At 41.1% G+C, this 144,179-nt stretch overlaps 1 protein-coding gene and 1 long non-coding RNA gene across 2 annotated transcripts; both read right to left on the reverse strand.

Moving 5' to 3' along the window:
- Positions 1–2,186: 2,186 nt before the first annotated feature.
- Positions 2,187–63,246, reverse strand: PKP2 (plakophilin 2). Its single transcript, XM_063309455.1, has 13 exons — positions 62,970–63,246; positions 50,036–50,139; positions 43,736–44,415; positions 40,202–40,337; positions 29,887–30,094; positions 24,967–25,144; positions 10,761–10,878; positions 9,274–9,435; positions 8,084–8,257; positions 6,520–6,673; positions 4,905–5,094; positions 4,520–4,595; positions 2,187–2,962 (listed from the first exon to the last, which is right to left on the reverse strand). The coding sequence occupies exons 1-13, from the start codon at positions 63,169–63,171 to the stop codon at positions 2,894–2,896; spliced, it is 2,451 nt and encodes an 816-aa protein (XP_063165525.1). The 5' UTR covers positions 63,172–63,246; the 3' UTR covers positions 2,187–2,893.
- LOC134501594 (uncharacterized) lies at positions 27,589–28,755 on the reverse strand. The gene is made up of 2 exons (XR_010068364.1): positions 28,419–28,755; positions 27,589–28,344 (listed from the first exon to the last, which is right to left on the reverse strand). It is a non-coding gene; the product is annotated as an uncharacterized LOC134501594 (long non-coding RNA).
- Positions 63,247–144,179: the final 80,933 nt, after the last annotated feature.

Here is a 144,179-nt window from a genome sequence, read left to right on the forward strand (position 1 = left end):
TTATTTCCAGATATGAAAGGGAAAATGTACAGTTTTTCATTACATGGTTCACTGATAATTGATGACTGTGTGCCATCAAGTTGGTGTCAACTCTTAGTGACCACATAGATTTTCTCTGTGACAATCTGTCTCTAACTCAGTCCTTCAGATCTTCCAATGGTGCGGCCATCACCACTAACTGAGTCCATTCACCTTGCTGCTGGTTGTCCTCTTCTTCTCTTTCCTTCCACCTTTCCCAGCATTACAGTCTTCTCCAGAATGCTAGGTCTTCACATCTATTTAGATATTTGGCTTTGGGAGGAAATGTCTATTCCTGCCAGTGAGAATGGCAGCCAACCAAAATAGTTGCTAAGAGGATGGAAGAATGGGTTATGCTCTTCTGCCTTTCTGCTGTGATCCCTTTCTTCTGCCCCCCTGCCCCCACAAAGGGGAGGCATTTATCATCCTGTGTTGTTTAAATTGGGAATAATGAATATGTTTTTATACAGGGAAGCTTATCCATGGATACTGATCTTTGGGCTCTGGCAAATTTGTACAAGATCCCAGAATTCTTTCTTACATTCTCTGAAGGTTATATTAGATTTGCGCTTAGACTTTTCCTTCTTTGTTTAGGATAGCATCTTTATTCTGTTTCCATGTGCAGCTAGCCAGTGATGTAAATGAACCAACTCAATGGAAGCACAGACTAAAGAATTTAAAAATTCTATGACCTCTTCAGGATTGAAGCTTTCCCCTATAGAAGACGTATCAAAGATAGGGTCAAAATGTGATGCTTTAAGTGCACCTGAATGACTTAGATATTGCCGGGCTACAATCCTGTCATTCCCAGTCAGCCAATACAAAAGGATGATGTGAGCTGGGATCGGCATTATCTGGAGCCCATATGAGCAATTGTTTCCAGAGCTACAGTATCCATATGAAACTTAACTATTTTTTCAAGAATGTGCTGACACGGCAGCAAGTTCCCATTTTCAGGCAAAAAAAGGTCTCTTGTATGTGGAGTAAGATTACAGAACTTTCTATTTATGATCACATGCGATATCTTTCCACATTTTTACGTATGCACCTAAATCTACAATGCAGGAATAACACAGGGATGCTTTTGAATCAGATACACCAGGCAGAAATTTAACCTAAACAACCTAAGTTTATTTTTCAGAAAAGCTCCTTCTCAAGTATTCGGTATCTTGTGTTTGGTTACTAGGTCCACCTGGATCTGATGTTGAGTTAAATGCGTAAAGACTAAACTCAAAAATTATGCTGAAAGAATTGGAAGCTGGAAAGTTGGCAGCCATTAGTTTGAATGGATTTGTCACATTCTCTCTGCCTTTCAAAGCAAAGGATGTTCAGCATTGCAACAATAAATAGAATTTCACAGTAACACGGAAAAGGTCACGCCCCCTGGTGAGTCTCCTAGCTTCTTCTAGAAAGAATGCATTGTTGAGATGGGTGTGGGAAGGCTAAATAAATATTCCCATGCATGTACTCCTAAAAACAACTATTGTAGATATGTATTAGTGGAGAGGGAGGATCTCACCTCCTTACCAGCCACATGAAACAAGTTGCACTGGGCTGCTAAGGGAGTGGGCAGCATGCACTTGCTCTAAATACAATTTTAAAAATAAAACAAGATAAAACAAGAGGATTCAATGAAGGTGCAAGTAATAAAAGTAAGCAAGCCACTCCTAAGATATACTACCATTCAGCTGTCAGACTTCTCACTGGAGTCTTTGACCTCTGCTGTCTACGTGCAGCACAGACCCACCGACATTATCTTCTCATGTGTCTGAACTTGTAAATGGAGCAGAGCCCTGCCTGCTGGGCATGTTGTTGGTGGAAAAGAAACTGGCCCACACAGTCCATCTCACAAGTGTTTAGGATGCATAAGGAAGGACAACTTCAGTCCTCAGTTGAGCATGTGCAATACTATTCCCATAGTTGTTGGGTAGGAGTCACATGATATAGATGTGCAAATGATGCTAATTATGCACTATATATTAACTGCATCTTTTGCAAGGTGACAGCATCACAAATGCACTCTCCCTCTCTCTCTCTTTCACACGAACACACATACACACAAACACAAAGAAACGGTGTGGATGCCCATTCCTGATGAATGTTACAGTTAAAAGCATGGGAAGCATTTTGTTCTTCTGGTCAAAATGATAATAAAACAGACCACACTGTAAGAGAGCAACTTGGCATTGTTTGAACAAACGTTATACAACAAATTTTGAAATCTCCTGCATTGGTAAATTCAGGGTGCAGGTATAAGGAATTTTAAAAGTATCTCCAACAATACAATATTTCAGTTAAAAAAATCAGTAACCATACATGCATGGAGGATTATACCAAAAAATTACAATCTAGGAAAATATTATTTAAGAGCAGTTTATACAGAATCTGTCTGCATATTCAGAAAATCTGCACAAATGTCTGCAGATTAGAGGCAGTTTTGTATGAAGCACTCACTATAATAAGTTTAGCAAAAAGAAAACACACAGAAGGTTTCAGCAAGAATTCCCAAATCCCATCTTCTTTGGTTATTAATTTTCCATAATATAAAAACAAGACATTGATGTGGACGATTGCCCCCAAAATGACCCAGTATAATGTGTGCAGTGGCTGTCAGTGTCTGGCTTGATATTAAAATGATTTACTAAGTTGCAGCTTGGATTTCATTATATTTACAGATGAGTCTTGATTTTAAGAGGAGCAATAAGCAGGGGTATAATGGAAGATAATATGGGGATCAGCACTTTATTCTGGACATCCATTGTAAATATAAAACATTCTTCCATGGGAGATGCTACAGAATTCTTGGTACTGAGTGAACGAGGAGGACATATCTGTGCTGTTTTTCCACACAGGTCTTTAAGGCCTATCCAGCTTTTCAGTCTTTCAGTGAATTATGGGCTCTTAATGTTCGATTGTTGATGAAATCCATTTTCTTATAACTAGCCTTTAAAGCAAAAATAAAAATAATCATAGTTAAAAACAATTCTAGAAACACAACGATACATTATCAAACATACATTAGAGATGAGATACACATCCTACTGAAGCTACTTTGGGGGTCTAGAAAGGATATAAATTCAATTTTTCTAAGATGGTTTTAATTGGTTTAAAATAGCGTGGATCTGAAACACACTTAAGCTAGGCTGTGACTCAGGAGGGCATAGACCAACTTTTCCAATCTACTGGCCTCTATTTGTCAGTCATGCTGCCTAGGAATTTGGAGAGTGTAGTCCCAACACCTTTGTGGGGTACCAGATTGGAGAAGATTAGTCTAGACTGTTATAGGGAACAATCACAAGCCATATATATCACTAACAGGATATTATTTTCTCACATTAGCTACAGTCTGGAATATATATATTTATATGTGTGTGTATGTATGTCAGGATTGTGACTGGGCAGAGAGCAATGCATTGCAATTCTTATGAAAACAACCTTCTGTGTGCCTATTACATTAAAAATGAAAGTAAACATAGCAGGTAACTGTGCAATTAAAATTGTATTTGGTTTGACATTGATTGATGGTGTATATTTACGTATATCAAAAACTTCCATTAATTTAAATGGGCCTGTTGCCCTGGGCAGTAATAAACTGAACATCACAATTTAAAGCAGGAACACGCACCTTCTATTGGGCCAAATGCCACGCTTAGCTTTTGACTGGTATGCTGGAGGCTATGTTCTAAAACGTGGCCAGGACAAATAAAAAATTCCTTTCCTTTCAATTCAAATTTAATTGAAATTAAATATCTTTCATAGGATTATCTCCCAGGTTTGCATGTAATGGTTTTCCCCTTTGGTCACATTACCAATGACAATTTGATCATTCCTTTGTTGGGCCGGCCTTAAGACTTTTCCGGCTAAGTGCGGCCCTGGGAATCCAGTTGTGCTCCTCTAATTTAAAGGCAGGGCTTTTGAGAAGCCTAACTTGGAAAGGAGTATTTTCTTGCTCATTGGTCAGCCTGAAATGTTTCAACAACTTGGAGGTCTTTGGGGCTTGGTTAGCTGTGTTGTCTCTAGGAAACCATCCCAGTGTTTGAAAAAACATAAAACATGTTAAGGGGGAAAAGTCTGAAAGAATGCAGAAGCAGAAAGTGTCAGTAAATATTATTTTCCCATCTAAAAAATATTTTTGCATATTCTATTCATGAAGGCACTTTCCGTGGTAGGATATAGTACTATGGCAAACATAACAAAAGGACATGAAACCCATTTCCATCTTAATTAACAACTCCAAATCTCTGATAGGGTAAATTAGGGTTCAGTCTTAAGTATTTATAATACCGAAAATGCATTAGGGTATGACATTCATTTAAAAATCCAAGAAAAACTAATACCAAAGTGGGGAAAAAAACCCCAAAATGTTGCATGGGTCAAGACTTTAGACTGAAAAGGCTTTAGCTGAGTTGATTGGAATGTGGATTTTTAACAGAGATCCAGAAAAACAACCCAAGGTTTGTAGAGCATTTTCAAAAGATTCCTATCTATTCTGCTAGCTTACCTTTTTGTAAGCACCGTGGAGATCAGCATGAGACCACAAGGAGTACAAGAGGATTGAGGCAGCTCTACCACTTTTGCTGAGGACGGTAGTAATAAAAATGACTTTTAAAGCAGTTCAGCATTGTAAGCACTGTACCAGCACGAAGTTAAAAAGAACAAAATATGCCACAGAGTTTCAATTTAAAAGAAGCCTATTAGGGGAAGATAAAAGATCCAACTGAAGGGAACAGGAAAAGGAGAAGCAGATCAGAGGCCTTAAAAACAGATATTTTCAGACTCCTTTTAAACATTTTTTAAAAATCAAGAACAGAAAAATTCTGTCCTGAATGTATCTTTTGCCGCAAACTCACATATTGCAGATACTCATTTTAGGAATGGACACCCACCTATCACTTGTGCTGATATTCATAACCTTTGGAATGCCATCATGATCCAAGAGAAGCCGAGCATTTTGGGAACTGTTTTGAGTCAGGCTGTACAAAGCATAGCAAGCAGAAGCAGTGGTCTCATCGACTACATCAGATCTGGGGGCATAATCTGGAAGTGTGGCAATCAAATCCGGCAGTATTTCTTTGGCTGAAAAATAATCAAGATGCACCCTTATTCTAAAGTTTAAAAATACCCATCACATGTTCTTTACAATATGCCTGTATCTAACAATATTTAGCTGTAATGAAAATGTTCAATTTTTTCCTGCAAATTTACTCCATGAAAACATTAGGATTTATGTGACTGCTATTTCCACTGCAGTAGATCCAGAACTTACCTTTCTCACGCACAAGGAAGAAGTGACTCCTGAAGTCCAGCCAATGTAGTTAATGAATGTAAAGATACTTCTACAATAACCCTTCAGTGTAAACTTACTTCTCCTGATGATGGTTCAGGAAATAAAAATAAAATGTCTATGGCCCCTGTTAAATTCCCAGCACTTTACATCAACCAAGGCTACTGGAACCTTGCCTGGTACTGCAATGAAGTTGCAGGTGGCTGCCATCTCCACTTCTGCAGTATCAGGTAAGAAGCTCTTGGCTTCCTTAACTTCTCCTCCACCCCATACCACCCTCTGTAGTTTTAACACCACACTCTTTTGCACTAAGAGGAAAGATGCAGCTGACCAGCTTTCCTAGCAGATCATATTGTTGAGTTTATTTATGTGAATTTATTATTCTGTGGCTACAGAAGAAAGTGAGTTACTTGTATTTGTGTCTTTCTGCTGATGTTCAGATCCTATGGGTAGGGAGAGATTAAGATCATGTTCATGCATTATGCACACCACCATAGTCTAACATGTTTGTTAGGCTTAAGGTTGATACAGAAGTCTAAGACTCTGAAATCCAAGGATGTGGTCCCTGATCTGTGCAATGTGTATATTTTAAAATCATGATGCCCAGATAACCTATGTTATGTACAACCTATGTACAAGACAGATACTTCTAGACAACGATATGCACCCATCTGCTTCATGTGCTCTGTGCACCTGAATTTTATGCAGGGTATGCAGATACATTCTGTTCAGGGTAAGCTGCACATTACCACCTGTAATAAGGCTAAACTGTTATCGGCACTAAACATTGATAGGAGAGGCATGCAGTGGGATAACAGCATTTGCCAATCTTCCATAATCTGAAGCCCTCCAATTTTGTTGGGATTGCAAAATCCCAACACTTCAAATGGCTGCAGACATTCTGGGATTTGGAGCCTCAACACATTTGTAGAGCCAGAGTTTGGCAAAGTCTAGTGGAGGCCATATCAGTCCAATTCTGGTTCCCAAGCAATTGGAATAGTGTCTTGTGGCTAGCAATAGCAGCCATTACATAGCAACCCAAGTAGGTTTGGTATCTCCTCAAAAAGATTAAATTGGACACAGTTCACACTCGGCCTTGACAGCCTATTGAAAAAATAGTGGTACTCATCTTACTGAAGGTCTAGTTCAACATTCTTAACATCCTATCATGCAGTTAATACCCATGCAAATAACGTTTATTAGAAATGTGTATTTACCTATTTCGTTTTGCAGCAAGGTGTTACGAGACAAGTTCCTGAGTAAGGAGACTGCTGTTTTCCTAACGCTTAAGTTGCTCACATGTAGCATGTTTCGAATATTTGGGAGGCCATTGGCCTTCTTGAGAATGATGTAAGCCACCCCCAATGGCATCTGTCAGGAAACACATACAGTTTTCAGGCTTAGGGAATTCACCACTCCACATGGTACGCATATTTTTCTTCCAGAGAGAAGATTATTATTACTGTCAGTCCTTGAGCAAAGGCGTTTCAAGCATTAAGAAAATGTTCCCACCTCCCAGGAAGATCAGAATTCTGTGGTAGAAGATACTGATGGTTTCCTTGGAAGGGAAGGGATGCTAGGAGAATAGGTCTAGAAATGCCCTTGAAGACTTTAACGCAGACCTGGAGCTGCACAGGAACTCCCTTAAGTGTTTTCTTTTTAATATGATATGCAAACCTTAATGAATAAAAGCACCCACCAAGGAACCCCAATTATACAAAGCCCTTTTCCAAGAGGATGTGCTTTGTCAAATTATGCTTTTTCAAATGTTGCTGGCATCAGTAGAAATGTCTTGCTGATGAAGCAGCACAGGTGTCTGCTACTGAAGAATACAGAAGAGCACAAATTACAGAGGTATAGTGAAAGAAGAATAGGTGAGATTCAACATGGTGCAGCAGGTTTTGGTGCTGGTGGACCTCCCTAAGATGTCCCATTAATTTTACTTAAAAAAAAAAAATTCTTTCAATTGTGTCCGATTCTGAGAGACTACCTGGACAAGTCCCTGCAGTTTTCTTGGCAAGGCTTTTCAGAAGTGGTTTGCCATTGCCTCCTTCCTAGGGCTGAGAGAGAGTAACTGGCCCAAGGTCACCCAGCTGGCTTTGTGCCTAAGGCAGAACTAGAACTCACAGTCTCCTGGTTTCTAGCCTGGTGCCTTAATCACTACACCAAACTGGCTCTCTAATTTCACTTAGTTGCAGTCTATTCACCTATTCTTACTCTCCTTGTCTTCCTCTCATAAGGCTACCCTGTTGGGTCACGCTGCGTTCTCTTCTCACTATGTGAGTCCTTCTCAGCTCCCTCGGGACCATCTACAATTCCATGTTTCCCAATGGCAATGGGTTCTGTCTTTTCCTTTTCCTTCCCCCTTGTGTAGGAGCACCTCAAAACAAAGTAAAGCTGCCATCTTTGTTGCAAAGAATGGGCATCAATAATCCCTAGCCATTTTTAACAATTAAAAGATAAACAGCAACTAGAGACCAGCTGTTCCTTTTGCAGAGCTCCCTTAGATATTTGAAAAAACAAAGTATTAAAAAAAAATGAGGCCAGGTACCAGCAGGGCAATTTGTAGGTGTCCATTGCCTACTCCAGACCTTTACTGCTGAACAGCTGAACACTGTACTGGTTTTATCATTTTGTTCTATTCCCTATGGCTTCATTGTAAGTTTTTTCCCCTTGTGTGCTGCTCTGAGCTTACCCAAGAGAAACAGCAGTAAACTGTTTAATACCAGTCAATACCAGTCATTAATACCAGTCATATCCATGTCCTTCTCAGATACTTACTGGTCCACGGCCAGCAGTGAGATTCTGCAGAGCTCCCAGAGATGCTTCTTGAGTGAAGTTTCTAGTGCTTTTTGCTATTAAGGACAGATATGTCCTTATCAGTGTGGAGTGCCAGAGGGTTTCAATGCCTCTGGGACTACTCTTTTCCTCTGGCAGAGGCAGATCTTGTTGCTTCTAAATAGGCAAACAGATTAATATATCAGAAATGAAGTGAGTAACAACCAAAGTCTTCTTGGGCCAGATCCAAAGGGGTCCACTAGCTTGACTCCTAAAGTTACTAATGAAATCTAGAGACCAACCATCCCAAATCTTGATTACATGCCTATGTGTAAATCATTTTGTGGGCTCAATAGCACATAAACTCGCTGTAACCCCTGTTTGATCAACCATGTAAAGACTAATTGTTAAGAAGAACCAGAGAAGATAGACCATTGCTGCATCTGCTGATTACTCATGATTATTGGGGCTGTCCAGTTTTACTTTCTTTCCTCCAAAACACAGTATATTTTTAAAAGGAAAGAGATTCACATCTAATGGCTATATTTTTCTCTGAGGTGGGGATCCATCTTCATAATATCAAATAATTGTTAGATCCACAGAATGTTTGGGGTGGGGAGACATCAGAAAGACTAGATTAAAAAATTCGTCTTGAAACTGTATAAACTTGGTCACAACCTCATACCTTAATTTTATACCACCAGGCCTGATGAAGGTTCTATAAGATTAGCAAGTTTTCTATAGCATTCTGGTTAGCCCTGATAAAGGTATTTCATCCTGGAGAAGGTCTATCTATGTGGTTGCTAAGAGTCAATGCCAATTTGATGGCACATAATGCATCAATCAATCAATCAATCAGTCAGTCAGTCAAAGTATTCCCCATTTGTACTTTTCAGATTTTTTCCCTTACTGTCAAGGACTGTTTATCTTTGTTTTATGAGTATTGTTTCATTTTAAGTGATCTTTTTCACCCACCATATCTGCGTATTACATACATACTGTATATCAGCCAACCTCCAAAGTGTTTAGTCCCCAGATCTACTGCGACTAAAATCCCCAATATTCCCAGTAAGATCCTTCTAGGGAAGACTGATATGGATAGTTGTGAATTTCAGACAAAGATTTCTCAGCCTTACTTAGAGAGCTGGGGAGTGTACCACAAAACTATTGTTCCCTCTTTAACCCTCTATTACCTGCTTTGCTTTCCTGCTCCTTGTTCCAAAACATCCAATGTTGTTGTCCTTGGACAGATCATCTCTTTTTGGCACATAGAGTTTCTCAGTAAAATTACTAGGGAGCTCAGACTCTAACTGGTAAGAAAGATTATGAAGAATGCACACACAATTTTCTGTAGCCTGGAAGAATGAACAAATACACATTACTCTGGCTGTGTAAATAATGGGAAAGATCTGGAATGTGCTGTGGTTTCAGGCATTCAGGTATCTGTTGGCCTTGTTTTATAGCTCTTAGTAAATTGTGGACAGCAGCAATCTCCCTGCAAATTTTAAGTTTCAAATCAGCTCCAATGCCTCATCAGGAAAAGGGTAGGGTTCTGGAATGAATGAATGGTATGTTTAGGTCCACTTATAGCAACTAATAAAACATGAGAGTTTTTAATTCATTTCTGACATGAATCATCTGTCAAACAGCTGTTTAGGGTTGAATTTAAAGTACTGAATTTTACTTGTTTAAACCAACCGTAGCTTAATCTATTACAGTTTCTATTATTCTGGAATTGGAGGACAGAGGCCTTATACTTAATCAATGGCAGAGGTGAACTCTTCTAAACCCTTCCTTCTAGTCCAGAGAGAAAAAGGGAAGACAATATTGGAGTGCACAAGCCCAGGAGAAAGCCTTGATTTGTTAAGTATTTTCATACTTCTTCAACTTGGCATCATCCAGACATGTTGGATAACAACTCCCACCACTCCCAACCACTATAGCATGAGAGCAGCATCTGAAGGGTGCAAAGTTGGAGATCTCTGGGTAGTATTTAAGCCTATGTTGTATTTGTGCATTGCTGTGAGTCTTTGGGGTATTCTCAAGCAAGTTGTTTTCAGCACAATATATTAACATGGGACTAAGAACTTTTTATTTTTGAGAGCCAGTTTGGCATAGTGGTTAGGGTACCAGGCTAGAAACCAGGAGACTATGAGTTCTAGTCCCACTTTACGCACAAAGCCAGCTGGGTGACCTTGGGCCAGCCACTTTCTCTCACCCCTAGGAAGGAGGCAATGGCAAACCACTTCTGAAAAGCCTTGCCAAGAAAACTGCAGGGACTTGTCCAGGCAGTCTCTGATAATTGGACATGATTGAATGGATTAAAAAAAAAAGAACATTTTAGCTGGAGATGTATTTATTATTTATATACTTTAGCAGCTGCCAAACAACTCTGGGCAGTCTACTCTTAAAAGCAAGAAACAATAAAAATTAAGAAACAGATCATGGATGACCAGAAGAGAAAATCAGAACAAATTACAGAGGTCCAACAAAGGCCTGGGAAAACAGCTGGGCTTTTAAGGACTTTTGGAACATCATCAGAATATCCCTCAAAACTCACATCATAAAGTCATTGGATGATTTATAAGAGGGGATGGATATTAACACACCATGGAAACTGTGCCAGAAATAAATGCTCTCCTTCTTAATCCTAGAGATTCCACTGGTTTGGAAAAGTTACCTTATCATCTGGTTTACGATCTGCAGTAGTTCCTTGTATATAATATACCAGTGATTCAATCAGTCCATCACATTGCCTCATTTTCTTTCTCCCTTCAGGGCCAGCAGAACTCATGTTTCTGTAAGCAATGTAATAAAATTAATCACATGTCAGTTCTTAGCTCTAATTCTTTGAAGGAATGACAGAGCATTCCATTCTTGTGTGTAGGACTTCAGCCTAGAAACATTGCAGCCATGATTGGGTACTTTTTTTTTTAATGTCGGTATATTGCAATTAAAAAACAAACGAACTTCCGACAGGTGCCATCTGAGAAGTGGCTTCTTTCATACAAGATGGAATACAGATAGTCCTCACTTAATGACCATCTGTTCAGCAACCATTCAAAGTTATAATGGCGCTGAATGAATGGTAGTTACGACCGGTCCTCAAAGTTACAGCTGTTGCAGTGCCCCATGGTCAGTTGATCAAAATTTGGTTGCTTGGCAGACTGCAGGGTGCACTTCAACTCCCTCCACCCACCTACTTCTCCCCATCTCTGCCCTTTTGGCCGCCCTGTGTCTGCTGCTGCCACCTACCCCTGCTGCCCCCAGCTGTCATGAGCACTGGTGGTGAGCAGGAGGGGGCCCCTATCCAGGGGGGAAAATCCATGCGTAGTAGTGAGGAGTTGAGCAGTCATTCAAAGAGACACAGAACAGACCCGCCTTGACTTTTGGGGTTTATCTGTACGGGTTTTCTCACACTTCTATAATTTGTTAGGATTTTCTGTCTAATGTAGCAGTAATAAAACCCTAGAGACTTATTCCTTGTCTCAGCGTGGTTCCTGACTGTTAGGACACCAGCTGACCTTTGCCAATTTCCTCCTGTTGTTGATGAGGCACGCCCGCCCGAGGCAGTGCCTCGTCAACAACGGGAGGAAAATGGCAAAGGTGTGCAATGTGTCTGTGCAATGCCTCTGTGAAGGCCTCGCAGAGGGCCAGCAGCTTCCTTGGCCAGGCGCGCCTTGTGAAGACGGTGAATGACAGCTGGGGGCAGCAGGGGTAGGTGGTGGTGGTGGAGTGCAATGTATCCAAAATGGCAGAGATAGAGGGAGATAGGAGGGTGGGAGGAGTTGAAGTGGAGGTGAGTATGGCAGGGCAGGAGAAACACAAGGTCCTCACCTAATGACTGCAACCAGGACTACCGGAACCACTGTCACTAAGCGATGCGGTCATGTGATGTTTTGCCTGCTTTGCTTGGCAATGGAAATTCCAGTCCCAGTTAAGGTCATTAAGCAAGGACTACCTGTACCTCTATGATGCTGTTTACTATTTGTAATAATTATAATTCAGCCACAAAAATATTACACTCATTATAATGCATACAGTAGGCATATAGGCAGGGAATATATAGCATTTATACAGTCAGAATTATTTTTATGTTATTTATTCCCACTCCACAGACCAGCTGTAATACCCTGAGAATTACTGGCCTATATTGGAGGTTTTCCACCAGGACTTTAGATAAAATACGTTACCAGCCTTATTTGGAAGCACTGGGCACATTTTTACTGAACTGTAACATTCCTAGCCTGAGACGCCCACACAAGCCTTTATCATTTCTGTTTTCTAGTTGTGCCTACATTCCCAACTGAATATAGACAAAGCTGCCCCCTCCCCAATTTAAGAAGTAATATGGCTCAGTATTTTTGGTTTTTTTAGAATAGGCAAAGGAATGGAGAATTTATGTAACTTGTCTTAAAACCTGTTAACAAAATACGAGAATTATACAAAATACCTGTTTGGAGAAAACAAAACTTTGACTAAAAATGCCATTATAAAATGCACTAAAAATTAGAAGCACAGATTTGAAATGTGAACATTGTTTCCCCTCCATTTTGCTTACATGTGGCTGGCTTGGAGTACAAAAAAGAAAAGAATGTGAGCAGTAACAAGTAGATTAAGCAAACAAAGATCTTCTGATTGTTCTGAAGGCCTCCTTGGGTGAGAAGGAATTTGATATAAAACTCACGAACTACTAAAATTTGTTTATTTTTCAAATTTCTATCACCGCCCATCTCTCCCGAAAAGGGGACTCTAACCGGTTAAAATATATCCCCTTTATCAATTTATTGTAAAATTTCCAACCAACTGATACAGACTTTCAAACTCCAGATCAAGATCTATTACTTTAATAATTTACTCATATTTAACAAGAAGCTTCACCCACTAAGAACAATTTGGAGTGCATTTATTCAGAAGTGTGTTCAGTGGAGAATTATAACTAGTAAGTAGATAAATTAAACAAAACTGTCCAGCAAAAATCTAAGAAAACAAAGACTGTATGATAGAGATACTTTTTTCTTTATTTTTCATCTCTTGTAATTAAAACTGTAATTCTATATATGTTGAACAGGCAGTAAATCTGTGGGGCTTTACTGTCTGAGTACACAAGTGTAAGATTGTACTGTCAGACACTTGCTTTTTAACAGGAAATCATTCATCGTACATTCTGGCAATTATCTTAAGCAGATAATAAATAACATTCGCTCCTTAGCTCCAATTTATGCAGCAAGGAAACTGCTTCAACATTCACCAGGGAAAGCAAATTTAATGTTTTTCTTGCATGGTGGCAACAGCATCTACAAAGGTGACAGATGTGTGCACACTCACTAGACAGCCAGAATCTATGTAGAATTAGATGTACCCAAGTTAATTGACTTGGACATGTCTAAAAGTCATCCGTTAAATATACTACAGAGCAGAGCACTTTTGAAAGTGCTGCTGTGTTCTGCAGCAGGGACTGTGATTATTCTGAGCCAGGTTTCTGTTAGGTTTCTGACAACTCAGATAAGAACCAACTCTTTCTGCACTGTATAACTGAAGATCAATAAAAGCGTTTCCAGATATTTGACCCACCTTCCCCATGGACATAACAACGTGTAGGTTGGAGACCATGTTTTGTTGTTTATTCGTTCAGTTGCTTCCGACTCTTCGTGACTTCATGGACCAGCCAGCATGGAGACCATACTATGTGTTAAATGTGTGTACTCTGCTGTTTTCATTTGTTTTTGTATATTGTTTTCTCTGTATATCTTTTTTAAAATTGCAATAAAATTATATTACATCACACTATTGAATCACTCTGATTTTCTCTTCTGTCCCCACCCTTTTCTTCTTTGAATTGGTTTGACAGTGAGCCTGTTGGCAGGGAAGGGCTCTTCTTCTGAATGTCCAAATTCCCTTATAAATTCCCTCTAAGATTAGCTTTTCAGTCCTGCCTCCAAAATTCAGAGGTCTGTCTGGGTATCCAGAGAAAGGGAGAACATGTATGGATGGGTAGGAGGAGTTAAGCATCACCGACTGCTACTTAAAGAGAGCCAATTTGGTGTAGTGGATAAGGCATGAGGCTAGAAACCAGGAGACTGTGAGTTCTAGTCCCACCTTAGGCACAATCAGGCAGTCTTCAAGAATTGGATATGATGGAACAAATAAAAAAAAATGCTACTCAATCTTTCCCTGTAAGTGTTCCCGTTAACTCAGCAAAGGTGAGGAACATGCATTAGCTGAAATAAAGCTTTTTTTTTTTTACAGGAAACTTTAATAACTTTGTTGCATGGAGCACTTGCTATTCACGATTCCAACCATCCCACTACATTTCACCCCTCTTTTCCAATGTTACATTCCCCCCTTTCTATTTCTCATTCATTGGCTCCTAAGAACAGTTTCCCTTGGACTATTTTTTTGGGGGTAGAGGGGCTGGGAGGAGTTCATTTTAAAGATTTTTGATTCTTCAAATGGTGGGAGTTCCTCAAAGTTTCCAAAGAATTTCCCTCTGAAACTGGGGCAGTACTGTTGTACAATACTATAAAAGCAGGACTCTGCCCTTGAATGGTGGAGAAAGAAGAATTACAAAAATTCTACCCTTCTGTGTCAAAATGCATTCAAGGTGGTTCACCCTTTAAATATAAAAGAAGCAAAAGCAAGCATTCAATTCACAGCAGCTTAACATCTTACAAGTTTCTAGCCTCATGCCTTATCCACTTACAAAGCCCAACACGATAAGACTATCTTCTCTGTATATTGAAAAGTAGGCACGATAGTCCTGGGAAGCATTTAATCTATTATTTTTTGCAGTGCAAAGGACAGTTTTTTAGTTGGGATTATTGGAGGCAGGGGACAATGTGTATCAGAACCTCAATAAAAATAGCTCCTGGTTTTGAGTTACTCCTCCCTGCTCCAAAGCTGTGTCCTCTTGCTCAACTGGCTTAATGTGGAAAAAAAATGATTATACTGTTTTACAAAGCTGTGACTGCACTTGAAAGAACACGTTCACTCTTTTGCCAGTTTGCAACCGCTCTTGACAATGGCATGTTTGCAACAGCTTTTCTGTGCATATAGAAATTGTCGCATGGCCTGTGAGAGCTAAATAAAACAAAAGCGATAAGTGTGGAATTTTGAAAACCAGCGCTTGGATTGGAGCACATTGAGTGCATTTCAAAACTAATCTTGCAGCTGCAGTCCTAGAGAATGGATGTTATTCGATGTTGGATAAACAAAGCAGGATTGTTGCTTTGTGGTCTCTGTGACCATGGAGTACTATTTTCTCACTCGAGAAGGGGCAGGGGTGGAGGGGTGGGGAACCATACTGCAAATCTGATTCACCAATTTTCTTTTTCAAGGTTTTTAAGAGTTTAAAAAAATGTGTTCACTTCTTTTTGCAAAATGCTTTATCTCTTGAATGCAGTGTTTCTCAACTTTGGCAACTTGAATGTACGCCTGAAATGTGGGCTGTACACGGCTCCATATTACCTTTTATTTCTATCACGCCTAAAATGCAAGCTGTATTTTTAGATTGGAATGACATATTTCACAAACAGAATAATAAACTATGATGCTGAATATGTCTTAGCAGATAGAAGTTCCCCGCTGATCTTGCCTGAGCCTGAAAGCTAAGCTGGGATGGCATTCTCAGTACTCGACTGGGGGTTTATCTGGGAATATGAGAGCTGTAGGTTAGACTGAGAAAATACCCTAGTAGAAAGCACTGGCAAACCACTTTTGTGCTGTTTTGCCAATGGTTGAGTCCATGGAGAATTTGGACACAGGGGATATGAAAACGGTGCTTAACCTCTTGCACTAATTCTCTACAAAATACCCTTAAGTTGATTCCATCCATTGCAGGTTATCTTTCAATTTTAAAGAATGTCTGAAGAAAAAAGAAAGGACTGGGAATGAAGGATATAGCAAAGTTTAAGTACAATAAATCACTCCAATCAACAAGACATAATGGCTGGGAATAATAGAACTTGTAGCCCAGAACTTGAGAGTGATGAAATTGGGAAAAGCTATCATTAAGTATAATTCCATTCTTCTTAATTCTAAATGCTAGTACTCTCTTGCTCCTGCTTGTTTAACTTCTTCCTTTTTTGATTGTTCAGATACAAGAATTCCCAACCATTTGAGCCAGTAGACAGTTTAAATTTTGAGAACAGATGCATGAACTCTCTTAAAAGTGCCTCTGCTTCTCTTCTCAGATGTGAATGCTTTGACATCTGTTTTTCCCTCTTTCTTTGTACATGATTATGTCTCTTTCTATTAAGCTTCTTTCCCTGGCTTCTGCTCCCCTCTACTTTTTTTTTTTTTGATAAAGTAAGAGAAAGGCTTACTGTACCAGATTGCAATCTGACAGCACCAGATAATAAATAAATGAAACCATAATCAACCACGTCAATAGTAAGGTACTTGTAGAAAAGGTTATACTGACTTGTTTAACTATATAATGCTAGAACAAAAAATAGCTGTGCAAATAAAGTAACATGGTGCAATCATTTCATTTTGGAGACTTATAATTTGCCATGATTTAATAACCACTAATAGTAAACCTTTACCTCTGAGAGTGAAATTCAGAACTAGTGCTTCCTTGTTGAATACTTGCTTATGAAGTTTCAGAGATCATAGACCACAGCCTTCTTTCTTCAGGCTAAATGGCTAGATCCTCTCATTACTGCAGTGGTAATTAAAATCTATGTTCATACTATATACCAGTGTTTCTCAGCCTTGGCAGCTTGAAGATGTGTGGACTTCATCTCCCAGAATTCCCTAGCCAACATGCTTGAATTCCCCAGCCAATGTGAAGATGTGTGGATTTCAACTCACGTTCTGGGGTGTCAAGGTCCACACATCTTCAAACTGCCAAGGTTGAGTAACACTGCTATATACCTTTCAGATTATATTGTTGCATCTGCTCACTTATCAACTGATTTCAAATCCCAGACTAGACTTGATCTGGCTGAAGGTTTAGTTCTATTTTCTTTACTCACAGTGACAAGAGACAAATTATGTGGGTGGAAATACCCATGTACAGTATGAAGGTAAAGGTAAAGGTTTCCCTTGACATTAAGTCCAGTCGTGTCCGACTCCAGGGGGTGGTGCTCATCTCCATTTCAAAGCCGAAGAGCCGGCATTTGTCCATAGACACTTCCGTGGTCATGACTACACGGAATGCCGTTACCTGCCCGCCGAAGCGGTACCTATTAATCTACTCACATCTGCATGTTTTCGAACTGCTAGGTTGGCAGGAGCTGAGACTAGCAACGGGAGCTCACCCCATCACGTGGATTCGAACCGCCGACCTTCCGATTGGCAAGCTCAGCAGCTCAGCGGTTTAACCCGCAGTGCCACTGCGTCCCTGTATGAAGTATGAAGTATGAAGAAAGGTAAAAAACTAGCTAAAAATGATGCCGCAGTCTAATACTGACCCATTGCTCTACAAAGTGTTATTTATCTAAAAAACAGTGGTTTGTAGAAGCTGAGGTTTTTTGAGCGATTCAACTTTAATGGGAAAATACCATGTATGAAGAATACCCTATTGGTTGATATCTGTGATGTCACTGATATCTCTTTCATGATTTCCATAGTATCTGTTGCTGCTTCTTTTTTCTTTAAAGGTGAAGAATGACTGAAGGTTGCACTGGAATGTTAAATCTACTAATATATACAGTATAGCTATCATAAGGATAGAATACTTAACTCATTTCTAAGATGAAGAATCGGCCTTGAATGTTTGCAAAATCTTCCAAGTGTGACCCAACTGACCAGCTGAAAGGTGGCCTGCAACTTCTAATGTGTCCTAGTACTAAGAAATTGTTGGCTGCAGAACTGAGATGCAACATTTGCACAACAGAGGAAGAACAGGATTTATATCAAGCTGCTTGTTTGACAGCCATGTAGAGAATACAGCATCCTACCTCGCAAAAAACAAAGAACAAAAAGAAAACGAAACAAACTCTTGTAAATTGAATAATTCATGTCACATGGAAAATCAGAGCCATTAGCATTCACAACGTAATGGGAAGTCTTATGGGAAGTCAGTCCTGTCTACTGAGCTGTAATAAACACACATGCCATATAAAGAGACAACATCAAGGATGTAGTTGGCACTGAAATATTTTAGGAAGATGTGTTTTATTATTACTCTCAAGAAGTGAAACAAATGGAAGATCAACATACTGCACTTTCAGTAGGCTTAATTAGCAGCCTAATGATTGCTTGTTCATGTTACTATTGCTTGAAATAATGTAATAAACAGCCTTTACATTGAGTAATGTGCTGGATTAAGTGCTGAAGGAAGTTAATATCTGGAGGCCAAGGGCTGCACGTAGCTTTTGAGTGGTATGTCAGAGGCTACATTTGTAAAGCAGTGGGCACTTAAATTACTCTTTACTCATGCATTTAATTATTTTGCCCTTGGGGTAGCAATGTTTTTTATCCTATAATATGTTAACAGGCTTTGGGGGGTGCTACTATCTATAGCAGTTTCTCAACCTTAGCAATTTTAAGATGTGTGGATGTCAACTCCCAGAATTGCTGGCAGGGGAATTCTGGGAGTTGAAGTCCACACATCTTAAAGTTGCTAAACACTGATCTATAGCCATCATACCTGGGCTGCAAAAATCTTAGATGGAAGCAAAGTGTTAAAGTTTTCTTTCTCTGGGGCATGCAGCCCTGACAACTGAGGTTGTGCATCTGTGAAATACGGTAAGTGAGACCTGAGCTAATCATGATTAATCACGATTTAATTTAGGTAAGCAAAAGAGGGGTTACCATTCAGAAATACAGCCCATGTTTCCAAGGATCAGACCCTGGTTCAAGTCCCAGGATCAGACCATAAAAGGTTCTAAAAGTAGACAGCTTTTACAGCTTTTACTTGTTCTAGACAAGCCATGCTAATCAGGATGACCAATCCTGTGTAGAAGGACAGTCTGGACAAGATCTTTCAGGCTTTCTATCCTAGCTCCCCACTTGAGGGGGCTGAAAATCCCCAAGACCAGCCTGTCTACAAAGGGCAGAATGTGGAGGTGGAACATAGCAGAGGATGATGATCTTCTGCTTGAAAGAAACAATCTCATTTTATGTTAACCCTCCCCCCCTCCAAATTACTATTAAAAATATGCAATTGCAAGACATTTGTCTACATCTGATAGGAAGTTCTGAGGCCCACTTGGAGCAATGCTGAGAGTCTTTTACTGCTATGGACATTTAATAAGAGATAAGTCCTAGCTGCAAGGAACAAACTCAATAAATGCTTTGTCCTGGACAACCCTGATTGGGTATGATGTCCTTTCAAAACGTAGTATCTCAAGGGAAGGCATATAGATATTACTTTCTTGACAGCCAAGAGGGTAAATAAAAAGCCAATCTGAATGGGTGATAGGTCCATGGGCAACAAAAAAAGCAAAATATTTTACTCCTTGGTCACTGAATAGTCACCATGCCTTAATTCTGCATATGTAATAATTAAGAATACATTCAAAATCCTCATTCTAGACCTTAACTCAGAAACCAGGACATGCGGAAGGGGATTATGGAGATTGAAATCCAGAAAGTTGGGGAAACCTATTTTAAGGATTAGAAAACCATTGTAAAGTGTTTGCTCAGATTAAATATGCCCATGTGTCCTGACCCCAGAATTAAGGACTGCTAACTTATTTATTCTGAAACTTTATTTTTGCTACAGACAGAAGAACATTAATATGATAACAGTCTATAGAAATGATAATAGTCAATAGAATCCTGTTCAAGCTACTGTCAGAAATTGGACTGTTGATAATGAAGTTTCAGCTATAGCTAATGGGAAAAATAACCGTGACAATATGCTCTCAGGAAACCTGTCAAGATAAATCAAAAGGGACATGCTTGTTGCCAAACAACCAAGTGAAAGTGCCTTTATTATTTAATGACATCATTTAAAGCTTAGGTAAAGGTTATACACAATGAATGGCATATGCCTATATCTATCTTGTATGAATTATCTTATGCTAGCTTCCATGTAGCACATCTAACAATCTGTTGGCCTTGCAGGGTAAACCAGATAGGAATCACAACCAGATGAGCTAATTCTACTTTATTGTAAAGCTCTATTAGCAGAATCTTGCAAGTCTGAAAGTACAGATCTCCTGCCCTCTCCTTTACAATCCAAGAAACTAGGGGGAGTCTCTTCTGAGCCTCTTGCCCTGCCCACTATCCAGCTGCAGGCTATGCTGTCTCTTATCTGACTGTTTCCTTGGCAGTGTCTCTTTGCCCAGTCTCCCAGGGTCTTTCTCATATACCATTACACAATCTCAAACAAAAGGATTTTTCCCTCCCCTCCCAGCAATGATATGCTTTTAACTACAGGTGCTAAACCTGGGACCTTTGACGTGCAAGTGCTATAAACAAGGCCAGCTTTATGATGAAGCAACATGAAGAAACCACTTCCATCAGGAAATTCCAAAGAAAGCACAAGTTTTCATGTCTCCGGTGGCGCTGCGGGTTAAACCGCTGAGCTGTCGATCGGAAGGTCGGCGGTTCGAAACCGCGCGGCGGGGTGAGCTCCCGTTGCTCGTCCCAGCTCCTGCTCACCTAGCAGTTCGAAAACATGCCAATGTGAGTAGATCAATAGGTACCGCTTTGGCGGGAAGGTAACGGCGTTCCGAGTCGTCATGCTGGCCACATGACCCGGAAGTGTCTATGACAACGCTGGCTCCAAGGCTTAGAAACGGAGATGAGCACCGCCCCCTAGAGTCGGATTCGACTGGACTTTACGTCAAGGGAAACCTTTACCTTTACCTTGTTTATTTTTTATCTCTTTAAGCACCAAAGAAGGGGAGTGAGGGAGCGTGGAGGGTTGGCCCTGCCTTAACCTGATCAAGGCACCTGCCTCAGGCAAAGAGGTTAAGACACTGAAAAGAGCCTGCCCTGTATCTCCTTAGCTTCCCAGCTGTCCTCAGATGCTGTGAAGGATGCTGTCCTGGTACCAGCACTGAAAAGTTTGAGTTGCCAGTCTACTCAATTTTTCTGTGTGGAGACTCTCTCTCTCTCTGTATACACAAGCATGCACATGTCGGGAGAAGTGATCTTGCTCTTTCTCAGGCAGCAAAATTTAAGCTTGCCCATAATATTTAACTCAGTGTTGGTAAAACCTTCCCCTTTTCATCATTCATAGGTCATTCTGGCAAAAGGGACATATTAAAGTGACAGAAGGGGAAAATTATTAACTACACAGATGGAAATCACAGGAACTGCATTAATTAAATTTAAATCTCATTTCAATCAGATTAGTTTTTGTCCCAATACCATTCAACCATCAAAGATGAACTCATTTTTGGGTCCCCAAAGACAGCATGCTCTTAAGTAAGCCCTATTCTTAAATATTGCTGACTTTGGGGCCGATGTCTTTTTCCTCTAACCAGTGCCCCTGCCTGTTGCAACGTCCCTTGAAACAATACTTGAGCATGGCCTGTCTTTTCCACTGGTGTATTTTACAGAAATGGTGACAATTATTTATTATAGCTGCCCTTATATTTGGAGCAATGGCAAAACTTAGTTAAAAGAGTGAGAGAGATTTTGCTTGAGTCTTGCTTAGTATATTATGTAAAATCAGTCAGTATAATTTGTGAAATATGGTATCATTAAGCATAATGTGTCAAATTCAGCTGTGGTTCATTCAATAAACAATAAATCATAGCCTGGCATAATGTAAGAACCTGAAAAAAGGAGAGCAACTGTAAAACGTTATCTTCTCTTACCGGGCCCCGTCAAAAATTCTTCAGATTTTATCTTCATGCTCCACAATGAAGCAAGTCTTTACTCACCCTTTTTTGCTTCCCTCAAAGCACCACAAGAATCAATAATTTCTCTCAGCCCTAATTCTCCTGAAAGTGCTAAAATGCTACCAAAAGTACCAGACTAGTATTATGTAGAAAGAATCACACAGTAAAAAATACATCTTTCTTTCTATATTATAGGCTGCAGGCTACAGACCACAAGCACCCAAGCCAATCAAGCATTAAAAAAGGAGAAAACAAATTAGGGGTGTGTAATCTGGCAGATGTGCAAGCACTTAGGCAAATCATTTTCCCATGTACCCTGTCAGTGGCCTTGCTATAACTTGTTCTTTTTCTCTACACAGAGAAGCATATCCATAGAGTCATTCTAAGACAGAAGAAAAAAAAGCACTGATGTTACATAGTTGGGTAATGAAATGTCTGCAAGCAAACAACGAAGTTCAGAGAGCACCAAGGACTCCGCAGTTCAACCCTGAGCTACAGATCTTCTCTTCTATTGGAACATAAGAAAAAGTCCTGCAGGGAAAGAAGCTGTCTGTGAAGATGACAATGTCACACAAAGCTTTCTGGAATAATCCAATGACTATGCAGTGTTGTATATTTACTATACTACTCCAAGAAGCATTCCTGATTTTAAAGTTATATGAATAGATCCTTTTGATGTTGCAAGAAATTTTTGCTATTCAGTAATTAGAACATAAGCAGTGCCCTGCTGGAATGGACCTCTGCCCCATCTACTCCAGTGGTCCATTCTTACAGTGGCCAGCTAATTGCACAAGGAAGCCCACTAGTCTTCCCAGCAGATGGCCTTCAGAGGCAGTCACTCTGTCATCAAGGCTAATGGCCATGGATCCCCAAGTCCAGTCTCTTCAGCCCCACCTTCCCCTGGTCTCTGTTGCTTCCTCATCGTAGACAGACAGACAAAAAGAAGCAGCAAGAAAAAATGAAATACACATTTCAGGTCTATCAGATCTTTGGCAATTGGAAGGTCACTATTGGATCCAACCCAACATATTCTTCATTGTATTACTGTTATCCTTCAGGATTTCTAGCAGCTTCCCTAGCCTACTGTCTTCAGGATAAGTTTAGTTCCTAGAATCCCCAGCTTGCAGCTCAGTATGCAGAAGGCTGGTTCATAGTGTGGGTTCTACTGTCAGTGATTTATGCTGTTTGGCAAGGCAGGATCATTCAAATTAATTTTATTTCTGAAATGAATTGTTCTGAACTGTTGTAATCATATTATGTATTATTCCCATTAATTCTCTGTCAATTATATAATTTATGGGAAGTGGAGATATACTTGCTAGAGACTGTAAAGGCAAGCATTGTATGATACAAAACAAAGATTAGCCATTTTGAACACACACAATCTGTTTTACCTTATTCATCATTTGTTTTATGGAGTTAGAGTTGCAGGTGTGACCCCACACCACAAAGCAATGTGCTAAATCAATGCCTCCTGTAGATCAAAACTTTTCAGGGGCCAAACTTCATTGCAGACTTTCACACAATTGTTTGGGCACCCTCTCAGCTTCTAAAAATTATTCAAAATCTGACATCCCAGATCTTTTCCTTGTTGGAAAAAAAATTTTTTTTTTGTAGACTGCTGATGCTATCTATGGGTATTGCAGATGCCATGTTCTCAATCCGTGATCTAAAGGTCCTCCCTTTTTCTATGCTTTTCACTGAACCTTTTGATCTGCTGTGAGTTTTTAGTGCAATAGAAAAACAGTAACAGAAGCGAAGGAGAAATCTGCAAAGTACCTCTCAAATTGTAGGAAATCCTTTTGAGCCTGACCTGGCTATATTGGAGCAGCAGTACTTTAAATATCCAGTAATAAGTGAAAAGTAGTTCCTGGTTTTGCAAAGCTCAGTGGTGTCAAGGTTACTATTTAATTCCCAGTAATTAGGATTGGTGGTCATAACTATTTCACCATCATAAACAAAGCTCACTTATTTTATCTAAGTTCATAAAACTAAGTTTTCCTGGGACTTCTACTGTGAGTCATGGCTGACTGAAGACATCTCTGTGAATAAGCGGAGATGACGACTGCTGGGTAGAATGAAAGACTAGTCCTCTGAAGTTCTCCGGAGAAGGAGAGAATGGGGAGATTGTCCATGAGTGCCCCTCCTCACCAGGGGACCACAAAAAAGTGGTCTTCCGCAGGTCTGAGTACCAGGAGCTGAGGGAAATGACAACTTGGCTCTCAGCAGCAGCAGAGCCTTTAATAAGGACACTAAGACAGCCAAACTCACTTCGTAATCACTTTCAGAAATGTTCAATTTCACAACTATATGGATATTGGAGACCTTCAAAATGGCGGACTTAATTTGACACCTGGTGAGTTTTGCCTTCTTTTCTGGATTTAAGAATTCTCAAATAGAGACTTAAGTATTTAAAATAATATACAATTGGCAAAAAGCAAAAAAAGCAAAAAAAGAAAATTTGATTTAAGAAAGTTTTAAACAGATTGGATGATCAGGAATATTGGCTATTTTTGCTGCAAGATTTGAAAAACAAGTATATAATTAAATAATATACGCGTGGGAAACAACTGAAATGGAACCTAATCTAACCCATATTAGGAACTGAGGCTTGATGAAGGTTGCAGGTGGACACTAGAGGGAACTAAAAGGTCAGGCAGCAAAGAGTTAAAATGGCTAATCTGGCTATAACTTTTCTTATCTTAAAGAGTTTTTTGATAACTGGTCTGAGATATTAATAACTAAAATTTCAAAAAGGATACAGATTTCAATGGATAAATTTTTAGATAATGAGAAAAGAATGCTCTTTTTCCCCAGTGGGGGGATTGAATGGAACTATTTTCCCTGCATGAATTGCTGTGTCAAATTACTGTTGATGGCACAGATGCAAGACAGTGAAAAACCTGCTAATCATATTTCACAGGCTGTCTTATGCAAAATTATTGCATGTAGGATATTTCATTCACAGGTTTCCAACACAGACAGTATATAAACCCACTACCTCCCTCATTTTAACCTTCTGGGATATATCTGAGCAATGCATTCTGCAAGACTCAGCCACATGCTCTGTTGTCTTGTTAACAGCTTAAAAAAACAAGCTTTACTTGGATAACAAGGCATTCACAGTGCACAGCTCACCTTAGGCATCCTGTAGCATTGTAGAAGACATCAGGGTCAGGAATGATCCTTGATTTTGGATAATCTCTATCTGGCCATCCCGTGTAAGGAATGAGGACAATTTCTGTCAATGGCTTCAAGGTTTCCCAAATCAATAATTTTTTCAGCTTGTCGTTGGAGGAGAGATTCCACAGTAAACCTACAAAGGCCATTAAAGGAACAGGATGACAAACTTGCTCTTCATTCTTAGGGCTTTGTCAGATAGATAATGAACAGATTAATGGGATCCACTGAATTCTGGATCATAGACCTACTTCACCCAAATGTTTCATATCACCTTAATCATGCAGTGCAAGGACATGTTAGGTATATAAAGAACTCCTCCAGCAGAAGTTTTGCCAATATCTGGATGATAAATATAAAGTTAATATATGTAGTTTTCTCCATCAAGGCTTCACCATTTGAACTTCTACTTTTCATGCTATTATCTATGGCAGATGCAGGAAGCCTACATGAACATCATTGTATACTATATGTAAGTCTTTTAGATTGGTAGCTCTCTCGCTCATTGTTACAGCAGAGGTGGAAAATCATTTAGCTGTGCCTGAACTAAAACTCCCATCATCCCTCACCATTGGCCATGCTGGTTTGGGCTACTGAGAGTTGTTGTTCACTAACCTCAGGAATGCTGAAGTTTCTTCCCCTGGAACGGAGAATTTGCATTTTATTTATTTCACTGAGACCTGAATGGAATCAGTGTATTACTAAAGGCATTGTCAGTGCCCTGCTTAAATTCATAGTTAAGTTAGAGTGCTTATATTTCTGAAGAAGTTCAAATAAAAGAGTGGTTTTTTTTCCTTAATAAAACTTCTGTGCTAGCTTTAGTTGCACAAGAGCCCAGCCAGATAGGAGCTGGAAGCCAATTCCTAAAATTTTACCAAAATGTAGCCCAAGTTAGAAGCAGAAAGCAGCAGGGGGACATTACTGTAACTGTCAAATCTAGGGCTGCATGCAGATAGGAGTAGGCTCAGATCTTAGAAGCTGTGGTCACCAGGGCCACAACTGGGAGGGGCAACCACATGTCTACATCTTGCAGAGAGTTCCTGTTGAGAAGATAGAGGCCAGCTGACAAAAGCAGAGAAGAGCCCTCTGCTGCAGCAGTTTTTTCCTCCTGTGCTGTTTTATTTTATCCCCTATAAATTAATAGCCACCATTCACTTCTATAAAATAAAATGACATCCATGAGATGAGGACTTACCTTAGTGACCACCAGGGTCGCAACTAGGGTCTGTGTCACCCGGGGCAAACATGGATTCCGCGCCCATTTTGGCGCCCCCCCGCACTCATTTTGGTGCCCCCCCAGTGCGGCGCCCGGGGCACAACTGGGAGGGGCAACCAGGGCATGTGCCCCGGGCGCCGCACTGGGGGGGGGCACCAAAATGAGTGCGGGGGGGCACCAAAATGGGCGCGGAATCCATGTTTGCCCTGGGTGACACAGACCCTAGTTGCGACCCTGGTGGTCACTAAGGTAAGTCCTCATCTCATGGATGTCATTTTATTTTATAGAAGTGAATGGTGGCTATTAATTTATAGGGGATAAAATAAAACAGCACAGGAGGAAAAAACTGCTGCAGCAGAGGGCTCTTCTCTGCTTTTGTCAGCTGGCCTCTATCTTCTCAACAGGAACTCTCTGCAAGATGTAGACATGTGGGCTTTTGCAAACAAAGCACGCAGACACGAGGCACTCCCTTCTGGAGTCCTTCCTGAAATAATCATTCTCTGGGAGGAGCTGCAATAATCAATCTACCAGTCATAGTGCTGAATGTTTGCTAGCACTGTGATAAAAGCAAACTTACTTTTGGGGTTATGAGGAATTTATTAACAATGTGGTCACCTTCCTCCTTCATGTGTAAAAGGTACTAAAAAAAGTAGCCTGGTGATTTAATGATTTGGATTAAAAGAGTGCCCAGGGAAGGGAAGTCTGGATCTAATCTGGAATTCGATGAATCTGTAAAAATTGACTGTAAGAACTGAAAGGCGTCATCTTCCCATTTTTTAAAAAAGAGGTATTGTAAGTATCATCTGACAATGTATCACATGGATACTGGATCTGTTCTACAAAGAGAACAATTGTTCAGCTTACTGCTCTGAATTCCAAAATATTGCATATCTTTTAAATCTTAGTTCAGTGCAGATGGCATTTAAATCTCTGCACAGTACTTTTCATTCTTGGCTCATAAATAATCATCCTTTTGTAACCTGCCAATATAGTAGTTGTATTGTCATGTTAGTAGGGGAGGAGACAAGCAGTATGTAGGGTTTGCGCATTATTGCCACACCTATTCTCCTCTGGAGGAGAAGCTTAAAAAAAAAAAGGACAAGCATTTCTGAAATAAAGAAACAGAGGAAAGAGCCAATCTGGGAATCTTTTAGAAAAAAAAAATGAAACAGTAAAATCTTAATATGCACTGAGCTGAATGGGCCCTTGGAAATAGCTGTGCTGGACATGTATGTCCATGAGTCGCTCTTTGAGTGAGATGGGCGGTGACTAAATTTGAAATGCAAATAGATAAATTAATGATGGAAAGTGTCAACTTGGTAGAATCTTAGTGCAAGAGAGCTGTGGTTGCTTTCCATGCTTCCAAGTTCTCCTCATGACAGGTCTGCCTGCCTGTCTGGCCTATAATCCTTCCTGCAGAAGAATTTTCTTTCATTTCTTAGATGTTCTATGAGACAAGACTAAATGGAGGTTAGACGCTCCCCAAATGCTTTTTTGGCTACCTTCAAAAGCTAGTTTTGGCTGCCTGAGCTTTCCTGCTCTCTGTCACTACCATGTTTACCCCATAATATAAAGAGATTTTCAGTTTCTATCACTCTGGCACTTATTCTTCCAGGGATCTTTTTCAGGAGACTTTCAACCTCTGTGATAAAGCATGAGCTGTTGATGGAACAGCAAATGCAGCCAGTTCTTACAAAGTTATATGAACTTAGGAAAGATGTTTAAATCGGTAATCTTATCGGTTAAATATCCAAAGAAAATCAAATTTTCTTTACTCTGGATTTGAAAATATTTCCCCTAGATTAAATATGGTGGGATAAATGAGGCTGGTTCATGCAACCATACCCTACTCACACTTCCTGAGTCTGTGTCATCGTATGCTGAAATCTACACTTCTTAAAGTTTGCAGTGCAATTCATAAACATACAGTATGTGCAACAATGCAAGTTAGGAAAAATACACAGAAAATGCCTAGATTAGGGGGAAAGGGCACAAAAATGTGCACCATAGAATGGATTCCAGCAACCATAAAAACAGAAACTTCCTTAGATGTCTAGTTGACCATAATAGGAAACAGAATGGTGGACTAGAGGACCCTGTAATAATTGTACAAGACTTTCCTCATGTTCTTATGTAACACTATAGAGATACAATACCCTGGAATAAACAATTAAGAAATATTGATAAGAGAAACAAACCACAGCTCAGAGAAGGAAATTTAACCAGAAAAACTGGAGACTATTTAGATAACTGGGAATAAAAAACCATTGTATTTTAACACTTCTATTGTGCAAGATTTTAACTCTACTTCTAAACCTCTAAAATGCAGAGTCTCTGATAAAAAGAGACTTCTTTCCACCAGCTAACGAAAGATTTTAATATGACTAAAAAGCATCTCTAATGGCTAGAATGCAAAACAGAAATATCTTACAGGATTTGTATCATGTGCTGCCAGTCTCCAAACATTCCTGAGCAGTGACATAGGAACTACATAATCTGGAGAGGTGTTGATCAAACAGTCATGCTATCAACCTTTCTACAATTTTCTGCCCACCCCCCACCATCACAGGCTGCCTAATTTGCAGCCGTGATTAATTTGAAGACAGCTTGTCATCATTCCAGAGAGTGGGAGAGTCTGCTTGAACATTTTCCTCTGCTTTTTATCACTGCATTGCAAAGCCATGACGTTACCCAGTCATGGGATGCTTTTTCATTGTCTGTGGTTGATGGCTAAGGCATGTAAGGGCATTGTTCTTCTAGCCTTATGCTGGGTTTAGCTTCAAAAGAAGAAATGCAGTTTCCGGGAAGGCTGTTGTTAGTCTGCCAATAATGAGACCTTTCTGTTTTCATTGTGGTCCTTCTCTTGGGCTATTTTTTTCCCCTGAAAACACATCCCAATGGTGGATGGGGCTGAAATCAGCAGTGTGCAGAGCCACAACCAAAAGCGACAGTCCAACACTTTCTCTGACATCTTCTTCCCTCTCCCAACCAATTCCACCCAGTTCAGCAGACTGCCAGAGGGAAGCACATTATTATTTCCAGATGCAGTATATGAACTCCCAGAATTACTAGCTAGGATGGCCAAAGACCATAGGAACTACAGCCCCTGCACATCTAGAAGGCAGACTGGAATAGGTTTGGCAGGAGGAACTGGTATAGCTGTTCTACTTTCCATCAACATAGCAACCTGCATATGGTCTCAGGTTTCCTTGATCTAAAAAAATTAATACTAAGAGGGACATTAGCACTGGAATTAAAATTCTATTCACTTAATGGACTGATCCTAAGCATATATTTTGGAACTCCACCCCACTAATTTCAAAAAGGGTCTACTTCCAAATAACTATGGTTAGGTTTGCAGAACAAAATACACAAGATATATGTGCATTGGCTGGATTCAGACGATACCTTTCTTTTGAAAAGATAAAATCCACTGCAGGTTATGTACTTATATATACTTTTTTTTTAAATAGTAAGCCCCTAGAAAGACAAATGAGATGGATAGGTCATGATACAAAAGGATGTTCTCCTAAGCCTTATAAGATACTGAAGAACTACCCATACTAAACCCAGCACAACATTTAGAACTTGCGTGTATGTAATAAAACAGCATATCCATTTTAGAATCTCTATGCACTATGAAACTACTCCTCATTAGTTACCTGTAATTTGCTTTTTAGTCTCAACATCTCTGGTTTGTTGCAATAATCTCAGCAGGGTTGAAATGCCTTTCTGCTCGGACACTTCCAATTTATTGTCATCGTCTTCATATACCAGGTTCCTTAAAGCCCCACATGCTGCCCTCTGCACTTCCTCATTAGGCACATTCAGAAGCTCTAAAAGTCTGGGAATACCACCTAGGAAATACACCTGTGAAGAGAATACAGTTTATTTTCAAAGGGTAAGTTTTTGTCTCAAAGGATTCTTTGGATGTTGGATGAAGTCAGTGTTTCTAGTTAACGATACTACACTGGTGACTTTCCAGCTCAAATGTTTTCTTAAAAGACAAAATTGCTATCTGAGTCACAAAACTCCTTCAAGAAAAATACCATCTGAAATATTATAACAAAATGTTGCTTACTACAATTCCCTTAAACATTGGCCATGCTTGCTGGAGTTTCTGGGCACCATAATCCAAAATGTTTATTGGTAGTCTTCACTTAACAACCCTAATTGGGACTGGCAATTCTGCCACTAAGCAAAGTGGTCGCTAAGTGGGAAATCATGTGACCGCGACTGTGCTTTCCGACTGGAAAGAGACAAGACTGCTGGACTCAGCTTCACACCTTCGGCTCTTGTTTGCCTCCTAATCACTCTCCTGCCCTTTGGAATGCTTGAGTGCCTGCTTACTGCAGTGCAATCACATTGTTTTTGATGTGTAGAAGAGCAAACAGCTTACTCTCTTGTAATCCCTTCCTCTCCAACCTCTCTGCTCTTCAAGGGGGGAAAAAAAAGAAAAAAAACACAGGTCAGGCACAGGACAACACTTAGTGACTGTAATGGTGATCATACAACTGAGGGACAGATGAGAAGGTCGTAAATGCTCATAAATTGGCTGTAATGTTATTTTTTTCAGCACCGTCGTAACTTTGAATTGTCGCCAAATGAGTGGTTCGTAAGCGAGGACTACCTGTACCGGTATCAGTTTGCCTATCCCTTATTCTTGTGAATATGTTTCTCCTTCTTCCATTATTTTCACCTGCATGTCTCTTACTCTTGTAGGCTTCATTAATGTTGCATCTTATAATTCCATGCACACTCTAGTTTGTGCAAGATCATAAGGTAACCCACTGGCTGCCATTGTGAAAGGTGAAAGGTCCCCTGTGCAAGCACCAAGTCATGTCTGACCCTTTGGGGGGACGCCGCTTTCGCAATGCTTCCTTGGCAGACTATAGAGCGGGGTGGTTTGCCATTGCCTTCCCCAGTCGTCACCTTCCCTAGCAAGCTGGGTGCTCATTTTACTGACCTCAGAAGGATGGAAGGCTGAGTTGACCTGAGCCGGCTACCTGAGAGAGAATCCAGCTTCCACTGGGATTGAACTCAGGTCAAGGGGAGTTTTAGTTGCAATACTGCCGCCTACCACTCTGTGCCACACGAGGCTCTCGCTGGTTGCCATTAGAAATTATTAATTTATGTTCAAAGACAAGAATATGTCTAATAGTTTTGGATCAGAGTTAGCCAGCTTAACAAAATAAAGGTGGCATTAGTTCATAAAATGAATATTTAAGTCACAGACCATTCCACAAAAACAGTGCCTTACTCTTCATATATGAAATCTGTGTGCGTTTTCCAGCATCAATATATGGAATACTATTTTAAGAAAACACCAGGGTGGGGATGCTCTCTCATTATTAAATTAATTTTAAAATCATATACCACATCATTAGCTTATGAAATTCACTGCCACAAAACAAGTTTATGATTACCAGCTGTCAAACTCCTCTTGGCTGACTTCCTAGAAACTCAACAAGGTGCAATTAGTAGATGGACTCTACTGTACACTGAAGTCCCTTCAAACAGTTTTTCTGATATTTTGCTGCAGCCCACATCTTATATGCCTATGAGTTTCAGCTCAGCACCTTTTCCTTCTAGTGTTTCCATGGCTTCATGGACAGCCTACTTGATGCTTCTCCTATTCTGTACAAGATGGCAGTTGTGTGATTCCAATAAACACACAGACTCACTAGCCGGGGCTAAGGATTTCTGGTTTATTAGAAATAGAATGCATACACTGAGAAAGACGGGAATGAGCACATGGCATGCGAGGTAGCCGGTAAATACCCGTGGTGCGGACCTGATCTTTCCCCACCCCCCATTGTCCCAAAGTCTTGCCCGATGGTGAACCCGGAGTCTCGATGGGCGATCAGGGGGCGATTCTGGAGTCTCGATGGGCGATCAGGGGGATTAGCGCTGATTGCCTCTGTCCTCTTCCTGTGTCTGGAGCAGGTGTGTCCCCTGTGGTAATGCAGAGATGTCAGGGAGATAGGATGATGGCTTCCCGGGTCAGGGCAAAGGTATGTCCTTTATTTGTTTTTGTCTTTCAGCGCTTATAAGATTAGCCCTGATTCCTTCCTTCCCCTTCCCCTTCATCGGAAAGGCATGTTCCCCGTTGTGATGTATGTATACATCGCAATGGGGGACATGACATACTGCCTCCCCCCAAAAAACTTCAAGGCGCCGGTTTGGAAGGATACGCTGCATGGAAGCGTGTGACTAGTCATTGTGCTGAGACATCCCGGGCATGCACCCACTCAGGGTGGGGGAAATGTCTCCAGTGGACCAGGTACTGAAGGGTGCCCCGTAGCCTTCGGGAATCTAGGACCTCCTTTATTTCAAAGTGCTGCTGCCCATCGATCATGATGGGAAGAGGCGGGGGGGTTTCGTTATGCCACTTTGAGGAGATAGCCTGTTTCAGTAAGGCACAATGGAACACCGGGTGTATGCGTTTCAAGTTGTGTGGCAATTCTAACTTGAAAGTTACTGGGTTGATTATTTCCATATTGGAAAAGGGCCAATGAACTTGGGGGCTAACTTCTTTGAGGGCTGCAGCGACTTAATGAACTTAGTGGAGAGGTAGACCTTATCTCCCACTTTGAAGTCTGGCTGCGCAGCCCTGTGGTTGTCCACATAACGCTTGTAGGTTGCTTGGGCTTCGGAGAGAGCCAGCTGAATGATTGACCAGACGTTGGCTAGCTGAGCTGCCCAGTCATCTGGGGAACAAGGCGGGGCAGCTGGCTGTGGCAACTCCAGGATCGGAACGAAGTCTCGACCATAGACTACCCGGAAGGGGGTGTAGCCCGTGCTCTGGTGCACTGCATTGTTATATGTCACCTCACCAAAGGGGAGTAAGTCTACCCAATCATCTTGCTGGTAGCTTATGAAGGAGCGCAAAAATTGCTCCAGGGTGGAGTTAAGGATCTCTGTAGAGCCATCCGTGTGGGGGTGCCAAGCAGTGGACAATGCCTGCTTGGTGCCAATCAACTTCAAAAATGCTTTCCAGAATTGTGAGGTAAATTGTGTACCCCTATCTGTGACCAAGCGGGAGGGGGTACCGTGTAATTTGTAGATGTGATTTAAAAAGAGGTGTGCCAGCTGTTGAGCGGAGGGAATGGAGGCGCATGGGATAAAATGTGCCTGTTTCGAAAAGTAGTCCTTAACCACCCAGATGACCATTTTCCGCTGGCTGGGTGGCAAGTCTACGATAAAGTCCATTGAGATTTCTTCCCAAGGGCGGGAGGGGCTTGCCACCGGCTGCAATAGTCCCTGGGGCTTCCCCACTTTTCTCTTGGCCATAGCACATGTAGGGCAAGCAGCGACATATTCTTTTACATCCCTCCTAAGCGTAGGCCACCAGAATTGTCGCCTTACCAGATGTAGCGTTTTCACAAAGCCAAAATGCCCTGCCGTTTTGTCATCATGAGAATGGCTCAGAACCTCTGCTCGCAATTGCTCCGGCACGTACAAGCTATTTTGTTTCCAAGCCAAATCATTTACAAAAGAAACATTGTTTTTATTGGTTTGCAACCATGTATCCGTTTTTAAGGCTTGTACGAACTGCTGTTGCAATTGCGATGAAATTGATATGCATCTCCCTCCCCTTGCCGGCGGCTGTGCCGGGGTGTGCTGCGTTCCAGTTTGGCTGTGCGTGACAGCTTGGCAACCCAGCTGTGTGTCGGTCCACACAGTACCTACAATTTCTGATGCCTGACTGGCATCCTGGGGCCGCCTAGAGAGAGCGTCAGCTAAGAAGTTCTTTCTTCCTGGTATGAACTTCAGCTTAAAATTAAAGCGGCTGAAAAACTGAGCCCAGCAAACCTGCTTGGGGCTGAGGCGTTTCGGGGTACTGAGCGCTTCCAGGTTTTTGTGGTCTGTCCAGACCTCAAAGGGGCAAGTGGCCCCTTTCAGGAGGTGTCGCCATGCCTCTAAGGCAGCTTGGACGGCAAAAGCCTCTTTCTCCCATACATGCCATCTCTGTTCTGTTTCGGAGAACTTGCAGGAGAGGTACACGCAGGGCTTCAGCTGATCATTTGGATCCCGCTGAAGCAAGAGCGCCCCACTTGAGAAATCGGAGGCATCCACTTGGACTACAAAGGGCTTGGTGGGGTCGGGGTGTTGTAGAACCGGTTCTTCTGTGAACAGGCTTTTGAGGTGATCAAAAGCCCTTTGGCATTCAGGTGTCCAGTTAAGTAGCGCTCCCGGGTTTCGTGCTTTGTGCATGTCTCCCAAACCCTTGGTGTAGGGGCAAAACTATTTCCGCTAGTCCCTTGATGAACCCCCTGTAAAAATTAGTAAATCCTAAAAAACTTTGTAGTTGCCTCCTAGTGCGCGGGCGCTCCCATGCCAGGATGGTCTGGACTTTCCCAGGGTCCATTTCGATGCCCCTCTCAGAGATTCTATAGCCCAGATAATCTATCTGAGATTTATGAAACTCGCACTTAGAAAGCTTGGCAAATAGCTCGGCTTTGCGGAGTTTCCTGAGCACCTGCTTAACCAAGCGTTCGTGCTCCTCTTCAGTCTCAGAATATATCAATACATCGTCTAAATACACAAGGACCGCCTTGAACAAGTGTTCGTGCAAGACCTCGTTAATCAATTGCATAAATACCCCTGGTGCCCCTGCCAAACCAAACGGTAACACTTTATATTGGAATGATCCCAGTGGGCAATTGAAAGCTGTCTTCCATTCATCTCTCTCTCATATGCGTATGCGAAAATAGGCTTCTTGCAAGTCCAGTTTAGAGAATATTTTCCCCTTTGCCAGATGTGCTAATATGTCTTTGATTAGGGGCAAAGGATATTTGTTGGATATGGAAGCCGCATTCAATCCACGGTAGTCCATACAGAGTCTTAATGTCCCATCGTTTTTTTCTCTGAACAACACTGGGGCTCCAACTGGCGAGTTTGCGGGCTCGATGAAGCCTCGTGCTAAATTCTTGTCCACAAACTCCCACAATACTGCCAGTTCTTTCTGGGTCATTGTGTAAATTTTGGGCTTTGGCAAGAGTGTGTTGGGGACCAGTTCTATCGCACAGTCAGTCTTTCTGTGGGGTGGGAGTTTGTCTGCTTCTTTCTCCCCGAACACATCTGCAAACTCCGTGTACCTGTCTGGCAAGCCTTCCAGGGCCGCTGCCGCCAGGTATGTGGTTGTAGATGCCACCCTCCCCACCGCAGCACGGGGAATTCAGTCCCCTGTAGGTGCTTGGTAGAAGCCGTCTGTAAACGTGATCATCCTGGTTTCCCAATTTATATATGGGTTCCTTCGTACCAGCCACAGGATGCCTAAGATGATTAAAGGGTGGCCCACTGGTGCCACGACAAATTTCAGTCTCTCTTGGTGGCTGCCTAACTGCAGCGCCACTTCTCCGGTGAATTGGGTGACCGGGCCCCCTCCCGCTGCCGAACCATCCAATTGTGTAAGAACTATGTGGTGCTGAAGTGGAAAGCACAGGAGATTTAAATCGGCAACCACGTCTGGGTGCATTAGGCACCTAGAACAGCCTGAGTCTATTAGGGCCCAGACTTCAGTTGACTTCTCAATGGACTTTAGCTTAACTTTTACGTACAGGGTGGGACAGTTGGCACTCACCCAGATGTCGCTGTGCCCATTCTCCTCCTCCACCTGCCCTCTGGCGCTTCTCAGGGCAGGTGGCTGGCGTTTCCCGCCGGTTCTTCCTGGTCACTCTCCTCCTCTTCAATGGAGTAAGGTAGTTGTTTTGCCCCGATCTCTCCACTGGCCGCTGGCATCTTTTTGGGTGCTGCGGGTGGTTTGCCCAGCATTTTTCCTGGCCTGTCAACTGCCTTTGTTTTCAGGCATGCTGCCGCTTTGTGGTCCTCTTTCCCGCATCGAAGGCACTGCCCCTTGGTGAACCGTCACTCCCTCTACTCTCTCCAGGGTTGGGATGTTGGCCTCACCGGTCCTGCAGTGGTTCGGGGTCCCTTTACCGCCGCCGCTTGTTGCGCTGCCGTCTTGGCTTGTAGGAAGGTTTCCTGGGCATTTTCTGCCTTACCGGCCAGCAGTATCCACTCATGTAGAGTGTTTGGGTTGTCTCTGCATAATGCCCACCTTAGAACGTCCAAGTTCAGGCCCTCTTTGAAACGTTCAATTAGGGTAGACTGCGACCAGTCCACCACCTTTCCAGCCAGTGCTTTAAAGCCCATGGCATAATCCGCTACAGATCGTCGCCCTTGGCTGATTCCCCTTAGGGACCTCTTCGCTCTCTCCTTTTCCAAGGGGTCTCTGAAGTGCAGATCTAGTGCCCAGAGGAACTCGTCGAAGTCATCGAGCTCTGGGGCATCTGCCTGGCATAGCTGCACATACCAGTCAGCCGCCCTTCCTTTAAGTTTGTTCGCAATGGCATTAATTTTGCCCTTTTCCGAGTGGAAATATGGCCCAAATTCTTCCATGTAGTTCTTTGCGTTTGTCAGGAAGAAGGATAATGTTGCTGGGTCCCCGTCGAATTTGACCCCGAAGTCTTTCACCCCCGCTCCCGGTGGGCTCCAAACCACATCTGGTCGTCTGGGCATACCTCGGGCTGCTGGGGTTCTCCGGTCTCGGTGTGGGAGTTCCCCAAGCCGGACTCCGGGCGGCATTGCCTCCGTTTCATGCCGGCTCCAGCCTCTTCCCAGCGGTCGCGTCTCCAGGGTGGGAGGGGGGGAAGATGACCTCCTGGCGGGTTCCGCAAGGTGAACTCTGCCCGGCGCTGCCTCAGCCTCCTGCCATCTCCTTCCTCTCCCCAGCTGTCGCGTCTCAGGGGTGGGAGGGGGGGTGATGAACTTCTGGTACCTGGTTCTACCTCACCCCTTCCTCGGGATTCCCACGCCACCAACCATCTCAGGAACAGCTGTTCAATTGACTCCAGCCCCGCCTCCATTATCCTCAGCCGCTCAGCTGTCTGGGAGCCCTCCTTGGTTCGTCCGATCCGGCGCCTTCTCTCAGCTCCTGCGATCGTTGAGGACAGCAGGTCCCGCAGCTTCTTAGACGCCCCAAGCGTCCCGGGCAGGGATCCCGGTGTCTCGTCCAGGGTGACCCACTCACCCTGCGACTCTCTGGTGGCTTCAAGTGTCCTGCTCCTCCCGGTCCCCTCCTCCTCCGAGCTTGATCCCAAACCCTCCTGGACTTTGTACCGTCTGGGAATAGGGTTCTCACCAATCGCTTGTGCCGTGGAGTCGGGTGACCCGTTGCCGGTCCTCTGGTAGCCACCTCTTCGTGGGTTGAGTCTTTCCATCACCAGCTTGGATCCCTCACAGACGAACTCTGGAATGGTGCTAGTGGAAATTTTTTTTTTCCGATTCCCGTCTTTATGTGATGGATGCCCTTATTCCAATAAACACACAGACTCACTAGCCGGGGCTAAGGATTTCTGGTTTATTAGGAATAGAATGTATACACTGAGAAAGATGGGAATGAGCACATGGCGTGCGAGGTAGCCGGTAAATACCCGCGGTGCGGACCTGATCTTTCCCCATCCCCCATTGTCCCGAAGTCTTGCCCGATGGTGAACCCGGAGTCTCGATGGGCGATCAGGGGGATTAGCGCTGATTGCCTCTGTCCTCTTCCTGTGTCCGGAGCAGGTGTGTCCCCCGTGGTAATGCAGAGATGTCAGGGAGATAGGATGATGGCTTCTTGGATCAGGGCAAAGGTATGCTCCTTTGTCCTTTATTTGTTTTTGTCTTTCAGCACTTATAAGATTAGCCCTGATTCCTTCCTTCCCCTTCCCCTTCATCGGAAAGGCATGTTCCCCGTTGTGATGTATGTATACATCGCAACGGGGGACATGACAAGTTGGCTATTTCAGTTTTCAGCCGTTCTGTCCTGGAAAACTCTAGCTCCCAATATACAGTAACTCCTACACCAACTTAGATGGTTTTAAACAGCATTAGATCAGCTTTCTCCAATTTAGCTTACTCCAGCATATTGGACTAATTCTCCCCAATTTTAGCCACCACAAGCAATGATTAAATCTACATAGAACCAACAGGCTAAATTCAGCAAACAGGCAAGTTTCAAGTAAATGGGTACACAACTGACATGAATCATTCAAATTTCCATTTTATTTTATTTTATTTATGTAAGGTAACATAACTATAAATCATTCTTCCATTTATTAGGAGCCTCACAGGAATGCATACTTTAAAAAAATAGAATAAAAACCACAAAATAAAAGCAGAAGAACCTTTTTTAAAACACATCCAGCAATAACATTAACTAGTACGAAGGTTAACAATTGTCCAGCCAGTTCTCTTTGCTGGACCAAGACTGCTGAAGCCATCATCTGGTGCTTTTCAGTTCTGAGTGAGCTACTGTGACAGTCCAATTAATATGGGGGGAGCAAGGTATGGAAGCCCTGAATTAAAAAAAGTTGGCTGAACCAGACTTTTGTTAAATTTGATTAGAATAAATGGTCTGCATAGATGGTTTACTTATTGTGACTACGTATTCAGTGCAAAGGTGATAAAGAGAAAGGAGGGGGCATTTGTTTTTATAGTTTGTTTGGGGAATGCTCAACACTTTACAATGATCAGTATTCCCTCTTTCTTTATCAGCTGTTGAGATATGAAGGTGGTTCATGATTTATTAGGACAGGGTATTGCTGCCTAAATAATGTTAAGCTCTTGTATAAAGAGTTTCATAACACTCTCTTAAAGCTATTGGTGTGCCAAATATAGAATTGAAACAAGAGGTACAGAATGGTGTGGGCTGAAAGTGTCGCAAAGATTCTCCAGCCCAAAACCCTGTGGGAAGGTGAGGACATTTTTTATTTTTAAAGGAGCAGTAGAGAGAGCTAGATCTCCTCTCCTATTATGGCAGGAAGCTGGTAACCAAAAGAGTTTTAGCAAGTTTCAGCCTGTCAAGAGCCCAATCTGATGTCCTCCAGATCTGTTGGAATTACAACTTGAGAATACCCAGCCAAGCTGGCTAAATAGCTGGATCCTGGGAGTTTATTTTCTAAAATATTAGAGAACAACAGACCAGGAAAGGTGACCTTGCTTCAACAGATATCTACCATTCAGGATAAATATATAGATTGCTCTCTAGGAAAGCATGTGGCAAAATTGATGGCCATGGACTCTTTCTTCTTGTTATTGTTCATAGTCACTAGAGTAAAATGTTGACATTTGATTCTGTGATAAGACCAAGCTTGGTCAGACTTATTTTATTTTTTATAGCCCATTTTTTCCTCATGAATTTAAGACACTTTATGTGAGACTTTCCCTCATACTATTCTGTTGCCACCACAGCCATGGGTAGAAGATTACAATGAGAAAGGCTGACAGGTCCCAAATCACCTAATGAGCTATGTGGTTGAGTGGGTACTTGGATCTGAAACTCCCCAATCCAAATCCATTACCTCAGGCACCACACTATACTGCCTCCTCCTTAAAAATACATCTTTTTATTTTGAAAGTATTAAGGAGGCTTTCTTCTTATCAACTAATTAAGCCACCCTGAAGTAAATACATATATGTAGAGGATAGTGCTTACAGATAAAGAGGTAAAGTCTCCTTCAAGTTTGACTCCTATATGTTCTTGGGAACAAGTAGTTTGCCAATGACTTCCTCTAGAAAATGTCTGTCTACCTGTCTGTCAATCTCCAATCTAGCCTATTATTTTGATACCTTCTGGTAAGTGTTCTGTCCCAATTATCAACTAGATCCAGCACTGATTAGCTTTCTGAGAATAGCAAAGGTTGGCTAGGTGTCAAAACAAACTTCTTTTCTCTCTGTTTGGTTTGAGTGCTCCTGAAAATTAATTTTCTTGTTTATTTCATGTCTGCTCCTATCTTCCCTTCTGCATGCAACCCTTTGAGAAAAACTGGGCTCATCTGGAGGTAAATGAGTTCATATCCACAGAGGATTTCATTCAGACTGTTTTCCCATTCCTCTCAGCCCATTATTCTCCCCTACCATTTCCACATACAAGACGTAACATGTAAGAAGTATTGAAAATCTGAAGAAAGAAAGAAAATTGTAACTCACTGTCCTTCTGGCTTCTGCTCTCTGAAAGCCCTCATGCTGTATAAAAACAACTGCTGCAAGAACCCGAGGGGACAAGGCATTTTCAATTTGCAATATATTTAGTGCATGCTCCAGGGTCATCCCTCCTTTTGGATTCCTGGGTGATTAAACATGAAAACACATCAAATCAAGGAGGGAAGGCAAAGGTAAACACTTTTTCAAGTCGAGCTTGACCTGATCATGTTTGTGTAGCTTTCTTGGTAGCAACATGAAAGTGGTTTGCCATTGCCTTCTTCTTCTGGGATATTTTTCCAGTTTTCGAATGTATCCTACAGCTCTGGGATCTCCCATCCAAGCAGACCTGAACCTGTTTAACTTCTGACCCAGACAGCACTTCAGTGATTAAAAACAGCTGGTCTTGTGGCATCTTAAAAGGCCACCATTTACTGTGAGAAGCTTTAGTGGAATAGCAGCTGCTTTGTCATTAAATGTCATCTTCAATGGGCAAAGTTGACAAAGGATGATAGATCTATGATATTAAAGCTCAAATTAACAGAGATAAAGATTCACTGACCATTCATAACAGTTCTTAGAATATAACTCCTTTACACAGAGTGTGCAACTTCTCTCAACTCAAGGACCACATTGGGCTTTGCAAAACATATAAAGAACCACACTCCGCAAATAGGCAAGGCTAGGACCCAAAGTGTATGTGATCTGGGTGTGAGTGGGGTTTTTAAGGACTCAATGAATGGTTGAGTTCCAACATCACACTGAACCACAAACTATCCAGAACTCTAGGCCAGTGTTTCTCAACCTTGGCAACTTCAAGCTGTATGGACTTCAACTCCCAGAATTCCACACATCTTAAAGTTGCCAAGGTGGAGAAACACTGCTCTAGACAATATGTAGTGAAGCAGCACCACACTTCAGACTGCATTTGCTCTGTCCCTTCATATAACACTCTTGTGTGAGGTCATTATATACAGGAGATCCCCTTTTCCATAAACTGTTGGCTGATTTAATATTATTGTAGCCTTTCTTCTTCTTTAAGTCATCCATAGTGGATGTGAAACTCTCTAGAAACACTGAATTTAACTCCCATAACCTCCCAACCATTTGGAAGGTACTAGGTGCTGATGCTTCTACCTATCAAGGGAGAAAAATTCCTATGGATGACTTAAAGAAGAAGAAATCCTCACATACTTATTATCTTGATGGAGCATTTTATGAGGATAGACCTTTCTGTTGGGCAAAGCATATTACCTATATCAAACAGCAGGTACAGGTATGGGATCAGTGGTGTTCCCACTCCCATGGTTCCTTTTGAACCCACTCCCAGTTGTTCTCCTTTGAAAGACAGAGCTGCAATTGCTACAGGGCCAGCTTTGTAACCCTAAGGTTGCTCCCATTGCAGATCCATTGCATAAGGTAACGTGATCCTGTTTATGGCTGTGGAAAACTATGAAGATAATCCATGGACTGAACTGATATACTGTATAAATCAAGCATGACCTTCTATTTTCCCAGCAGCTCTCAATTAACACTGATAACTCCAGAGTTTAGTCTGAAGTCTACAACTGCCAATATCATATAAACATACAAGTTTTCTCTTTACTTTGCTGAGACATTTTTGATTGTCTTTCATATATGGTTTATCAGGCCAGTCTTTCCATTTGCTTTTTATTAGCAAATAGCAATCTTAAAAAATAATTAGACATGATGGTAATATTTGTCCTCAAAGTCATCAGGCTTGTCTATGGTACATTTCTTATGAATGGATACAACAAAGCTATAGAAACAAAATATTTAACAGTTCTTTGGTGCATAGAACAAGTTCTAACAAGCTTATTAGGAATCAAAATCCTTCTGAGAGATCTACTTAGCAAAACATACCTTGTCTTCTGTGACAGACAAATTCTAGATTCAGAGCATGAATTATTCTAACAAATCTCCAAGCAATCTGTCTAGCCTCCAGACTGGACTATTATTAAATCCAAATAAGTGTTTTTTTACTCCTTGCAGTACTACATTTTATTACATCTTTCTTTTAAAGTGTTGAAGGTGCAGAACGATTTTTCTCTTTTTTATTCTCATAATTATTCTAAGAGACTGGCCATGATGAACAATTGCAACAATTCTATGGCTTTTACTGTTTAGGTTCAAACATACGTAGACCGTAAGGATCCTTTCACTCTCTAGATGTTGCTGAACTTAGCTTCCTCATTTAACCTGCTCCCAAAGCCACCCCTGTGATTCACCTGGGTTTTCTCTTTATTAACAATGGCTGGGTTCACGCATGCTGTGCCAAACCAAACCAAATATATAATGACTTAATATGTGGGTGCATTGCAACCAGCTACAGTCTGAAGAGGGATTTCTCTTTCTTAAAGGAGAATGGTTCTTTTACTGTTAAAAATAGCTTGTATAAAAATAAAATTAACAAAATATACTGGCAAAAAATGTTACTTGATAAATAATTGAAATTTATTTTTATCTACCTGATTGTTAGATCCAACCTTAGTCATCTAAGCATTGCAGCCCTGATAATTATGCCCCGGTTGCTTTATTTGTCACTACCTCCGGTTTATTTAGAACTGCCAAGAACAATTTGTAAAAGAAAAACAAACACTATTTCAAGAAACATTTGTTAAGGTTTGCTCATCTTTTTTCTACATGTCTCAAACTGTGACCAGCATCAAATTATCAGCTGTTTCTCTCTGTACTGAGACACCTGGATTCTATCCTGCTTCAGCAAACCTTGTTGTCACCTGGAAGATTCAGCTGTTACCTTCAATCCAGTTTTTGCCATAGCCAGAACTAGCCCACTCCACAAACTTGTTCTAACCTGACAGCATACAAGTAACCCCCTTCTATCTTCTTGACACTGTATACCTTAACAGCTACAAACTTAATTCCTGGAAATACAAAGTCAACCACTGAGAATCAATGGAATGATAGTTGGAAAATAAGAGCCAGTGGCTAATCAGAAGTTGAAATAAGTCTACCATTCTGCCTCTGGGAAATGAACTGACTCCAACAACACATTCTTAGATGTGTATACTCAGAATTTTGTCTGATTTAGTTCAATGGGACTTACTGCAAGAAAAAGTAACTGGCTTCCTACATGGTATTAAACTATGATTTCTTCCAGCTATGCTTTGTTGAATAAGCCACAAACCCTCTACATTATCAAAAACTGTAGAAGGGTCAGGCTCACTGTATGCTGCACTTCAGAAGTGATGATGAATGAAGACAGGAGCAAGGCTTGTGAGCATGATCCCGCTGCCTAGGAGCAATCTAGAACATATTAAAAATGATATCATATGCCAGATAGCACATCTGTGGTCCTCCAGAAGTTCCTGAACTACTTTTCCTAGAACCTGTCACTATTGGTCATGGGGACTGAGCTTCTGGGAGTCATAGTTCAGCAACATCTGGGGGGCTAAAGGATCTTTATGTTCTCTGTACTGCCTTGATATGACCTGAGACTACCCTTCTGCCAGGTGAATAGTCTTCTGCATTGCTAACAGTGGTGCATCTTCAAAGACATACCCTGCTTGAGATCTGCTGGCAGCTATCCTTTCTTGCTCAAGGATGCTGTTTGTGCCGGCAGCAGCCATAGCCGCCGTCATTGTCATCCTCTTCCCACCTGCCTCCGCAGTAGTGCTGGTAAGTGAAGTTGGCAGGGAAGCTTCCCTCATGCCCTGGGATCTGAAGGCATTCCGATGCCAGCTGTATTGTGAAGACTGCCTATGCTGGGCTCCGATTTGGGAAAAATGAGAAGCTCTGACTTGTCCTGCCACAGCTCTAGAACTAAGGTAATTCTCCTTCTCCAAAAGGTTGCTCATGCTCTGGCTCTTCCCTGTGCGCTGATAGAATGGGACTCCTGGACTGTTAGGAATACTGTCCACCACCGTCTCATTGGTTGGCCCAATGTAAAAATGCCTGGCTCCTCTGCTTGAAACATTGTGGCTTGCATAGCCCAGGATTTCAGAACGAGCATATCTTGGCGGCAAGGCGCTTGATCTCTTTATCTCACTCTGTTGAATTGTTAAGCCCCTGTTGTAGCGGAAGTCATTGTGGAGGAACAGTGGCCTGTCAGGACTGCTATCAGGAGAAACCTCCAGTCTCTTCAAGGGCTGTCTCTGGAACTTCTCTTCCATTGTCCTGTACAAGTTGTAAGGAAGACTGCGAGGACCCCAGCCATTTTCATAACTACTTTGGGAACCTATCTGTTAAAGCAAACAAAAGTAAAGCTGAACAAAACCAGGAAAAGCACAGTCAACAGGAAGTATCTCATGGAGGAAAAACAGGAGGAGGAATATTTTTGGAACATTTTCTTTGGTGCCTCAATCTGCAGAAAATACTCATTTTAAGAAATACATTGTCTTATAGAATTAATTATCAGTATAATGAATGGGTACAGTACAACCAAAATATGCAACTGGAATGGATGCAATGAGAGTCCAAGTTATAATTAACTTTTCCTGGTGATTAACCCAAAGAAACACACACAGATTTTATTTGCACAGACTTAGATATGCTAAAATTAGTGTACATATGTATATAGGGCCCACTTTGTTCGTGACCCATTTTTTTCCTCCTTATAAGGGACAGCCAAGATGCAGGTGAAGCCTGAAATGTGTTCCCAAATCAGGGACTGCATTGGGCAAGTCACAGCCCATTCATTGACTCATGTTTCACAGAAGACTTGGAATGAAGTTTACTGATGTCAGGCTCCCACTGAGAACACAGCTAAAAACTGGATACTTATTGTATTCCAGGAAACAGTAGCCATATAAGATGGCTGACAGTTTTATTAGTGAGTGGGAATGGGAGTTCAAAATTTATACCTAGTCAGCTCTCAAACCTTTCCCTCTCTTTAAGAGAAGACCTGGTGACAGGCTTCTCCAGGACTGTGATGAACTGAAAGACTAGTGGGCAGAGATTCAAGGACACAGCTCTTTGATAAGCTAGTCTGTTACAGATACCAGAAAAGCCATAATAAAGCAGAAAATCCACTATAAGCTGCCAACTGCCAACTATAAGCCTCAAACCCTATATACACACACATAATAACATACATGGTATGTACATATATGTCAGTCCTGCAAGTAATACCTTCTGTCTCTCTTTCCTACCTGTGCATTATAATAGATTGAGAGTGGGTTGTTTCCTGGGGGTTGTTGTTTTATGTTCTTTGTATCTGACCTTGGCCCTCCTAGTCCTCACCCTTCCATTTCTTCTTATCTCAAGTCCTCATAGTGTCTGTTGATGTGGATGCTTGTTTACATTTTCTTGTCTCCACCAAATTAGACTGGAATCTTCCAGCCACCATCTACATATCTACTATAATTTCTCTTATCTTCCAATGGGAATTCAGGCATTTCTACAGTCCCCAATTTGCCAGTCACAGGCAGGTCAGTAGCTTCAGTTCTCTCTCTTGCTAGAGTCATAGATTCCTATCAATGGAAAAGCAGGAGCTCCCTTGACTGATGTTTATCTCCAAGGCCTCCCCCAACTAGGTCGTCCTCCTTCTCAAAGTGATGCCTTCCCATCACTTTGACTGACTGGCATTGGCAGTTAACACTTGTTGGAAACCTTGGACTGATCCAACTATTCCCGGAGAAGGCAATGAACTGTATGAAATTCCTGAAGGAGGTGATCAGCCTCAGCGTTAGAGGGGAATTGGGAGTTGGTAAAATAAAAGCAAAGGTGATCTCAAAGGGTGCAGACTGGGTAGAGGCTAAACAGAGTTGATGTAAGCAAGCTTAGCTTCAGGTAAAAGATTTTGCCAGTTGTCCTGCTGAAGGTTACCATAACAGAGATATTGCTCCAAGGTAACATTCATTCTTTCCATCTCAACGATTGTAGAGAGTGAACTGAAAAAAGGTGAAGCTTAATATGCAGCAATTGAAATAAGGGACTCTAGAAGTGCTCCATCAATTTGGGCCTCTATCCAAAATTAAGTGATTTTGGGGCAGAAGAGAAACCACAACAGGGTAGGAAGTGGAACATTTTGAATTTTAAAAAATCTGTTGCCAAAATTATATCTACCCTACTGGTAAGTGCTAAGTTGATGGTAGAAGTTAAGGAAACTTGTGTCTGATGGCCTCTGAGGAATGGGAAGCAGCTGCAATGTCCAGCAGGCCAATCAGATCAAGGTTTGATGTAACTTCAGAGGGGGCAAGATGGAACCTAGTTCTTGACAGTTACAAAAATTCATAGGGTAGGAGATGGGTGGATTTAAAAACTTGAAAGCGCCCAGCTGGATATTGATGTGACACTGAGTAACCCTGTGAGAAGTCTAGAGAGATTTCAGTTTCTTCTGATCTGTCTGAACCTGTATAAGATACTGAGCTCTCTCAAACAGGTGGCACCAGATCTGAAAGGCATCTCTGATAGCTAAAAGCTCCTTGTTAAAAATGTCATGCTTCTATTTCTATAGAAAGATAACTTGGTGGGAATAAATGGCAGAGGAGGAGTTGCCTGAAAAATCCAAAATGAAGACTGAAGTAAAATAACTCACAAGGCCATAACAGAAACATCAGCCTGTACAATGAAGATATAATGATGGAAGATGAGCTGGAAGATGAAGCAAGCTTAAGCAGTTGAAAGACATGTTGGACTTCCAAACAAAAGGAACATTTTTTCTGGTACACTCAATCAGAGCAGTGCAAAGGGTAGCAGCATCAGAAATGAATATATAGTAAAAGTGGTAAACCACAGTATATCCCTGGTGGTACAAATGTCAGGTCAGGATATACTTGCCTGCTGTATTAAAGTATAGCATTAAAGCACCTGCATCTTCTAAAGTAGAGGGTGTTGGGATGACTGGATTGAAATGATGAGAAGCTCCATGCATTAGGGCCTCAGTTTCTGGTTGCCCCATTTTCAGAGCCCTTGGTGAGTGATATAGAGCCATTTCTTAGCAATGATCCTGATCTGAGTCTGATGAGGCACTTACTACCCTCCTCGCAAGCCAGGCACTGAACTGATGTTGTAAGGACATTTAGTTTAGCATGGCAAGGAAAGCAATACAGTAGAGATAGTGCTAATCCTTGTCCCTGCTTCTCTTCCTCTGATACTCTCAAATTCCTGAGGAGCGCTATTACCTCTGAGACATAGGTAGGCTTGAACTGGGGGCTGGAAACACAAAAGGAACACAGTTGACCCAACAGTGACTGAACATGTTTCTGTCTCCTAAGGTGGGCACCACCTTGAAGATACTTTCCATGGGCAGCTTTGCAAGAGCACCAGTTGAACTAGCTTGTGCTGTGTTAGTTACTATAGAGCAGGAATCAGAATTTGTATCCTTCCTGTGTATCAAGTCTTGCTCCTGGATCTATCTTGCCCAACCTGGCGCCTTTTAATGAATTACAAGTCCCGAAATTCCATGCTGGTTGGGGATTCAAGGAAAAATCCCTACTCATCTGATGGATATCTGAACAGAAGAGGCTGCCCAGGCTATCACTATTTCTAAGTACTTCCTGTGACTTAGGCTGTATTTTTTTTTTGTCCTTTTCCAGCTTCTGGAAGGGGCAAAAGATTATCTCCCTCAATCTTCTATTAATTACACTGATATTCAGAAGCCATGAAAGGCTTAGTGGGCCCTTGGACAAAGACATTCTACAGATCCCACATTTCCGTCTGCTTCTCCAGTACCCTTCTCCTGACATCTAGTTTTAGTTTCTGGCTAAATCATTACCACCTCTTCTTCCTTGGCAGCAAGTATACCTTATAAAAATTATAGGTGGCCAGTTCATACTGCAGAAACTGTGCAACATTTGAAAAAAATAATTTTAACTATAAATGAGCAATTGCTGCCTTTAGACTTCACAGCCAGTGTGAGCCCTGGATTGGCTTGGAGGTGGCACCATTTTAAACATAATTTGCTTGTGCAACCAGTAAGGCAGCACCTAATTGGTACAATTATCTGCAGCTTGTATTTCAAGAAATCAATTATTTTAAAATGATTGGGTGACTATTGCAATCTTGACTTGACTAGTGTATTGGCACAGAAGTACACTTTCTGGGCTTAAAAGTGGGGATCACTGAGGTCTCTTCTAGTTCACATGACTCTTGGCTAATATTTCCAGCCTGATTCTAGTGATGCCACTGCTGATATTCTGCTGGTCTCCAAGATCCTCAGGACAATACTCACTTGACATCCACTTTTATGGGCCCCAAATGGCTTGAGATTGATTAGTTTGAGAGATCCTGGCTGCCCCAAAGAATTTCATCAGGTGCAAGGGAACCCCAACTCCAGCATTCTTCTGAATAAATAAGTGTAGGACTGCATTGTTCACTGACCTTCCTGACTCTGATCCCACCCCCATTTTTCTTGCATTCAGCTTTCATCATTCTTCGAACTGTTGCTTGCTGGGATGTGATTATGTGTGAGGATCATGCTTACAGGATTAAGTTACTGCTCTCTACAAGCAGCCATCCAATTTTCAAGGTTATTTCAGTTACCTTTCACAAAACTGAAAACACAGTTTGCTATGTCCTCACAGGTTTATATTACATTCCCATTCTTCCCTTTTCAGTGTAAACTTATTGTTGTAACCTAGCATGAAAAATACATGAAATAGTTTTTAATTCTATAGTATGAGAACACGAAGAGTTAGGCAGGTGCAAAGTAGACTAATGATAATGGAGAGATGACAAGGCAAAGCAAGCAATTACATAAATGCAGACATTGTAATTAAAATTGGGGCATACAATTTAATGCAAGCAAGGTGGTTTGAGTCTACAGGATCCTCAGTATGCCTGACAAATATAAACAATGAAAAAATTCTTTTTGGCTTATGTACAATCAAAAGGCCCAGAGTCTGAAATGAGGATTAAATTCCTTTCTGGTAGGCAGACTGCACGTGACAGCAGTTAATTCTTTAAAACATCTCTGTTTTGATTCTACAGCATCCTAGTTGGGCTATATAACTAAGATAGCAATTCGTTTGTAAAAATTGAAATGATTATTGGTACAAAATAATATTTCTTTCTGTCATTTAATCACAGTATGTACTGTATGCCAATAATGAACAGAGTCCATTTGTACAAGCAAACTGGGCAGTTCACAGTGTAGCCCTACACGTGTCTATTCAGAAGTCAGATGTCTCTTAACTAAGTAAGTGGGTATAGGATTGCAACTGGGGAAACCAAATTTCTTCCATGTATTCAGCCACTGAGTTTATGTCTTCCTGTTCTAAGAGCAAACAAACCCTTTAAAATACACAAACACATGGCATCAGTGAGCAGTTTAGAAGATGCATGCTACTAGACACCACCACTGGGACAGAGATATTTCTCTCCCCTTTAAAAATTTAAATCCTCCTCTTTGCTGCAATAAGGCTTCAAAATAGCTTCCACTGATGTCAACAGAAGCTATTTTAACATTTATCGAGCAAAGATAAGAGCATTTTGCGTTTCCAGGCCTAGAGAGAGAAACTGGGGTTGAGGGAGAAGGAACGAAGGGAGATACTAGGCTTAGAAAAGAAGATGTATTTGGTTCATGGTGTACAATAGTGTTTCTCAATCTTGGTAACTTTAAGATGTATGGACTTCAACTCCCAGAATTCCCTAGCCAGCATGTTGGTTGGGGAATTCTGGGAATTGATGTCTACACATCTTAAAGTTGCTAAGATTAAGACTGAGAAACACTGATGTAGAAGTTTCCCATGCCTAGTTGATAACAATGGTAAAAGATATTTATACTTTAAATGCAAAACGTGTGAAAAACTCAGCAGGCATTCTCACTAATAATAAGCTACCATTCAACCATTATTTCTTGCAGCCAAAGAAGACCTAATCTACATTCATATAAACCATCATATATTAAAGCCTTCTCACCTGATGATAATATGAAGTTGCAAAAGATGGTCTTGAAGCAAAGTCTGTTTCAACTGCATCTAATTTATATACAAACTCTGGAACACTCCTAGCCCGATGCAAACCTGTGGAAATGCATGAAAAATAGGCTTTCAGTAAATCATATAGCAAAAGCAGACCTAGGATGCTGAGTTATATTAGCTAGGTAGTCAAACTAGGATTAATGAGAAATAAAAAACAGAAGATTAGCATGCTTAGAAAAACCCCAACATTTGCAGAAAGAATTAGAAAACACTTCAGGAAACATTATACCTAGTTCTTTTCTTCTTTTTTAAATACTTCGGAGATCAGAGATACAAAATACTCGAAAATATGCTCTGTGGTTGGTAACTGTGGGTCCCGCTTTTGCCACTAGAAAATTGAATAGCATTTTATCCACAATGATTGTGTGCTTTAGGCAAGGCTATGTGGTAAGTTTTGTATTTCAGTAGTAATTTGACATGCTTAATTCTATGTGCAAAATCCCAGATTCAATCCCTTGCATTTCCAGAGACAGGAAAATGATGGGAAATTCTTACACTGTATTCAGCATGACACTTTCCAGGTTTTTGTAATATTGCATCTTCGCTTGACAGTTCCATGTTATGTTCATTTTATCTTAGCAGTTGGACATTTGGACTTTGATTAAAAGCCACTTAAAGTCCCTTTAGTGATATGGACTCCAAACTTCTACAGTGGAAGCACACTATCTTCTCTGAACTAAAACTGGGAACACTGTTCAGTTTAAAGGAAAAATAAAATAATAAATATCAAGAAACACCTTCAGAACATTTCTGCATAATGAAAACTGAGGCGCAGGAGTTTACGGCACTACTTTTGAAACTGAAAATTACACTAATGTTCCAAGAATCTGGAAACACCACAAAGTAGGTCAATGAACAAAGAAATGCTGATTTGACAGTTTTTATGCTATCTTAATGAGATCAGAAATAATAAAGCAACAAGACCTAGAATACTTTCCTTACAGCACTAAACAAATACTTATGTAAAGTGTATCTCAGCCTATTTCTATAAATACAAATGCAGAAAACATGATTAAAATTGAAACACAGTTCATTCCCTTATAATAGGAAAGTCACTTTGCATATAACTTGTTTGCTGTCCAGGTGAAAACTGCTCATGGGCAACTTTAAGATTCCTATTTTTCCTTTTATGTTTTTTTAAAGTTAGTCTTGGAGTGGGCAGCCTTTCAAAGTAAAAGAAAGGTGTACAACTATTTTAGGACAGCTGCTCTTTTTTTTAGCTGCTCTTCATTTTTCAGTTGCCTGTTGGGAACATGAACTCAAATGTGGATTGGGTCAAGGCAAAAGCTACACTGGATTTACAGGTAGTCCTGGCTTAATGACCACAACTAGGACCAGATTTTTAGTTGCTAAGTGAAGCGATCATTAAGTGAATATGACTCGATTTTACACGTTTTGCAGTGGTCGTTAAGCAAATCCCCTTTTAGGGGGAGATGGGTGGTGACAGAAATGTGAATAATAAATAAATAAATAAATAAATCGCCATGGGCATTAAGCAGACCATGTGGTTGTTAAGCGAATCATGTAGTTCCCCAGTGATTTTGCTTGCCAGAAGCCAGCCAAGAAGGTCAAAAATGACAATCATGTGACTATATGTCACTGTGATGGTCATAAATGTGAACAGCTGCCAAGTGCCCAAATTGTGATCACATGACTGTGGGGACACTGCAATGGTCATAAGTGTGAGGACCAGTCGTAAGTCAATTTTTTCAGCACTGTTATAAGTCTGAATAGACATGAAATGAATGGTTATTAAGCAAGGACTACCTGTAATTGATTTAATTTAAATTACAGATGACAGCACATAGCTGGCAATGGCTGATCACCACTCCTGCTATATACTGATCCAGAAAAGGCTGAAACAAAGCTACATTCTAGCACATATTCTTTTCAATTATTATATAGATTCATTGGTGAAAGCCTGGTCAAGGCCAGAGTTCCTCCCTTTCTTATCAACAGACCTAATTCAATTCTATGTATGCAGATGCCACAGCCATTCTTTCTACATTTGAAGTTGGCTTGAGGATGTATCTCAGGGTGTTTGCCTCTTACTGTAGGGAAAATGCCTTTCTTGTCCATCAAGGCAAAATTAAAGTAATTATGTTCTCAAGAAGCACTATCATGCACCATCAGTCCTGGAAAATTGATTCCATCAGTATTACTCAGGTTAAGTCCTTTACAGTTTAAGTTTCTTCTTTGCCTCAACATCCTGGAAGGATAAGGATTGTATTTAGGGAGGCCCATCATTTTGCAAATGCTATTTTGCACATTGCAGTGGTAATAAGCAGGACAATTATTAAGATCTACAGGGCAAAGGTCTTGAGCTAAATGATTTATGGTGCCTAGATTTGTAAATACTGTACTGAAGTCAGCTTTGCTAGGTGTGTCCCATTGTGTATCCGACTGTTAAGGCTGGAATCCAGCCTAATCTCCACAGAGGCTTGTATACAGCTTGGCCCCTAAAATATTGGCATAAACTAATCTGTTTTGAGGGTCCTCTGGCCACCCTGATTCGCTGAGATCTTCTTGGGTAAATATGGATTTAAAATCCGGAGGCCCTTCTGCTAAATATTTGAGCTCAACAAGATCTGAGCGAGCCTGAGTGGAGATGAAACAATGATATTTGACTCAGACTAGCAGAAAGTTCATAGGTTTCCCATTCCTAAAATAAATGATGCCTTCAGTTAGAGTGCTCCAGGATGGTAAAGAAGAACATAAGTCACCGCCAAATAGGACGCATTATTATCTTTAACTTGAAGAAATTGTTCACATGAGAATGTGTCTGCTCACTCTTGCATTATGGTACAATCTGGCTGTCTTTTATATCAATAAACTGTTGCTTATTCTACATTTACTCGAGCAATTGATCCCCCACTACTTTCCCATGCTCTGGAATTTGTCAGTCACAAACCAGAGCAAGCATTCTTTAATCTTCCTCCCCAGTCTGCTCTGAGACCACCAGCAAACTGTATAAATTAGAGAAAACATATGGCAGACAAACTGTAGGACAAAACTGTGGATTAATGATACTCTTCATCCATACCTGGAAAGTTAAGTAATTCTGCAGAAAATGTGAGAGGCAAGGAGCCCGTTTTATTTTGCATTCCTGAAAGATCAAGTTATTTGAGCTGTCCTATTTCCTTGGTTGCAATCGGATTTCTGTTCTAATTTATTTTTTAATCATTCTCTCAGGCTGCGTGTCTCACCATAAGGTCCCCAGCGTACCAAATCCAGTTGATTAAAATGGTATATTGGTCTTTATATGAGTTGCAGAATGCTTTTCTAGATCACAAATACAGGTAGCAATAGGCCCAAATGTATAGCAGACATGAAAGAAATTACTTGATTAAAAACTTTAGATACGATTAAGCACTATGGTGACGTGCAATTTCCCTCACTGGATATTTTAATTTAATTTAAACAAGAACATAAGAAAAGGGTGAAGGTCATAGCACAAGAACAAAATATATTTTTTTCTATGTGCAAAATCCCAGATTCAATCCCTTGCATTTCCAGAGACAGGAAAATGATGGGAAATTCAAGATCTGAATGAAGGACAGTGTTGCCCATATTATTTATGCATAGCCCAGGGGCTGGCAAAATGAAAGATGTCTCTCCATAATTAATGCTGGTATTGTGATGATGCTTCTGCATTTTCTAGCCTCAGATTAGAAAGTAAGAATCTTTAAGAAAGGTTTTCATGGATAAGCAGTGGTTAACTGAGACTGCAATATAAATTTACAGTTTATATCTTAAATATTCATTATCTTAATAAGGGTAATGGGCAATAAGTGTTATCACTGACTGAAAGAAGACCAAGGTTGTCCATCAGAAAGCAATGCCCTCCAGTGGTAGTCCCCTTTTTTTTTAATCCATTCAATCATGTCTGATTCTCAGAGACTGCCTGGACAAGTCCCTGCAGTTTTCTTGGCAAGGTTTTTCAGAAGTGGTTTGCCATTGCCTCCTTCCTACAGCCAAGAGAAAGTGACTGGCCCAAGGTCACCCAGCTGGCTTTGCACCTAAGGCGGGACTAGAACTCAGTCTAGAATCGGACATGATTGAACAGGTCAAAACAAACAGACAAAAAACACACCCATTGTTTGTAAGATGCCTAAATACCTTTCTACCCGTGCTGTTCAACCCCCTGATCCAACTATCCCTAATGAATAAAGATTGTCAGTGATGAGTCTGAGTAAACCTGCAACAGGGAGGATATTTCATGTTGCTGGGACAACTACCAAAAGGACCCCACCCCTAAATAATTCTAATCACTTTGCCAGACCTCAAACCATATGATTTGAGGACGAGGCAACAGAGCAGTGTTTCTCAACCAGGGTTCCGTGGAACTGTAGGGTTGCGAGAGGTCACTAGGGGTTCCCCAGGAGATCACAATTTTTTTAGAAAATTATTTCAAATTCAGGCAATTTCACGTTAAAGAGGTAAGTTTCATTCTTTCTTTTTAGTTTAAGAATGCTGTTAATGCATATAGACAGGCCTACACATGAAATGAATATATTTTATAACTTCTGGCCCCGATTTGAGCCTGAATGTGGAGGGGGTTTCCTGAGGCCTGAAAAATATTTCAAGGTTTCCTCCAGGGTCAAAAGCTTGAGAAAGGCTGCAATAGAGTGAGTTACGATGGAGGTTCCCTTATGAAAATAAAGCTAAAAAGAGCTGTATGTTAAAATACTCAAATAAGTCTTAATAGGAATTGCTAAAAGCAACCCCTCCTCCCAAATCAAGATGCTTTTTTTACTTGTTTTAAAGTTCAGCAATGAAGGAAAACGGGCAGAATCTTGCAACAGATGTCTCCATGTTCATCCTTCAATCCGTATTCTTTCTTCTCTGCATGAAACTATCCTGATTTAATTTAAGTATCTCCTGATGAGTTTGCTTACAAATCCACCAAGGGCTTGCCTGCATTGATATAATTTAGCCACTCTGGTTTAGTAATCCACCTACAAATTAGTGGATAGCTTCTCAAGGGCTTACATTTGACCTAACTGTTGGGTTACCCCAAATTCATCTGGGTTCATGGTGTTTTGCATCTGGCAAGTGGAGTCTTGGATAACTTGGAAAACTTTCTTTACATACCAATAATATCTCTTTTCAAGGTTTTTTTTAGGAAGCCTGAACACTTTCAGCAGGACAGAACCATGTTGATTTAATTTTAAACTGCCCAGAGTCCCCCATGGCGGGGAGATGGGCGGTGACATAAATTTAATTAAATAAAAAAATAAAATAAAATAAATCTGTTGTAGTAAAGTCTCTCTCTTACACACAGGCATAGGTATGGCATCTTAAAGATTAACAATTTTTTTTTGAGGGGGGGTGACTAGTATCTATCTCATCAGATGAAGCAGCTTCCAGTTCTTGAAAGCTCATGTCAGCAGAAATCGGCAAGTCTTTACGGTGCCAGAAACCCTTCTTTTATTTATTTCCCCCCCACTCAGAGGAAAAGCAATTATTTAGAACAAAGGCTAAGTGGAGAGATTAGATTTCAAAGTAAAAAGGAAGAGGATCTTATCAGTTTAAAACTGGATGCCTCTTCTTCAAAGTTAGAAAACCAGCAGTCTGTCATTAGGGTGTCCACAAAAAGGTTTAGCTTATAATATTGCAGCAACAAGAAGTAACATCTGCTGAAGTTGACTGCTCTAAAAGGATATAAATTGTCTATAGCAACATTGGGATTTTGTCATTAAGCTTCGACTTCAGGAGTCCAAATTCTTCCACATTTCAAACTGTTCTCATTAAACTCACAACAAAACAGATACATTATTTTCCAGCTGTTAGAAATCCCCAGGAAGATTTTCAACAATATTCTTTCCTTCCTCTCATTTCATTCATTCTTCTTAGACCACATATTTGATATCAGGAAATTAAGTCCCTTAACCCATAATTCTATGAACAAGAAAACTTATTTTTAAACTATGTAAGGCCATTTTACCCACACTTTTTTATTCAGTTAGATGGGTTTGTTGGCATCAGATAAAACGATTGTTTATTAATGATTGGATTTGTGTTCGTAGTGAGTTCTCATCTGTTGGTCCTAGGCCAGATTTGTAGACTGGTTGATCTATAAACATTCCAGAAATTCCAAGAAAAATAAGGCAACGTTTTATATTTCATCTGCAGTTTATTAAACATAATAAAATGAAATATATTGAATCTAATTTTCAAGGGGAGGTATTGGAAGAGAAAAAGAAAATATGTACGAATGAATACAGAGCGGCTCTCCTAAAAAATAATTGATGTGATTAATTGTTTAGTTGCGTAGTCTTCATGGAATTATGTGCACCATTTGCTGAAGTAAATTTGAATTTAACTATTAATACGAAACAGAAATCTTCTGTTCTTCATATAGAGCAGGGTTTCTCAACCAGGATTCCGTGGCACCCTAGGGTTCCGCAAGAGGTCCCTAGGGGTTCCCTGGAGATCACAATTTATTTAAAAAATTATTTCAAATTCGGGCAACTTCACATTAAAGAGGTAAATTTCATTCTTTATTTTTCGTTTAAGAACCCTGTTAATGGGTTCCTCCAGGGTCAAACGATTGAGAAAGGCTGATATAGAAAGTTAGTGACGTTAGATATGCAGTCCATTGTCACATTTCAATAAACAGAAGAACTATGCAGGAAAAGAACGGCTCTCTGTGTATGAAAATTCATTTCTATATAGAGACATTCCTGAAATGGGCTTACGTGTACAGATTATTATTTTCGAGGATTGCAGGTCTTGTGTTGTGGCCAAACGTCTTTTAACTTCAAACGGGTACGTGTGCAATAAAGTGCACTTTAATGTATAATTATGCAGTTCCTGTATTAAGGACCTTCAATCACTATACAGAGTTCTTTAAACATTTACTCTAACATTTAGAAGAATTATGAATATTATAGTTTCCAGAATGCAGCCTCTCAAAAATAAAAGTTAGAAAAAGTGACAAAGGAAAAAAATAAGCTGCTGCCCCTATACATAAATTGCAAATGTTTCACAGAAAATTAAACTGCTCCTGGACTTTCTCAGTTGTAGGTACATTCTCACAGAGACATATACTATTATATATCTTTCTTCCAGAATATACACCCAGATTCAGTTCCGCACACAGGCCCAGTGCCAATTTTCAAGCATGCTCATTGGCCAGCCTCAGATAGACAAGTTTTTCAATAATCTTTGCTCTGGAGTCTGCAAACAATGGAGAATTATTCACAGACAAACTAACGACAATGTATAATAACCTAAGGAAATGTACTTCTGTTGCCTTGTTTTCATCAACTAACAATTATACCCTCTGGATGACACAAAGTAGGCGACTTGTTTTTCTTTACCATCAAGTTTTTGTAAACAAAAAGAATAATATACAATCCCAATACTGAAAAGGCTCAGTGCTTTCTAGGGAGTACAGCACCTTACATTTATTTCAGCTCTTATCTCATATGATTCATCTCTTCCTAATGGTTGAACAAATGGGCAACCTTCTTAATAAACTCATCTAGAACAGTTGGCCACCAATTTTTGTCCAGTCTCCTATGAATGTATAGGGCTCATCCAGGTCTATTTTCAGGGATTATCTATCCTGCTGGTTGCCTCGTACACAGATTCTGTGATGGTAAGAGCAGGTTCCTGCATCTTAAAGGCAAGCTAGGTATTTGAAGCATCAGGGTAGTGCAGGAATCTCTACTGAACCAATACGTGGTGCATCATGTATCATATTCCAAAGGTAGATGAGGCCAGGGTAAAAACAAGGGTGGGAGCAGGAGAAACAATACGTTTAATTACAAATACCAGGGCTGTCTGTGTGTCAAAATCTGCAAGATGCTCACATGCCATTTTGATGGAAGCCCAGTACTTTCATACAGGGTTCCATGTACAAAAGGGGCAGTGCTTTGATCATGAAGCTGCACCCCCAATCTTGAAGATTTGGACCTCCCCCTGCAGATGTCCCTGACAATTACCTTCACTTAATTAATTAGAGTGAGCATGCTTACTTCCCATGTATTTACTTTTCCCCCTGTTTGGTTAAATTAAAAACATTACAACTTGGTGGAAATCTTGGCAGATGCATATAAAGCTCTCAAGACCATACATCTGTAACCTCAGCTTATATATTCCTGGGCTACTATAACATTTTTAAGACTGCAAGTTTTGTAGTTACTCCCAGGATCTACTGACATCTATCGTTCTTGCCTTCAGGCAGCTACATTTAAGAAATGTAAGAAATTGAAGAATTTAAGAAATGTAAGAAATCCATGGGTGGACAGGTTCTGTGCTTCTTATACACCCATACTTTCAAACATATCCATTGGGAAGTGAGCCAACGGACAATCCTTTTACTTAAATCACTTCCACTTATTGTTACAATAAGAAATACACAATTCAAAAGCATAGTATTAATTAAAAGGTAAGTAAACAGCAGATTAAAAGCTCAGGAGAGAGTTGATAGAAGCTCAGTGTCACACATTTTTTCAATAATTTTGTGAACCGAATGTCTCAAGGAAGTGGAATACTGTCAGGGGAGAAAGAAGGTGGGCTTCTTTTACTAGTGCAACTGTAAAAAAGATTCTCCCATGCCCGATTGCTGGTGAGGATACAGGAAGAGCCTTTAACAAATCACAGTATGTTCTTTACAGTGGATTCAGAATCACACATTAGATCCATTCACGGTGATGTATATGGCTTTGGATTAACTACAACAAATCATTCAAATGCTAATATTGGAGTCAACTACCATCTAAAAACTAGTCAATGAAATCTCAGCTTTTAATCTTTAAAAAATGTTTAGTAGCCCATCATTCCTCTGTGAAACTCACAGCATAATCATGGATCCTTCCCTTTTTACTTCTTCTGTCTTTAGAACAAACACTATAGCTCAGCCTTCCTCAACCTTTTGACCCTGGAGGAACCCTTGAAATATTTTTCAGGCCTTGGGGAACCCCTGCACATTCAGGCTCAAATAGAGGCCTGAAGTTACAAAATTATTATATTTGTTTCATGGGTAGGCCTATATATATGCATCAACAGGGTTCTTCAACTAAAAATAGAGAATGAAACTTGCCTCTTTAATGTGAAGTTACCCAAATTTGAAATAACGTTTTAGATAAATCGTGATCTCCCAGGGAAGCCCAAGTGACCTCTCATGGAACCCTGGCTGAGAAACCCTGCTATAGTGTAAGTTAACTTAAGAGATAAACTTGGTTCACACATTGTCCTAAGTAATAGGGGTCTTTAACCCTGCTTTATTAAATAAATCACTCACTGGGAAAGTTCATACAACATACTGAATCTGAACAAAATATATTGTGGTTTAGTATGATGTTAACCCAGGCACTTAAGCTGACTGAGGATTTTCCAATGATTGGATATTTAAACTAGGATAAGATTAATCTGACATTCAAATCATGGGACCATACAGGATGACTATCAGAACCAAAATGGAAACCTCAGCGATGAACCGTAGCAATCCAGGTCCAGGTTGCAAAATACTAGAACCAGAGATTCGCTTTCTTTGGAATGTTGCAAAGAAAAAGACATTCTTCCTACAATCTGAATAATCTAGATCAATCAGTCAATCCATCTTGCTTTATTTTGGCCAGTGACTATATCATACATACACGCCAGATGGCAGACATTTGCATAAAATAACCCCAAACCTAAAATCACAAAACAAACTTATCTCAACTTCACAATTAAAAGGAATTAGGGAGCCTATATTGTGCCAGTCAAGGGGCAGTTATACATTTTTGGCCTCTAACCCTATATGCCACGCCACACATTTTAGCCACCTGTTTGTATACCTCTGGGCCTGAACAAGCAAGTGAAACATGAATTGCATTGTATAATGGCAACCCTGGGAGGCTCATAAAACCAGGGGAATAGCCTACATACTATGCAAAATACCTACAATTACCTATGTTGTAAAGAGATAAAACATGAGGAGAAAGATAGGCAGATTAATTTATGGTAGGCCCCTTCAGGCCAAGGAATGTCTCTAAGATTGACTGGATTGATTGGAGAACTATTTAGTGAAAGACATTACTCATAAGCCTGTAGCCCTGGGGGAAAATCATTCTATATCAATGTTTCTCAACCTTAGCCACTTTAAGACGTGTGGACTTCAACTCCCAGAATTCCCCAGCCAGCCTTGCTGAGTGTACATGAAACAGCCAAGAGAGACCAGCTTCCATTCTAGAACGAAAGAGCCAGAGCTCCAAAGAGTTTGAAGAAAATGTCTTCAAAAGTTTCAACAAGAATGACTGATAAATATATTCCTTACTGCCTTGTTGACAAATCATGCTCCGTGCAGTTCTGTGCCATTTGCGCCACACACTGTTTTGAGTCGGTTATGAAAATAGCAACCTCCACTTTCTTCACTGAAGCACTAATACTGGATACATACTAACTATTGAAAACAGTATTTGCCAAGTGATAACATGAGCGCTTGAGCGAGAGCTGATGCAACAGCTCCAACCGTTGAATTTACCCTCAAAGTTCTGATTCATTTATTTCAAACATATATATCACTTGACGTCCCAATACTTAAATTTCAAGGCAGCCTGGAAGAAGCTGATGACTTCACACTAGTGTGGTCTCTTTTCCTGTAGTTGGGTGGATGATGTGGTGGGCGGGAGGGAATTAAAGAAGCTGTTTTCCTTTTGCACGCAATATCCATATACTGGTCATGGAAAAGAGTAATGGGAAAGGATCAACCAGGAGCATCAAAAAGTCAAGATGATGCCCACAACTATTCACTGGAAGGCTCACCTGAGGATGCCCCTGGGAGAAACCACACCAAGCCTCTAATGTTTGGATTGGTGATAAAAGCCACTTTACAGTGTGATGTTAATATGGCTGTGCTGCTCCAGCCTTTCCCATCCTAATACCATACAACTACCATCATTCCCAGACAGCCATTATTAGATCTCTGAAATATGGGTCTCTGTACTAACAGTTAAAATAACTACTACTATATAGTAGGATGGGAAAAGTGAATGCTTTGAATGATTGTGTTAAAGCCTAGGCAGAAAACCTTTCATATTAATTGTAGACAGCCATTGTCAGCTTAGTGATAACTAGTGATACTATGGGGACTGCACTCCAAAAATAGTGAAATAGCATTTCATTTCTAACACTGTCTTTGTCACACAGCATAATGCAATATACACGATACGAGGAATGCAATAATGTTAGAAGGGAAATTTTTTTAACACTGAGATTTTTTATTATTTTATTTCATGTATTATAAAGATGGGCCCTGCTTTTTAGAATCTCAATTTTTCTCTTCTCTTATGAATATATAACAGCAGGCAGTAAAATTTGCTATGAGGTGTGGCTGAACGGCTGCACGTGTTCTACCACAGATTTTAATCAGTGGACCTCATGCCAGATGAAACTCAGGTGTATTAAAAATTTGAAAATGGTCCCACTGCATCTAAAAAAGGTTTGCAGTGACCTAAATAACCCACCTGAAATCAGGGTGGTTTGTATAGTCACTAGCTCTTTCTTCAATGGTAATAATAATAATTTATTAAATTTATATGCTGCCCAAATCCCAGTGACTCTGGATGGTTTCTGACAAGAAGGTCTAGTAATATGTGGGAAACTGAAAGAGGAAAAGGATAAGACATGAGAAGGAAGGAAGGAAGGAAGGAAGAAAACAAACAGGGGAAGAACGTCCTCATAGTCTGTATGGTCAACGAGAGACACAGATTGAGAATGTTGGTCTACTCTGGTGAGACCCAGGTTCAAATCTTTCTACTCAGCCAAGAAGCTCACTGGCTAACTTTGGATCAGATGCTATCTCCCAGCCTGACCTATCTGACAGGCTTGTTGAGAAAACAGAACAATGGGAAGAAAATAATAACCAAGGCTATTTTAAACTTCTGAAGGTAACGACAGAAATTCTGCATCCCCCTATCTACTAGCTCCTTTACCCTCAGCCTAGACCAGCATAATGTTCCTGCGACATTATGAGACGTCACCTGTCTCAAGAAAACAACTTGGGTTCCCCAGCAGTTGACACACTGTCTCCTACAGTTTTGTTAATAGGACAAATAGTAGCCATTAATAGCCTTGTCTGCCATACATTTCTCTCTCTTGCCTTCAGGTCAATTTTGACTCCTGGCAACTGCCTAGACGAGTCCTGCAAGGGAGGTTTTTTTTCAGAAGTGGTTTGCCCTGGCCTCTTTCCTAGGGCTGAGAGAGAGGGACTGGCCCAAGGTCACCCAGCTGGCTTCGTGCCTAAGGCAGGACCAGAACTCTCGGTCTCCTGGCTTCTTGCCTGGTACAGTCACCACTACACCAGGCTGACTCTCGCATACCTTTCCTTAATCCCACTTTAAAGCAATGGCAAGACTGCTGATGAGTTACCTGTTGAATTGCAAATCCTGCAACATTAGACTTCCCTTTAACAGCAGACTGCATTACAGGTCCCTTTGCTAGTTTTAAACATATCCCTCCAGTCAAGAGTTTCAAAAAGTTACAGTTCATTTGCTGCAAGAGGTTAGCCTGGCCACCCACCTGGATACGCCAAGGAGTCTCTGCATACCTTTATTTATTCCAACAAAAGTTTTCCTGGAGCTTAATCAGTTTCTTTCTCTGTCCCTTTGTGGAGAGATTTACAAGGGCTCAACTCAAAACTGCCTGCGCTCTCCTGTGCCGCGGAAAGAGGATATTTTAAGAGTTTCTCATGCGGCACGTGAAGCGAAGGAGGAAGGGGGGACGATATGAAAATTGCCTCTCACATCTTTATTTGCTTAAGGGCGTGGGGAAAGGAAACTTTCGGGGAACCATTCACTCCACTGAAAAGCGGGAGGGCGGCGGGAAAGGGCCCGGAGAGGCTCCCTCTTCCCTGCCCCCCCACCCCCCGAGGCACTCACCGTTGACCAGGGAGCCCCTGCTCTTCCGGGCCAAGGTCTGCTGGACTTGCCGCCGGATGCGGAGCGACTTTTGCGCTTCGGCTCGCCCGCCCGACAGCTTCGACGGCAAGGCGAGGGTGGAACTGTCCAGCTCGTCCAGGATCTGCTGGCCCAAGACGGTGCGGATGTAGCCGGGGTCGGAGCTGGCGACGGGAACTGCCATGGTGGTTTGGCGAGGAAGCGGACTTCGCGACTGGCGGGCAGTTGTTGGCCGGGCCGGGCTGTGCTAAGGACCTGCCGAGGGGGCCGCGCGAGCCTCCACCCCCTGGCGGAGCGCAGCGGAAACAGCCGGCCGCTCCCTGCCTCCCCCCCGCGGGAATCTGCTGGCCGCACCCGCGGGGCAGCTCCGCCTCCTGAGCTTCCTTCGGTCGCGCTACCTTTCATCCACCCGCCCCGGGCAATCGCCTCTCCTGCCCCGGGAAGGACTTTGAATCTAGGCGCGTGCGGGTGGGAAGGACGGGACAGCCGGCCAGAGATCGAGGGCTTCAAGCCGGTCGGGAGCCTGTCTCCTTACGGGAGAGAGAGTCCCGCACAGCGCGCCGGGCTCCGATCCTCGGGGGGGCGCGCGCCGGGGGTGGGGCCGGGCCGGGCCGGGCCGGGCGGCGATTAACCCTGTCCTGGTAAGCGTACTAAAAAGGCTCAACCCAGCCCTTGAAACGAGGTGACCCTAGAATCCATGCTAAGCCCAGTAGGCATGTTTCGGTGAAGGAAATACACTGCGCTTTCATTTCTGATTTCGGGTTTTCCCCCCTTTCTTTTAAATTTGGGGTTGCGGGAAGGCATGGGAAGACAGGCTGGCTGCTTTTCCGTCGAATCCCTCTATGCATCTGATGAAGTGGGCTAAGCTGAGGAAAGCTGCTGCCTTTTCATAAAATATGTTAGTTGGGAAAGGTGCTGCCAGGCTCCTGCTTTTTTGCTGCCGTAGGCTAACGCGGCTCTCCTTCTCCAGTGCCCCTTCTCTAAAAGGCATCGAAGCTTAAATCTTCCCCAACGTGGTGCCCACACCCTTCCCCGTGAGCGTGGCAAAACCTAGTACATCCGGAGGTTAGAGAAACATGTCTCTCTATATGATGTAGCTCTTTTCCAAACGCTTCTATATGCTAGTTGTTATCACCACTTCTAGCGACAGGGAATTCCACCATGGAATTACTGTATGAACTTAAGACCTTTTGTCAGTCCGGAGTCCGCAGAAAATCCCTACCTTTGGTTGCTGACTCAGCAGCCTTGACTCTTTTCAACTAAGTCGCGGTTTATATAGAATCTGTCTAAATCTATCTGATATTAAAGGGTAATTATTGTATTTGGGCCAACCTCACTAAGTGACATATATCATAGGAAAGACTTGGAGCAATTGCCTATTAAAGTGCTATGTTGGCATTGTAAGAAACAGTTGCTGTCTTTGGAGGAAAAATGGTTTGGGGGAGTTATCAATTTATTCCCAAGGTTCTGCAGGGAGAGAAACCTTTTAATGTGAGGTTTCAAAGCAATGCTGATGCAGCTTTTCACACATGGCTCTTTGTGGATAACAAATTAACATTTTCATTCACAGAATTACTGTAATTCAGGGCTTCTCCACCTTGGCTACTTTAAGATGGGTGGACTTCATGGCTGTGTTGACTTCATGGCTGGCTGGGGAATTCTGGGAGTTGATGTCCACACTTCTTAAAGTGGCCAAAGTGGAGAAACCCTGCTCTGATCTGCTGTTTTGTGATGCAGCGCTGACACACATTGGCATCCTGTTTTTTGTCTCTGACTCAGGAAGTTTCAGGTGGATCTAATCCATGTTTGGAAATCTCCCAAGCTGGTGTCTCCCCCTTCCCCACCCCAAAAGGAATAGGTGTTGAATCACTCCTTGTTTGGGGGCAGCATTCTAAGGATACTCTTGCATACCATTTCTGGTAAATAGTATTTTTTTCTTGAGATTTGCAGATGGTGGCATTATGACCCAGTGATCAGGGATTTGAATAATGATCCTTAAGGGCAGGAAATGTGTTTTTTTATTTCCATAAGTTTTGCAACTGAAATCCTTTACAGTCTCTTTTTAAAAACTTTTGCACAAATGTTATCTCCATTAATCAGCTTACACTGTAGCTGATTTTATTCCTGTTTTAGATATCATATTTGTATTTGATTGCATTTTATGCTTCCCACCTTTTTTCTGTAAACCTCCCGGAGAATCTTGGTTCTCAGTAGAAGAATTTTGCAAACAAACAAAAAAAAAAACCGACAGTTTTGTAAGGCCTGGAATCTAGTCTTCTCCCCATCAAGGCTAGATGGAAGAACAGAGAAACTTTGGACATGGAGCATATATTCACTGAACAAATCAACCCAGAGTTCTCGCTTGAGGTGCAAATGGCCAGGCTCAAATCATCCTACTTCGGACACACTATGCGAAGACTTGGCTCTCTGGGGAAGGCTCTAATGCTGGGAAAGGTGGAGGGAAAGAGAAAAAGAGGACAGCCAGCAGCAAGATGGATAGATGGGGGCTCTGTTGGAAGAGCTGAAGACCAGGCTAGGGAAAGGTCTTCATGGGGAAAATCTATCTGTGGCCATTCAATGACTTTGGAGAATCAGTCATCATTCTTTGGAGAAGAGTATAGAATGTTGGTTTATAACAAAGCAAAGGACCGTTACCTTGTTGTGGTGCTGGAGCTTGAGCACCTCAATGATGCCATGAGCTAAACCGTGAAGGGCCACCCAAGACGGGAAGGTCATGACAGAGAGGTCAGACTAAATGCGATCCCTGGGGAAGGTAAGGGCAACCCACCCCAGTATTCTTGCCGTGAAAACTAAATGGATCAGTACAACCAGAGATATGTCGGTATACCATCGGAAGATGAGACCCCCAGGTCGGAAGATGGTCAAAATGCTACTGGGGAGGAACAGAGGATGAGTTCAACTAGCCCCAGACGTGACGACACAGCTAGCTCAAAGCCGAAAGGACGGCTAGCGGCCGACGGTGCTGGTGGTGAACGGCGAATCCGATGTTCTAAGGATCAACACACCATTGGAACCTGGAATGTAAGATCTATGGGCCAGGGCAAATTGGATGTGGTTATTGGTGAGATGACAAGATTAAAGATAGACATTTTGGGCGTCAGTGAACTGAAATGGACTGGAATGGGCCACATCACATCAGATGACCACCAGATCTACTACTGTGGACAAGAGGACCACAGAGGAAATGGAGTAGCCTTCATAATTAATAGTAAAGTGGCTAAAGCAGTGCTTGGATACAATCCAAAAAACGATAGAATGATCTCAATTTGAATTCAGGGCAAGCCATCTAACATCACAGTGATCCAAATATACGCCCCAACCACAGATGCTGAAGAAGCTGAAGTAGAGCAGTTCTATGAGGATCTGCAGCACCTACTAGACAACACGCCTAAAAGAGATGTTATTTTCATCACAGGAGACTGGAATGCTAAGGTGGGCAGTCAAATGACACCTGGAATTACAGGTAAGCATGGCCTGGGAGAACAAAACGAAGCAGGACATAGGCTGATAGAATTTTGCCAAGACAACTCACTCTGCATAACAAACACTCTCTTCCAACAACCTAAGAGATGGCTTTATACATGGAGTTCACCAGATGGACAATACCGAAATCAGATTGACTACATCCTTTGCAGCCAAAGGTGGCGGACATCTATACAGCCGGTAAAAACAAGACCTGGAGCTGACTGTAGTTCAGATCACGAACTTCTTCTTGCACAATTTAGGATCAGACTAAAGAGATTAGGAAAGACCCACAGACCAGCTAGATATGAGCTCACTAATATTCCTAAGGAATATGCAGTGGAAGTGAAGAATAGATTTAAGGGACTGGACTTAGTAGATAGGGTCCCGGAAGAACTCTGGACAGAAGTTCGCAACATTGTTCAGGAGGAGGCAACAAAATACATCCCAAAGAAAGAGAAAACCAAGAAGGCAGAATGGCTGTCTGCTGAGACACTAGAAGTAGCCCAAGAAAGAAGGAAAGCAAAAGGCAACAGTGATAGGGGGAGATATGCCCAATTAAATGCAAAATTCCAGAGGTTAGCCAGAAGAGATAAGGAATTATTTTTAAACAAGCAATGCGTGGAAGTGGAAGAAGACAATAGAATAGGAAGGACAAGAGACCTCTTCCAGAAAATTAGAAACATTGGAGGTAAAATCCAGGCAAAAATGGGCATGATCAAAAACAAAGATGGCAAGGACCTAACAGAAGAAGAAGAGATCAAGAAAAGGTAGCAAGAATATACAGAAGACCTGTATAGGAAGGATAACAGTATCGGGGATAGCTTTGACGGTGTGGTCAGTGAGCTAGAGCCAGACATCCTGAAGAGTGAGGTTGAATGGGCCTTAAGAAGCATTGCTAATAACAAGGCAGCAGGAGACGACGGCATCCCAGCTGAACTGTTCAAAATCTTGCGAGATGATGCTGTCAAGGTAATGCATGCTATATGCCAGTAAATTTGGAAAACACAAGAATGGCCATCAGATTGGAAAAAATCAACTTATATCCCCATACCAAAAAAGGGAAACACTAAAGAATGTTCAAACTATCGAACAGTGGCACTCATTTCACATGCCAGTAAGGTAATGCTCAAGATTCTGCAAGGTAGGCTTCAGCAATTCATGGAGCGAGAATTGCCAGATGTACAAGCTGGGTTTAGAAAAGGCAGAGGAACTAGGGACCAAATTGCCAATATCCACTGGATAATGGAAAAAGCCAGGGAGTTTCAGAAAAACATCTATTTCTGTTTTATTGACTAACAACCAAGTAGCAACAGTAAGAACAGACCACGTAACAACGGACTGGTTTAAGATTGGGAAAGGAGTACGGCAGGGCTGTATACTCTCACCCTACCTATTCAACTTGTACGCAGAACACATCATGCAACATGCTGGGCTTGAGGAATCCAAGGCTGGAGTTAAAATTGCTGGAAGAAACATTAACAGTCTCAGATATGCAGATGATACCACTTTGATGGCTGAAAGCGAAGAGGAACTGAGGAGCCTTATGATGAAGGTGAAAGAAGAAAGTGCAAGAGCTGGCTTGCAGCTAAACCTCAAAAAAACCAAGATTATGGCAACCAGCTTGATTGATAACTGGCAAATAGAGGGAGAAAATGTAGAAGCAATGAAAGACTTTGTATTTCTAGGTGCGAAGATTACTGCAGATGCTGACTGCAGTCAGGAAATCAGAAGACGCTTAATCCTTGGGAGAAGAGCAATGACAAATCTCGATAAAATAGTTAAGAGCAGAGACATCACACTGACAACAAAGGTCCGCATAGTTAAAGCAATGGTGTTCCCCGTAGTAACATATGGCTGCGAGAGCTGGACCATAAGGAAGGCTGAGCGAAGGAAGAGAGATGCTTTTGAACTGTGGTGTTGGAGGAAAATTCTGAGAGTGCCTTGGACTGCAAGGAGATCAAACCAGTCCATACTCCAGGAAATAAAGCCAGACTGCTCACTTGAGGGAATGATATTAAAGGCAAAACTGAAATACTTTGGCCACATAATGAGAAGACAGGACAGCCTGGAGAAGATGCTGATGCTAGGGAGAGTGGAGGGCAAAAGGAAGAGGGGCCGACCAAGGGCAAGGTGGATGGATGATATTCTAGAGGTGACGGACTCATCCCTGGGGGAGCTGGGGATGTTGACGACCGACAGGAAGCTCTGGCGTGGGCTGGTCCATGAAGTCACAAAGAGTCGGAAGCAACTAAACGAATAAACAACAAAAGGATGGTATAGCTCTCATAGGACTGCTGGGGGGAAAATACAGGGCGAATAGAGTTGAGTTCCTGTAGGAAAGGTGAGATAGAAATATAAGAATAAATATTACCACCTCTTACAGGGAAGGATATTTATTTGCTTCCAATCTTCTGCTCACCATGTTTTATATATAAATATTATGAAGATCCCTCAAGTTGTCAGTGGTGTCTTCCTGTATTTAAATAAAGTAAAGTGCTTTCCTGGAATTTCTTGCTGCTTGGCGTAAAGAAGAAAGAATGTTATAAATTAGATAAGCATTTCATAACTTGACTTTAATGAAATGGGGGAGGGGTGTGGCAAATACTATTCAATAAATAGAAATGAGAAAGGGGGAGCCTGCTTTGCCTTGCACTGAACCATATGCCTGTCTGGTTATGCACATGTCGACAGAACCGGTCTTGGTTGTGTGCCTTTCACTGACACTGTGCAAACAAACTACTTGCAAACAAAGGGATGAGCCAGGACTGCTGAATTTGTAAGCCTTCTAAATCCAACTCCAAAGGGCAGCTACAACTGAATGCTCATGAACAGTTCTCGAGAATGGGTATTATTATGTTATCTGAGTACCTGATGGCTACTAGCATTCTAATAATTCTTAAGTTACTAACTCAGGGGGCTTGGCTGGCCCACATGGAGGTTGCTTCCTGGTTTATCAGATTCATTTGTGTATAAAAATACTTCTGGATTCCTGTAGTGAGGGAACAGTATTGGGGATGATTTGTATAAGAAAAAAGCAGACAAATGAAGAGGGAAACCTTGCCTCTTTCTCCTTTCCTGTCTCTAACTGCTAGTATCTCAGTGGCTGTAATGGTATGTGGGCATGACCTTGGGAGACAGGAGGAAGAGCCACAGACTGGACAACCAGCATGTAAAAGATTTCTGAGTCCACAGAAGGGGGGATGTTGTGGGAAGCATTTAAGAAGGGACCCTCCCTAGTTTTCCAGAGAGTAGAAGGAGAGGAAGGGAGAAAAATCTTGCAAGATTCTGTTAATGTAACCTTACAATAAAGATAGTACTCATAGTTGTGCTTCTTGTCTGGACTACCTCAAGGGGCTAATAGTGGGCCTAGAAAGCACTGAAATGAGTCGTGTATGAACAAATACAATGGCAACCTAGTCATAGAATAATATTCAGCTAACAAAACATCTCTGGAAGACTTCTTTGTCCATTCCTATACAGAAGCTGAGAGCAGACTCTGAGATACATTATATTAAAGCTGCTTGGAATGGAATCCCAAAGTCTTATCAATGGATAACACTTGAAAAACACTTATTGTACCTTTCTTGCATTCACCTCCTCCTAATAATTCCAAGGTGCCATGTATGCTTTATGTATGGAAAATCTCAGTTTCAATTGCCATATCTTTTGGAAGGGCTAGAAAAACTCACTTTAGAGAGCCACAATCAGTCAATGCCAACGATGCTGGACAAATGATCTGATTTTGTAAAAGACAACTTCCAAGATGGTAGCTGCAACTGTGTGATTGAAGTGACTCACATAAAAACCAGGCAAAGCTTTAATAGCACCATTGTGGCTGCCACATTTTTTCACCATACCTGCACCCTCCTCCCCAGCTTTCAGTATTCCCACCCGTGCCACCTGAAGCATGTCATGTTAACCCCAGTAGAAAGCAAACTTGGCTGTTTTCCAAAGCAGGCTTATAAACTGATACACAATGTCACAATACCTGTTTTCAGGCTGACAGATCTCGGATCTTTGCAAAATAACTTTTCCTTCTTTAAATAGATTTCTGTCCCATTGTTTAGGATGTTCATCCTCCCAGACTGTTATTTAAACTGTTTAGCAAAAAACAGGAATAGAATAAAATTATAAGCCACTTAATATATACAGAGAAAGCCAGTTTGGTGTGGTGGTTAAGGCACCGAGCTAGAAACCAGGAGACCGTGAGTTCTAGTCCCGCCTTAGGCACAAAGCCAGGTGGGTGACGTTGGGCCAGTCTCTCTCTCTCAGCCCTAGGAAGCAGGCAATGGCAAACCACTTCTGAAAAACCTTGCCAAGAAAACTGCAGGGACTTGTCCAGGCAGTCTCCAAAAATTGGACATGATTGAATGGAGTAAATACACCCACACCCACACAGACACACACACACACCTTTAAAAGAATGGTAGCTTTCTTCAAAAGGTCAAGATAAAATCTGCCAAGGAGAGATTTAAAAAATAATTTGATAGCTCCTTGAATAGCCACCAAAGACAGGACAGTATGTATCTCCCTGGAGACACTATTCCATGCAGACTTAGAGATGGCTTAGTCCTCTCTCTGCATTTGGCTGGAAAAGGCAGGTTATTCATTCCTACTTTATTTGAAATGAGAAACCTCAGTGTGCAGGATGCTAACTGATTTCTTCACCTAGGTTTTTAAATTCTCTCAGCTTGGAAACTCCCCAGATTCCCAGGATCTAGTGAACAAATTCCTATTTTGAGAAGTATCTGTGATAGGCTCTAGAAGCAGTCTAAAGCTTTTTTTTTTTCCCCTTTTACTGGCTCCTTCCTGCTACAGTAGTTTTATTTCACAAGATAATACTAGTTAATGTTTTACTATTGTTTTCTGTTGCTGTGTTTGATCTGGCATAGAGCGTAGTGGAGGGATGGGAAACTCTCTAGGTGTTGCTGTGTTCCCAACAGTTTTGCCATTGTTCATGCTGGACTGGCTCTTGGAAACTGTAGGTCAGCAACATCTGGGAACGCAGACGTCCATACCCCGGTGGAATATCCAAGAGACTGAACTACAAGGCATGAAAAACCTGTGTTGAATCTCCCCTCTCCCCTGAGTTCTCTGAGCAGGTTTGAGTAAGATTTTTGCAGCTGCTGTCCCTCAATCTACGTTGGAAAATCAAACTCATTTACTTTCCAGAGCTGCTATACAGATTCTAATTAAACTAAAGCACCCCCCTTTAAAGCTTTCTGATTTTTTAAAAAAAAATATTCGGGGATTACTATCGACTTATGAATTTCTTTGTTCATTCATTGTCTTGATTATAAGAAAAATCTGAAAGGGAACACAGGTTAAACAATATTCCAGCAGAATAAAATAAAAATAGAGGATTCTGCATGAAGTCTTTTTTTTCACATAGTCTTAAGAGTTCTGCAACCAAGAACATTCTTAGTCTGAGTGAAGTAAATATGTACTTTTTTTTTGAGGTGGGGGAAGAAACCAGCCGTTTCATGCTCTGCATTCTTAAAACAGCAGCAACAAATTTTATCTTCCAAGGAAGTTGTACTTCCAGTTTTGCAGGAAATAATGGACAAAGGGAAAAAAATCCAGAGGAACATCGATTGTTGTTGTTTATTCGTTTAGTCGCTTCCGACTCTTCGTGACTTCATGGACCAGCCCACGCCAGAGCTTCCTGTCGGTCGTCAACACCCCCAGCTCCCCCAGGGACGAGTCCGTCACCTCTAGAATATCATCCATCCACCTTGCCCTTGGTCGGCCCCTCTTCCTTTTGCCTTCCACTCTCCCTAGCATCAGCATCTTCTCCAGGGTGTCCTGTCTTCTCATTATGTGGCCAAAGTATTTCAGTTTTGCCTTTAATATCATTCCCTCAAGTGAGCAGTCTGGCTTTATTTCCTGGAGGATGGACTGGTTTGATCTTCTTGCAGTCCAAGGCACTCTCAGAATTTTCCTCCAACACCACAGTTCAAAAGCATCGATCTTCCTTCTCTCAGCCTTCCTTATGGTCCAGCTCTCACAGCCATATGTTCCTACGGGGAACACCATTGCTTTAACTATGCGGACCTTTGTTGTCAGTGTGATGTCTCTGCTCTTAACTATTTTATCGAGATTTGTCATTGCTCTTCTCCCAAGGATTAAGCGTCTTCTGATTTCCTGACTGCAGTCAGCATCTGCAGTAATCTTCGCACCTAGAAATACAAAGTCTTTCACTGCTTCTACATTTTCTCCCTCTATTTGCCAGTTCTCAATCAAGCTGGTTGCCATAATCTTGGTTTTTTTGAGGTTTAGCTGCAAGCCAGCTTTTGCACTTTCTTCTTTCACCTTCATCATAAGGCTCCTCAGTTCCTCTTCGCTTTCAGCCATCAAAGTGGTATCATCTGCATATCTGAGATTGTTAATGTTTCTTCCAGTGATCTTAACTCCAGCCTTGGATTCCTCAAGGCCAGCTTGTCGCATGATGTGTTCTGCATACAAGTTGAATAGGTAGGGTGAGAGTATACAGCCCTGCCGTACTCCTTTCCCAATCCTAAACCAGTCAGTTGTTCCGTGGTCTGTTCTTACTGTTGCTACTTGGTCGTTATACAGATTCTTCAGGAGGCATACAAGATGACTTGGTATCCCCATACCACTAAGAACTTGCCACAATTTGTTATGGTCCACACAGTCAAAGGCTTTTGAATAGTCAATAAAACAGAAATAGATGTTTTTCTGAAACTCCCTGGCTTTTTCCATTATCCAGTGGATATTGGCAATTTGGTCCCTAGTTCCTCTGCCTTTTCTAAACCCAGCTTGTACATCTGGCAATTCTCGCTCCATGATTTGCTGAAGCCTACCTTGCAGAATCTTGAGCATTACCTTACTGGCATGTGAAATGAGTGCCACTGTTCGATAGTTTGAACATTCTTTCGTGTTTCCCTTTTTTGGTATGGGGATATAAGTTGATTTTTTCCAATCTGATGGCCATTCTTGTGTTTTCCAAATTTACTGGCATATAGCATGCATTACCTTGACAGCATCATCTCGCAAGATTTTGAACAGTTCAGCTGGGATGCCGTCATCTCCTGCTGCCTTGTTATTAGCAATGCTTCTTAAGGCCCATTCAACCTCACTCTTCAGGATGTCTGGCTCTAGCTCACTGACCACACCGTCAAAGCTATCCCCGATACTGTTATCCTTCCTATACAGGTCTTCTGTATATTCTTGCTACCTTTTCTTGATCTCTTCTTCTTCTGTTAGGTCCTTGCCATCTTTGTTTTTGATCATGCCCATTTTTGCCTGGATTTTACCTCCAATGTTTCTAATTTTCTGGAAGAGGTCTCTTGTCCTTCCTATTCTATTGTCTTCTTCCACTTTCGCACATTGCTTGTTTAAAAATAATTCCTTATCTCTTCTGGCTAACCTCTGGAATTTTGCATTTAATTGGGCATGTCTCCCCCTATCACTGTTGCCTTTTGCTTTCCTTCTTTCTTGGGCTACTTCTAGTGTCTCAGCAGACAGCCATTCTGCCTTCTTGGTTTTCTCTTTCTTTAGGATGTATTTTGTTGCCTCCTCCTGAACAATGTTGCGAACTTCTGTCCAGAGTTCTTCCGGGACCCTATCTACTAAGTCCAGTCCCTTAAATCTATTCTTCACCTCCACTGCATATTCCTTAGGAATATTAGTGAGCTCATATCTAGCTGGTCTGTGGGTCTTCCCTAATCTCTTTAGTCTGATCCTAAATTGTGCAAGAAGACGTTCATGATCTGAACTACAGTCAGCTCCAGGTCTTGTTTTTACCGACTGTACAGATGTCCGCCACCTTTGGCTGCAAAGGATGTAGTCAATCTGATTTCGGTATTGTCCATCTGGTGAACTCCATGTATAAAGCCATCTCTTAGGTTGTTGGAAGAGAGTGTTTGTTATGCAGAGTGAGTTGTCTTGGCAAAATTCTATCAGCCTATGTCCTGCTTCGTTTTGTTCTCCCAGGCCATGCTTACCTGTAATTCCAGGTGTCATTTGACTGCCCACCTTAGCATTCCAGTCTCCTGTAATGAAAATAACATCTCTTTTAGGCGTGTTGTCCAGTAGGTGCTGCAGATCCTCATAGAACTGCTCTACTTCAGCTTCTTCAGCATCTGTGGTTGGGGCGTATATTTGGATCACTGTGATGTTAGATGGCTTGCCCTGAATTCAAATTGAGATCATTCTATCGTTTTTTGGATTGTATCCAAGCACTGCTTTAGCCACTTGACTATTAATTATGAAGGCTATTCCATTTCCTCTGTGGTCCTCTTGTCCACAGTAGTAGATCTGTTGGTCATCTGATGTGATGTGGCCCATTCCAGTCCATTTCAGTTCACTGATGCCCAAAATGTCTATCTTTAATCTTGACATCTCACCAATAACCACATCCAATTTGCCCTGGCTCATAGATCTTACGTTCCAGGTTCCAATGGTGTGTTGATCCTTAGAACATCGGATTCGCCCTTCACCACCAGCACCGTTGGCCGCTAGCCGACCTTTCGGCTTTGAGCTAGCTGTGTCATCATGTCTGGGGCTAGTTGAACTCATCCTCTGTTCCTCCCCAGTAGCATTTTGACCATCTTCCGACCTGGGGGTCTCATCTTCCGATGGTATACTGACATATCTCTGGTTGTACTGATCCATTTAGTTTTCACGGCAAGAATACTGGGGTGGGTTGCCATTACCTTCCCCAGGGCTCGCATTTAGTCTGACCTCTCTGTCATGACCTTCCCGTCTTGGGTGGCCCTTCACGGTTTAGCTCATGGCATCACTGAGGTGCTCAAGCTCCAGCACCACAACAAGGTAATGATCCTTTGCTGAAGGAACATGTATTAGTAGATCGCTTATGTGGATGTATGCATTATATTTCAACAATCTTGCAATCCATTCATAGATGAAATTTACAAGACTAGTGAATTAACTCTACAGTTGGAATATCTACTATATTATATGTAGATGTGGTAGATGTGAACGTATATGTGAACTTGTATATCCATTTTACAGGAAATAATGAATTGGAAACTACTTTGCATGCTATAATATTCAATAATCATGCTCATTAAATTCAAAACTCAGTATACAGCATCAACAAATGTGAACGTTTTTCAATTAAATGCAAATTTCTCAAACTTCATTCACAAGTACATGTGGATTCACTTTTAGGATTTCACACGGTGAAAGTAGAGTCAAGGGCAAACAAAAATATTTTGACATACTTCCAAACTGAACAATGCAGCTGAACTTAAAAGTGGAAAAGAAGCTCTATTGGTACCTTGTGGCTAATACAAGGAACAACAGCCATGAAGAATATTGTGGAATTTTAGATGCCTGTTATTATAATACAGCGACTGTATCAAGGTATTATTTTACATCTTTGCTAGATTTATACCCTGAGCACAGAGCATTTCCTCTTCCATTTTTCCTCACAACAGCTACTTTTCACGGAGCTGCAAAAGAGTAGCCCAAAGTCACCCAACTTTGTTCCCACTGAGCCTGTGTTTCTATATTTCTATGTATTCCAACGCTTTAGTCATTATACCATGTAAGTCACGTACCCACTAATTCCAAATGGAGAAACTGGGTAAACTCATTAGTTCTCTAACATACATTTTTCTCTATGTCTCTGAACTTTGAATTCTCTGGTTTAATTTTTGGTCTCAACCATATCATCTCCAGAAATCCGAAAGAGCTGGACAGAAGAATAAATGAGGAACATGGTGGAAGAGCCTATAGGTATCCACAAGGGGGCAGTAAGGGCAAGTGATGAAATGTGTGTCATGACATCAAACCTGCAACTTGAGTTCTTGCATCAGATGTTGGGGTACAAGTCCATAAGGGCAGAGGTTGTATCATGACACCATGTGTCTGTTGTCCTTTTGATGTGTGGATACCAAGTCCCAGAATTCTCCAGCCAGCATGCTGGCTGGGGAATTCTGGGTGTTGAAGTCCACACATCTTAAAGTTGTCAAGGTTGAGAAACACTGTTCTAATGGATATAGTTGTAAGCTACCATGAATCTGGATGATTCAGCAGCATACAAATTAATAACAACAACACAATTTGCAAACTTAACTAACATTTTCAGAGGGTAATATTCTCTTGAATTGCATACCTATTACATGGAATTTGACAACTGGACAATGTAAATGGATCCTCTGTGCCTTTACGGTGGCCAAAAGACTGATATTGCAGCACTGGAAAGATAAACGTATGACCCCATTTACTCAACGGATCAAAGACCTGATTACACTTGCCGCCTATGAGCAGATTGCCTATAGATGTAGACTTTGTATGGACAAATATAATGAAATATGGGACTCATTTATACAAAATACAGTAGGTTAAAAATAATGATAGTTATATAAATAAATATATACTGTATGCACTTGAATGATACTTACATTAGATAAGTATATATAGAATTGTAACTGTTAACTGTTATAATGTTATAGTTTGTTTCTTTTTTCATTTTTAAAGCACTTTTTATGCATTTTTTTCTTGAGAATGTATGTATTTGCACTGTGATTTTCTTTGTGTTTTGTTCTTTTTCTTTTTCTGTTACTGTTTAATTTAAAATAAAAAAAATACTAAAAAAACACAACTTGCAAACTTGGCAACTCTTTTCTCCATTGCCAAGTAGATGGCTATTTAAGAAGTGTTCTGTTTTATTCTATTTAGTTATGGCACCTTTTTAGTACTATAATATGTTTTAAATTCCACTCTCAAACATCCTAGCCTTTGGGAGTCTAGACTCTTCTAGTTCTAAAACTTCCTTTCCTCTTATTTCTAACCAGTGATGAAATTTGTAAAGTAGTGTTTTTGGAATGAGCAATGTAACATTCATTTTCTCCAACAGTAGTTATGAGTTATTTCTCCCAATTGGGGACCATAATGCCCATAGGAATCTTGCTAATTTGATCTGGCACAGCCTACTGTACAGTCTTAAAAGGTAAAGGTAAAGGTTTCCCTTGACGTAAAGTCCAGTCGAATCCGACTCTAGGGGGCGGTGCTCATCTCCGTTTCTAAGCCTTGGAGCCGGCGTTGTCATAGACACTTCTGGGTCATGTGGCCAGCATGACGACACAGAACGCCGTTACCTTCCCGCCGAAGCGGTGCCTATTGATCTACTCACATTTGCATGTTTTCGAACTGCTAGGTGAGCAGGAGCTGGGATTAACAACGGGAGCTCACCCCGCTGCGCGGTTTCGAACCGCCGACCTTCCGATCAACAGCTCAGCGGTTTAACCCGCAGTGCCACCGCGTCCCACTGTACAGTCTTACTGAACCTTTTTATGATGACCTGGTGAGGCTTGCCACCTACTGATTCATTACAGGTAATATCACTGCTAAGTATGCATGATGAAATGTTTTCCCCAGTTTTTGTTCATTGTAAAATGAATTTTTAAAATATATGTATTCAGAATGACCTGGAATCATTGAAGAGAGGGGATATAAAGCATACAGATTGTCCATTATAAACATTAAAAGCATGGTTGCATATTTCCTTGATGTTCCTTTGGTAAATTGTGTGGTTACAAACATGGGGTAGATGCCATGAGCTTTTTAGATGCACCAAAGGGCTGAGGACACTGTGAATCCAGATGTGAAAATCTTATGATCCAAGATCATCCTTATTAGCTCCTTTGGGATCACAGAGTACCTAACCAGGAATTCTTTGAGGAGTTACAAAAGTTGGTCCTTTCAGCATATCTTCAAGAACCAAAACCAGTTTTTGGTCATACTGTATAGGAGGGCAAGAGAATCAGAAACTGTCTTTGAAAGTGGCAGGGGTGGGGAGAAAGGGTTTGGTAGGTAGTATCCAAGTATCTACTATATTTTAGATTATTTTCTTTAAGCTATACCAGTATGGGTAATATTCCTTCATTTTAAAAACCAAAATAGGCAATGTATGTCAGCACATTTGTGCTAAATGTTGTATAATTTAGGTTTATTCCATGATGCTTTGTTAACAAAGTCATTCTCATTGGCTTCAACAAGCACTGAGCTTCCCCCCCCCCCCTAATATTAGAATTCCGATAGAAATGTAATCCAGCTATGAGTTTTAGAGTGCAATATGGTGGAATCAGTCTTTACATGAGTATAAACATGTAAACAATATTAGGCCAGGTTTCCTATGTGCCTTTTTCTAAGCAGCTTCCCCTAATACCATGGCTGATGTCATGAGTAAGGATGGCGAGCAGGGGGCTCCCATCCAGACTGTCAAGCGCATGCGTAGCACTGATGAATTGTTCAGCCATTCAAAGAGACACAGATCGGGACCGCCTTAACCCTTGGGGGTTATATGGCTGGGTTTTTCCCACGCTTCTTCAGTTTGTTAGGATTCCTGTTAAGTACTAGCAATAAATATCAGAGACCAGTTCCTTGTCTCAGTGTGTTTCCTGGTTGTTAGGACAGCTGGCCCTATCATTGGGCAGAGTGAGATACTGTCTCAGAGAGCCAATTGGAATGAAATGAACAGGGCAACAAAAGATAGTTCTTCAATTTTTTATTTGTGTGAAATAATGTTTCTTTAAAAATCAAATGGAACCAGGAGAGACACTGATGGAATATTCTGCTTCAGATGTCCAAGTAAATTGACCAGTCTTGGCTAGTGTGTGTGTACCATAAGTTAAGAGTAGTAAACACCATTTCCTCTTTCAGGCAGTAAAGTACTTTGGCATTGCTCTAATTTTTATATGTACTTTTGCTTAATCCAAGTGCTTCAGTATGCATGACTTTTTGAAATTGCAACAATAACTGCCTTGAATTATTGATAAAAATAATAAAGGCGGGATAATAAATAAAATAAAATAAAAAACTGCATCCTAACTTTTGGAAAATTTCAGATTTAGCAGTGGACATCCAATGCCTTCAAATCAATTCTATACATTTAGTAAATGTATATAAAAATCCCAATAGATCCCAACTTCCTATCTAACCTTAAGTATTTGAAGGGCAAGTTCTTGTAAAAGAAGTTAATCATTTAAATATCCTAACCCCAAGGTCTGGGGCCATCCTTTTTAAGCCTGTTTCCTATAAGAATGAGAAATCACTCTGGAAATTCTTAAACTGATTATCTTTAAAGTCAGAGATTTTTCCTTGAGAAACTCTTTATGTTGGATTTGGAAGGGCCCTTTGTGCAGCTGTTTATTGAGATGCTTAAAAGAGAGGCTTAATTTTATTTCCATAAAATTGTCACATAGTCTTTGATGGCACTGTAGATATGATAAATTGTAGCTGTCGAGACAATTAGACCAGATTGTCTCATTAGTCTGATATCATAGACTGGCTGTTTAATGTTAGCTGAGTGGTAGACAATATTTTCCCATCAGAAATAGGATTGGATCTAATTAATGTCCAACGTAAATCTGGGGAATTTGCATTCATGACAGAATGAGTACTTGTAGGTATGAATCTTATAAAATTTATAAGTATATAACCAGCGGTTTTCCTCTATGGAAACATCAAATAATTATTTTCTCCTACTGTTTTATATCTTTAGTTCAGCTAGACATGATCACTTCAGTCTTATATTTTTAAATTACTAGAATAAATAACCTGAGTGTGTGGGTCAGTATGGTGCATGCACCTTTGAGTTGATGAGATGAAGGCAAGAGTATGTTGGTTTGCAAGGATGTCTATAGTTTAAAGATCTTAGCTTGTTTAGAAAAGTATATGCTTTGGTTACATTTGTGACATAGTCAACAAAATGTGACCAAAGTGATTGGTACTGTCCTTATTGTTAGCAGTGCATGGTGCATGTGACATATATTACTTGTTTAACATGTATGTGAAGGCTGTATTTGTGCCTGTTTGGAAGAATGTTGCTGCTATTTCCCATCTACAAAGGGAAAGATAGGAAGAGTGAATGAAAAGGTTAAGTGTGCCTGGGAAGATGTTGGTCAGAATCAAACTGATCAAAATAGTACAAGAGGTGACAACAATTCCCAACAAATTGGGAAGTATAGTGTGGCTTTATGTCAGGTCAGATGTATGTGGACCAGATTTTTGCTCTTTAGCAGGTCCCAGAGAAATGGATGAATGCAAGAAAAACTTTATGTGTAATAAGTTTGAATTACAGAAAATTTCACATAGGTATGGAGTTGAAGGTTGGTTGCCAAATGCAGTAAGAGTGATATATAGTGGAAATAAAGCATGCAGGAGAATAAACAGTTTTAGCAAATGGTTCAATGCTGAGCAGGGAGTAAGACAGAGATATGTGATATCCTGTTGATCGTTTAATATGTTTATGGATAAACATATAAGGAATGCTTGTGGTGATGGTAGAGGTGTGTAGGTTGGGGAATATGTGTACATTGTAGGCAGATGATGCCATGTTGCTGGCATCATCTTGAATGATTTGCAGTGAATGTTCAATAGATTGTATGATGAAACAAGGAACATGGATCTTAAGACTGATGTATGAAAGATCAAATCTTTGACAGGGGAAAATGGAGGGAATGATTACAAGTTATATAGAAATGGCAAAAAGGTAGATGAATTTGTGTTCCCTTGTGCTTCCTTACTTAAGATGGGAAGATAGGTAAGTTTTAAGATACACAAATTATTGGTAGAAAGGTAGTGGCTAGCATACGGTTTGTTGCAAGGACTCAAAGTTGGTCAAAATAAACAAAAATGGAGGCATATAAAACTATGCCCGAGTTTTTTTATAAGGAAGTGAAAGTTGGGTATTTTAAGAAAAACATCAAGGTAAGTTGAGTGCAGCAGGAATGGAGTAAGTCAGAAGTGTTTGTAGTAAAACATGAAGGGATAGGGTTAAGAATGAAAGGGTGTTGATTGAACACAGAAGTGAGTAGCCAGTACAAAAGAAATACACTCAGGTGGTTTGATCATATAGAGAAAATAAATGAGGATCAGATTGCAAAACAAATATATGAAGGAGTGAATGGGTTGAGGGGAAGGGGAGGACTAAGAAAGTTGTTTTTGGATGGAGCTGATGAGATTCTCAGAAGGAAAGAGAAGTTTTAGAAAAATGGCAATGTGTGAAGTAGTGTATGGTGGAAACAAGGATTATTACAAGGCTAGAAAAATATGGATGATGAACAGAGTTACTGAATAAATGTTGTTGATACGCATTACATGTAACTGTATTTTACTTTCTTATCTTTAATTTTTTTGCCTTACTCCACTTCTGTGCTTTGTATAACACTGCTTTTCCCAAAAGAGAATAGTATGATGGTTATGTATGTAGTAAAGTATTGTAGTTAAAACATTGGAAGACCAGGTTCAAGTCCACCTTTAGCCACATAAGGGTTACTTTGGGCCAGTTACCCTCTTTCAGCTCAGTCTATCTCACAGGACTGTGGTTGTGGGGAAAAATTGGAGGCAGGAGTGCTATATATGTCACTTGAGCTCCTAAGGGAAAGATGGGACATAAATAAATACAAAATAAAAATAAAAATATCTAGAAATAAGAAATATAAACATGCCAAGGAGAGAATGGATATGTCAGTACCTTCAGACAAAATGGATGGTAAAATATTTTGTCTGAAACTGACATGTTTGGCATACTTTTTGTTTTGTGTAAAAAGTAAGCTTGCTTTTTAACACAGTCTCAGCCAAGAAAAAAGGAGTAGGTGGCCAAGCCAGATGACAGGATCATGGATAGCTCCAGGAAAAGCTGAATCTTCAGGCTGCATACAACACAATAGATCCCAAGAGCAGTAGACTAAGATGCTGCTCCAGGAAAGGTCTGGAATGGGGTTCAGTGGGGTTTCACTAGATATGTACATCAGAAATTCAGGTTCCACTCCCTCTGTGAAAGCTGTTTGTGCTTAAAGGAATCATGGATTATTCCTCAAGGCTGGAACAGAAACAGTAGGCTTTTTGCTTGGCTAAAGGTCAATGTTATAGCTTCATACTTAGAGAGATCAGAACAACCTTTTCAAGCTGTGAGACTCAAATATTTTCTTCTCATAGCATTCTGTGCCTGGGCAATCTTTTCTAGAATGCATCTAGGTGACTCCCACAAGAAGTATCCTTAACTTTGGGATCTACTGCTTCTTTTGATTGCCGAGGCCATTTCTGAATAAAGACAGCCACAGGAAGTCTTCTCATTTCTCCTCAGACCTTTTCCTCCACAAACTGCTATGACAGGATGACAGGCTTCTGACCTTATTTTTAATACTTGGTTTGCATGTTGATGTACGTGAAAATGAGGAATATTTTATTTATTTATAGATTTCTATTCCATCTTTATTTTGTACAACTCAAGATGGCATACGTAATGCTCCTGCCTCTTATTTTCCCCATAACCCTGTGTGGTGGGTTGGGTTGAGAAAGAATGTAAGAGGGAGAAGATTGGGGCTACCAACATTCAGATTTTCACTGATCATAGATGAAGAGGATATGGGAGAAACATTTAAGGGTCAGAAGATCCAGATGGCTGTAGACTATCACTTTCTTTGGTCTGTCTTCCACTTATCAAGTATCTGGTAGCATAGCTTCTGATTCTCCCTCTCTGATGTTCTTGCTAGATGCCAGATTAGTTCACAAGATCTCACTCGTATATGAATTAATTGTGGATGTGGGAACTGACTTGGCACATATTACTGAGACATGAATTAATAAGCTGGATGGTGTGAGATTGGTTCAGGTATATTCATCTGGTTTCTCAGCATTAACTCAGGCTAGGGATTGGAGTGAGAAAGTCACTGTGGTCTATAAGAATACCATCTTGCTCGCTAGAAAATCTTTCCAAACTGGGACAGGGTAGGTAAAGGTAAAGGTTTCCCTTGACGTAAAGTCCAGTCGTGTCCGACTCTAGGGGGCGGTGCTCATCTCCGTTTCAAAGCCTTGGAGCCGGCGTTGTCCATAGGACACTTCCGGGTCATGTGGCCAGCATGACTCACGGAACGCCGTTACCTTCCCGCCGAAGCGATACCAATTAATCTACTCACATTTGCATGTTTTCGAACTGCTTGGTGTGCAGAAGCTGGGACGAGCAACGGGAGCTCACCCCGCCGCGCGGTTTCGAACCACCAACCTTCCGATCGACAGCTCAGCGGTTTAACCCGCAGCGCCACCGCGTCCCTGTGGGACAGGGTAGCATTAGGAAAATAAAACAGTCTTGAGATACTGTTAATATAATGTCCACTGTGGTGCCCGGTAGCCTCCCAGAGTTGGCACAGATGGTCTTGAGTTCAGTAATAGAAAACCTGAAGATGGTGGTCCTGAGGATTTCTGTGTTCATGCTGCAACTGCCTTGGTAGGGCTGGCTTAGCATTTCATTGTCTCCAAGACAGATGTAGGTTTTTAAAAAAACTAATAATGGACTGCTGCATAGATTGGGGCACATCCTTGAGTTAGTTTTGCTTCAGCTTGAAAGAAATTTGGCCTGAATGTTGGAGGGGAGGTTACAATTATCCCTATGTCATAAACCACCATCTGATGAAGTTTGGTCTCACAGTATCAATCTCCCCTGAAGGGATAAAGGACCTATTAAGATGGTCTTCCCCTAGAAATGTATGGAATCTGGATTATTGAGTTCTGATCAAATTTCCAGAGGTCAAGTCAGTGATGCCGTTGAGGCCACAGCTCACATGCAGAATGAAAAAACAGAACAAATCATTAACACAATTTCTCCTAACATCTCTCTCTAGTGCTGCACAGCCTGGACTACTTCTGGTTTTCTGAAGAGCTCTGTACAATCAAACAGGAAGAGCTCTGTACATCCAAACTCTCCAGGAGGCCAACCAGATTTGTCTAATTATATACAATTGTACCCGAGGGGTGGTGAAAGCTAGAAAAATGTATAGCTTTTTGGCCTCCATTGAGTAGAGCTATCTAGTAGAGCACTTTAGGGTGATCTCATCTGCCTCCCCAAATCCCAAGGTTGGAGCCCTCAAAGACCTGTCATGACAGATTTCTGAGGTGCTTTCAGGATAAAGTTGCTTGTGTTGGTGCTGAGATAAACACGTATTAATCAGTATATACAGCACATACATACAGTACATTGACTTGCCCTGTCCTAACAGTCAGAAATCACGCTGAGACGAGGAGTAGGTCTCTAGTGTTTATTACTGCTACATAAGACAGAATCCTAACAAACTGAAGAAGCGTGGGAAAAACCCAGACAGATAAACCCCAAAGGTTAAGGCGGGTCTGATCTGTGTCTCTTTGAATGGCTGCTTAATTCCTCAGTACTACGCATGTGTTTTCCCCCCTGGATAGAGGCCCCCTCCTGCTCGCCATCAGTACTCATGACATGACCATTGTATGGGATCATTTTCAGTTTATGAGGCCTGAGGCCTTGTGTCAGTCTTTCAAGATAGATCAAACTAGGATCCAACATCATGTAGGTCAGTACTACTTTTATTGTAAAGCTAATAGTAACAGAACCTTGCAAGTCTGAATGCACTTCCCCGCTCCCTCCCTTTATCTTCAAGAGAATTAGGGAAGGTCTTGTCTGGGATGTTTGCTCAGGTTACAGTCCTGCCTCAGACTCAGTTCTCTTTTATTTGACCATTGTCTTGGTAATGACTCTTCTTCCTGCCCAAGTCCATTCCCTCTTTCCTCTACACTTTGGACAAAACACTGGTACAGTAGTTGTCTTGGCCTACCACAAGCTCTCTTGACCTCTACCCATCTTGGCCTATCTAAGTTTGCCTAAGGGATTGACTAAGTGCATCCTGAGAGTTAGGAATACACTTTTACATGATAAAATGGGGCCATGGCTTTAAACAGGCAGTAGTCTACCCATATCTCAAGAAACCTCCCGGGATCCAAAGGATTTTGCTATCTATTGCCCAGGCACAAACTCCCCATTATTACATGAACCCAACATTCAGAGTATTTGACTGGCTATAAAAATACTTATAATTAGAAGATTGCCTAGTAAGGGAAGGAGGACAAGCCAAGAAAGCATTGGTATGTGAAGGAAATGGGCATGGGCCTTTCAATTGACTTTTAAACCTGAACTTTATTATAACTCTTTTTACAACTTTTTATAATCTTTTATAACTCTATGTTTTACAGTATGCCTTATTTTAATTGTGATGCTTCTGACACAAATAAATAAAATAAATAAATTCTTTGCCTTGTTTTATGGTAGATGACTTGTTTGATCATACTATTTTTCTTGAAAATCTTTAAAAATTGTTCTTTTCTTTTTAAATTTCTGTTCTTTTCCTCCTACCTATGGGAGGAAGAGTGATTTAAAAATAAAGTTAACTGTATAGGAAAGGAAGGAAGGTGGGGAGAGGAGATAAAATTGGCCAAGGGTAATATTGTTGATGTTGGGACTCAAGTTCACACATGATTTGAAATAAACTGGCCCTAACATTGGCTATGGGTCTCTATGTCTAATGTGAGAAACATCAACCTGACCACACAGTTTTCTTTTTCCATAATTATGCGGCAGCTGTATTTCTGGAAGCCAAAACAGTATTAGATGAAAGGAATTTAATAGAATGTGCTCTGTCTCAAGCTCTTCGAACTCAGAAGAGATTAGACAAAGCGGAATTAGGTCACAGTGATCTCTAGACATGTTTTCTCAAAAGGCAGAAATTAATCACTGCAATCTAAGGCTATTGTTGTGCTAATAACAATAAACAGACCTGTACTGCAGGCTGAATTCTCCCCTGAGATAACTTTGTTTTGGTCTCTCGCTTGTGGGCATTGTAATGTATGATTGTGGACTTCTTTAATACAGAACTTTAATGTCGGATGATGTACTGTATTGTAGCTTTTCTCCAGTCCTCTCCAGCAAGGCTGGGAATTCTGGAAGTTGTATTTCCAATGCATTGGGTTAAATGTTGTGCTTTGTAAATAAGGGCAGACCTGATACATAGTATAGAAGTAACACATTGCATATCACATCAACCCAGAAATTAAGAGGAAATGTAATTTTTTAAAGTAATGTTTAAAATTTATTTTAAATACATATACACTCATGTTCTCCTAAATGCAGTGGTTGTGAAAGGGACTTATCGTATCTGGGATGACACCTTCACATAGTGAAGCTGCTACACTGCCATTATCCATGGCATTTTTTGCAGTCTAAGCAATGGAGAACTATTTATTTATTTAGTATTTAACTCAGGCAATATTGAGCTGTGCTATTGCATTCATCAAAGTAATGCACATTAATTCTACTGAAGTTAAAAAAAGGTCATTAACACATCGTACTCCCTTCTGTCAATAATATTCAGAAGGGAATTAAATTAAGAGAAAATGAGTTAAACAATAATTACATAATAAATGTAATAAAGGCACATTCTTCGATGATTGAAACCAAAGCAGAAGAGAGTTACTTATAGTACAATTCTCTAGTACAGGTTTGCTTAGGAATATTTTACTTCTATAATTGGGAGATCCACGTAGGCTGGAATAGACAATGTCTTACCTGAATCCAATTCCCATCAGCTCTCATTAGTATGACCAAGAGAGATTCAGTCCTACAGCAGCTGAGGGTTACATACTGTATTACCCACCTCCCCATTTACATATAATTGCCAATACCTGCTACTAATAGCCATTCATAAAGCAATCTTGAATTTTGGCTTTTCAGTTACACTTTAAATAACACCCAATTTGTACATGTAGTGTCCCACAGGTTGGTTCATTCACAGGATCTGAATTTGGCAGTTCCATATATGAGATTAAATTTAAAAATTGGCAAGATCTTCCTTTATCATGACACTGCCACATCTTTAAGCATATACTTTTATTTGTTGCCATGCCAAAAATTCTCCTGCATTTTTCTACTGTTTTCAAACAGTTTGAAGAGTTAGACTTGACCACTTAATTTACTTCAAAGGAGAAGCAGCTTTCAGAGAAATTCTCATAGAGGGAGTGTTGTGTTTTTGCATTCATTTATTGGGTAGGCAAGGGATTAAGGTGAGTGTTCTAAATTTTACTGTACAAATATTTCTCCAGTTGCCTGCAGCATTCTAGCTTCTTATGCTTTAATTAAATCCCAAGGGAAGATATCCTGAAGGAACTTTTCCGGGGGTCATTTCCCAATGGGGAACTTAGAACACTGGCCTCTATTGGAAGAGCATCTATCGGGGCTTCTGTGGGGGACATGGCCAACTGAACAGCTGTGCCCATGAGCTTCGTGGGCAGACCTGACAGCACAGCTCTTTTTCTGGGCGCAGGCAGCCTTTTCCTGATGCCCTAGGGCACTTTCATGGACAGAAAATGCTTGGAATCATCCCATTTGCACTCCATATCATCGCCTTGTAGCCTGAGGATTGCAAACAGCGTTAGCGCTAATCCAGTAAGAGACAACGGGAGTTGGGGATGCCATCATTTCCAGACTGCACTGCAGCCTTAAAGGGACACTAGGTCGAGCCACCCCATTTCTAAATCACTCAATTTATATTTTCCTTAAGTTTTCGTACTCCAAGAGAGGCTTTCTACAGCAAGAAGAAGCAACCTCTCTTGGTGCTTGTTGTTTCTGGATTAATTTTAAAATCTTTTTTTAAAAAAACTTTGGCTTATTTCCTGTTTTAAATATTAAGGAGGACTGAGAATAAATAATCATCTCCCCGCTATTATTTTTGTATTTAATTTGAAGGATTTAACATTCTCCTACAAATAGCTGAATCTGCTATTTTGAGTCTTCAGTTTTCTGTTCACTTTCCTTGGGAGCTGCAGCTGCTGGTTAGCATACTTTCCCTTCCATCAATTACTCTCAGAAGCTTTGCATTAACCCATTAGCTCCTACCTGCACCAGCCAAGTAGCTAGGGGGTGCCATAATCCTACTGCCTGAAACATGGAAGAGCTTAAGGAGATTTTCTCAGAGTTTTATTTTGAGCTTTGTTGTGAGCTCAGTCAGATTTTTCATGATACCTGTCAAGCTATTCTGCAAGATATTCAGGACACTGCAGAAAATATCAGTTTAAAAATGTGTCAGCTGGCTGAGGACATTCTGGAGGAAGAGGAAGGGTTCAGTCAAGAGGGAGACAGCGAGATTGGAGTCTTTGATGAAATGCCAGATGAATACACTTTGGTGTTGAAGGAGTTAAGACAGCTCAACTTGCAAGATACTGATGGGCTTGTTTTTCTGAGGAAATGTTTTGGGAAAGAAATGACTCTGTTCTGTGGGAGGTTTTCTGCTGAGAAGTCTAAGTTCCTAAGGGGGGCAGTTGGGCTGTTTGATTTCTATATGAAAAGTGCCCTGTGTGTAATATGGAGACAAGTAAACACTCTGGTATATTTCAATGTGGGCTAAAGAATTAAGAATATGTATTTGGATTGATATTAAGGCTCACATGATTCCATTTTTTGTTGATGATTTGGATTAAGATTTATTCCATTGCTTTTAAAGTTTGTTTGATTTTTTTTGAGATTTATAAGATATATTAATAGTTGTTTGGTTGTAGGTTTAATAGGGCTAATATTGTTATAGCATTATTAAGTATAAAAGTAGGCAATTTAAATGTGTTTATAATTTGATTTTTATTATAGTGGTCAGAAATATATAGAATAGTGGTAGGAAGGAAATAAATGGTTTTTTTGGGGGGGGGAGATGATTTGGAGGTTTACATATTTGTGTGTGTGTATGTGTGTGTGTGTGTGTGTATAGGGAAGGAGCAATTGTGTTTAGTGACTTTTATAATGTGCTAATGGAATGACTTATAGAAATAATGTGATCTTGGTTAGATATAGAGTAAGGGATTAATTATGGAAATCATTGTATATTCTTGTTGTTGAAAGTTGGAAGTCACCTTGTTATGTAATCTCTTTAAAAATCTTTTTTCATTTTCTGTTTTTTCACTTTTTCACTTTTTTTGTAGTTTTTGCTTTTTTGTAGTTTTTAACTTTGCTGTAAACTTAATAAAATTCTTATTAAAAAAAAAAAGGAACAGCATCTTTAGGAAGAGAAGCTGTGAAGGTCCTACCAGAAGTTCTTAACTATCCCACTAGCTTTCTTTGCTGCAGTTTTACTGAATTCACCCATGACAGACTCATTAATATTTGGATAATTTGCACATCTTGGACCCAATAGCATTTGGGTAGTTTCTTCATGTCAACATTAAACTGGGGTAGGGGTGGGGGTGGGAAACAGTCTATAATTGACTTTGTTGTTGTTTATTCATTTAGTCGCTTCCAACTGCATTAAGCTAATCTTATTTGTTTTAAACACAAGAGTCCAGTTGTGGGGTCATCTTATATTTTGTTGTTTGGCTAAAGGCTATAATAAAAACTTATCACAGTAAATAGTAGTTCTGCATATTGTGAGCAAATATTATAAACAGCCCATTGTCATCCCGTGCAGGCTATACTGCTTACATTTACCTCTCTTTGGCAGATCTCTCCTTAAACCACTGGATCTCCCAAGTTCTTCCAGATCCTGAGTCAGAGGTTGGGATTCCATTATTGAAAAGAATTATTTCTTTATTTATTAATCAAATTTATCACCGCTCATTTAATCCAAACGAATTATTTGTTTGAATTAAATGATAGCATCAGCCAAGAGAGTTCTCAAGACACAGACATTCCAGGTGTCAGTTCCCCCGATCAAAGGTTTCACAGAAACCCTTATCAGGGCATCTCCCATCATTTCATTCTCTCATGTTGCCAGATGGGAGGGGTGTGTGAAGTTAGAGTGTAAAATGGTTTATTATGGCTATGGAGCACATCAAGGACGCGGGGTTGAGATACGACAGGAATACCATCTGGATGGGAGGGGGATTGACATGCTTCGTGGGAAAGGGGACTAGCTAAGGGCATGTAGTTTTAAATTAGGTTTGAGCGGGAAAACTTTATTCGCAGCTTGCCTTCTGTACCGTTCATTATGCTTCATTAAAACAGTTCAAAGAGATACAGTTTCTTGACTGTGTATGTGTGAATGCTCGAATGATCAGGTGCTGACACCAGGGCTTATTTGTGTTATCGGTGTGACTCTGGTCTTGTATAGACTCTTGGAATCTTCTCAAAGACCATGGCGCATCAGGAGAAGAAGTTCTGGTACATTTAAACATTATTGTATAACACACACATGCACAACTGTACATCTAAGCATTAGTTCTTCAGGGAACACTTTTCATCCTTGCAGAAATCTGTAATATTTTATAAGGTCATACTTCAACTCCACTTGAGATCTACTAACCAAAGTAATATTTAAAAGCAAATTCTTAAAATGTCTCACTGAAACATAATGCCATAGAGGTGAAAATCTGAAAGCTGATTATTGAAATGTCATGTCATTTATTGTGGCTATTTTTCATTCTTTTTTAAAATGCCAGTAACCTCTGCAATATATAAAGGCCTCAAAAAGAGTGAATGTGACAGGCAAACAAGCACAGGCCTAGCTAGTTAAGCCTCTTCCCAATTTTTCATAAGGATCAAACAAGTATTTTAAGGGACAGATCACAGTATTTGCCAGGTTGATTAAAAAAAGAAATGAAATCCTTGAGGTACAAATTACAGAAATGAAAGGATATTCTAGGGAAGAAATGTTGGGTATTAAAAATTAGACTACATGCAGGAAAAATTCCAGTAATTATAAAAGTACATAAGTAAGTCTTTATTGCAGTCTTTGACCAGCTTGAGAAGATTTCAGCAAAGTGATATGAAACAGTAGCACTAAAATCCAAATTAAAAACTATCAGATTAAATTTAATTACATGAATTTCTAATACAATAGAGGAACATTTATCCTCATATATAAGGGCTGAAGCTCATGAGGAGGGAATCTCTGATTCTCACACCAAGGAAAGTTGTTTTATAAACAAGGGACACATGGTAGAAACTGTCAGGGCCAGGAAACAAACAAAAACACAATGAATGTCTCCTGACATGAGGAAGGTGGGAGGAAGCAGCCTGGAATTTAAATCAAGGGACATATAACATACAGTATATAAAGGACTGAGGGCACAATTCCTTAATTGCTGTTAAGATGGAGATCTTCATATGCGTGGTTTCCCAATTATCTGCAGTGAATTGATTTATCTACTTATTTAGGAAAGTTAGTTATTGTCAGCTCCACTAGGTAGACCAGACCAGGAAGTCAACTCTACAGGAAGGCTAAAACTACTTTTATTGTAATTGGTTATAATAACAGAATCTTGCAAGTCTGATTGTGCTGTACCTCGTCTCCCTTCTTATACCTCTGTGAATCAGGGAGGTGTCTGCCTGAGCCTTTTCAGAATATTATCGGTCATGTCACTCCTTGTTGCTTTGATAATGGAGCTCACATACCTCTGTCAAGGTCATCTTTAGTTTCTACAGTTATTGACTATCTCTAGCACTTAAGATCAGCACTCTGATGCTGTGTTTGTGTCCTGATAACCTATCCTGTGGAATCCTGGAACTGCTGAATATAATCCAGCCTTCTTCTTGGCAGTCCTTGAATATGTTAACTCTGACTCCCATTAATTATGGTCCACATGGCCAACAGTATTTGGAAGACAACAACCTGGGGGAATGCTAATTAAGCAGCCTATTTAATTTGTCCTGTGTTCTATAGTGCTATCACCAATGTACACTGTGTCCTTTGACAGTTTTGGCTGACTCTGTCAAAGGCTGGGGTATACAGAAATCATATACTAAAAAAAAAGAAAAAAAAAGAAACACTCACCAGCATATCTTTTATGCTTTAACTTTTTAGGTTCTGGAATTTGTATAGTCTGGGAGTTGAAGTCCACCCATCTTAAACTTGGCAAGTTTGAGAAACATTGGTATAACAGAAGCCAGAGCAGACAGACAGAAGGGGGGGTGTTCCTTCCAGGTTTGGCAGGAAATGCTGCTAGAATGAGAGGTGATGGGACATGGAGCAGAGGATGCAGTGTTTGGAGAGCAAGGAACCAGATGATCCATAGCCAGGGAGAAGGACCAGGAAGGAGCCTGAGGCAGCTAAGACCAGAGAAGGAATCTGCCAAGAGATAGCCGAAAGAAAAATGCAGCCTGGACTGTAGATGATGGAGAACAAACTCCAAATGGTTCAGGTGTTGCGCAAGTTTTAAGTATAAAGAGGAGGTGTTGTTAGCATTCTTAAGTCTGTGCTGAAGATAAGTCATTGCGGGAAGAGGCAGAAACTAGCAGCTAAATGCTTGTCTTATAAAGTATGATAATTTAAGTCATTTATTTAACTTCTGTTAGTATAATGGATAGGTAGATTTATTAGGATACTTATTTATTCTTGGCCACAATAGACTTTTATTCACTGCAAGTCTTGTAAGTACACTTTGCACTAAGCTTGTATAGCAATAAACAGCACTGTATACACTGTGCAAACTTTTGGCTTAATTCCTATCTATTCCACCTTCCGGCAGCCTGCTTTGAGAAAAGAGTATCACCAAGCAGGTTCTTTTTTAGAATACAGTACCTTATCTGAATTTTAAAATGGCTTTACACCTCAGTCTGCCAATGCTATTTTTAAAAAATCTCCTTTGTTCTGTCAGTATCTTTACATCTTTTAGATAGTTTTATTCACCTGTTTCTGTCATTTTTTATTATTACATTATGTGCAAAAATGCCTCTGGACATGTATGGAGCCTATAGATATCCTTACAAAACAAAAATGATGGGTGGTTGTGGCTCAATGCTTTGTTTGGAAGACTGTCCATTGCCTAAAAGAGAAAACACCAGTTAGCTGTATTGGTAAGGAACATCCAAGAGAGGGTGAGGAGAGAACCAGTATTGTCTTCTGGTAAGTGGATGAGTTGTGACTGGCCTGCCCCCATGGCTACCATTTTGTGAAATCACCCACAACATGCTCTTGAAATTCCAAATGTGTCCCTCAACCCCAAAAGGTTACCTCTTGGTAGACTGATGTATGCTTTCTACTCTGTGTTGGACATTCTAACATCCTTTCCCTGAAATTCAAACATAGCTATGCTCTTAAGAAGTGTTGCCTTTGATGGTTCAGTTTTAGAAATCTTGAATTACTGGGTTCAGACATCATGCTAAGCAGGAGTGTCCACAAGGTATGGTTAAAAAACAGTTTAAATGGTGGTGTGATGGTTTCATCAAAGCACTACCTGTGAGACACACATAAAAATTAGAGGTGGAGATTTGATTGTCCAATCACAATCACAGCCACCATATTGATTTTTTTTTTTAAAACACAGTTTACAGACCAGAATAGTTGGATTCATACAATCCACTAAGCCAGAACCAAACAACTCCAGTAGGGCTAAAAGTGTTATGTGAATCCAACCACCATAATATCAGCACCGGGCAACAAAATGGTGACACACATAAGGCAAAAAAGGATTGTCGGACCAAGGTTCTCTAATCCAATGGCTGGGTTTCCATATTATACTAAGCTGTGGTTTGTGATAACTATATTATCTTGAACAAGCCATAATGATCTGGCTTGTCCTATTAAATACATTGCACTAAGCTTAAATCATGGCTTACAAATCACAATGCTAGAGTTCAAACATTGTGCTACGTTTAAATAAATAAATATATTATGACCTGGTGCAAGCTATAAATCCAGCCACTGTCTTCTAAAATCTGGAGTTGATGCTTATTCATGTCTTGCTCTAGGCATGGATCAGGCAAATATACAAATGAACATGACTGCCCATTTCCTATCTGGTTTCTGGTAAAGCCACCAGGACCTTTTCTACCCCAAACACCACAGCTACTCTGGAGTTAAGCAATATCACATCAATTGCACTTGCCAACTGAGCCTTTACTTCTGTCACTTTTTTATCTACTCATTTCATTAAATGAAGGTTCAGCTGTGTCTCCTGGTGCTCATCAGATTAATTCGTCACGTCTCTTATTAACAGGGAAATAATTGAATTAGAATATATGAAATGGCTAGATCTAATTTGACTTTCTCTTGAAGTTCATTGATAAAAGTGATCACAAGACCTCATAAAAGTGATAAGTTAAATTAAATTATGTGCCATTTTTTTTTAGGGGGCAGCTATCCGAGAATTTTCACAGCATCTTGTTCACCATGTTTTTTGCCTGTGGAGCACCACACATTCATTTGACAGCAATCCCTCGACTTGCATTCAGGAAAGGACTTAACTAGCCCCACAAAGAAGCAAAAAAAAAAATCCCTTTAGTCCAAGCTTTCTCCGCTCCTCCCCAGCCCAGACCTACATGGTCCAGACCTACCTTGGGCACTGCATTGGACTAGACCAGTATTTCTCAACCTTGGCAACTTTAAGATAATGTGGACTTCAACTCCCAGAATTCCCCAGCCAGCATGTTGGCTGGGGAATTCTGGGAGTTGAAGTCCACCCATCTTAAAGTTGCCAAGGTTGAGGAACACTGGTCTAGCAGGTGCTGGGAAATAATTATCTAACTGGGGTGAGAGCAAAAACTTTGTTACCTCACAACTTGCCACAGTAAATAGGAAGAGTTAGCTTATCTAAGCAGCCTCTCTTCCAGCTGTTAATTGAAAAACGAGGGTCAGTCACAGGATAGTACCCTAGAACGACCCACTTGAACTTAGGGGAAAAAGGACAAAAGAAATCAGAAAACTGTGGTCCTGCCAAGAGGCATGACACAACCCTTCCCTCTTGGCCCCAGTTTAAATGCACCCTCAGTTACCCTATAGTTATGCAATAAGAGATGAACAGCCTCCGCTCACTGAATATCCAGGCCAGTCTGTCAATGGGAAAAAGAGGTTTGTTTAATAAGGTGTTTTATGCACATCTCCCCTTGAGTTAAACCAACAGGGAGGGTAATTGGGCTCTCACTATAGGCAGTAATCATTGTTACTGTCTCCCATGGCAACCAAACCTGTTTACTTTGGGGATTAAAAATGACACTTCTTTCTTCCTCTCTGTGAAGAACGCAGCAGTGTATAACCAGGTAGAAAGGCAGGGTGTTGTGATGGCAAAAAAAAAAAAGAAAATCTTATCTTCCTATCTTATCCAAAAGAAAAAGTGTTTACTTTATAACAAGAAATCTTTTTTTAAATAAACTTTTTTTAAGTTTCAAGCATATAACATGAAATCTTGAGCATTTATTAGTTTGCTTCCAGTTATGGAAAACTCTCTGTCCATTTGAAAGGTATATGAATAATTTCTGCTACCTATATAACATGCAAAATGCTTCTTTCATTGATCTGAAGAAGCACATTGTGAGCCAGATGGATCTTGCTTGTGCCTGAAATTAAATTGAGTAAGAAGTCAAATGTTTTGTGCCTAGGCAGAATGTAAAATAGGCAACAATAAGAGGAAAAGTACATTTTTGTCTGTATGAAGGCATAATCACAACACAGAAAGTGAATGAGAAGTTACTGTATTTTAAACCAACCTAAACTTTGGTTACTATAACTAGTTAAACGTAACAACTTTGAAATTTTAAGCTAAATAGCAACATTGCGAAAGGTAAAAGAAAAATAAAACAAAAGCAAAAAAACTTGTATCATAGTAGAAAAATCAAGAATAAGCTCCAGTGGACTGGGATGAAAGTTAGAAGAGATCTTATTAAATGTGTTTTCTGTTTCATTCCACAAACCTTGTGATCATTCAGGGAGGGTCTTTGTGTGGCTAATCACTGAAGAAGACAGCATGCTGGGTTGATAACATTCCCCAACTCAGCTTATTGTTTATCTTCACGGGTTAAGCAAGGCAATAACTCAGCCAAAGATTGAGATAAAGATAGCATGAGGCCCAGAAAAGAGACTTTATGAAAAGGAAAGGGAACTAGAGCTGTTGCAGAAGAACTAAATCTACCTGAAGCAGCACCCCTCTCCAGTAACAAGGAAAAAGATATGGAGGAAGAGAATGAGGTACAGAAACATGGCTTGAAAACTTTGCCTCTTGGATGGTCCTCAGACATGGACTTAATAGGGCACTTGATAAAGCAACTGAAACTGAGGAAGAGCATTGCATACTGTGTTGAACTGATAGGCTGTCAAAGTTGGAGAATGTATAGATGGGTAAGGTAAAGGTAAAGGTTTCCCTTGACGTAAAGTCCAGTCGAATCCGACTCTAGGGGGCGGTGCTCATCTCCGTTTCTAAGCCTTGGAGCTGGCGTTGTCATAGACACTTCCGGGTCATGTGGCCAGCATGACGACACGGAACGCCGTTACCTTCCCGCCGAAGCGGTACCTATTGATCTACTCACATTTGCATGTTTTCGAACTGCTAGGTGAGCAGGAGCTGGGATTAACAACGGGAGCTCACCCCGCCGCGCGGTTTCGAACCGCCGACCTTCCGATCGACAGCTCAGCGGTTTAACCCGCAGCGCCACCGCGTCCCTCTGATGGGTACTTACATATAATGTTCTGAAAGCTGAAACTATGCCACATAAGAGTCAAAAATCAGGCACCCTTGCTTTTTACTCATACCCCACACAGCGTTCACATGAGACTCAAGTCTGAAACCTCATGAAACTAGTGATAATTCTTCCAGGAAAACCTTGCAAATGCTGTTGTTATTTTTGTGTGTGTGTGCCTTCGAGTCCGTGTGGACTCCTAGTGACTGCCTGGACAAGTCCCTGCAGTTTTCTTGGCAAGATTTCGGAAGCGGTTTGCCATTGCCTGCTTTCTAGGAAAGAGAGGGAGTGACTGGCCCAAGGTAACCCAGCTGGCTTTGCACCTAAAGCAGGACTAGAACTCAAGGTCTCCTGGTTTCTAGCCTGATGCCTTAGCAAGGCACGGCTGTTGCCAAAATAAGCCTTAGTCAGAACTTCAGGTTACTTCATCTTCAGCCACTGGCAGCATGGATTTAAGGAGAGGCTAAAGTTCTGCCCCTGTGATGATATTTGAATTTTTGTTAGATTTCAAGTTATCACTGCTCCTAGCCCATTCTGCTCCATCAGCAAGAACTACTGGGGAGGTAGATTCTTCTGTAGTGACGTGTCCAGAATGCACTCTCTAGTGAAACATAACTGGTTTCCTCCTTGCTGATACTGCAATAAACTCTGAAAGAATTTTGTGATGATTTGTGATGCTGAGATCTGTGTAATTTTAAAGAAAATCACTGAAGTTATTTTTGTATGATTAGTTCACCCAGTTTAATTAGGCAACATTAGCTAACATCTGGGCTGATTTTGTTTTCTTACAATCCTTCGAAATACATATTTTAGTGGGATTTTGTGTCTGTGTGTGTGTGAGAGAGATCTTATAATGTTCAGTTATAAGGTGTACAAAATAAAGCGTTGGGAGGATAAGCTATTGTGAAATGTGATTATTAAAAAGAGTGTTCATTGAGGTGTTTTTTTCAGAAGTTGCAGAATTGGGAAATTCACATGCCACAGGCTCAGGGAGTTCTTTGCCCCTGATATTGCTAAACTGTCAGGTGGATTAGTTAATTTGTATCTCCAACTGAATAAAGTTTGTCCTTATAGTTGCGAAATCAAATTTCAAACGCAAAACAGCACTTCCAATCAATACTGAATGCATTTCTCATAAAACCAAATTCCTTCCTATATAGTATCTTCAATATTTTTTTTCTCACCAGCAGAGGGCACCACTGGATATAAATGTGTCCTATTTCAATGTGTACATAGTTAGAGACAGAAGATCTAGAGTTTATTTAAGGTGAAGAGACTTAATGGTTCTTGCCTTTTTTCAGCAAAATGTATCTTTACATTTATTTATGCTAAGATAAGACCTCTGGGGGGAAAAACATGCATGACATCACACAGTATGTGAACAAAACAAACTGTTAACAAGGAGTAATTGCATGCTTTCTTAAAAGCTTTTTGTTAGTCTTTTCTCTCTGGAAATTTGAACTCAACATATATTGTGGTTTCTCAGTCTATGGGCAGATAATTTGGGCAGTTTATAATATATGCTCACCACTTTGTCATAGAGGGAGGACTCAAGAGCTTCAGTGACCTTGAGACTGATACTGGTGGAAAGATGTGGTCCAGGTCGGGTCACCCTAACCCATCAGGGGTGAAGCTAAGCTTAATATATTATGAGAGTGTTTCTCAACTTTGGCAACTTGAAGATGTGTGGACTTCAACTCCCAGAATTCCCCAGCCAGCATGAAACACTGTATTATGAGGATGAGATGGGGCTTGGCAGGCATAATGGAAGTCAAACTACTTAGGAGAAGGAACACGGACGTTAAACCAGGAAGAAGGCAACGCAAGCCACTTCTGTATTATTGCCAAGCAAACAGAATAGATATAGCTGGAAGATTGGGTGCCAGCTGATGAGACTCCCAGATTAGACCAAACTCCTGGAGTTACTTGAATTTTCCCAAGAAATTTGGGAAAAGATGGTGATGCAGCCTGGTTAAAACTACAAGGAAGTCTAAGCACTTGTGGTGCCAATACTGTAGAAGAGTTAAGATGTGGAGAACTGTGTCAGAAAGCTAAGGCTCATCTGCGGCTTGCAAGAATATAAAAAACAACGAAAAAGGTTTTTTGGATATGTGGTAAATAAAAGGAAACCTAAAGAGGCTACAGATCTGTTGCAAGGAGAATGTGGTCAATGGGTAATGGATGATGGTGAGAAGGCACAACTTCTTTGTTTCTGTTTTACACTGTCTTTTCTAAGAAGAGTTAACAGAGGCCTAACTAGTCATCATTATGCCACAGGGGGAATTGCAGCTTAGGATAGACATGGAGAGAGTAAAAGGGAACTTAACTAATTTAAACAAATTCAGGTCTCCAGGGACAGATTGATTATAACCTAAGAGATTGAAAGAAGTAGTAGAATAGGTCTTCAAACAGATTATCAAGCAGCGAGTTTGTGAGCATCTGGATAGATGTGATACAGTTAACAGGAGCCAGATGGGTTTGTCACAAACAAATCATGCCAAACTAACCTTATCTGCTTTTTTGATAGAGTTACTAGCTTAGTAGCTCAGGGGAATGCCATAGGTAGTGTACTATGGGAATGCCATAGAGTTCAGCAAACCCTCTGACAGAGTGTCTCATGATATTCTCTTTCACAAAATGTTAAGATATGGGCTAGATAACACTACTGTGAAATAGACTACTCACAGTTGGCTGAATGACCCAACCTAAAGAATACTCATTTTTGGCCACAAGGCTTTGTCCTGGCCCCTATGCTGTTCAACATTTTTATCAGTGACTTAGATAACAGAGTTGTGGAGACACTTATAAAGTTTTCAGATGACAAAAAACGGAGGTTTGGCTAAATCTTTAGATGAAAGAAGAGGAATAAAAAAAAGGTCTAGGTTGGGTTTATCAGTGGGCTGAAATGAATAGGATGGAATTTAACAGGGAGAAATATAAAAGCACAAGTATAAGATGGAGAGATCAGGCAGTAGTACATGTGGAAAGGTTCTAGGTGTCATTGTTGACCACAAGTTAAACATGAACTAGCAATACGATGCAGCTGCTAAAAGGACTAATGCTGTCTTGTGGTGCATTAACAGGAGAAAGTAGTCCAGATCATGGGAAGGAACTGTTCCACTGTACTCTGCCCTGGTCAAAGCCCTGTTTGGAGTCCTGTGTCCATTTCTGGGCACCACAGTTCTAAAAGGATAGTGACAAATAAGCACAAGTTCAGAGATGGGTTGCCAAAAAGGTGAGAGGTCTGGAAACCAAGCTCATGAGGATCTGGATATGTTTAGTACACAGGAAAATGTAGATGAATTGAAAATACAGTGGCAATCTTCATATATCTGAAGGGCAGTCTTACTGCAAAGGGAATGGAATTATTCTCTATTGCCCCAGAGGACATGGTCAGAACAGCAAGGATGTTCAGGCTAGGCATCAGGAGGAACTTCTTGACTATAGAGTGTTAGCTGGGGGACAGGTGTCATATGACATGGTGAGTTCTCCTTCACTAGGGATCTTCACAGAGAGGCTGAATGGTTATCTGCCAGAGATGATGTAGTGGATCCTAGACTGAGCATGGGTTTGGACTAGATGACATCTGAGATAACTTCCAACTCTATGATTCTAACTAGAATATGGAATGTGGGAAGCATGAATGAAAATGAAGCATACTAAACTGGGTGGTTTAGGAATAAGTGAACTTAGTCAGCTCATCAGTTGAAATTCCTGATGCTGACTGACTCCTCCATGGTTATGATTTAATCTGCATTGTCTCCTGGGATATTGCTGGCTGGAAAGAAAGAACCTGGATGCTTCCTTCCTAGGTTTCATTATAGTTTTTGACATTCTCCTCTTCCAAGAAACCTGGGCTATGGATTATGCTGGATATTTCTCCTATGCCCTTAGAGAATTACTGTGAATAGGTAGACCAGACCAGGAAATTGACTCCACAGGTAGGCTAAAACTCCTTTTATTGAGATTAGGTATAATAACAGGATCTTGCAGATCTGATTGTTTTGACTGTACCTCCTCCTCCTTCTTATAGTCCAGTGAATAGGAGAGTCTGCCTGAGCTGCTTCAAAATCTAATCTCATTGTGGACTTAAAAAATGCTTCAGCCCCTAAGCAGTGGATCCTGCATATATTCATCAAGGTCTTCTTCCTTACTCCCTACAATCACCTAGTGTAAAAAATGGTTGAGTATAATGGTTTCCACTGAATTCAAAATGCTACATGATTGTGCTAGAGCCGTGTGTTAAGTCTCACAATAGTCTGTTTATAAACATATTGATATGTTCTTCTCTGCCTCCTCAGAGTCAGAAGCTGAGGGGTCTGATCCATCAAGTTGCCAGCCTCAGAAGCCAGCAAACTATCAACCACCTGACAGTGATGTGGCAACTAATCAGCAGAAGCAGATGGGGACGATGTCAGGTGATGAGGGGACAGGTCCTGGCACAGCACTAGCCCCAAGACTCATCAGCAGTATTGGAGAGATGAGCAAAGGAGATCAAAGAAGCTCAGCTTCTTGCTAACACCTTTAACTGAGCTGTACCTGCAGTTGGTTTATCTAAGAACAACTGCCAGAGACTGGCCTCCACTGGAAATATTTCTCCAACATCAGATCTGTGTTTTAGTATCCTTACTTCCTGCTCTGCTCCTTGACTCTCAGAATTAGAGCCTGGAGCAGTTAATGAAACTCTCTGCTGTTTGACTTCTGGACTCGCTTGCCTCTCTGTCACCTCACCCCATATCCCTGGACCTACACCAAGCTCAACTCTGAACAGAACTCTGTTGTCTGCATTGTGCCATTCTACCAGGCAAGACGCACTCCCTTGTATTTTTCTGGTGTGTGTGTGTGCTTTTGCTCAGCTGGCTTTTGATCTGCCTGAAGTACTACTTACCAATAAGACACTTGTTTGCAGATGCTGCACTAGGAATTGCCAATGACTTGAATGCAGCCTCATCTCCCCCCAACCCCCCAAATCAGAAGGAATCTGGCATCATCTTTTCTGACAAATTTTATTAAAAGGAATAAGCTTTGTGAGTGCCGCTCACTTCATTGCTTCCCCTCAAACAGAGCTTACTATTCCCAAGTCCAACAGTCTAAAAACAAGCATGGTAATACTGCATGCTTCCAGTTGGCCTGGTTAGCAGATAGTCTGGACCTTGTCATTCTATGTGGCACTGCCAGAGGAGATTTCAGTGGGGAACTCCCTTTCTGGAGCTCCAGTGGGGTAGATAATATCTCGGTACCATACAGTATACCTGTGCTCACTTAGTAACTCATTTTTGTTTTGGAAATCACAGTCATCACTTCCGGTTAATTTGCCTACTGGATCCTAGAGCAAGTACAAAATTCCTGCTGTCCTCTCGGTTTCACAACAAATGGCCATGCTCAGAATAAATGGTCTTCCAGAATGGCAAAAGACCTCTTAGGTCTTTTGAATTTGGATCCCTTCCTTCAGCTTCATATCTGCCTAGCAGACTCCCCGAATCAGATGTCAACATATTATCAGTTTATTATCCTTGCTCATCCAGCTCTTCTATCCAAATTATTCTCAGACCATCATTTCCTGCCTAGTATTACATCCAACACTGGTTTGACACCGATTGTATCAAAGCAAAAAAAAAGACCTGCTCATGGCTGTAAATGCTTCTGACTTAACTTTCCATATACATTCCGATCACTTTTACAACACAAGAAGAGCTAAAAAGCCCTTCTAAAATCAAAGAAAAGGGAAGCTCTGAGACAGGACTAAAGGAGTTTAATCACAGCTGCTAAGCTCAAATGCCCTTCTTGCTAAGCTCAAATGCCCTTTTAACTAGCTTCCTTGAGGACAGTGGTTTTGGTCCAGTCTGCCAAATATCCAAACTATTTCCAGAATATTTTCGCAATAGAAATGTTAGGCAATCCAGCTGTAACTTATGCTTGACATGTTCTTCTTGACTGGCCTCCTGTGGTCCCCATCTGTGGTCAAGAACCTGTTTTCACAGTTAAAACCTGAAAAGCCCTAGGAAGAGATTTTATCCTCCTGGAATTACTAAGGGAGGAGGAGGGCTTAATACCATCAGCAAGCTATATGCTAAATGTCTAAAACTATGGGACTGAGTTGAAAGTAAACACATCTTCACTGAGGAGCAGGCAGGTTTCAGAGGAGACTGATAAATTCTTAACTATTATCTGGTCCTCCACCATTTACCTAAGAAACACTCTTCCCACTCTGGAGGTTTTCTTTTTGCAGCCTTCACTGATTTTAAATCAGCCTTTGATTTAATGCTAAGGGAGAGGTCATAGGAAAAATAAAGGGGATCCTCAATAGATAAAAGCTTGCTATTTCTCATTCAATCCTTCCACTCCAACACCACTTTAAGAGTCAGATATTTCCCCTGGAGACATCTGTCTAGAGCTGTCACTACTCAGAGAGGAGTGAGGCAGGGGTGTATTCTAGCTTTTCTACTTTTCTACTTATTTATTAACTCAGTAATCCAGGCCCTCTCTGTCTCCACTCATCTTCCCCCTGTATTAGCATCCCCTTCCTACCTCTTTGGAAGATGAGACCTGAGTGTATGCTGTAATTTGACAAAAGAATCAGCAGTGATTTGTCAAACTCCAGATCTTCAATAACGTTTATCCAGTGGCTACATCATGGCTGCACAAACCTAGGTGACCACTGGCACAGAAGACAGACAAAAACTGTGATTCTTTGTGGCCATCTAGGAATCAAGATATTTAGTTAATCATAATTTTGGAGAAATTATGTGAATGTACTCAAAAGCACCCCACAGCTGTACACATCTCTCATATACTCCAGAAAGAACAACAGTTCTAAGAATGCTTACGCAGGAGCTGCATCTGGGTTGCAGGATCAAGTGACCACTACATTGTTGTTAAGAGAGACAGTCTCTTTGCTTTCATTAAAGTATTGGTTGTTAGGTGACTAGACTGACAGTCCTTTGTGAAAGAGAGAGGAAGGAAGGAAGGAAGGAAGGAAGGAAGGAAGGAAGGAAGGAAGGAAGGAAGGAAGGAAGGAAGGAAGGAAGGAAGGAAGGAAGGAAGGAAGGAGGGTAGTTTGGAGTGCCCTAACCTTACAAGCACCACCCCAGGGCACATTCTGTATGGAAACTGGTGGCAGCATTTTCCTCAGGTGGTGATGTTCACATTTTAGCCAGGAAAAATTGTCAGTCACTGCCTAGATTTCTTGGTCTGACAATATGTGTCAAGGACATGCTGTGGGGGCAGTGTGACTTATGCCAAGAGAGGAAACCATGGCAAAGCAGCTTGTATAGATTAGCCTATATCATTACCACTAGGTGACTGGAATGAAAAAGTGTCATGTTCACTGTTTCAATGTGCACTGTACATCGTAACGTTTCACATGCCATGGTGCTGACACGTGTTTCTGTTGGGAGGGAGCTGCTGTGAAACCTTGTGCCAAGCTCTGTATCTATGTTCATTTCAATGGAATGTGTTTGGGTTATGTGCTCTGCTCAAGGACTTTTCCCGCGGACCAGCAGAACCCATTAGGAGCACCTGGGATTGTGAGCCTGGGAAGATTCTACGGGGGGAGGGATCTCGTTTGCACCGAGGGTTTTTTAGTTTGCATTTGGCGCGCTTTTTCCATTCTCAGCTTTCTTTGTGATCCTGCATGCTATTCTTTAATAAATCAGATATCTTTGAATTCCTGCTCATGAGTCTGAGAGTGTTTTAGAATAGGCAATCATTACAAAAAGTTGGAGAAATAGAGGAATCTAGAACTACAGGAAGATCTAGATTGGTAAACAGAATAAATGCAAAATTTAGGTTAATAGAATTTTGTGAAGAGAATTCTTTGTTTATTGTACATATCTGCTTCAAGGGCCATAAAAAGAGACACTACACACATGGACACCATCAGATGCATAATACTTGAATCAAACTGATTGTGTAAAGGGAAATAAAAGATGAAAAAGTGCAGTCCAGTTGGCCAGCAAATGTCCAGATGTGTATTGAGGAACATTCTATGAATTATTGGTTTTAAATGTATGGGTTAAACTTAGAATCATAATGAACGTAGGCATGCCTACAAGATTTGACCTGGAGAGCATATAGTTCGGATATAATATCAGTGTGAGAAATGGATTCTGTATCCTTAACGTATATGAAAGGAAACCTGATGACCTATGAGACACAGCTATGAGACACAAACTTTCAAGGAAAAATGATCCAAGTGGCTTTCAGAACAAACTATCAAGATAACTGGTATCAAGACTCATACGGCAGGTACAATCAAGCAAGAATCACGCAGACTTCAATAAGGAGTTTCAAGCAAGAATTAGGGGCGAGGTATAGCATCTTGGAAACTGTGATAGGAACCTCTAGCTCTCTCTCATTTGTGAGTTTGTTAAAGCAAGACACTTAGAACTTTCTGAATCTCTTCTTCCAGGCTTCTTGTAGCCTGGAATGAGCTCTTGTTTATGAGATAAACCAATAATAGACTCCTCTCCCATCTGTTGGTGAGTTATGTGTAGTGTCCCTTCTGTTTCCTTCTCACCCTCAAACCATGGAAAGATGGAGGATGAAATGATTCCACCACCCTATGTCAGTATATAATGGGTCTTTCCTTAAATCTCCAATTTTCTCATGGCGAGTGACAAAATCTGCAAAGGAGTTTTGCCTGAACATGACCACAGTTCCCTGAATGATCAGAAACTTTGATTTATACAATCCACATTATGACCAGAGTTTATTACTAGAACTTCCCTGAAAGTCTTGTGCTCAACAGGGATCTGAAGGGGTGGGTCAATCTTCCATGAGAGGGCATAGAAGGTTAGACCATTATGAATGGTCTCTCTTCCGGTTTTACGTAGCTATTTCATTTCTGCCATAATTGCAGATGGATGGATGGACGGACAGACAGATTATCTCCAACCAGTTGGGGAAAGAAATCTGTTCAATGAACATGCCCAAGTTTTAACCAATACGATGGGAGACAGAACAATCTTCAAACTGAGTTCCTTCCATTCACTGTTGCCAGCCCTTTCCAGATATTCTGAACAAACGTAAGAATGGTGCATGTAATTCCTTGAGTGGACAGCTACAGGAATTGTCTACCCTATGGAATCCATTCAAAAAAGAATAAGAGTACCAAAATACGTGGATGCCTGTTTTGATTTTGCTTGTATTCCATTTTTGGCATGACTTAATATTCTGATTTCTGGAATGTGCTGTTCTGCTTTAAAGGTGGAATAAATCTCTCTCATTCCCACTCTCTCTCTACGTGTGTGTACATACATAATTTTGCAGACTAAGGATGTCATTTGCCTCCGTGTGTGCTGTATAGTTGATCTCTGCAATATATATTGAATTTCTATTAGGAAGACAGAAATCCACCTAGCAATCTCCCAAATTCAGTTCCTGTCTGAGATGTTAAACTTGAAAGCTAGGCACACAAACAATTGTATGATTTTCCTGTTCTCTGATGAAAAATCTAGTTTGGCCTTGAGAAGATTTGATAGAATAACCAAGAAAAGTCATTGGGATCCAGGAACTGTAGGAATCAGTCCAGTCATCCCCCCGCCCCCCAGAAGTAGAAAGGTAACCAATACACATACTTATCTTCTACTCTCAAGTTACAAGGTAGGATTCAGACGTAACTGGTATCTCTCTTTATAACTGTTTCCCTGAAGGTTTTTCTAATAATTTGCTGTTCTATTTTAGACAGGTTCTGAGTGACCTCTGAGTAAGAAGAAGAAAAGTGAACTAATGGCATAAAAATACTGTACATGGAAACTGAAATTATAAAACTTAATTTCTTACAAAGCAGCTCTAGCTGTCATCTTCCCTCACTGAACAAGTGCCACTCTAGCTATTGTTCAAACTCTCTGGTTCTTGCCATTCTTTCTGACGATGTCAATTCAGCATGTCAGGCATCATTTTTCCACCTATATAATTGTTCCATCTTTTTCAAGAACAAGAACATTTTTCAAGAACAGTGGCAGAACATTAAATGAGCAGCAAAACCTAGACAAAACCTTGTTTTTAAAAACCAGAATGATGAATGCTGTTTGCTAAATTAAATACCAAAGTAAGTGTATTTCATGCATGTAATATCTGTCTTCCTTCCCCCTTTCCCTTCCTTCTCCCCTTAAATAAATTTATTTAAATTTATTGAATATAATTTATTGTTGTTATTGTTATTTTAAATTTATTGGCTACCCAGCTCCAGTGGACTCTGGGCAGCATACAAAACTAGGGAAAACATAAAAACAGCTAAAACATTGAATCAAACAGACAGCTTGTCTAAAACAATTTAATAGACAGCAAAATCAACAAAAGAGGGGCCATTGAACAAATCGTGACATCAACCCCAGGCCTGGGACCAAAGCAAGGTTTTCAAAGCTTTCCAGAACCCTAGAAGAGAGGGTGCTGTCCTTATCTCTGGAGGGATGCTGTTCAAGAGGGTGGGGGCTGCACCCTAGAAGGCATGCTTCCTAGGTCCCACAAGATGGCAATGTTTAATGGAGGGGGACCTGGAGCGCACCCACTGTACTGGAATGTACTGGGTGGGCAGAAAGAGTTGGAGACAAGTGGTGTCTCAGATATCCAGGCCCAATGCCATACAGGGCTTTATAGGTAATAACCAGCACCTTGAATTGCATTCAGAAGCCAACTGGCAACCAATGCAGTTTGTGTAGCAGTGGTGACACATGGGCACACTGAGAGATGCCCATTACTGCTCATGCTGCTGCATTTTGAACCAGCTGTAGCTTCCTGGTGGTCTTCAAGGGCAGCCCCACATTGCAATAATCCAATTGTGAGGTGACAAGGACATGAGTGAAGGGCCTCCTGATCAAGGTGCATTGGCACACAAGATGAACCTGTGCAAAGGCCCTCCTGGCCACAGCTGCCACCTGCTCTTTGAGCAGCAGATGCAAGCCCAGAAGGACCCCCAAGTTGCGCACCAGTCTTGTCTGGGGAAGTGCAGCCTCATCGAAGACCAAGGATGGTGAAATCCCCAATCCAGGGGGTCCAAACAGCCACAACCACTCAGTCTTGTTAGGATTGAGCTGAAGTCTGTTCTGCCCCATCCAGACCCAAACAGCCTCCAGACACTGGGTCAATAATATTGACATTTAATTTTTAAAGAAGTTTGCTCTTGCTAAATGTAACACTTCTGTAGCCCTTATAAAATTATACTTAAAAAGCAACATTAATAAGTTTTTTCTTGCCAAAAAGAAACACTTTAACCCCTGTTGAGTTATGAAAAAATATATTATTTCAGAAGTATGAACTTTCTGTATTAGGCAAAGAACACAGAAAAATGAAGGATATTCTACACCAAGCAGTTCGAAAACATGCAAATGTGAGTAGATTAATTGGTACCGCTTCGGCGGGAAGGTAACGGCGTTCCGTGAGTCATACTGGCCACATGACCCGGAAGTGTCCTATGGACAACGCCGGCTCCAAGGCTTTGAAACGGAGATGAGCACCGCCCCCTAGAGTCGGACACGACTGGACTTTACGTCAAGGGAAACCTTTACCTTTACCTAACCTAGCATTAGACAGGAGTGCCAGCACTGTCTTCATACTGCACTTTCAAGTAATCCATGAACCATTTTCCTAAGTAGAATTCCAAATAGCTAAAACCTGTTTTGACTTCCCACTTGTTTGTAAAACACTGTGTTCTGGTCATGGGAAGTTCCAGTATTCCATAAAAGTTTCATCATTTTCTTCAAATGTTCCAGTCCAGGTGTTCCAGAGGTGGTTCATCATTTTGTAGAAGTAAAACTTCTGGAATAAGAAGTAGAAGTGGTTCAGTTGGAACTGAAACAGCCTTCCATACCATGATGCATGACTTCTTATGGGAGAGACAATGAGATAATTTTTCTCTGTTGATTCTCTTTGATCTCTCAATAGTTTTTCAAGTCTGCTAGCCATGGTATTGTCCTACATTGTGTCAGTGAGTTGGAGGCACTGCCTTATGGTTATTCCACTCCTATTACAGGAACAGTTTCAGAAGGTAGCATTGGTGACCTATACCTCTGGACACTGGTATTTATGGTGTCAGATATTAGAAAGCCTTATTTGTCCCCAGTACTGTTTAATCTACTGAATGAAGCTACTGGGGCAGGCATCAAGAGTTGGGGGTAAGATATCATCCATTTGCTGAGAAAGCTCAGCTTTATTTCTCCCTAACATCAAAATTAGGAGAAACTGCCTATTTTGAAACAATGTCTGGGAACAATGATGGAACAAAAAAGGACAAATTAAATGAAATGGAATCCTGAAAGAGACCTTTAGAGTAGATGATTCCCAAGTAAGGAAATTTGGAAATCTAAATAGTCTTGGACTCTCTCAGAAATATCAGGTATGTCATTTGAGAGGTGATGCTAGAATTATCATTAATCCTGAAGGCTTGAATGATCTCCGTGGTCAGTAGCATCTATTGCCAGCTTCAACTGGTGTTTCAATGAACATTTTCTTGCATTGGACCAGCCTGGCTAATATTGTTCAAGCACATGTAACCTCAGATATACAGTAGGTTGCTGTAATACACCATATGAGGGGCTACTTTTGTGTTTGCCTGAAAGCTATGGTGCATATAGTATGAGTGATACATCTGGCCACATCCTACCTCTGGCTGACAATCAGCTATTGAACCAAGTTTTTATGTATGTATGAACCAGGTTTCTATGTACAGCATGTATGTATTCAAATTTGTTATAGCCAGCCAACTCCAAAGGATTCTGTTGAAGTTCAAGGTTTTGCTTTCAACAAACATGGACCTAAGAAATTTGGGAGCAGGATGTCTTACAGATCATGTTTGTCATCATCAGAGAAGGTTCTGCTCTGTGAGCCGAGGTGGATAGGGTAATCTTATAGTTGCATGTATTAAATGTACTTCCCTTCCTCTCCAGATCTCCATGAGCTGCCTATTATCATATACATTAGGCACCTAATGAAGATTTACCTCTTCAACCAGACCCTCCCTGTGCAAATGTTATGGATGAACATGTGCGTTTCTTCCCCTTCCTTTTACTTAACCCCTTTAATGCATATGTTTTATATTAACAGTGTTTAATTCATTGTACTTTGATTGTTGTATTTTAAAGATTTTTGTTCTGTTATTTACATACTGCTTTAAGACAACTGTACAGCAAATGGTTTACAAATATAGGGCTAATAGATCTGGACTGCAAAACTCTGCACAACCACTAGATGACAACAAGAAGATATGGAAAATTCATCTGGATTTGGTCATCTGGATTTCTGCAGCCCAGCTGAGGTAGCCTGATATTTAATAAAAATGATTTTGCTTTCCCGCCTCCCAAATTCATTCACATCTTTGCTTCTTTTTTATGTGCCAGTTTTACAAATGGAAGGCAATTATTTTCAAACTGTGTAACAAGTGCACCCAGGCATACCTCTTTGCTTAATCTTTAGGGGGGCAAAGAAAGAACATTGTGTATCTTGAAAATGTTTATGCTTGCCTCTAAAGAAAAAAACACAAAATGCCATCCATTACTACAAGAGAGTGTACAAGATAGTAATAAAAACATAACTATCCATTGAAAAAAAACACGCAGCATAAACCGAGGAGAAGCAATGAAGTATCTTTGCACTTAGCAAACAGCAGATGGAAGTAAACACATGTAAGCTTTGCTTTGAAAATTCCAAGAACATTTTAGAATTTATTTTCCATGTAACCAGCTTCCAAGGATTCTTTTTCCAAGCACAAAACATCAAAAATGTTAAGGCATCATTGACTTTACGCTGGCTGGAAATAATTGCTCGTCCATTTTATTTTCTTGGCAACAATATGGAAGTAGTTTGCTGTTGCATTCTTCCAATTTTTGTTTTTGTTTTTTTAACTTCTTTAACTTCTTAGGTCTAGCCTACAGATCTGAGATTCTTGATCTCCCATCCAAGTACTAATCAGGTCTGACCCTACTTAGCTTTCTGAGATCAGCTGAGATGCTGCTGTTGGTTAACAGCAAAAGATGTCAAAACAATGCAATGGGGATCCTTTCCAAAATGGAAAAGCTACCAGTTCTTATCTTGCCTCCACAGAAGAATGCCAAAGTGCATATGGTAATTACAATAAACAGCTGCAAGGACCCACATCTCTCTTTGCCTTACTTTTTCTGCTATGCAAAATGGCATTCTTAGCTATGTTACCTGGAATAGCTTTTACATATAAGATCATTCTTAGGTGTTGCACATTTTGTAAGTTGGAAATGCTGTGAAATGCTGCAGAACGCAATTGTCTTTGCATAAGAGATGGATGCTGTCTTTGTTATCCGATTGTTGCCAGGCATTTTTGTAAATAGCTGTATCAGAGATTTAAAGCACTGCAATATCTAATTTTACATCAAGTTCCCCGAAAGTATCAATTATATGCCACAGATAGTTCACATTTATTGTACTTGGGCCTAAGACACAACACAGTTTCCTCTGCCCCAAATGACTATTTCCTGGAGTTTCTTGCACACCACAAACTAGCTGAAAGGTGTTGCCTTCCTAAAGCCAGGGGTGAAGGGGAGAGATTCAGCCATTAAGGAACATTCAGTCTCTTTGTTAAGCCTCCAATAACTATTAGCTTATCCAGGAAAACAAATAAGGCCACGAAATAGCCCTGAAGGCTTTGCAGAAAGAAGAGATTAGGACTGTAAAGTAGCTCCTGCCAAGACACCCTTTTTTCCCTTAGGAAAAACTGCAATTTTAAAATCTAAACAAATTAAAAAGTTAAGTGCCTCCATGACCCAAGTGTTCACTTGAAAAACGTTGCTTTTCCCTCCAGTTTCACAGCTCTGGGGAGCTTTTAGGACTTCTGGTAGCATGATGCATTTTTAAAAGAAACCATACAAAGTTTCATAAAAAGGAAATGAAAAATGCATAAGAGCAAAAATGCAATTTCTCCAGTATGAATATTTGTCATCAGTTAAATCCACCCTTATATAGAGAAAGGAAGAGAGATCAGCTTTGCAATTTAAAACTAGGAAATTTCAGATCTTCCAAGAATTATCTGTGTAGTGAATCTTGGCTAAGTAGCATCACTTCTCATTATGAACCAGAGTGTGAAATAAGGTGATAAATATTCCTTCTATGGAAAAGCTGATACCTAGCCATTTCTGAAGGTTCCCTATGCAAAAAGAGGAAAAGGAGTCATGGCTAACTATGACAAATTAATTTTTGGATACTAAACACAAGAATTTTGTTTCTTTCTCAATAGGGAATGGATTTATTTATTTCAACCTGCTTCTTCCTGAAAATAGTAGAACTGAGGAAATCAGGGCCAAATCTCCCCTAACCCATGCTACTCACTGAAGCATTTAGCCTTCTATCTTGTTCTTGCTGGCTGGCTGCTGAGCGACACACACACACACACACACACACACACACACAGAGTAATGATGCATGTTACACTTTTGCAGAGGTCACACATATACGTGTATCTATATTAAGCCTTCAGCCTCTGGTTTGAGGTGTGGTATCTAAATGGAAAAGAGGTCACCACAGTTCTTTATTTAATAGACCATGTTTGTTACCTGTATATTCTTTGATTTCATGCTTTTCTGCAGATCCTGAGGATAATGCTTTGGACCTGAACCTCTTCCTATAAAAGATGGAAGACAACAAATAAGGACATTCGGAACAATACTCCTGAAACTAGAGGAACACCGAATGTTTTCAGAGAATAATGATGACTTTTTCCTTGGAGTTCATATGGACAATTGGGTGTTTTTTTCTTCTTCTTATATTGTACTAGTGGTTAAATGTGATGTTTGAAACTTTAGAATACAATTTATTCCAGCTGTTTTGCAAATTCTCTTGTTTCTCTGTGAAGTCACAAAGGTTATAGTTATATGTTGTCTCATGCCAGGGCTTAATCCTCCAGCATAAGATTTATTCAGATCACATACTGAGACACTCTCCTTTTTAATTTATGGATGCAGTGCAGTACTGCTTGCTCAAATTCATGTACATCTCACAAATCAAAATGGGCACCTCAAATTTATTTTGTTCAGTTAAAAAGTAGAAAATCAAAGTGGTCTGTGGCAGAATGTCAGAGGATGAAAGATTAAACACAGTGGTTATTTTAACTATTTGTCAGTTCTAACTTCTGAGACTCTTGGTACTTGAATAAGTGTTCTCCAAATGACATTTACACCTTAGGTTTAATTACTTGTCATAACCAATTCCTTTAAATATAATTCAAATCATATTCTGCATTAATATGCCAGGCACCTTTCCTATTTCAGCATGGAATAAAAGCTCAATTAATATTTTGAGAAACCCAAGTTATACAAGAAGGAAATGTACCACCCCACGTGTAAACAAACACTTTATTTATTTAACCATTAAAAGTTTCTTTATGGTTCATACATCATCAAAAGAACACACTTAGGCTACAATAGTGTAAATTTCAGAGAGTACTTCTGGTGATTGCTAAAATTTGGGATTATTGTTTCCTTAAGATACATTAGATAAGGAGGATACGTTACAAGGCAAATCCAACTTCAGTGGTAGGTCTTGACATTATGTGTCTGATGAGGTTCCTAGAAAAGATTACAAGTTTTCTTTGATATCATTGTTATAAGAACTGGCATCCAGTTAAGGAGAAGGAGAATTTTAGGCACTCAACCTTTGTTATTCAGTGGAAAGAGCTTGAAAGAAATGGCTTGGGCCTCAGTTAAATGACAACTTTTGAAAAAGGAGCCAAAGCAATCCAAGAGCCAGTTGAACCTGGGGGAAAGGATTTCCCACTGAATGGAACAGAGAAAGATGTGAAACTGGAAAAGAATATGAGGAAAGAAGGCTGTTTCCAATTTTTAGAGGCCTTAGTTAAAGTAGCATTCAACTTTAGAAAGCATTCTAAGGGAGGCCACCACTTTCACTTAGGTCCTAACTGAGCAACAATCCAGTTGTCATTTGTAGGACACTTTGGGGCCGAAAAGAAGATATATGAGTCCAGAGACCTGCTAGTCTCCTGAAGTTAGTCTTATTCTGAAAAAGTGAGAAATTCCTGTCAAGCCATATAATAAAAAGGCTTATTAACAAGGTAATATGTGCTTAGAACTTAATCCATTAATAGTATATTCTTGGGATGGAATTTAAGAGTCCCTGCTCATTCATCCCACAGGTTTATGGGGTCATAAGAATGTCAAGCATAAGAAGAGGTCCTCCCTGTCAAATAGGAATCCTGCTAATGGTAGGAGCAAATTCTCTGAAATAGTGTCAACAGTGAAAGAGGTAGGATCAGCAGTGAATGATGACATGATAATAAAGACAGTAGCTGCAAATCGTACTGAAGAAACCAATGTATGGCAAAATTAGCATTTACTTTTTAGTTTCCTCTTGCCTGTTTCTACTCAGATTCTTAGGTCAGGTATGATAGCCCTTCTACATCCTCTGTAGAATTATTGGTGAAGTAGGAGGAAAGGTCTATAGAAAGTCTTCCCCCAAGAGATTTGCCAGGCCCCCAAACTGTTATTTTTCATCAGCAAGCAAAGACATCAATTTTCTCTCATTCATTTTAGGATTTAGAGAGATTTTTAACATCTTGATGTGAGACATTGTGGGGAGGCAGGGAAAGCTGAAGGAAAGTCAATTAACAGATTATCTCTTAAATGGCAATTTGGCCCAGGTGGGGAGACATCTGGGAGAAAGCATTTCAGAGACACCCCCCATAAATGAAGTCACTATAAAGGATAGGGAATTCATATTACAGTTTCTAAGATATATTATCAAAATCTATGTTATCCTTGGTCTTACCAGCTACATGGAACTTGACCATTGGTGGAATTTGCTGTTTTTGTATTCTATTTCTTGTGTTTCTTATTGCTTTATTATGCTTTATATTTTAATGTCTCTTTATTCTTTTTATGCAACAAACATATCAGAGATTATATAAATTGGATGTAGGTAATTTTTGGGTAGATTAAAAATATAACAAGATCAATAAACAGAATTTCAGGGAAGATTGCAGGATGCACAAATATTCAATTCCACATTGACCTGATAATTCTTTTATTAATATATTACTAGACTATTGAACATTTAAGGCTCTCAGAGCTTTACATGATAAACATATTTTATGGAGGAGAGCTCCCATATAATTAGGTATGACCAGGTATGATGGCCCATCCCATACAATTACTCTGGGTGTCCCACTTTGGATTGTTAGTTGTTTCATAACAGTTAATGTAGTTTTAGGATGAAAGGTTACCTTGGATCACTAGCTATAGACATTTCTAGAGGCTCCAGTGTAAGTAGTCCTACACGTGCTGTTTTCATGGTTATTAGTGCAGAAACTTCATTAGCCAAATAGATAAGTGTTTAAATAAGATCTGCTTATCTAGCTGAGGTTTGTCCAGTAAGCAATATGCTATTATGCCCAACATATTACTCCCTAGACTGTAGCTCACTTTCCTTGGCTAGAAATCTAAAGTTCTGGCTGTGATTGCACAACCAAGGTTTAGCATCTAGGTCTCATCTGTAAGGACTGATTCTGTATTGCAGCAGTTGAACCAAATGGCAGTGCACAGGCTTATACCAATATGAACTTGTGGAAGGGGCAGGTAGGTAGGTGGTGGGTAGTTAGGAAAGGATATAGCTCCAAGTAAAGAACTTGTTACTGAACAGTTCAGGTGGGTAGACTATAGCAGCCTCTGGATAAGATTAACAGGTAAGGAGTTGATACGTGTTGGAATAATGCACTTGTGCTGGATTTGAATATATGATAGAAGGCTTTAAATGGGGTTTCCCAATCTGTATTGGTCTGGGGGAATATCCTTGAGAGACAGGAGAAACAGCCGCAGCTAGGGAAATAGTCAGACAAGAGACATCTCAGTCCAGAGAAGGAATAGGGTGGGGGGTATTAAGCATCTAAGAAGGGACCCTCCCTAGTTCCCTGGAAAGTACAAGCAAGGGGGAGAGATGTGCTCTGGGTTTTGTTGGCATATAATCTCACCATAAATTAAAATATATGAATTTTGTGTTTTGTCCCAATGTAGTATATATTCTGTTTCTCCATTTTTGCTTTTGTATTTGATGTTTTCTAACCCTGTTAGCCTTCAGCAAAGGATCGTTACCTTGTCGTGGTGCTGGAGCTTGAGCACCTCAATGATGCCATGAGCTAAACCGTGAAGGGCCACCCAAGACGGGAAGGTCATGACAGAGAGGTCAGACTAAATGCGATCCCTGGGGAAGGTAATGGCAACCCACCTCAGTATTCTTGCCGTGAAAACTAAATGGATCAGTACAACCAGAGATATGTCGGTATACCATCGGAAGATGAGACCCCCAGGTCGGAAGATGGTCAAAATGCTACTGGGGAGGAAGAGAGGATGAGCTCAACTAGCCCCAGACGTGATGACGCAGCTAGCTCAAAGCCGGAAGGACGGCTAGCGGCCGACGGTGCTGGTGGTGAAGGGCGAATCCGATGTTCTAAGGATCAACACACCATCGGAACCTGGAATGTAAGATCTATGAGCCAGGGCAAATTGGATGTGGTTATTGGTGAGATGTCAAGATTAAAGATAGACATTCTGGGCATCAGTGAACTGAAATGGACTGGAATGGGCCACTTCACATCAAATGACCACCAGATCTACTACTGCGGACAAGAGGACCACAGAAGAAATGGAGTAGCCTTCATAATTAATAGTAAAGTGGCTAAAGCAGTGCTTGGATACAACCCAAAAAACGATAGAATGATCTCAATTCGAATTCAGGGCAAGCCATCTAACATCACAGTGATCCAAATATACGCCCCAACCACAGATGCTGAAGAAGCTGAAGTAGAGCAGCTCTATGAGGATCTGCAGCACCTACTGGACAACACACCTAAAAGAGATGTTATTTTCATCACAGGAGACTGGAATGCTAAGGTGGGCAGTCAAATGACACCTCGAATTACAGGTAAGTATGGCCTGGGAGAACAAAACGAAGCAGGACACAGGCTGATAGAATTTTGCCAAGACAATTCACTCTGCATAACAAACACTCTCTTCCAACAACCTAAGAGACGGCTTTATACATGGACTTCACCAGATGGACAACACCGAAATCAGATTGATTACATCCTTTGCAGCCAAAGGTGGCGGACATCTGTACAGTCGGTAAAAACAAGGCCTGGAGCTGACTGTAGTTCAGATCACGAACTACTTCTTGCACAATTTAGGATCAGACTAAAGAGATTAGGGAAGACCCACAGATCAGCTAGATATGAGCTCACTAATATTCCTAAGGAAGTAGAGCAGTTCTATGAGGATCTGCAGCACCTACTGGACAACACGCCTAAAAGAGATGTTATTTTCATCACAGGAGACTGGAATGCTAAGGTGGGCAGTCAAATGACACCTCGAATTACAGGTAAGTATGGCCTGGGAGAACAAAACGAAGCAGGACACAGGCTGATAGAATTTTGCCAAGACAATTCACTCTGCATAACAAACACTCTCTTCCAACAACCTAAGAGACGGCTTTATACATGAACTTCACCAGATGGACAACACCGAAATCAGATTGATTACATCCTTTGCAGCCAAAGGTGGCGGACATCTGTACAGTCGGTAAAAACAAGGCCTGGAGCTGACTGTAGTTCAGATCACGAACTACTTCTTGCACAATTTAGGATCAGACTAAAGAGATTAGGGAAGACCCACAGATCAGCTAGATATGAGCTCACTAATATTCCTAAGGAATATGCAGTGGAGGTGAAGAATAGATTTAAGGGACTGGACTTAGTAGATAGGGTCCCGGAAGAACTCTGGACAGAAGTTGGCAGCATTGTTCAGGAGGCGGCAACAAAATACATCCCAAAGAAAGAGAAAACCAAGAAGGCAAAATGGCTGTCTGCTGAGACACTAGAAGTAGCCCAAGAAAGAAGGAAAGCAAAAGGCAACAGTGATAGGGGGAGATATGCCCAATTAAATGCAAAATTCCAGAGATTAGCCAGAAGAGATAAGGAATTATTTTTAAACAAGCAATGCGCGGAAGTGGAAGAAGACAATAGAATAGGAAGGACAAGAGACCTCTTCCAGAAAATTAGAAACATTGGAGGTAAATTCCAGGCCAAAATGGGTATGATCAAAAACAAAGATGGCAAGGACCTAACAGAAGAAGAAGAGATCAAGAAAAGGTGGCAAGAATATACAGAAAACCTGTATAGGAAGGATAACAATATCGGGGATAGCTTTGACGGTGTGGTCGGTGAGCTAGAGCCAGACATCCTGAAGAGTGAGGTTGAGTGGGCCTTAAGAAGCATTGCTAATAACAAGGCAACAGGAGACGACGGCATCCCAGCTGAACTGTTCAAAATCTTGCAAGATGATGCTGTCAAGGTAATGCATGCTATATGCCAGCAAATTTGGAAAACACAAGAATGGCCATCAGACTGGAAAAAATCAACTTATATCCCCATACCAAAAAAGGGAAACACTAAAGAATGTTCAAACTATCGAACAGTGGCACTCATTTCACATGCCAGTAAGGTAATGCTCAAGATCCTGCAAGGTAGACTTCAGCAGTTCATGGAGCGAGAATTGCCAGATGTACAAGCTGGGTTTAGAAAAGGCAGAGGAACTAGAGACCAAATTGCCAATATCCGCTGGATAATGGAAAAAGCCAGGGAGTTTCAGAAAAACATCTATTTCTGTTTTATTCTAAAGCCTTTGACTGTGTGGACCATAACAAATTGTGGCAAGTTCTTAGTGGTATGGGGATACCAAGTCATCTTGTCTGCCTCCTGAAGAATCTGTATAACGACCAAGTAGCAACAGTAAGAACAGACCACGGAACAACAGACTGGTTTAAGATTGGGAAAGGAGTACGGCAGGGCTGTATACTCTCACCCTACCTATTCAACTTGTATGCAGAACACATCATGCGACAAGCTGGCCTTGAGGAATCCAAGGCTGGAGTTAAAATCTCTGGAAGAAACATTAACAATCTCAGATATGCAGATGATACCACCTTGATGGCTGAAAGTGAAGAGGAACTGAGGAGCCTTATGATGAAGGTGAAAGAAGAAAGTGCAAAAGCTGGTTTGCAGCTAAACCTCAAAAAAACCAAGATTATGGCAACCAGCTTGATTGATAACTGGCAAATAGAGGGAGAAAATGTAGAAGCAGTGAAAGACTTTGTATTCCTAGGTGCAAAGATTACTGCAGATGCTGACTGCAGTCAGGAAATCAGAAGACGCTTAATCCTTGGAAGAAGAGCAATGACAAATCTCGATAAAATAGTTAAGAGCAGAGACATCACACTGACAACAAAGGCCCGCATAGTTAAAGCAATGGTGTTCCCTGTAGTAACATATGGCTGCGAGAGCTGGACCATAAGGAAGGCTGAGCGAAGGAAGATCGATGCTTTTGAACTGTGGTGTTGGAGGAAAATTCTGAGAGTGCCTTGGACTGCAAGAAGATCCAACCAGTCCATCCTCCAGGAAATAAAGCCAGACTGCTCACTTGAGGGAATGTTATTAAAGGCAAAACTGAAATACTTTGGCCACATAATGAGAAGACAGGACACCCTGGAGAAGATGCTGATGGTAGGGAGAGTGGAAGGCAAAAGGAAGAGGGGCCGACCAAGGGCAAGATGGATGGATGATATTTTAGAGGTGACGGACTCGTCCCTGGGGGAGCTGGGGGTGTTGACGACCGACAGGAAGCTCTGGCGTGGGCTGGTCCATGAAGTCACGAAGAGTCGGAAGCGACTAAACGAATAAACAACAACAACAACAACCCTGTTAGCAGCCCAGGCTCTGCAAGTGGGTGGCCATATAAACTGAATGAATGAATGAATGAATGAATGAATGTGTGAATAAATAAATGGAACAGCCTCAACAGAAAGGGCACTGCACATAAAGAAAGCATATGCCTGCACAGAAATTCATGAAGCAGAGATGGAAATCCTGTTGAGAATATTTGGGTAAAATAACAAGGAAAGAGAAACAAAAGTGTTATTGTTGTGGGAGCTTATCGTAAACCATTTAGACAGACAGAAGATATGGACGAGGCCTTTCTGTATTAGATGATCAACCCTCCAAAGAGGCATGTGATAGTGACAATGGGAAATTCAACTACCCTGACTTCTGATAGAAATGTAACTCTGCCGAGAGTCAAAGGTCTAACAAACTCGGAAACTGGAAGAAGGAACAAAAGGGGACACTTATCCTGCATCTACTCCTAACCAAGAAGGAGGAATTGGTTGAAGAACATATTGGAATCTTGCAAGAAAATGACCATGTTACCCTTGACTTCATGATGTTAAGGAGGTTGTATCCTGGCTTTCAGAGGAGTGGATTTTGATAGATGGAAGGTGGATTAGAGCCAAAGTTTTGAAATCTTGAAAGAAAAAACTGTGCCAGAAGGAAGGGAAATCCTGTGAAACAAGATACTGAATGCAGAGTTGGAAATGATTCTTACTAGAAGGAAAAATGGTAGCTATTGAAAAAGACCATGGTGGATTCTCTCCAACGTTTTAAAAAGCAGGTGACCTTGGCCTCAAGCTGCTGATGGCAAACTCCAGGTCTGTTTGTAATAACACCATGTCCATATATGATCTTGTACTGGATGAATGAGTACATTATGGTATGTATCACTGAAATCTGTTTGAGTAAGGGAGGTGATATTTCTTGCAGATTTGCCATTCCAGGTTCAGGACTTCCAACAATTTTGGTCAACAGTGACTCATATGCTTATCGCTATAAGTTTGAAGCAATGAAATATACTCTACATGGAGCTGCCTTTGAAGACTTCCAGTAAGATGGCAACGTACTGAGTCACAGTGTCTTTTTCTCTCCCCCTAGGAGTTGTTTAGAATAGTATTTCAGCTGCTTGTTTAGGACAGATAGGCAGACACTGTATTCTACTGCTTTTGGAATTTAGGGAAAATAGGGTGCCTTGTAACAAGCCTGTCCACCTGCCACTGATATGTGGCCTGCTTTCAGTTCTGGCTTCTGATGATGTTTTTGAGCTGAAAAACTGTGGTTTTAAGTGTGAAAGACTTTTTTCCACAGGAAACAGGAGCTTCAGTTGATAGTCCACTCGAATACTAACTAGGGGAATACTAACTAACTAACCCTGAAGTCAAAATGGTAGCTATCTAAAGAGACCATGTAGATTCACACCGAACTTTTTAAAAAGCTGGTGACCTTGGCCTCAAGCTGCTGATGGCAAACACCATCATTCTGTCTTCAGAAATATATTCTGATATTGGAGCAAGAGCCGTTACCAGTTTCAAGCTTCTACTTATGCTGCAGTCTATCAGCGGGCAGTTTTCACATTATTGCCTCAGAAGTGGATTGATGAAGAAATATGAAGTTACTCAGAAAGGTATAAAAGGGCTTAATAAAATTGCTGTAGAGTCACCCAGAAAGAGAATTAAAAACTTGGGAGACAGAAACACAATTTGGAAACTAGAGCTGTTAGCCTGCCAACTTCAAGGTGAGTGAAAGGTCCCCTGTGCAAGCACCAAGTCATGTCCGACCCTTTGGGGGATGCCGCTTTTGCGACATTTTCTTGGCAGACTATAGTGGGGTGGTTTGCCATTGCCTTCCCCAGTCATCACCTTCCCCAACAAGCTGGATGCTCATTTCACCGACCTTGGAAGGATGGAAGGCTGAGTCAACCTGAGCCAGCTACCCGAGAATCCAGCTTCTGCTGGGATTGAACGCGGGTCGTGGGGAGAGTTTCGGTTGCAATGCTGCTGCCTACCACTCTGCGCCACACGAGGCTCGTTGCCAACATCAAGCATATCCTAAAAATTATGAGAGCTGAATTTCCCTTAAGTTGGAAATGAGCAGTAAGTTCTGGTCACCGTAGAGAAACATTTACAGGAGTTGTTCCATGGAGATCTGCCTACAGTTTAAATATTTGGAGGGGAAAACAGGTTTATTTTGAATTTACACAATTTAAGAAGTGTTATGTGTGTGTGCTTCTCCAATTCTTCCCTTGTGCTTTTTCTGCATTTTCACAGTTTAGAAGAAAAGTCTGGTAAGTCTTTGGCCTAGGCATGTCTCACTGGGAGTCCTTGTAGAAACTTTTCTTTTTAAAATTTCAGTTATACTTTATTTCTTTTTTCATATTATTTCTTTATTCCTTCATATCTAAGTTTTACGGTGTGTGGTTTCTTTTTTAAAAAACTATATTCAAAATTTTTTGTAGCCATATTAAAGGATTATTTTTTTTCTTTTCACCATTTTTTTTAATATCATGGACTTTACATTTTACTTTCAGATTATATTTTCTTTTTAATTAAAGTTATTATGATAGGTAAGAACAAGTCTTGTTGTTTTGAATAATTAACTATTATTATTTTGTCTATAACCCAGGATCAAGTCCACTCTTTTCTTTAGAAAATTATATATTTTTATTCAAATGATTCAATTATTGTATCATGGAACGTTAAAGAGCTGAGAGGTCTACCTAAGGGAAGAAACTTTTCTTTTTACAAGCTAAAGCGTTTGAATACTGAAATTGTTTTTCTGCAAGAAACATTCTTCCTGATGAGAAATATATTTTGCTTAGAAAGTGAGTGAAATTGATCTAAGTGGAAATTCAAAAATGGCTAAAGGAGTGGCTGTATTAAAAAAAATTCAAACTTTATAGAGGAGCGAGATGTTTTGAATATTGATGTATATTATATAATTTTGGTGATTAATATTGCCTGTAATTGGCTGGCTTGAATAAATATTTATGGTCCAACTAGAAATACTGTTTATAGTTGATTTGCAGATCTTTTTGATTTACAGATGGATCAATTAATTGTAACTGGGGATTTTAATTCATGTTTTGATCCAATAATGGGTGAATATATCCATTATATATCTAAATATATATACCTGCTTATACAACCACCTGTGTGACAATGATGCAGGAATGATAAATAAAATAACAATTGCAGACGATAACAAAATAGGAACCTCCTCTTATGTACCAAGATAAATAAAACCATATTTCAGTGAACATCCCACTGTATGGCCACAGCCATCACCATATTGCAGGCAACTAAAGCCTTAGGAGGCTTCCCAAATGGCCTCTGAAAGGCAAGTAGCTTCATCAAATGCCAAGGGTGGACTATTCAAAATGCCCCCGACTCGCCACTATCTTTAAGGAGGCTCCCATCGAGCAGAACTGCACATTTTGCTCCAATACCCAATGTTATCTAATGATCTAAGTGAAAAATGAAACCACTCCAGCCTTACATATACACTGATGCACACAACGCTTTTACTGCACCACCAGTGAAGCAGGCATGCCCAGACAGCAAGGGGAAGCTTTAGAAGCAGTCAGGTGAGCTTTGCCAAAGACAACGGTTTTAACCGTTTAAGATCTTCACGCTCTTGGCATGATGTGAATTCCTCATTCAGATGTATTGCGCAACCCCCAAATATGTAGGCCTTGCCATGATAATAAAAAAGAGGCATGTCTGTTATGGAGGTATGAGATGATCCCACTGAAGACTCTAAACATTTCAATTGTTGCAGGATGACATAGTGAGAATTAACTATTCAGGATGTGGTTGAAGGCATCTAGGCAGTTTCTGCAACCCTGCGGAAATACTTCCTCACATCAGAACTCTTGCAGAAAGAGGACATAATTAAAATGAAAGTATTCAGATACTGTACATATTATACACCACTCTCAGTGCTAGCAAACCTCTCCTTCTGGGCTTTGGTTAAAGGCTTTCTGTTTGAAATATTTCCTGCTAACATTTTTAAGAGCAATAAAATTGGAAGTTCCAAGGACATTGCAGATTGGTTGTAAGTGAGAGTGAATTTCTAATCAACCAAATTCATCAAAATGATGGATACTCCCACATTTTCTTCTCCCTAATCTTTCAGTGACCCTGCATGGACTGGTTTGTAATGAAGCTCCAGATAGCCAATTCTAAGCATTTAGATGTAATTAAAAAAGAAGATATATTGGATAATTATTCAGGGTGTAGCAAACACACAGCCAATGTACAAATTTAACTTTCTTCTTTTTAAACTTTGCAGTACTTCAGCTAAAATGTTCTCACCCTGAATTAGAAAAAATGATCAAGTTAAACACATCAGAATAAATATTGTCAGTGTATTAATTTTTCATCGTTTTAGGAAGCTTTGAGTGTGCATATTTTCTTCAGCAACATCTCTGGTTTTCCTATACAGGTCATCCTAGTTTAATGACCACTTGTTCAGTGACCATTCAAACTTGCGACGGCATTGAACGGGTGGTACTGATGACCAGTCCTCAAAGTTCTGGCTGTCACAGTGCCCTCACAGTCATGTGATCGCAATTTGCGAAGTTCCCTGCCAGTTTCCCACAAGCAAAGTCAATGAGGAAGCCGGCAGGAAGTTGGAAGTCACAGTCATGTGAGGTCCTCACTTAATGACCCATGGTGACTTGATTAATGATGGTAACTTGGGACTGCAGGAACTGCTGTCTCTAAGCAGCGTAGTCATGTGATATTGCACTTTACAACCGCATCGCTTCGGAACGGAATGTCGTTAAGTGAGGACTACCGGGGAAGTTCAACTATAGTTGAAACAGATTCGAACCTATAACCTTAAGAAGTTTGTTCAAATCCAAAGCCATTGTGAAAATTCAAAACGTGTATTGTAGAAGCCAGTTAAAAATGTACTTTTCAGCAGGGGGATGTCTCCATGGGCCCATTTTATAATTCAGCAAAGAAGAATATTGCTATATAATTAAAATGAGTGAATAGTTCATTTTATCCATTGCAAATATAGACCCACCCCAAAGATAATGGACTGGAATGTACAGTAACAATAAAAGTGGGTCAAGAAGCAATGCCTTGAACTCTACCCAACAGGGTGAGGAACAAATTTTCATCAGTACTCTTTTATAATTAGGTATACTTATAGTAAGATTTATTTATTCATTTTAAGCAAGTTCTTATAAGCTAAGTTATCTGTTGAAAAATGCCACTGATAGCAGTATACAGCCAAGCAAAACAGGACCCACAATCACCAGAAGAACATATAAAGAGAAGAGTTTAAGTCACATAAAATAGGGGACAAATTAAGTAGAGTGAGAAGAAACTAAATGGAAATGACTTGAAAAAAAGTGAGATCTTGAAGTAGAATAAAAAAAACAGCCATAAAGGGAGTTGCAAAGAATTCTGTGATCTTTGCATATTGAAAATGATGTGAAAATGGATACAGAACTGGTTAACAATTGTACCTAACAACTGTAAACCAGTGGCTCTGCATCAAGCTGGAGAGAAGTGTTGAGTGGCATGCTCAGGGTTCTGACTAGGTCCAGTGTTGTTCAGCCTATTTAGAAATGTCTTGGGTGAGGATTTATAAAATACTAGATGACCCATGACCCACTGGATCATCCTTTCAGAGATACTTCCTTACCTAAACAGAGAAACAGAATGACTATGGGTGGGCAAAAAATCAGTGAGCAGGAGCGATTTCCAACCTCCTGCCAGCTTCCCCATAGATTTTGTTTGTGGGAAGCTGGCAGAGAACATCCAAAATCACAATCACGTGACCACAGCTGACCACGGTGGCGTGGCAGTGCTGCAGTGGCGACAAGTATGTGAATACAACTGGTCTGAAGATCCTTGAAATTTCAATTCCATAGGAGTGATGGCTGGAAGAATGGACAGGAGACAGTTGCAAAGTCATATACTTGGATAGGACAAAAATCACTTATTGGGATGAGGGCTACAAACTGTCATATGCTGCAGCAACAATTCTTTTGGAACCTTAATTCTCTAAGTTATAAAGCAGATTTATGTATTCCAGAAGTACAAAAATGAAACTCTAAATAATAACCAATCAATACAATTTGTTAACTAATATTTGAGACTAATGTGTACAGATGATCAAATAATAAGCACTTGACAATTTGTGGGGAATGTTGCACAAATATTTAAGGCTAACATACAAATTGAGGTAAGCAGAATCTGCTCATACATAACAGCAAGAACAGATGGTCCCAGGAAGAAATGATGGCAAGTGATGCATAAAGTTTAAGATGTTTGTCTGGCTCATGGAAACCCATGTTCAAGTTCATACAGTATTTGACTTGGACTTCACCATGTAAGAATAAATTGAGGAACCTCTGTTACTTAGGCAGTTTCCATCTGAGATCTATGCTGGTTTTGTATTATTTTGTTCCACAAAGCAAGAATGTTGTATTTCTCCCACGAGTGGTAAGTCACATGCCCCCCTTGAAGAAGAATCCCCAAACCAAAACAATCTTCAATGCAGCACCATGTTTATTAATACTGCAGAAGTGTCAAGATATCAAACAGAACCAATACGAAACAAATAAATAATTGCAGCTAGTCCAAACTGCAGTAGCTGTTTCTATGGTGAAGCAACTCCATGGATTGTGAATAATTTTTGAAGCCAAAGACAAGGTGCTCGATGTGGTATATACTGGTACAATGGCATAAGGTCATTGGCAGTCAGCTTTAGCAGACCCTGCTGTAGATACATTTAACATTAACATATTAATGTTAATCTTCTTTCTGTGGCAAAGCTAATCACAGGTGTTAAGCATATCTCCTGCTTATTACAGTTTAGGAGGATGCTTGAAATAATCTTTTTTGTTACTTACATCTTTTCTTTCTATGCCCCTTGAATATTATGCTTTTATTTTAAAAAGATATATTCATGATTACTCTGGTCGGGCACCTTCAGGTGAGGCCATGGAGATGGGTGTGGGCAGGGTGTCTTTTCCCTCTTGCTATTGCCAGCAGAACCCCTCCTGGGGCTGTTACACCTCCAGGGGCATCGGAGGGGTCTTTGCCAGAAGGGGCAGAGTAGCTGCAAATGAAGTGTTCAGCCTAATAATGGTCGCTGGCTTTTTCATCTTGCGCATTCTTGCAGCATTCACCATGGGTTTACCATTGCCAGACAACAGTGCCACTGTTGCTGCACTTGATTTGATTGAGGGGGCAGTGGAGTTTGGACGACCAATAACCACAGGGAGTTGTGGCTAAGGGGCAGCACTCCATTGTGTCCTGTTTAGAGACAGCAACAGCTGATGGTGTTCGTGTGAAACATGACAGGATTAAGAGAGGGGACTTGGCTCTAGGAGGAGGTGCTGACCACTTTCAATCCACCTTCAACATTGCCATCCAGGGAAACCCATTTTAGCATCAAAGGGGACAGCACAGAATTTCTGGTGGCCTGACCTGTTCTTCTAGCCCTACAGGGTGGTTGGGTAGGCAGGGATTGGCCTCATGCTCTAACACCATCTGGGATGGTTTCTTTATTAAGGACATTTCCTGCTGGCCAGTCCAATTGGACTTTTTCCCCTCACACCAAGATTTCCCTTATTTTCCACTGATTTGGTTGATATGTTTTTCCTTTTGTGTCTCCTATCTAGATATAAACCAGAGCTAGATATTTTTCTATGTAACAAACGTGACAACAACACCAGAAGACTTGAGGACCGAACCCCAAACCTTCACTAAAATGGGGGGAGATATGTAACAGGGAAGGGTGATTCAAAATATCTATGCTGTCCTGCACATACAGCTCTCTCATTCTACTCATGTAATGTGTATGTCTTACCCTGAAGGTGGATGAGCAGGTATGGAGGGACGAAGGACTGAAAAAGCAGGCTGGATGTCTGATGTTGGTTGCCATGCATAGGCAGTTCATCCATTGGTGAACTCTAGGGCTTCAAGGGAAGATGCTAAAGAGTTCCATAAGGCACATCACAGGGCCCCAGACAAAGAAGGTGAAGATTCCTAGAAAAGGAAGCCAGCAATACTGGGAACTAGATGGTGATGAAGAAAAGAACTGAAATGTGAAGCAGAAGCAGAAGTAGCCAACCCAGATAATTTGGCTGGCAAATCAGCCAGCAGAGGTTAGTGAGGAATCCAGACAGAGAAGGTCTGGACAGGCTTCAATCAGTAAGATAACAGGTGGTGTTCTGGAGTTTGGCCAACACAGTTGGCTGGCAGAGAGACACTTCAGCAGGGTGGCTACAGCAGGAGCAGCCAATAATGGAGCCAGCTGAGCTGGCAAGAGCCCTTCTGGGAACAGTGTAAATGCAAATGGGAAGCTGCAGGGGACATTATCTTAGTTAGCTGCTTGGCCTGAAAGACAGCAGAACAGCTTCTGCTGAGGGTAGCAGCAAAACCCCATAAGGGTAAAGAAGGAACCCAATCAGGGCAGAAGTCAAGCCAGTTAGGGGCAGCAGAAACTCAACCGAAGTAAGGCAAAAGAGATGATCCCATTAGCTTCTGTCCTATTACACTAGTTTGTTAAGGAAAATTAGTAATATTTATGCTAGACACCTTAAGGTTAAATTTTTGAATTGGTTTGAATCTGAATGTGTCCTGTTGGATGAATGGGTTTAGGGCAGATCAGTCTTCTTTAGATCATGGTATGGTGCTACAGCACTTAGTGAAAAGTATACCCTTATATCTGGCTCATTCCTTTTTGCAGCTTTCACTGATTTTAGGTTTGCATTTGATATGGGCTCTAAGCTAATAGATCTTTGATACAACCAAACCCCACCCAGCCAACCAGCCTGAAGGCCCACTCAGGTCAGTTACCAACTCCAACAGGTGCCCCTAACGGTTCCTGCCGGTCTGTGGGAAACGTCCTTGACAAGGCGAGATAACCCAAACATGCATTCCTCATTCTTCACTCCTCGCATCGCAGCCTGGTACAGGAACAGGAGCAGCCCCCTCCTGTACAAGAACTCGTGTCAGCCCCATGGCATGGGAACCCGTTACGATGTTTTCCAGGAACATTGGAACAGGAACCATGACAGACAACAGCTGCCACAGGGAATTGCTTAGGCCTTGGTGTGTGGGTCCCAGATGGGGATGAGAGTTAATCACAGAAAGAGTCCCCCCTCCCCCCCATTGTAGGCCATAAGGCACAGGAGGTCCCACAGAAGCAAGCTAGCCTAGTCCAACACCAGACACCCCATGGTGGCAAAGGCCACCAGCAAGACAAGAGACTTAAGGATCAAAGTTTATTTTCTCATACTCGGTATTAGAAAAAACAGCCAAAGCCAAACCAGGTCTGCTAAGATTGGCAATTTTTTGTAAAAATAAAGGAAGGGGGAAAAGATCTCCAGCAGGGACTGATCAATGTATTGGCCTGACTTGCTCCCCTAATTTTTTTTCTCTTTCTAACTCTCTTTAGTCCTACTCTCATTTTTTGCAGGTGCACCTACCTGATAATACTTTTACCTCAGGGGAAAAAAAATCTATAGAAGACACATCATGCAGTCAGAGGCATGTCATGGTTCTCCATTGAACCATTTTACAGTTCTGTTACAATTACAGCCACAAGGAGGAGTGATGTCATGCACCAAACAGTGGATTCCTACATGGTCCTTCTTGAGATGGTACTGTAGAAAAATGCTGAGCTATGCAAGATGTCACTTTACAGAGTTGGGAGTTGAGTCACCATATCTGAAGAACAGCATGGCAGCATGAGGAGGTTCTAGGTAGATTTACAGGAAGAGGTCTTGACAGAGGTCCATGTGTCTAGTTCCTCTCTGGGAGGCTGGTACAGTACTGGAGGTGGTAACTCAATGCCATTGTGAAGAGTACCCCTACAGTAGCCCTATCTTTATCTGTTTCTTTTTAGATGCCCAGTTAAGCATAGAAGTGTAAGCACAGATTATCCCTACCCTATTTGGTTATCTAGCAGCAGAAGTCTTGGATTCCATACACATTGGTAGCAGAAGGCTGCCTCCAACTCACATCAGTCTGGACATTCAAGGGCTTGGCTTGCCATTTCAAACAACCCAACTAAGCTATACATTCTATCAAGATAAACTGCCTCATTGCTCTTTCAGGAACCACAGGGGGACCCTCCAGTCTCCATTCGAAGAAATAAAAAACAGCTGTGGCCATCCAGGAAACAAAGACCTCTCCAGGATTCACCTGATGCTGACGATCTGTGTACCTCTTTGCCTTTGACTAGCAGAAGAGCTTTCACTCAAATTCCAAGGTGCACCAGCAGAGCAATGCCACCACTGTAGGTTAAACACAAACACCTGCATTGCTGAGTGCATAACCCTCTAGACACTGCCAAACTTTGCATCAGCACATCCATCCATACACCCTTCCTAGACGTCCTAGCTCCTCAGTCTGCCCTTCCTGAGGTGCTCAGGAAAGATGTGGTGCTCCAAATCCCCCAAATCAGCATGAAGCACCAGTAGCAGCCAGATGACCACAGTGCACTGTCCCAACCCTAATTACAGTATTGTTTCCATTTCTCTCTTTCTGCCCATTTTGGATTCTGGAAGGTGTTACTTGGCTTCTGCTCTTTCACAAACTCTGCCTTAAGATGTCCCAAAAAGCAGTGTGAGATTATGGCTTTCTCCTTTTAAAATTGTGCTCCAAAACACACATTTGCCCCTCCTGCTTTTTCCAGCAGAAGCTTTTATGGTATAACTGTCACAGGACACAACTTCAAAGCTCTTTAATACAGGTACCTCAGTAGCAAGCACGCTAGTAAAAGCCCCCACCATTAAATACAACCTCAGAACATCCACCGTGAAAGGAAGCTTTGCAAAAGGTTGCCCAGCAGCTTTTTCATACTTCTATAAAACCATTAGCATGTGTGTATCACTTTATACCATCACAGAAATACCTTGTTTCCTCTGTTAAAAATACTTGATGACTGCTGTTACCTAGAATTCGAAAAAGTTTCTCTATGCAGTTAGCGTAGCCTGATTTTTTGGTGGCAGTAGGTAATAGAGCCAAAAATGACTGCAAATTCTTAATGATCAGTAAATCCTACTTCACAGTTTGTATGACGTATGAACCCAGATCAGGATTATAAACCATAATTTATGGTTTTGTGCATTATGTAAAACCAGTTAACTGTGGTTTATTCTGGAAACCAGGACTTAACAATGCAAATCCAGTCATATCCTTCATTAGAGAAATCAAGAGCCCCAGGGAAGTGAGGTTGTTAGCTCTCCCACTTCTTTCTATCCATCCATGAGAAACAGAGAACAGATGCAGCTTTAGAAGAGCAAGGCTGAATGCTGAGTGTGGGGTCCAGATTGCAGCTAAGCACTGAAGTTTTGTCTGTCTTTCTTGAGAAAAAAAATCTCTCTACTATGATTATGCTTACTTACATATAGGACTCACATAAGACAGCAAATGGGGATAACATTTAGATGAGGAACCTAAGTCAGCTCAGTGAGCCCCATAACCACTTTAGCCATTATTCTCTAAATATTTGGGACGAATGTCTTTCCTAATAGTTTTCTAATCATCTGAGATGGAGTTTAAAATTGTCTTCATGCAAAGTTCCTTTTTTATACTTGGCCTAACCCTAGCTAAATAAAAGCCATTCTATTTAAATTTGTAGAATAGTGTTCTCATCTTACAGACCAATTTTATTTATCAAGCAACATTCTCTTTTTTCCATTATTTTACTTAGCATTCTGTGTTGTTAAGGTACTCAAATTAACCCCAAACCTTGTCTACTTCTGTGACCTAGTTAGCCAATGTTAACCTATTTCCCCAAGTGGTCTGGCTTGGTAGAACCATAGATTTGATCTGGACATTCCTGCCAATCTATAGAAACTTGGTTGTCTGTTCTTTCTATAAATACTTGTTTTCTCTTCTGGAGTTTATTCTTCACAAAAATGCAGCTGTTTCCTAGGTAACTAGTCATTAAGTTCCCCCATCCCCAAAGTCATCTGAAATTTAGAAGAGAGACCTTATTCAGACAAGTGCATCTAGAAAAAAACCTGACCATGAGAGTTTGTTAAAGAGCTCTAGACAGAAGATTATACCTTCTTTCTCTCTAAGAAACAATTTAAGACCCCAATATGTTTTAACATTGAAGTTTTTGCCTTTCTTTAACCTTCATCAGTATCAAACCATTTCTGCCTTAAAAGTTCTCTTTTCTATTATCAAATTCTTGGCAGGCTAACCACTCTGTGTTCACCACAGCCTGAAAGCTAATTGAATAAAGAGAAAACTACCAAGCAGAGCTCACTGCCTTGAATCACAGCAATTACTATCTAACATACTCTACAACTTTCATAAGTTAGTCCCCTGAAACGCTCTTTAGAAAAGCCATCATCTTGCTCTGTCTTTCTGGCTTTATAGGACCCACCCATTCCTAACTGGTTTGATGGAAATCATGCAATGCATCTGCCTTTGAAAATCTTGTTGTTCTTGTAATGGTATGTGGGAATGACCTTGGGAGACAGGGGGAAGAGATGCTGCCTAGGGAGCGATCAGATAAGAGAGGGCATAGCCTGCAACTGTGTAATGGAAAGAGAAAGAAACTCATAAAGGAACCTCCCTAACTTACCAGGCTATAAAAGAGAAGGTGGGAGATTTGTACTTTCAGACTTGAAAGATTCTGTTAATGTAGTCATACAATAAAGTAGTTATTGTATGGCTACATTAATACATCTGGTTGTATTTCCTGTCTGGTCTCCATCAATCTTGCAAATCTGAAAGTACAAATCTCCCACTGTCTCAAACTGAACAGAACGGGACTCAGATTGGTATGTGTATGGGAGAAGCTGGCCAAAGAAAGTGTGAGGTTGAAAATTGACAGGATCAAACCAGGGGCTGTGGAAAAAAAAATCCAGCAACTTTTCTCCAATGCACCCCTCTGGGACAGGCTGTTGGGCAGTGGATAGCAATGTTGCTGACTGTTCCATTCTCAGCCCTCCTCCTGGTCACATGACTCAGAGTGGAGCTATCATTAAACAACTGGAAAGAATTCCAGAAGTGCGCTCTGCCTACTTCCCTTTCCTTGTGTTTCTGAAAGGGCTCCAATGTTTTTATTTAACACTCTATGTGACAAAGCAGTACTTGGCTTGGTTCACTCATCAGGCTGGCAATAAATCATAGTTTACATTGGCAAAACAAATCACAAGAGTGATATTGTTTCCTACCATTTGTCTCCATTATATACCAAGATGATGACAAAATGTGCATTGTGACATCACAATCCCCAGCCTTTTGTACTTGCATTCTGATGTCATACACAAGAATGTAAACCACAGGGTTTGCATCATGATGTGATGCATGTCTTGCCATGTGGCTGCTCCCCTCATTGCTGTTTCTGATTCTTCCTCTGAGGAACACATTGCGGCCTATTTAGTTTATTCTTCTTCTGCTATGTTATGCTCATAACAATCCTGTGAGATAGGCAACCCTAATAGTGACTGGACTACTCCCCTACTTGAGTTTTATGGATGATAAAAGATCTGAATCAGACTCTCTGCAGTGCGTAGGTCTTCACTGAGCCATCCTAAACTTGAATTTGCAGATATACCCCATCCTCATGCTGGCTGAGAATGATGAGTAAATCAAACCAAATCTTTATTAGGGTCATAGACCAGCATAAGGAGGGTGGGGTACAGTCAACTAAAAAGCATAGAAGATACATCAGAGTCTTAACAAAAGTACGAAAAGCTAGAAGGTATTAAAAATATACATATTAAAACAGAAAGTATATATAAAAAACAAGAATCTAAAAGGAGGGGTAGGAGCATTAGTTGCATATTGGAAAGCATAAAGATTATTATGTGGAAGATTTGTTGTTGTTTATTCATTCAGTCGCCTCCGACTCTTCGTGACTTCATGGACCAGCCCACGCCAGAGCTTCCTGTTGGTCGTCAACACCCCCGGCTCCCCCAGGGATGAGTCCATCACCTCTAGAATATCATCCATCTACCTTGCCCTTGGTCGGCCCCTCTTCCTTTTGCCCTCTACTCTCCCTAGCATCAGCATCTTCTCCAGGGTGTCCTGTCTTCTCATGATGTGGCCAAAGTATTTCAGTTTTGCCTTTAATATCATTCCCTCAAGTGAGCAGTCTGGCTTTATTTCCTGGAGGATGGACTGGTTTGATCTTCTTGCAGTCCAAGGCACTCTCAGAATTTTCCTCCAACACCACAGTTCCAAAGCATCGATCTTCCTTCTCTCAGCCTTCCTTACGGTCCAGCTCTTGTAGCCATATGTTACTAATGTGGAAAATTACATCTATCAAATTACAGAACACTCTAGTATGGTGAATTAGATGCTCATTAAGTCTAGTTTATGGCATGGGTAATCTGATGAATTTTAAGTGCTGCTGTGCAGAACCTGGTGACACTGTATGTTGTAGCGGGGTTGATATCTGAAAGCATCAGGGAGGTGTAGAATTGTCCTGTGAGCCCCCTGTTATAGCCCCCAAACATCTAAGTGCACAAGAATGGGAAAGGTGCCACTACACAGAGTGATCAGGATTCACATTTCACTAAGCCGTGGTTTGCTGAATAAAGCATAATGGCTGGGTTTATACATCATACTAAACAATAAATTATAATTGCTAGGTTCCGACAACGCATACAGTAACACATCAAGCTTAAGGCTCATTACGGTTCAGTGTGACATGTGAATGTAGGCATTGTGTATACTAAACTCTCTCTATATGTATACATATATCTTGAGACAGATCATGGTTTTGACTATGTGAAGTCATGTTTTATATTCAAAATTCATACAGGTACAAATATCCATGTAGGGAAGTTCTCTCAAATCATATGCCATTTTCTTCTAGATATTTTGGAAATTTCAGGCTAAGAACTTAAGGAACTCTGTCCAATATATTTTCTGCAATAGCTCTTCCTTCTCTGACATCTGAGGTCATGGTCCCGTTGACTCATGCATTTGCCTGGCAACTCTAGGCAAAGCATTGTCCTTTTCTGCATGACTTTCTCCTCTGTTTAACACATATAATAATGACCTATCTCCTAGGATGCTGTATTAATCAGAGATAATGATGGTAAATTGCCGTATACACCAAATAACTATTTTATTAGAGTCCCTCTTGGAACATTTCTAGGCAATTGTTCTTGGAAGGCCGTTTATGTTGCTAGGCAGAGGCAGAGGCAGAGTTACTTTAGGACACGGAGGTGAGACCAAGTAGCAGGGTAGAGATGATGTAGCTACAGGCATCCAATAAATTGGAGGTAGACGGAGTGCTTATCAGATTTGCAGATGACACAAAACTGGATAGATAGCTAATGCTGTAGAAAACAGAAACAACATTCAAAAGGATCTTGATAAGGTAGAGAAGTAGATGGAAAGTAACAGAATGACATTTAAGAGAATGCAAAGCTATTCACAATAACAACAATCAAAGGCACACGTGAAGGACAGGGGGACTGCCTGGCTTAACAATAACACATATGAAAAGACTTTTGGAATTATAGGTGGTTATAAGCTAAATATGAGCCAGCAGAACTGGTAGGTGTTCTCATCCTGCAATAATTCCTAAATAAGCTTTGCCCTCCCCTTCCCCAACATTGTTCAAAGGATATCAGTATCCCTATAGCGTCCACACATCTCTATGCATACAGTTGTCAGACTCCACGATCAAATGATTGATGAATCGTCTGATTGTGTTCATCTGCCATGATGAGTCAATGCGTGTCAAGAACCAGTGGGGAGGGGGAACCCCAAGGAGTGTGAAAGTATGCCATTTGGCTAATAGGGAAAGTCAAGGTCATACCAGCAGAGACATCTGTGCCTGGCATGCATGGCCATTGGAATTAGGTGGGAAGAGAAGTAAGTGGGGAGCGGGGTGGTTGCTAACTTTTAATTAGGTAGTTTGGGCAGGAATCTTCAATCACAGCTTTTCTCTTGATCTATACACATTCTCAATAAATCTGAATCCTGCATATTTTAATTGTGCATGAGTCAGGTCGTTATTGGGATTCAAAGTGTCAGTTTCTTACAACAGTGGTATGTGCATTAGCTTCAATATTATCAAGACTCATGGATTATCAGGTTCTTCGCTTGCATGGAAAGAAATACGTGAATGGTCATACAAAGGAAGATTTTCCCTCGCATAAGTCTGCACTCGTCTGCTTAAACTCTTGTTACTTGACCACCCCTGGAAGCGGTGGGGTTCTAGAACACTTGAATAGATGTTACATGGATACTTGCTGATGGGAACCACACATTGCCCTAAGATTGTGATGGTTCGAGCCTAGTATGTTGGATGATCTCTACCTTTTTTGCTTTCTGTTGTTTTTATTGTCTTATTTTTATTTTTTAAATCATTTGTAAATTGCCTAAAGTAGCTGGGGGTTGGGTGGCATATAAATTTAATAAATAATGATAGTAATTGAGCCCAGTTTCTTGGAATTGTAACCATGGTTTAGGGCTTAATGAACTGTGTGAACCCAGCCAATTGTGGTTTAGCCCCTTAACTGTTATTTAGCATGGTGTACAATCCTGATCTAAGAGTTTCATGAATTTCAGGACTGGAGGAAAATGGGTTATAATTGGAAGAACAACTAAACTATAATTGTCAATCAGCTATCTGATGAGATGTTTGGACAATTATAGTACAGTGTCTAGATCAAATTAATTCTGGCTTATTTGACAAACCATGATTATACAATAAGATCTATAGTGATGTGTGAACCAAGTCTATATGTTCTGCTCCTAGTTAACCTCCGAGAAATTGCAGATGCAAAACTTTTTGTGTGTGAAATCCCAATTGGCTGGCAGATGTTTATAGCATTTTTCCTCTTACCTATGTCTGCTGTGGCTAGATTGAATGATACATAGGAAAGGTTAGGGATGTGCCAACTGAACTGTTTTTAAAATAAAATAAAACCAGTTCTTCTGTTTATAAGCAATCATGGAATGGATGCTAATGCAATAATGAGGGAGTCTTCAAATCTGTGATTTCAATATGATATTTGAAATGGTATAACTTTATCAGATGTCATTGGATTGAATAGGCATGTGACAATGAGTCAGGACAGCAAAGACCTTAGTTTGCCTTATTTATCCACGAAAGTGTTCATTAGTCAGATAAATTTAGATACAAGTCAGTATGCAATTATTCACTACTTCCTGCAGAGCTGTAGTACCAATCCATTTCTATGCCATGCTCTCTTTTCATTTTCTGTTGCCTTTATTTTAAGCAAGATTGATAGGAGGGAGGTCAGGGACAACCTATCACACATCTCTTCACTTAGTTAGGGACACTTGATCCAGGCCACTCAGCTGAGTTTCATAGATAGCTGCTGTCAGCCCCCCTATGTAGACCAAACCAAGATATCAACTCTACAAGAAGACCAAAACATCTTAATACTGACTATAGTAACAGAAACTTGCAAGTCTGACTGTGCTTTACTTTCCCTCCTCTTAAACTCATGTGAATTAGGAAGGCGTCTGCCTGAGTTGCTTGCATATGTCTTCTTGCTTTGGGCTTCAACCATGTTTTCCCCCCATCACTTTGGTAACAGATCTGTGAAGATCATCTTCCTTACTCTCTACAGCTGCTATACAGTCAGTCTGGCCAGATATACCTCCTGTTGTGTCAGCCCTTTTGAGGTAAGCCAGGTCAGGAAACAGACAACACAAGATGGGGCTATCTGCAGGGTATGGTTAAAAAAAAAATCAAGATGGTGGTAACATTGAAACATTGTGGCTGACATCTTACTTTTATTTACTGTATCCTGTGGATTCCGCTGACACAAGGATTCTGAGAATGCTACTTTATTGTTGTAGGGTAGAATATAACAATATCTTGAAAGTCTGCCAGTCTTCCTGCTGCCCTCTCTTATGCCAAAGAGAATCAGGGCAGGGTTATTCTGAGTTTCTTTCTCAAGCCTTCTCCTTCCCCAAGACTGAGTTGTCTCATATTTTTCTTTAACCGTTTCTGCGTATCTTTGTCAAGGTTATCTCCTCATTCTTCTACCTCTTGTGAGCAGTGAGGTCCATTCTTCTCTTCTTATCTGCCAAAGGGACTTGATCTTATACAATTCAAATAGTAATTAATGGAAATGCTCTTCCATCTGGCAGCTTTAGATATGTTGGGCTTTATCTCCTATTATGTCTACCTGGCATGACTATGACTACCAGATCTGGGCTGCAAAAATCTAGATCATTCCTATATGGCAGCAAGGAATTAGAATTTTAGATATCTAGTGGTCACCCAAATATTTGCAATCTAGATCTTGCAGCTCTAGGCATGACTAGTGACTGTTTTGGCTAGGGATTCTAGGAGTTGAAGGAAGATACCAAGACGAAAAAGGCTGACTTACGGAATCCAATATGTATATTGGAATTTAGAGTAGGAAAATTCAATTATGCACTGATTTGTTTGTAGTTTTTAAAAATGAAACCTGATCAGTGAATAAAATATAACAGTCCTCTTCCAATGAGTGATCAAACATTAACTGCTAATAATTAGGTATCTTTTTATCAAGCTTTTCAAAAGAAGAATCAATTTCGCCATTATTAATATCTCTGAACAAACACGCTAAGTCAAAACCAAAGAACTAACATTGGCAAACCAAGCTGATCAGTTGAAATAGAGTGCTGTGATCTGACCCATCAGACTAGTTCTTACTTAGATACAATCTTCTATATCCTTCTGAGTTCATACAAAACTAAGTACAAGTAGTTAACTGTGGACAAGAGGACCACAGAAGAAATGGAGTAGCCTTCATAATTAATAGTCAAGTGGCTAAAGCAGTGCTTGGATACAATCCAAAAAATGATAGAATGATCTGAATTCAAATTCAGGGCAAGCCATCTAACATCACAGTGATCCAAATATACGCCCCAACCACAGATGCTGAAGAAGCTGAAGTAGAGCAGTTCTATGAGGATCTGCAGCACCTACTGGACAACACGCCTAAAAGAGATGTTATTTTCATCACGGGAGACTGGAATGCTAAGGTGGGCAGTCGAATGACACCTGGAATTACAGGAAGCATGGCCTGGGAGAACAAAAGAAAGCTAGACACAGGCTGATAGAATTTTGCCAAGAAACTCACTCTGCATAACGAACACTCTCTTCCAACAACCTAAGAGACGGCTTTATACATGAACTTCCCCAGATGGACAACACCGAAATCAGATTGACTACATCCTTTGCAGCCAAAGGTGGCGGACATCTGTACAGTCGGTAAAAACAAGACCTGGAGCTGACTGTAGTTCAGATCACGAACTTCTTCTTGCACAATTTAGGATCAGACTAAAGAGATTAGGGAAGACCCACAGATCAGCTAGATATGAGCTCACTAATATTCCTAAGGAATATGCAGTGGAGGTGAAGAATAGATTTAAGGGACTGGACTTAGTAGATAGGGTCCCGGAAGAACTCTGGACAGAAGTTCACAACGTTGTTCAGGAGGCGGCAATAAAATACATCCCAAAGAAAGAGAAAACCAAGAAGGCAAAATGGCTGTCTGCTGAGACACTAGAAGTAGCCCAAGAAAGAAGGAAAGCAAAAGGCAACAGTGATAGGGGGAGATATGCCCAATTAAATGCAAAATTCCAGAGGTTAGCCAGAAGAGATAAGGAATTATTTTTAAACAAGCAATGCACGGAAGTGGAAGAAGACAATAGAATAGGAAGGACAAGAGACCTCTTCCAGAAAATTAGAAACATTGGAGGTAAATTCCAAGCCAAAATGGGAATGGTCAAAAACAAAGATGACAAGGACCTAACAGAAGAAGAAGAGATCAAGAAAAGGTGGCAAGAATATACGGAAGATCTGTATAGGAAGGATAACAATATCGGGGATAGCTTTGACGGTGTGGTCAGTGAGCTAGAGCCAGACATCCTGAAGAGTGAGGTTGAATGGGCCTTAAGAAGCATTGCTAATAACAAGGCAGCAGGAGACGACGGCATCCCAGCTGAACTGTTCAAAATCTTGCGAGATGATGCTGTCAAGGTAATGCATGCTATATGCCAGCAAATTTGGAAAACACAGGAATGGCCATCAGATTGGAAAAAATCAACTTACATCCCCATACCAAAAAAGGGAAACACTAAAGAATGTTCAAACTATCGAACAGTGGCACTCATTTCACATGCCAGTAAGGTAATGCTCAAGGTCCTGCAAGGTAGACTTCAGCAATTCATGGAGCGAGAATTGCCAGATGTACAAGCTGGGTTTAGAAAAGGCAGAGGAATTAGGGACCAAATTGCCAATATCCGCTGGATCATGGAAAAAGCCAGGGAGTTTCAGAAAAACATCTATTACTGTTTTATTGACTATTCTAAAGCCTTTGACTGTGTGGACCATAACAAATTGTGGCAAGTTCTTAGCGGTATGGGGATACCAAGTCATCTTGTCTGCCTCCTGAAGAATCTGTATAATGACCAAGTAGCAACAGTAAGAACAGACCACGGAACAACGGACTGGTTTAAGATTGGGAAAGGAGTACGGCAGGGCTGTATACTCTCACCCTACCTATTCAACTTGTACGCAGAACACATCATGCGACATGCTGGGCTTGAGGAATCCAAGGCTGGAGTTAAAATCGCTGGAAGAAACATTAACAATCTCAGATATGCAGATGATACCACTTTGATGGCTGAAAGCGAAGAGGAACTGAGGAGCTGTCATGTTACCCATTTCAATGTGCTGTTAACATTGTAACGTTTCACATGTCATCTTCTGTTCCGTGTTCCTTCACCCGGATTTTTCCATTCCCTCGCCCTCCGTTGTTTTGAGGGCTTGGAATGTATGTTTGGGTTTGCGCTCCTGCTCAAGGTTACTTTCCCAGGCGCGTCTAACGGCTCCTAGCACCTGGGAGGGGGAGCGCCCTGATGAGGGATGGGGCAGAACTTGCTCACAGGCAAGGCTTTTAAGTTTGTATTTGGCGCGCTTTTGCTCATTCTCAGCTTTCTCTGTATTTGCATACTATTCCTTTAATAAATCAGTTATCTTTAAGCCCGAGCTTGTGAGACTGAGTATTTGGGATTAGGCAACCGTTACATAAAGCTGAGAATCATTTCAACCATTTTCCGCTAGCCCCATCCAATCGCTGGATAAGAGGGAACGCTAGCGATGACCGAACATCAGCTTCGCGCAAGTGATGGGAGCGAGGAAGAGCGTGAGGCGGCAAGGATCCGGCCAGCTCTAACCTCGAGAGCGCAAAGAGCAGCACGTTGGGAGATGCGGGATGCCCAATTAGATGAATTGCTGATATCCATGCAGGAGAGCCTCAGGAGTGAACATAAAATTGTAATGGAAAGAGCACCGGGGAGGGGGTCTCCACAACTATCCTGGGAGCCCGAAATTCCCCTGTCACCGAGGGTGGTGGTAACCAACCAACCCCTGGAAGAACCGGTCACTCCTGCTCGTATGAGGGCGTTGGAGGACAAAATAGATCTAATAGTGACAATCCTTAAGGATCTCCCCAGAGATGCAGAGCCCACCCCGGAGGATTGGGAGGAAGAGCCGTCACAGTACCCCAGGCATAGCACCCTGCCATCCAGGGGGAGAAGCAAGACTCGATCAGCCCGTCAGGCGGGGGGGCGAGAGGCAAGACCTCCTAGGGATCGGCCACCCATGGGGGCTCGGCGTACGCTGACATTCACGGAACCGCCACAGCCAGCTGAGCCGGCAAGAAACTTCCCATCATTTGGGGTGAAGTTCGATGGGGATCCCACTACGCTCTCCTTCTTTATCACTAATGCCAAGCATTATATGGAAGATTGGGGCCGGAACTTTCGGTCAGAACATGGCAAAATCAATTTCATTGCCAACAAACTGAGAGGAAGGGCAGCTGATTGGTATGTACAACTGTGCCAGGCTGAGGCAACTGAGTTAGAGGACTTCGATGACTTTTTGTGGGCACTTAAACAGCATTTCGAAGACCCTCTAGCCCAAGAAACAGCTAAAAACGCCCTGAGGAAACTCTACCAAGGGTCCCTCTCAGTTGCCAATTATGCGCTGGAATTTAAAGCTTTGTCAGGGAAAGTAGAAGACTGGTCTGAGCCAACTTTAATTGAAATGTTTAAGCAGGGGCTAGAACCAGAAATCCTTCGCTGGGCACTAGGAAGAGATGATCCTAAAACGCTGTACGGGTGGATTCAGTTGGCGGGCAGCGCAGAAAATGCCCTGCAAACCTATGCCCATACCAAAGAGCTTAGACAATCTCGTCTTGCTAGAGGAGCGCGTACATCTGGGCTTGCCAGCCGCCCCAAACCGAAAACCTGGGAAGAAGAAAGGGAACGACGATTCTCCAAAGGTCAGTGCCTGAGATGTGGGAAAGAAGGGCATCGAGCCACATCGTGCCCCAGACGTCGTCCAGAGGAACGACAGACGAAACCTGCAATAAAGTCGCCTGCGCCTACTCTACCGCGGAAACTGAAAGCGGCCGTCGCAGAACTGGGACCCCCAGAACTACCCTTCGGAGAAGAGGAAGAAGAGTTGCAATTCGAGCAGCCGGCGGGAAAAGCCTACCACCTGCCCTGAAGGGCGCCCTAGGGCAGGTGGAAGAAACCGGGCGTAACCACACTGACTGTTCCCCACACTGACTGTTAAAGTTAAACTGGGCTCAAAAACCAAAACTGTGGAAGTTTGGGCCATGCTAGACTCGGGCTGCTCCCGTTCCCTTATGCACCCTGATGTCGTAGCGGCTCTGGAACTGCCCACGTTTCCTTTGCCAAGACCTATGATCTTCACCCAATTGGATGGAACTATGGCGGGAGGGAAAGCAGTCAATCATTCCACGGGACTGGTAGCCTTGCAGATGGGCTCCCATCAGGAAAAGCTGCCATTTGTTGTAGCTCCAGTGGGGGGGCCTCTGGTTATCTTGGGGATGCCCTGGTTTGTGCAACAAAACCCTTTTATCAACTGGCTACATAGAACTGTGACTTTTGCGGATGGATTTTACAAAGTACCCGAAAAGGACCTACTGGAAGACATGGAGGGTGGAGGGGTAGCGTATACTACTGTGCAAACGCTTCAACCTCTTGAGGGATTACCCAATCAGTATCAGGATTTTGCTGAGGTATTTGGGGAAAAGGAAGCAGATCGCTTGCCACCCCACCAAAAAACGGACTGTGCCATTGAATTCTTACCAAACATAAAATTGCCTCACCCAAAAATATACCCCATGTCTTCTAAAGAGCTTACTACGCTAAGGGAGTTCATTGACAAAAACCTGGCTAGGGGTTTCATTGAGCCTGCTAATTCCCCGGTAGGAGCCCCTGTCCTATTCAGGCCAAAAAAGGATGGGTCATTACGGCTTTGTACCGATTTCCGCGGGCTCAATGCGGTCTCAATATTAAATAAATATCCTTTGCCCCTGATCAAAGATATGTTATCACATCTGGCCAGAGGCAAAATCTTCTCAAAACTGGATTTGAGAGAAGCTTATTTTCGTATTCGCATAAGGGAAGGGGATGAGTGGAAAACAGCATTTAACTGTCCTCTTGGGGCTTTCCAATACAAAGTCTTACCATTTGGTTTGTCCGGAGCACCGGGGGTTTTTATGCAACTAATCAATGAGGTCTTGCATGACCACCTATTTAAGGGGGTACTGGTATATTTGGATGATGTATTGATTTATACTGAAACCATGTCAGAACATATCCACTTGGTGCGTCAGGTACTGGCTAAATTGAAAAAAGCAGAGTTGTACGCTAAACTGTCAAAATGTGCCTTTCATCAGTCACAAATTGATTACCTAGGCTATCGAATTTCAGCTAAGGGCATTGAAATGGACCCTGCAAAAGTAGAAGCTATTGTGGCATGGGAGCCGCCCCGTACCAGGAGACAATTACAAAGTTTCCTTGGGTTCACTAATTTTTATCGGGCATTCGCCCAAAATTTTGCTGAAATTGCCCTCCCCCTTACTGAACTGTTAAAAACCAAAGGACAGGGGGATACGCGACGTTCAAAGAACCCAGGCGCGCTCCTTAAATGGACTCCAGCCTGTCAGCAGGCGTTCGAAGCGCTCAAACAAATCTTTACCACAGAGCCAATTTTACAGCATCCAGACCCCTCTAAACCCTTCGTTGTACAAGTAGATGCTTCTGATTTCTCCATAGGAGCAATCTTGTTACAATCTGACCACTCTGGCGCCTTAAAACCCTGTGCTTACCTCTCTCGCAAATTCACTGAAACTGAGAGGAGATGGCACGTTTGGGAAAAAGAGGCTTTTGCTGTAAAAACGGCTTTGGAAACGTGGCGACACCTATTGGAGGGCACTTCCAACCCTTTTGAAGTCTGGACTGATCATAAAAACCTGGAAGCTCTAAGCACCAGTCGAAAACTCAGTCCCAAACAGCTGCGCTGGGCTGAGTTTTTCAGCTGCTTTGACTTCACCCTTAAATTCATACCAGGCAAGAAAAACTTTTTGGCTGATGCACTCTCCCGCAGACCCCAAGATGCTGGCCCAGGGCCAACGGTCCAAGGCACTGTCTGGACCGATAAACAATTGAGTTTGGCAGCGGTGACTCGCAGCCAGACCCGAGCGCAATCAACGCAACCTCCAGCCGCTCTGCCTTCCAGCCGCTTGCAGCGCTTGTCAATTCCATCTGATTTGCAACAACAGTTGCTTTTCCACCTTAAAACAGATACTTGGTTACAAACCAATAGAGACAATCTAACTTTCACTGACGATCTCGCATGGCACAACGATCGCCTTTATGTACCCGATGCTATGCGAAAAACCATACTCCAGCGCTGCCACGATGACAAGCTGGCTGGACATTTTGGCTATTTAAAAACTCTTCACCTTGTTCGCCGACAATTCTGGTGGCCAACCTTACTCAAAGACCTAAAAGCATATGTTACTGCTTGCCCTGTGTGTGCAGCAACAAAGCGCAAA

Source organism: Candoia aspera, chromosome 7 (assembly GCF_035149785.1).
Source record: "Candoia aspera isolate rCanAsp1 chromosome 7, rCanAsp1.hap2, whole genome shotgun sequence".
Classification (NCBI taxonomy): Eukaryota; Metazoa; Chordata; class Lepidosauria; order Squamata; family Boidae; genus Candoia; species Candoia aspera.

Bases quoted from the DNA above. Each gene is read 5' to 3' on its own strand.
- PKP2 (XM_063309455.1), bottom strand. From the start codon at position 63,171: ATGGCAGTTCCCGTCGCCAGCTCCGACCCCGGCTACATCCGCACCGTC. The intron at 50,140-62,969 runs GTGAGTGCCTCG...GCATTTCCACAG, and splicing joins CAGGGGCTCCCTGGTCAACG to GTTTGCATCGGGCTAGGAGT. The intron at 4,596-4,904 runs GTGGGTGTCCAT...TACCGTCCTCAG, and splicing joins AATATCAGCACAAGTGATAG to CAAAAGTGGTAGAGCTGCCT.